This window comes from Mytilus edulis, chromosome 3, assembly GCF_963676685.1.
Source record: "Mytilus edulis chromosome 3, xbMytEdul2.2, whole genome shotgun sequence".
NCBI classification, from domain to species: domain Eukaryota; kingdom Metazoa; phylum Mollusca; class Bivalvia; order Mytilida; family Mytilidae; genus Mytilus; species Mytilus edulis.
This window is the reverse complement of record NC_092346.1, coordinates 60,743,737-60,887,915: the sequence shown is the minus strand read 5'-3', so window position 1 is coordinate 60,887,915 and position 144,179 is coordinate 60,743,737. Positions and strand designations below refer to the sequence as shown.

Genomic DNA, 144,179 nt, shown 5'->3' with positions numbered 1-144,179 from the left:
GAAACACATTTATTTCATTAATTTAACATATATTTCATAATTTAACTGACTAATAATAATTGCAATAAAGGTGAACTTCAACCTCTTAAATGAATGAATCTAAACGAATTAATGAATATTGAAAATTTCTTTATTTTTCGAAATAAAACGTTGCAATTGTCTTCAATTTAAATGTTACAAAAAGGACCATATTAAAAAAGAAAATATTAAAAAAAATAATAACACTCATAATTTCAGTGTCCCATTATCGCTATATCAGTTAAAACTCACCGGTGATTGGCTGGTACATTGGTGGTGGGAGAAGGAATGGCCTTGGTGGTGGGGGAATTGGGTATCCAACACCTCCGCCTCCATTCAAACCTCTACCGATTCCTCCTAAGAAGAATGGAAGTCCCAATCCTAAGCCAAAAGCCTGACCAGATGTCAAACCACTCAAGAATTGGGCTTGAATGGTGCATGAGCAGACCAAAACAACACACAATACAATAGCCAGCTTGTTCATTTTTGTCTGAAAAGAAAAAGTGTCATTAGTATTGTATTTAGAACTATTTCATATTTACTTCATCAAATACCAAGCCATTCTTATGCAGTTTACAAATAAAAGATTTAAAAAAAAAAGATTTTTTTGTAATCTATGTAGATGATTAAATATTTTATTATAGTTGTATCGATAAATTATCTAGAATCTGAGAACTAGACCAATCTAATGAATGTTTTCAAGCTGATTGTTTATGTTATCTCATTCCCCCCTTTTGAAATCAAGTTCTGCGATAGGTTTATCAAATGTATTGCCGATTTCTTACGACAAAAATAAAACAACAAAAAAACAGTCGTTGCAGAGTTTATTGATTGATGATCTGAACACATTACATGATGATTAATAACTGTTTGGGTACATAATGTACAGAAATTTTTACAAACCTTTATTTTTTGCGGAGGGGTTGGGAGTCTGATAACTAACATTTTATTCAAATGGTAATGTAATATTTATACATTATCAACGAAAAAGTGGTTTTAAGTAACTGAACACAAAAATAGGTGTGGCTGTAAGGTTCTTAGTCTAGTCCAAGGAATCTACATAAGTTCACTTACATATTTTGGAAAATTGAATTTGATAAATATTCAGCAACTAGAAATTTAAGGTATACCATGAAAAAATTAAACTGGCATAAAGTACAAACAAAGTGCTAAAAAATATACCTTAAGTTCATATTTAAAAAAAAATCCTAATTATTAGATGTGTTACGACAACACAATATTTGATTTTGATTTTAAAGTGAATTATTAACAATTTTGACGTAATATGATAATCATTACATTTTTGTTTGACAGACAACAATACATTCAGATTGTATACATTATCCACAGGCACTCGTCTTAGAAAAAAAATCCTATATACCTTCATAAAGGTATATACGATTTTTTTTCTGAGACGAGTTCCTGTGCTTTTATCGCATTTTTTTAATCCTATTATAAATTAAGTGACAAAAACAGAAATGTAACCATGAATTCCCTAACTAATAAAAGTAAATAAGAAATAAACTTTTCAAACCTTAATAAAATATGCGGAAAAAACAATGGTAAATTCTTAATGCTTGTAAAGTTAACTATATAGACTGAAGTCTTACCTTTTGTTGATAGCACCAAATGATATGATGTTCACGGCGACAGTAGACTTTTTATATAGGTATAAACCTATAGCTAACTGACATGACTGATGGTGTTTTTGTCCATTGTTAGTCCACCCCTTACATAAGACTGACAGGTTTACATGTAAGTTACGTCAGGTACATGTAGTGGATAAGACAGAAGATGTGTTTATGAGACTCAATGCATACATGTACAACAACGATAAACTCAAATAAATTAACACGTACAAGTATGACATGAGACAATTAATTAGAAAATGTGATTTGATGTCTTTTTTTTGTTAACAAATTTTGTATTTTTTTTTCTGAAATTTAGAAGGTTTAATTTCTAATTAAACTATCCAGTTTGTGGCACTTTCAGGATGTACTAAGGTGAAATTTAAAAAAAAAATCAAGAATTTAAAATTGATACTGCATGTCGAAAGGAACAAATTAAGCTCAAAATATTAATAGGTCATGGAGCTCTTAAATTTTTTAATATATTTCAGTTTTAAAAAATGGCGGGAAAAGGCTGCCTCGGATTTTAATCTTACATTTGCATTAGTATCATTTGGGTCTCAAATTGAAAGAAAAAACCTTAAGAATCTGCTTAAATTTTGGAAAATGGTCTTTTGTGAGCTATTGAGGTCTTCCATGAAAAGAAAAATTGGTGTTATGGGGCAAAATAAACCTTCATCCGGAAAATGTATTTTTTTTTTTTTGAAAACGATCTGAAAAATATCCAAGCATATTTCGGGTTTACGCATTTTTACCGTGAAAGTGAAAAAGCTGAGAGGAAAACTATGTTATATTTTGAAAGTTTATTTTATTTTCCTCTTGGTTCATGATATTCTTTTGCTGGAAACCATGCATATAGTTTCTAGTGTTTAACATTTTTCCGTTAGGCAACAAGGTTTTAAGTCGTTTCAAAAAGTATAGCCGTTCGCAAAACGTAATTGGTGTCATTCTCTGGTTTTTAATTTTATATCGTAATTATAATTTGTTTCCAGTTTAATTCGAATGAAAATAAAAATACATGTATAAGTCACAATACAACCAATGTATGAGAAAGGAATAGTTTAAGTTTAAATTCAAATGTTGACCAAATGATTATTGATATAAAAAAATATCGGGATCTCAGTTTTTTTTGTTTTTTTTATAGCATATTTGTTTTTATTTAAGAAACATTGTCTATCTGCAAGTTTGAAATTGTAAAAGCAACATGTGTATTTTTTTTGTTAATAAAATAAAATAGAGAAAACGCTGGCAATTACAACATACAAAGGATATGCAAAATGCCACAAACTGAATAAGGAAATGAGAAAAACATGAATCCCAAATGTTTAACTACAAACATATTTTGCGACAAAGAAAGCATCGGGAAATGATTAAATATCGAAAGGAAACGGAAACAGAAAGAAATGCCACAAAAGGAGTTTACTTGTATAAATATAAAAAAATAGGTAAATATAAATTCAAAATCTAAATTCATATTAAAAATAAATCTGTGTTTTGGAAATTAATGTATGTATGCTTCATTAATACGAACTGCTGCCGAAAGGAAAATTATCAATAATAGCCTGAAAAGACTGACAATAATAGTACTAGTTTAGCCAATGTATTGAAAATAAGAATAGGGGGGTCATATATTCCACAAAAGCATACGGCCGACATGCAACACCGACTTACAATTATCGTATAGTAAAAATTAAGCCTAAAAGTACATCATAGAACATAGACCTTTTATCGTTAGTTGAAGATGAGAAAATATGAATATGCCATCATAAAGTTTTACATTCCAGAATAATCATCACCAATACAATTATTATTACATTTCAAACATATTCTATTTTCCATTTCTATACCATTCCACCATTTCACCGTCCTGTTTCTATAGAAAGTCTTTGATTTGTAGTTCTAAACTTACGAAGCGCATATATATATATATATATATCTTTATCTTCTAATATATTTTAAAAGTTTAAAAACGCAAATGTTTCTTCAAACAGAATAGGCGACAATTATCACCTTCCCTTACATCAATATTACATGAAAAATAGTCTAGTTTATGATGATCATATGTAATTCAAGACTTATAAAATATTGCCTCTCTTCAAATGGTGTCGCGTCTTTTCAAAGTCGACGAATGCGTAGAACAGTTTCTTATTTCTATATTTCAAAAACGAGTTTTTTAAGGCATGATTTTTTTTATTAGTTGTTATAGACTTTGAATTAGCTTTCAGTAACTGATAATATTACCAGATCATTACTTAGTGTCTCTTTGTTGTTATGATGTACAGGTTCCCGGCCACGATTAGCTTTCAGTAACTGATAGTATTACCAGATCATTACTTAGTGTCTCTTTGTTGTTGGGATGTACAAGTTCCCGGCCACGATTAGCTTTCAGTAACTGATAGTATTACCAGATCATTACTTAGTGTCTCTTTGTTGTTGGGATGTACAAGTTCCCGGCCACGATTAGCTTTCAGTAACTGATAGTATTACCAGATCATTACTTAGTGTCTCTTTGTTGTTGGGATGTACAAGTCCCCGGCCACGATTAGCTTTCAGTAACTGATAGTATTACCAGATCATTACTTAGTGTCTCTTTGTTGTAGGGATGTACAAGTTCCCGGCCACGGTCACGTGTTTTAGATGTATTTCTATTTGTATTCATCTGATGAGTTAAGCTTTTTTCAACTGATTTTTATAGTCCGTTCTTATGTTTTACTGTCACAAATCTATCCAATGTTAGGGGGTGGGATCCCGATAACATGTTTAAACCCGCCACATTCTGTATGGATGTGCCTGTACCAAGTCAGGAGCCTGTAATTCAGTGGTTGCCGTTTGTTGCTGTGTTTACATATTTGTTTTTCATTCATTTAGATGTTTTTCATTTGTTATCGGGGCCTTTTATAGCTTAATCTGTGTTATGGCATTTGCTCATTGTCGAAAGCCGTACGATGACCTATAGTTGTCAGTTTCTGTCATTTGATTTCTTGTGAAGAGTTGTCTCATTGGCAATCATACCGTGGCACATCTTCATTTTTATATAAAGCAAATACTATTAGACTATCAGTTGTCGAGTACGATTTTTTCGAAATTCAAATGGTTTCGGCAACTCAAGATGATTAGCGGACGGAAGTTTTTTTTTTATCAAACTCGTTTCCTTTACCTTTATACATATTAGGTTGTATATTTTCAAAAAGTAAAATATAAGACAGGACACCGGAGTCAAATATGTAGGCACCCCGTCTCGTTATGTTACAAACAATTATGTTGAAACTGTTCGTAGATGCTGAAAGCATTTCAAAGTACTGGAGTTTTGCTGATAAGAGATCGTGTATTTCTGCATAATCTCCAGACTTCTAAACAAATAGCAACTTCATAAACATTACAGGATTTAAACAATGTCATGTTTTAATTCTAACCAACTATCGTGTACAAGTGCTTGGCATCACATGCAAAATTGCGAATTGAAGTATGTCAAGCTACAACGCAATTTAAAATGTACATAATTTCCAGTTGGTAAGCAGGTCAAGGTTTGACCCCAAATCTAACACCAACAATAAAGTCATTTACCGCAAAAATCCAGTAAAACTACGGATGGAACAAACATTTTTTTTCTCAATGATATACCACTGTCATAATTATAAACATTAATGTGATGGTGTTGCTCGAATACAAGTAAATTATCAAACAATTTAAAACTCGCTTACGCTCGGGATGCATATATATTGCCGATAAACATAATGATATCCATGTTTAAATCAGAATAGAGCATGGTATAAAATGATTATTTCTGAAATAAGTTTTGGCAGAATTTTGATACATAAAATATAAAAGAACTTTGTTCCCCCTTCAAACTGAAGACATATCATCATCAGCTGACGAATTAACACTTATTACAGGAGTACATTTTACTGTCGTTCTTTTACCTGAAGATAAATTTGAAAAGCCTTTTGATAAAAAAAAAAATCAGAAAGGAACTGATTAAATAAAAAAGGAAATTCCATAAATGTGTAAATTCACAAAAAAAAAAAATAATATGTAAATTATTTCTATTAGTGTTAACCTAAGTGCTTTGTCAAGAATAATTTGAAAATATTTCTAAAATGTATTTGAATCATCTCCTATAAAGTTATTATATGTAAAACATGATACATATATAAGTATATATTATGTTTCTGGTAAAATAGAAATTAAAAAAACAAAAAATTAAGTTTTCTAAATAAATCTTATAAAATTATAAGAGAGATCTATGTTTTCCCCTGAGGTACCTCGTTGTTTATCTCAGGTAACAATAAATAATTTGGCGGAGACAGTAGTGAAGTAAAGTTTATCTAAAAATTATATTCTGGTTGGAGATATAATCAAATTACAGGAATACTATGAAAAAAATCCACATAAATAGGACATTAATTGGTAGACTATAAGTCCGACAGCAGTCCAACATGGTTCAAAATAATAGGTACGTTACGTAATTATCGTCATTGTTGATAAATTTCAATGTGATTCATAAAGCTAATGTGTATGTGACTGACACATTTACGTATTCAATAAATGTTTGAAGTAAACAAAAACAAAAACAATTTCAATTTCCTTCATTTTGTCCTTTGTATATGTTATTCTTAGATTCTACCAGCTGTTTACTGGCAAAATTACCGAGACAAATAGCCTGCAACCTGAAATACCGGAAGCCAATATTTAAAATATGTATTCCAATTGTTCTTTCATTTAAACATACAATGAATAAGATTGTATAAATAGTGTATTCGGATGTTGATTTATTTTATTCTAGTAAGAATTCTATATTTTCGCCTTATCTTCGTTTCATTTCAACAGTTTTATAGGTGTAGTAGCTAACAATCCCCCCAGGTAAATACCTGTAACGGGAGACAACTTATGTTTTTACAGGTAAATGGGGCTCTAAAAGGGTATATTTAAATTTCAGGTTGAGCTCATTATTTCAAAGGCTGATATTACTACTGCTGACGGCGATAACAGTTAATGGTAAGGATTTAGAATGTGAAATAAATAAAGGAATGCCTACTATTTATTATCATGAGTATCTAATTCTTCAAAAAGAAGGAAAAAAATTTGAATCCCCCCGTTCAAGTCCAGTACCAATCCCCTACTTCATTACCTTTACATTTATGATTTTGTTAAAGATGCATCAACATCAGAGGTAGACTTATATCGGAAAGACCAATGTTCTTGTACATCTATTATATAACCAAGTGAAATAGATAAACAATAAAAAAAAAAAAAAGAATAATAAATTATCAATAAAACAATACATATATGAATTTATTAAAAAAGTGCGCCAGAAGGCTGCTTATTTGAATAACCAATTGAATATTTAAAATATTTTGAAGAACTGTTTTTGTGTATTGTCCTTAAGACAAACATTTATTTATACATCATATGAATTAAAGTCTCACGGCTCTTGTCCCTAAATGCATGCATGCTCGGTTAGATCTGGAACCTATAAGTACACGTTTTTATTTTTTCTAAAACTGTAATATTACTTGAGGAAAACAGTTAACATGATGTTAAGGTGTAAAGAAGCAAGCTAAGAATTCTGTGTGATTCTTATTTTCACAGAGCAATTATAAATAAAGAAATACAAACAAACAAAATTTAAAAACTAAAGATATGTAGACTAGTCTGTCCCAGTATTATATGAAACCAAAACCAATTTGAATGTATATTTTGATACTAGGATGGCGTGTTGTATTCAAAGTTTCAATGGGAAAATTGGACAGTGGAAACTCAATGTACCAGCTATGGAATAGTTCGGATGTTGTGAATGATAATCCATCTGGTTTCCACACAGCAACCCATACATATATGGCACCGTATCAACCTACGTACAAGTCAAGCATTGTCAACCAGTGGACGAGTCAAGCCATTAAATATGTAAGATTTTAAATTGAAAAATGGAGATATACATTGTAATACAACTGCAAAAAAACATCAGTCATGCGATATATAAGGTTTGCGGCGAATATACAACAGCAGAAATATCATGCATTTAAAGTTTGCTTTGGATAGTCTTTGTATTTCGTTTTATAAATACGCTGAGTAAAAAAAGTTTAGCAACACATATTTTTAATTTCGTTTTTCAAACGCGCAATTTGAACTTTGTCATTTTTGAGTATATACTTGCATAAGTGGTGCATAGCGTTTCCGGATAACTGGACCCCATCAATGAACCATATCCCCGTGCTCAAGACAACTGTGTATTTTAAAACATCACTTTGATTCTACAGCAGGGGCATCATTTGTGTTTCTGAAACACAATAATATCTCAAAGATAGTCCTACATTGACTTTGTTGTAATGCAGTTACTTCAGTGGAGAGAGAGCGGGACACAGTTGTGTTTAGTCATTGATTGAAATAAAATGCGTCGGAATATATGTGAAAAATATGAAAATGAAAAGTTTCGATCTTGGACTACATGTATTTTGAAAAGACGCAAAAGAAGCAACTGTCCATTGCCGAACAATAAATAATAAATGTACGAAGTTTTTCCTAATCTTTTAAACTTGGCACACTAGAGGTAATATTTTATATATCATGGACAGTCTACTAACTTAATAATCCCAAAACGCATAGCAAAATTAGTTTCAATTAACATGGATTCATTAGAACCTAAAGACTGAAAACCTGTGTCATCCTTTTTTGTAATGAAAATAGCACGTTCTGTAGTTTTAGATTACATTTATAAAATGTAATACATTACAGCAATAAAAGCTTAACTATTTTATATGAAGGTGAAACTCGGATTATACAGCAGTGGAAAGGAGGTGGTAATGGTTGTTTTCAATGGAACTGAAACGAACAAAACAGCCTGGTTTAACAATGAGCTTATATTACAATCAACATATTCTGATCTTACCTCTTCAAGTAACTACCATTTTAGCTTAGAAGGGTAAGTTTTAACTTCTAACATAAGGAAATATTAATCACCATGTCACCTTAGTTAAACTGCTGAGATTTACCGGAGTTTCCATTATATATTGATTCGTTTCTGTATAACAAATTGAAAATGGAAATGGGGAATATGCCAAAGAGACAACAACAGGTCCAAAGAGCAGACAACACCAATGGGTCTTCAACAGAGCGGAAAATCCCACACCGGAGTCGTGCTTCAGCTGGCCCCTAAACAAAATGTGTACCAGTTCAGTGATAATGGACGTCACACTAAACTCTAAAACATATAAATTAACTAAAATTTAAAAAAAAAACCATGCAAGACTAACAAAGGCCAGAGGCTCCTGACTTGAAACAGGCGCAAACATGCTGCGGGGTTAAACATGTTTTGTGAGATCTCGACCTTCCCCAAAACCTCTATCCAATGTAGAATAAACAAATACACAACCACACGCACTGTAAAACTCAGTTCAAAAGAATTCCGAGTCTGATGTCAGAAAAGATAACAAAAGAAACTTAAGCAAAATGCCAATGATACATAAATTAGCAAAGAACAACTAACAGCTACTGACATATGCAAGCTCAGATACCAGATTGGATGTGAAATATCTGAACATATCAGATGCCTGCATGTTGATTTGAATCTAGGAAATATATATATTTTATGTTGTATAGCTCACCCCAAAATATATCCCATGTCATTCACAGACATTGACATAAATGAGTCATTTGAATTTGCCTATTTGATGGATCAATGGCCTTATGGTATGAATCCCTTTTGTCCATTGTGAAAGCACGGTTGTATTAAAATACAAAATAAAATCCCAAAAGTACTGAACTCCGAGGAAAATTCAAAACGGAAAGTCCCTTAATAAGTCTGTAGATGCTTTAGCGTATGGTGGATAGTTGTGTCACTGGCAATCCTGCTGCTTCTTATTGTATTTGAACGAAATGTGGTTTCAGTAATATACAGCAATATTTAATAAGTTCAGTAACTTATTATGAAATTGGCTTGAATATTTAGGATTCTTGCAAATTTTGTTAAATAATCATGTTTTTATCTTCAGGTCGTACGGAACGGGAACGTTTCAGGCATTTAAAGCTGAATCAACTGACTGTGACAACGCTAACGGATGGTTCACAACAATAGACAAAAACATAATACGACATTGTGGAAATAAAACAACTAATACACCATACTTCTTATACTCACCAAATGCCAACAGTATGATTTTAAAAGGTATTAAAACCGTATAAAAATTAGATAGCAGATGTTAATATAATGCTAAGAGGGATTTCTCTCTTTGTAGATCTTATCAATCCTCTAAAACGAAATTCAAATTAATTGCTTCTTGCAAAAGTTGGCATAAGTTAATCCATAGTTTTGTGTGAACACCATTGTTATGAACATATATTCTTGTACTATATATCAGTAATTCTTAATCTACACTTGTATTGTACATGTTGATTATAAGGTCACACCATATCTTGAACTTCATTAATCAGAGATTATAAATCCTACTTCATGTCAAAACACATTTTTTTTAATATAGATAACAAACTAAAGTGATAACCGAACTCATCTTTTTCTTAAGCAATATTAGTTATTGTTATTTTACAACGTTACACCACCTCACACATTTTCTGTTTGGACCCCTCTTACTTTATAGATATAGGAAGATGTGGTATGAGTGCCAATGAGACAACTCTCCATCCAAATAATAATTTATAAAAGTAAACCATTATAGGTCAATGTACGGCCTTCAACATGGAGCCTTGGCTCACACCGAACAACAAGCTATAAAGGGCCCCAAAATTATTCTATGGTAAAACCATTCAACGGGAAAACCAACGGTCTAATCTATATAAAAAAAACGAGAAACAAGAAACATTTATTAACATTAAGAGTTTTAGATATCGGTAAAACTACTGTTGTCTCTTATCAAGTCTCTATGTTTGTTACAAACAGTATTAATTGTTACTTTTCTTATATTTTCTAGATTTTGCAGTAGCTGACTCATTTGCTGTATTCGTAGGTATGTTCATAAACATATTGTTTGATAATAATCTTTAAGCTATGAACACGAACAGCATGGATTAATTTGAAAAAAAAATTTGTTTTGTTTTTTCCTCAATCATTTTTAAAACAATTAAGGAATAGTGAATATAAATTCGTTATGTATAGCAGTCACTTTGGTTTAATCGTCTTGTAAAACAATTGCTCTGCTCATTTTGATTCTTGTTTACATGTAATATGGTTAGAGATGATTGTGCTATTGTTTGGCATGTAGGTATTAAGAGACATATGCTTTAAACAACATACAGATGCGAACACAGCCTTGAAAGATACTAATGAAACTTTTATATAGAGACTATCTAACAATAAATGTCTATATCAAATCTTATGGATAACCAACCAATGCAAGGTTAAAATCCGAATAAAGCATTTCTGTTCATTATCAAAATAAAAAAAGAAATGAAATTGTTTCCATTTTAAGATGACTGTGTAGTCAACTCTTGCCAGTTTGGAGGTACTTGTACCGCACATATAAATGAATATGACTGCCAGTGCGGTGATGAAATCTATGGACACTCGTGCCAATGTAAGTTTCATATTTATCCTATATCCGTAATACACGGTCAGTTAAAAATGAACAGTATATACAAGGAACACATTTTGAAGCAAACACTGAAAATAATATTTTCAAACTAAATTTATTAATATAAATTTTGGTTTTGTCCATGTTTGTGTTTAAAGTTTGTAGAAGATGATGGCTTTAAAAGTCGTTAAATTTTATGGCTTAGATAGTGGGAGATTCATGCTCACTGCAAGTTAAAGAAGCCTGTCAGAAGTTCTCTGAGGGTACCGTTGGTGGTCTTTCACACGAGAGCATTGATGAGTCTATCCAATTTACTTGTTTCAGTGACAGGATTGATATTTTGCATTCATTTCGACTCGACTAACCTACTTTTCAGAACCTACAAATTGAATTAATTTTGCAAATATCCTTATAAATAGACGAATAGAACAATTAATTTAAAAACCATTTTAAACTGATAAAACACACAAACAGATATTTTTCACAGTTTAAGAGTATACATCTTCATGTCACAGCAGTGTTAAATCCAAAACGAACAACCATCTAAGAAAGTAAACACAATAATATCATAAAGAATTTATTTCATACTTTTCATGTAAGGGCCTTTTATAGCCGATTATATGGTATGGATTTTTCTCATTGTTGAAGTGTGGTTGCCTATAATTTCTAACATCCACTTGATTTGAAATTTGGTGGATAATTGTCTCATAGGCAATCATAATCATCTCGTTATTTTTACATTGACTTGATATAAGTTCAATAGTTATCAAAGGTACCAGGATTATAATTTAGTACGCCAGACGCGTGTTTCGCCTACATAAGACTCATCAGTGACGCGCATATCAAAATATTCAAACTATCAACTATATCAGTAAGATGTACCTTTGTGGAACAAATAAAAAACATGCATTTTAATTATTAATTTTGTCTACAGACCAGTGTCCATGTACACACCAAGGAAAATGTCATGAAATAAATAGCAGTCACATAGGTACCGATGGTCGTGTCTTCATCAATGGTGAATTAATCAATGATGAAGCTATACATCTAGATTCTGAAACAAAGGTTGCATGCAAATGTCCACAGAATTACATAGGAGCCAAATGTGAAAATAGTAAGTATTTATTCAATATTAATTAGAGATTTGTAAAAGAAGACATCAGTGGTTTTAAATATAAAAGATCGAAACTACCAGTAATGCTGTCAAGAAATAAAAATTGTTCCATAAATATAAGTTCCAAAAGGAAAAAAAATATTCTGGAATTCCACTTGAATAAATATTACAGTATATGTTCCTTACGGAATAAATGGTATAGAATATTTGTCCAAACAGGAACAGATATTATGACATTTGTTTATTACAAAGTTTTTAGTTCAACTTTTGTTAGGCAGAACAAATATACGCTTACAATGCAACTATGATAATGAATATTTAGACAGTATTGTGTATTACACATTTTATTTTATAATGGCTTGCAATGTGTTAAATGAAAAATATGTTCATGTCTTATACATTATGATTTAAATAAGATATCAGAATTTAAAGTTTGTATACTAGACGCGCGTTTCGTCTACAAAAGACTCATCTGTGAGGCTCAAATAATAAAAATTTGAAAAGGCAAAATAAAGTACAAAGTTGAAGAGCATTGACGACACAAATATCTGAAAGGTTTTAACAAATACAGCTACGTTAATCTTCAGCTAGCATCAATAACACACCAATCATCATACTACCGAATCTTATTATCAAAACCACCGCATTAAGAATGATGTCATGACAATGTTATAATTCTAAAGATGTAAATCATTATTTTACAGCTACCTTACAATGTGCTTCGTCTCCATGCTTGAATTATGGAGTCTGTAAAGAGGGAGACATGTCTTACACCTGTCAGTGTACGCCAGACTACACTGGTCAACGTTGTCAAGGTAAATACATTCTAGATTTTTTTAAACCAAATAGAACTGTGGTACCCCTACTTTTAGTATTTAAAATTGAATTTTGATACATGGTCATTAAATTAAGTAAATATAAGTATTTGGTAAACATAAAGTTGATAACTGATGAATCTGAAACTGTGTAACATGGCATACCATGTTGACACGTAACCTGATAATAAGTTTTAGAAATCTATTATTTGCAGTTCCTTAGAACAATGTGATGAACAGTTTCATACATGGTCACTTGGTTCACACCCTTATTACAATCATGGTAGTTAATTTCAGTAAAAGGTCAAAGTATAACTTGAGATAAAAGCATAATTTCTATGTCAATCAATTTAAGTATTCAAACGAACTAGCACTTTATTTTTGAAAGATAGAGAAAAAAATGTAAATAGGAATTAACTGATTTTATGTGTGTCTGAGATGGATACTGTTCTTTGATTCTTAATACCAATGAAACAAGTGAAGAGAGAACATAATAGTACCTTTGTAATTGTATTTATGAGCACTAAAGTGAACAGGTCTCTTTCTATCCCTCTTAGAAAATTCCATGTGATATTTTGGTGTTCACTGGTCGGTAAATAAATGTTATTTGATTGAATAATAATGATGTTTATAATTTTGTAGTTACTAGACCTGTACCCAAAGAAACAGGTTTAAATATAGGTGCTAAAGTTGCCATCGGTCTTTGTATCCCACTGGTTGTAATAATTGGATGTGTGATAGCATACATCATTTACCTGTTCAACAGTCCAGGAGCTTATGGACATGAAGCAACTGTAAAGCAATATAGTAAGTCTTGAAAAATATCATATCCTTGCTTAAAAATCTATGTAAAAGGTTAAACAATGTTACATATTTAAAGGGCATGTATACGTTTTTAGTAGTTTTAATACTGCTATTTTTACTTACCAAATACATTGTACCGGTATATACAATCATCTTCATCTAATAGAAAACCAAATCGAATAACATATTATTTTGTCAGTTAAATAGCAACATCATAAGTTAACTGTTCGTGCGATGCTGGTCACCTGTTAGTCAAAACTTCAAATAAGCGGCCCAATTATGCGATTTAAGGATCGCATAATTCGAAGTAGAAACGAAATAGGAACTAAAAATAAAAGCAATAGAGGCAACATCAACATAGAGAAAAAAAAGAGTGAAGGAACAAAAATACTGTACACCGAGGAAAATTCAAAACGGAAAGTCTTCAAAGGGGCACTAGCTGTCAAATTCATGTTCACCGATTTTAATCAAATTCTCATATTTGATTTATAACAATGTATAAGAATGATTGTTTGTGGATCGAACCAGGATTGTTTGTGGATCGAATCAGTCAATCAAATGATTCACCTTTGTTTTACGTTCAATGTTGACATTCATTTCCTCTAAATAAATTTACACATTCACTTCAAGTGTTATCCATCTCAAGGTAAAGGGTTAAATTAAAGTTTACATGAATACGGATTCAATGAGGTCAAATTATTCACTTGCAAGTGAATAATTCATAATCATTGGGTTTTTTTAGCTTATTTTGACAAAATTGAACCGTACTGGCTGATAAAAGCTAATTATTATTTCGCTATTTGCATTTCATTAATGATTGAGCAAAAATAATAATATATTATATTTTTTATATATCTCGTAGCTAGTGCCCCTTTCATCAAATGGCCAAATCAAAAGCCCAAACATATCAAACGAATGGATAACAATTGTCAAATTCCTGACTTGGTACAGGCGTTTTCGTATGTAGAAAATTGTGGATTGTTTTTGTATAGCTAGCTAGAGATGATATAAATTTTTATTTTATTTTTCTGCAGCTATTGCTCGAGAATTTGTTAGAAGAAGTATAAGACGTATGTCTGGCAGACGAGGTAAGAATTCAGAAGAAACGAAAGACACTGTAGCATTTTCACCAAAGGATACTGACGTTAGTGTTGGACAAGTTAATTTAGCCTTTGACGATGTTGGAAAAACAAATGTTGGAAAAACTGGTTTTGACAGACAGAATTCAGAATACTATAATTTATCTGCAGGTGACAACGCCGTCGTGTCTGGTCAGACTACTAAATATTCCGTTAATAATTCTCAATACGCACATCCTGACCAAAGAAAAACTAATACCACTCCTGATAAAAGATCACATGGTGACTATAATAGTGATGCATTTTATAAGGAATATCGTCCTGCTGACTTACAAGTCCGTGACGATAATCGCTACGCTAATCCTGGGCACAGATACGATGAATATAATAATAGTAATAGCAACGCAGTTTCTCAGAATCCTGTACCACAGCCTCGTAAACAAAGACAGACAGGTCGTCGTGGGCGCCAAACTAATGATCAAACCGACGATCAGGAAAGTCCATTGCCATCTTCGAAATATGAACCAGATACATATAAAACGCAAAATGTTACAAGGACTAATCAGCCTGCAGAACGAGGTGGTTATGATGGTCAAAGCATGTCCTTAACACCTGGATATAATAATCCAAGTTATAAAACTGGTCAATTACCGTCTCCTAGATTTGAACCATCCCGTCCAAGTGACAAATACAATTCACAAACACCAAAACGTCAACAGCAATACTCAGAGAACGAAGTTCATCTTTCTCCACGATATCTGCCATCAGCCCAAGATAGGTCTGCACATGATTATGGAAGAAATAACCAACCACATAACACAAGACAGGTGATAGATGATACAAGACTTTCTCCAGGATATCGCCATGACCAAAACTTTCCGGATAGATCTTTTAATGATGCCACACATTCTCCAAATTATCAACACCCATCAAACAACGACCAAAGACGGTCCCCAAATTATAGACATGGGGAAAGGCCTTCTGTTGAACCCAGTCAACCCCCTGCCTATAAACAGACAAATGGCAGACCGACTGATGATTCACGAATCTCTCCAGGTTATGGCAACCCTGAGTCGAGACATAATCAAGGCTATAATACTCAAATGTCACCAAGGAGTACTTATGACAGTAATGATTCATATAACCAACGTCGTGAACAAGCAGGGTTTCGTCCAATTCAAAGAGACGAAGGAATTGTTTTTACTTCATCAGAACCCATGGATGATGTAACTGTATAATCAAAAGGCTATAATTATAAATCTCATTAACCTGGAAATATGTTACGTACATCTTCAGTTCAGCCATATAGTCCAGTTTGAAATGCATTCCAGATTTTTAATACATATGTTTATTTCAGATAATCTCGAACATTTGCACTCGGTTATTTTGATTAAGAACAAAAATCAGTGATGCAGAATATATAAATGGACAACATAGATAACTTTTATAAAGATGAATATTTACAGTTGTAATTTTACAAACATGGATGCAGTAGAATCATTTTCATAACAGACAATTTCTTGGTGCGCCCAGGTTATCAATGAATGGGTCGGATTCGGTGAACGTTCGTCTTTAACGCCCACTTGTCATATCGTACGTGTTGTAGAATTTAAACTATGGGATCGTCAGAGGTACTAAACGCCTAAATCAAATACTATGAAAATGATTCTAAATATTGTCTATATTTATTAATATTTCATCAAGTTGAAATGTGTGTAGTAAGCATTTTACATATCATCTCCATCTATGTATAAATTTGGTGGTACATGACTAATTGACGTATAGCTTTTTTTGTTAATTGTATTTTTACATTGTATTTGTGCTATGCAAAGAATATCAGATTACATATATTTTATACCCATATACTAGTCATATTACGTCATTTGGTCTCATATGGAGTGTTGTCTCATGTGCAACTATACAAACTAATTCTTTGCAGTATCATTAGCTATGTTGTATTGGAAAATTGCCACACATTTAAAAAAAATGACATTGTATAAACGATATGCTTATATCTCAGACTGCATGAGCTCCGAATGAAGCAGTCCATTAATATCAACTACGTTTAGTTAAGCCTGTTTGATGTAGAGGCAAACATGTTCATCCATTTACCACTTTATATTCATTCTCAAAGCAGAACTAGTGTAGATGATTACACATTTTTGGCTTGATGACATGCTGGTACGGAATATACACTAGAGTGCATGGATAAAAAAGGGAAAGATTGTACGTCCTTTTATTTACTTTAATGTCTCATGTACAAGAATATTTTCAATCCAGAATATACAACATATGTCATATGCAACGTAATTGGCACCTTAACTTTAAACATTTAAGGGTAATTTAACATGGGTCGATACCACTTAAAAGAAGATAACAACAAACAAAAAAAGAACTCCAAGGAAAATTCAAAATGGAAATTCCCTCATCAAACTACAAATCAAAAGCTCAAACACTTCAAACGAATGGAAAACCACGGTCATATTTTTGACTGGGATAAAGTATTCCTTTATGCAGAAAATGGTGAAACAAGCCAGGTTTTAATGCTAGCCGAACCTCTCACTTATATGACATTCGTATGAAATTCCATTATATTGACAACAATGTGTGAGCAAAACAAACAGACATATTAGGTAAAAATGTCAATAAATTGGGGGACAGCAGTTAACCTTGTGCTATAATCTTAATCACTATATAATACAAAACAATGTCAACAACAAAAAAAACAGGCGGTATGTAGGCAGTCTATAGACAAAGCACATAATCAAAATCGAAGACAATGATACAAAAAATAACCATAAAACAAGAACACCTTAGCGGGGTTGACCATTTAGACCTCCTGAGTCAAATATCAACTAAATATACCAGGACACCTGACGCAGGGTGTCTGGCATATTAACAGGTTTACTCAAGAAAAGTTTCAGGAAGATAAATACATATAAGTATCAACTTAAAAATAACTTATTGGTTGTTACTTTCTCCAAACTGGACTAACAAGAACACCTAAAATCGTCTATGGTCAACTTTACCTGAAGGTTAAAGATTCCATTGTGTCCTGTATATTGTATCATTTAAATAACGCGGATGCAGATTTAGGGTTACGGATATTATTCTTTGGAGTCAAAGTCAACAGCCACGAAACCGACCAAATGGTAATAATATAAAGTCCCTGTTTGATACTGTGTTCCACGTTTCTGGAATAATCTTCTAGTACATCCTTATCAAAATAACAGTCAAATTTTTTACAGTATATTCCCCCCTGCCCTCATCTTAATCCGCCTCCACCCCCTTTCCACTTCGTATCCTTGAATTCAGATTATCGAACAATGTTTCCCCATAAATATCCGGAAATTATGATAATTGTTTTGTAAGGAAGGTAATGAGCCATATATACTCGAACATTTTATTCATTCTTCATTTTTCCTAATTGTAAGCACACAATTGTATGAGGAGTATTTTTTTGGAACTCAAGAAGATAAAATGGTCAAAATTGATACATATATCTTGGTATGGAAGGACCTAATCATTCTGTTAAAAAAATCTCTGGATTCTTACAATAGGTCATTTGAACGGGGTGTCATCAAGTCATTTCGAAGATCTTCGTCTTATATTTAAGTTTACCGTTAACGAAACTGCGAGTTTCAGATTACATGTACAAATTATGTGTCCTACTTGGTGTCGCCACAATTCCTTCTTTCATCCCTCGTTTATTTTTGATAATCACCAGTTTTTTCTTAACATGAACCACAAGACGCGTTCCACTGATGAGCATGAAATGGTTGACAGTTTGAGGGAAAGTAAGTTCTTCGATAGCCTTTCTCTTATTTTTTGTTGCTTTCTGTGATTTGATGTTTGGGCTGTGTTGTTTTTGTGGGTTTGCTTTTTCTTTTTTCTTTTAGGCATGATGTTATTATTTACTTATTGGTTTCTTGCTTCTTTTCTGTGTGAAAATTTCGAAAATGTATCTTTTAGTCAATATTGAAATTCAACACTTTGAGTGTGCATTTACCTACAATATATTTTCAGTGAAAATTCTAAACCCCTTAAATAAAAAAAACTTTGTTTACCTTTGTGATGAATAGACTGGTACGATATACTGCATTTTCATTTCAAATAAAGGCAACAGAAGTATACCGCTGTTCAAAAGACATAAATCGGTTGAGAGAAAAACAAATCCGGGATACAAACTGAAACCGAAGGAAACACACCAACTATAAGAGGAAAACAACGAAACAGCAGAACACTGGAGTGCAACAAAAACAAACGACAATGTAACATACATAGAAACGAACTATTAGATAACAACTGATATATTCGTGACTTGTTACAGGACATTTTAAGAAACATGAAGGGTTGAACCTGGTTTTATGGCTAGTCAAACCTCAAAACGATGAAATATATTTACAGGTTATTAATGATTGTTATTACTGCAGACAAAGCAAATACACAACTCTTATATTGCAATTTTAAGGGTTAAATTGCCCTGTTTGAGACGATTCTTACTGCTTATAAATAAAAGAGATGATGCCTAGGAGGGTTCTGAATAAAAATATAAACTAAAAGAGAAGCAGATAAAAAAAACCAAATAACGGCCTAAACGAATAAACCAACAATTCCGAAAAAACAAACAAGTTAAAAAAAAACCTTTTCAGAAAATGATTAAGCAACACAAAATCGACCAATAACCGGACGTGAACTGAGGTGATTCGACCAACAACCGGACGTGAACTGAGGTGATTCGACCAAAAATCGGACGTGAACTGAGGTGATTCGACCAACAACCGGACGTGAACTGAGGTGATTCGACCAACAACCGGAAGTGAACTGAGGTGATTCGACCAACAACCGGACGTGAACTGAGGTGATTCGAAGCTTAAGCAGTTTTTGCTCCACAAGGGACACATGTCGCGCTGCTAACGGCAAGTAAAACGTTTTAGATAACTCGAAATGAAGATTTGACTGTGCGTACAACAAGTGGAACCTAGTCATGGTATTCAGGAACACAGATATTCTATATGTTATAGCATAATGATATGGAATAGTATGTCGGAAATTTTCAATTTTTCTTTTAGCTTCAATATAGGAACCCTTTGGTGAAATTTTACAGGTTTAGAATTATATATAGTACAGAGATATTAAAATTTAACCAATATTTAAAGTAAAACCAGGGAGACAAAACCCAAGAAATACATATTTTTTGTCACAATTAAAATATTGTTCATCTATTCAAGTAATTGAAAAAGAAAGAATGTTGATAATGGCGACGAGGTTTTCTTACATGTAACACACAATATAAAGTTAACATTGAACTCTTGATAAAACTACAACAGAAACGTATTCCATGTCTACATACGATAAGGCACAATACTAGGCAAAAATAAAAGATTTACAAACATAAATTAAATTTTGATAAAGAGGAGTTTTGGAGATGAATCTCCAATTATCAGCTTGACTAGTTTTCTTAACATTATAGATTTATATTGCTTCTGTAGCAGTTTGGTAAGTTAAAGTATTTCCTTTACTCAAATACAAAAAAAACTAGTCATGGCAAACTACTCCTTCGTTGTACGTTTAAAAAAAAGATCAAAATCTATTATTTCCTCATCGTTCGTTAACTAAGCAAACAAAATATCGTTTGATTCATGTTCTGCTGTTCTTTATCCAGTTTCAATGACTGCTTATTTTAGAGCTTTGATTTCTCAAAGGATTTACACTCGAGTCAGAACGGCGATTATATGCCAGTACTGCTTTAGGCGCTAGCCGAATTATTCATAAAACAAACATTTATAAAATCAATATTTAAACTCTATCCGATTAATAAATAAGATCTAAAAACGTTCAAAGTGACATCAAAACTCATGTCGCATGTAATCAAAGTAATGGACAGGTAAATGTCATGTATTGAAAATATGCATATACTAGGACAAAACAAGATATAAAATTGAGAATGGAAATGAGGAATGTGTCAAAGAGACAACAACGCGACCATAGAGCAGACAACAGCCGAAGGCCGTCAAAGATATACTCATATTTAACATTCACATCAAAAATATATATAGATAAAATATATAGGAATAACCTCATTGTGCAGTTTCATACATATATTCAAATGATATTAGTCCATCAGCTAGTTTTCAAAAAGCGCTCTAGTTAAGGAGTTTGTGTTACACCCCAGGGTACCGCGATTTTTTTGGATAGAAATCAACTTCATTATCTTATAGATAAAATACAAGGTGTTATACTTAAAAAAAAACGTGTCCAAAAGAGGTTTTAAAACATCCCTTTCTGTTGTCCCCTTATTTAATAATTACGAGTAAGTAATTTTTATTGAACAATTTTAATATAAAGCGATTAAAAATAATTAAAGTATAGGTATCAACAACCAAAACAGATATGAAACTGTCATATTTAATGTAACACTGAAGATTTTTTGTTTACAATTTTTTTTACATTACAAACAATCCGAATTTTTGGTTAAAGTTGAGGCATATTTTCTCATGTGATAAAGACATTCGAAATACAATAACCCGTATTTATGAATTAAACTTTAGAATTGATTAGTATGCAATGTTTAAACTATTTGCAGTATTTATATATCGTCTTGGATATGAATTATTTAATAAAACATATGTACGTGCAAATACTCGTGAAATACCGGAAATCATCACATTACTGTCTTCGATTTAGTCTACAATATATTCATACCGGAGTGCACACATAATCACTTTAAGCTTATCAATTTGCAACTGAAAACAAACAATAAATTGTCGATTTATGTTGTTTTTGTGAGACAAATTATTTTATAAAATAAATGTGTAACGACATATTTATGAAAAATGATAAAATAAGGTTATTTTTTTTGCGTTCTGAAAAGGGTCGACTCTATCGAACTCAATAAAGTAGTGCTCTTCAACTTCGTACTGATTGTGCCTTTTTTACTTGTTTGGATTCGAGCGGGTCTGATAAGTATTTGTAGACGAAACGCTTCTGGTGTAAATACAAAACTTACTTCTGTATCTATGATGAGTTAATTTTGTGTTTTAGCTATGTGGTTATTGAGTTAAGATAATTGTAACGTTATTCAATCGAAAAACATCGCTTTGAACGAAGGTCAAATAATTAGTTAAGACTTTTTTAATTTCGTAAGCACAATATTATGTCGATTTGACATACCACCTGGTTACTATTTATTTTCTTTTCGTAATGTATACATTGTTCCTCATTTGATAGACTAAGTGTTTTTTTATTATTTTTCTTTCCTTCTTACTTGTATATATTGTTTCACTATTTAATGAATTTACTCTTGTTTTATAATTTTTGTACATACAGTCAACTAATTTTGTTGCTTTGTTTGCATTCCGTTTATTGATCTCTATCTGTGCATTTGTTGACAAGGTGTACATGTCAGTGTATTTGCTTCATGTGCAAATTCTGTCAAATTCTTGAATCCTTACATAAAAATGGTAGAACTTGTATTGTTGTTTACATAAAGGACGGTAATCAGGATCAGGAATGGTTAACCCTAAAACATCCGCACAAAATGAACTTAGGAAAACTCGAAAAAGCGAGATGAAACTTACGTTTTAAAATTGGTTTAGACACTGCATTTGAAACATCTGAGCAGTTATCTGGCTTGTCCTCGGTTACTGTTGCTTCTTCAGAAATAATGTGCGACCTTCTCAACGCGTATGCAAAGGGAAGGTTGGCATCAGAATATTTCATCACTGAAGTCAACCGATATCTTCAAACCAATCAAAAGAAAATCAGTGCTTACATTTTCAACAAAGGAAATAAAAGGTAAGCAGTTAATGGGTGACAAGAACAACAACACATTGAAAGCAGATAGAAATATTTTTGGTGGCCTATTTGTTATAGCCCATAATAGACAGTTGAATAAGCGAGAGGTACTCCAGTATGAATTAGGACCTCTTCAAAGGTCTCTTGCAAACGTTGATGGTACACCTGTAAAGACAAATAAATCTGTCATGGGTGGTTCTTTAGAAAAGGCCATTCCTGAGGAAAGCATGTGGATTTTTGATGGCATGGCAGTCATTCAATCCAGGTGCTTGGGAGGGCAAATCATTAGAATTATTTCTAGACCATCACAATCGTGTCCGCGGCAATAGAAGACAGTTTTGTCAGTTGGTAGAAACAAAATTGCTCTTGTTGAACTCTTTGTGTCAGAATGGAGTAAACAATCCTACACATGAAGATATTGATTTATTTGTATCACACTGAAGTATGTGCCATAATATATATGTTGAAAATGAAATAGTGTAGAATGCACTGAGATTCTAAGCAAACAGAAAGAATCCGACACAAATATGTTTCTTCGTGCAAAACACGCAGCTGACAAAGGTTAAGATTCCATTGTGCCAGGATTTCTCGCCTTTACTGGTTGTGATTCAGTAAGTGCTTTGTCTGGTAAAGCAAAAAGGAAAGCACTCGGCATTTTGACACGTTCTATGGAGTCTTCAGAAGGTCTATCTCGTCTTGATGAAACCTTTGAAGAGGTAGGCGAAAAGTTGTCAAAAACACTCGAGAGTTTTTGTGCTATATATGGCTACGAAATTTATAACTTCGATGGTTTAAAAATCAGATTTTTTTTACAATGCGAGAAACATTCATTGTCATCTACTGCCCCCAACAAAAGATGCAATGTTAAAGCACATGAAACAAGCCAACTTTCAGGCAATGATTTGAAAATCTGCTCTTGAACATAACACTGTTCCGTGTCCAAACAACCATGGTTGGATTGTTAAGAACGATTTGATCAGTTTCAATTTGCTAGACCAACCGCCAGTGTTAGATGCTTTATTAATTCTGATAAGCTATTCATGTACACTTGGACACTTTTTCAAAAGTATAACACCTCTTAAAATATTCGTCAGACATTACTCTTTAGATTTATACTAAAAAAAATGCGGTACCCTGGGGTGTAACACAGAAATGAAATTTTACCCTACCAGCTGATGGACTATATGGTCACCGACTTCGTTTTCTCTGTAGAAGCAAATTTTACAACAGTTTTATGTAAAATTCAACAAAATTCACAAAATACCATTTTTTTAATTTAAAAGCTTCACGCGACCAGATGATTAATTTCCCAACCTTCACATTGACGTTTGACAGATTTATTCAATTCACATTTGTGTATTCAATACACGAAATTTTTCGTCCATTCGATTTGAATTTGTATTTGTTTAATAATTACTTGAATAGTTCAAAACAAGGAGATGTTGTATGAATGGCAATCAAACAACTATATACCGTAAAACAAAAACAGCCTATTTTCTGGGTTAAAATGATGCAGTGGAAATCGTTCACAGAACAAGAACATTATTGTAATTGATACTATAATGATAAAATATTATTATTATACTTCATGTCAAAATGCCAGATTTTGATTCGCTTATACGAGGGTGTTAATTTACTCTATTACCCTTCATAGAGACGCTTGATCGAGTGTGCGTTTTATTAAATACGACTTTATCCTATGGCAAATACTCTATTACCCTTCACGGAGACGCTTGATCAAGTGTGAGCTTTATTAACTACGGATGGTTGTTATGTACAAGACGTCATAGTTTATTACTTTGAATTTGAAATTTAATCGACAGTAATAACAGAACATTCAGTATAATAAATTAAATAACACATAGCTGAGAGGGTAAAAGAGCAGATTGTAAAGAGATATCAAATGACTTCCACCTCTCTTTTTACTTGAAAGCGTAAAGTAATGTCACATTGCATTTGATATTGTTATCCGATAGATCAAACAGACAAAGCTAAAAGTAAACACAACAAAATAACAAAACGGACATGAGTAAAATATCTTTCCTTATTTTCAAAATTCCAATAGGGAACATACTTTTTATAATTATATAAATAAACCAATTTTTCAAAACGTTTCGGCCTTTGGCCTTCTTCAGTTCTTTATTTTTCCTCTCAACTACATGGCTGACAATACATTTGTATTTCATTTTCAATCATTGATAAATGTCCTTGGAAACGTCAATGGTCGAAACGTCTTGAAAAATTCCTTTATTTATACAATTATAAAATATCTTTATTTATTAAATGTATGCCTGATCATATCAAGCTTTATCATCTTTTAAATTATGACTGTTGTTGGAAGAAAATATATGTACTTGTAAGCAAAATCAAAATTGGGTCACATATTTTTAATTTTTAAACTTAAGTACTGGGCTATAAAATACATCATCCTATGTATAATGATATAAATCTCTTCCTAACTGTCTTAATATATTCAATTCATATACTCATATATCAAATTATAAATAAAAAGGCATAGACGCTTATGCAGTTTTCAGAAATGAATTTTTAAACACATACGAAATTGACAAATATATTAATGCTAAAAACAGCAAATTTTTAAATGATGTAAAAAGATACATATGATCATGAATAGCTAGATATAATATATTTTCATGTATAGAATTTTTAAACAAAAAATGACACTATATCTGAACACGTGGTAATAAACCAAAACAGCATGCTTCGTGAAAATGTACAGAATTTTGTCTCAAAACACATTTATGCACACTTAATCAAATGAATTTTCAATTACAATGTCGAGATTTACCACATATAATTTTTAACTTAAGTTCAAGTTGTTCGTGAGAATCAAAACGTTTAAATTATTCCTGGCAATAGATCGACCAGATTAACGGTTTTCATCACAAAGGTTAAAGGTCAATGATCATAAAGTTTTAATCTTTAGAAACAGAACCGGACAATACTGTACACTTTCCGTAATCATGGAACAATATATTTTGCAAAATGTATACACGTTTAATCCCGCTGCAAATGTTTGCACCTGTCCTAAGTCAGGAATCTGATGTACAGTAGTTGTCGTTTGTTTATGTAATATATACGTGTTTCTCGTTTTGTTTATATAGATTAGACCGTTGGTTTTCCCGTTTGAATGGTTTTACACTAGTAATTTTGGGGCCCTTTATAGCTTGTTGTTCGGTGTGAGCTAAGGCTCCGTGTTGAAGGCCGTACTTTAACCTATAATGGTTTACTTTTTAAATTGTTATTTGTATGGAGAGTTGTCTCATTGGCACTCACACCACATCTTCCTATATCTATGTTATAACCATGAACTGTAAAACTAACAAACTATCTATAAATATGAATTCACTGAAAAAATTCCCTGGTTATCCAGTGACTAATACACAGGGATATAAAAAAATGACTGTTGTCAAGGTTGATTCATAATTGTCCTATAGTTCAGAGATAAGAAGTTCTATAAGGGTCATATTTGGCTCTGAATTTTTAAGTCCACTGTTTCAAAATGAAAGAAAAAGCTCAAAGTGACATAAAGACATAAAATAAAGTAAAATAGGACTATTTTTGTCAGTTTTGCTATAAAACTTTGATATTCACACCCTAAATCGGTCACATGGTGAAAGTTGAAATACTTGTCTGTATTTCAACCAAATTCTGGCATAGGAAACAGGGATTGCAGGCTTCGACAATCTAAATATTCAAGTCAAATAATTGTAAAAAAAAAGTACTATATCTGCTCTATCTTTCTAGTCCTAAAAATCAAGGTAAATTTACCTATTCCTTTGATTTTTTGTAAAAAATGACAATGTTTGCTGGTTTTAACGTCATAAATACACGATTATACGTTAATTTTAGCAAATAAGACACATTTCTCATCGAACTAGACTAAAAAAAAACGTTTATTTGACTGCAAGAATTCAAATGAAATCTTAGTCATTTCAATAAAAAAAAACAATTAAAGGTTTAAGGATGTACACCTCTGAGGAGCCAAAAATTTCTAGAATTAAACTTTTTTCTTAGCCTGTTTTTTAGGTTTATATGATATTTCTGATTTAATTCACAAAACCAAATGACTTGTACTTAAAGTTACTAAATGTTCAGTAATTATACACCGTTTTGTGTATATTATTGATCTTTTTCCATTAATATCTTAATTTGGCGTTCATCACAATACTGATTATCCTGTTATTTCTTGTACACAGTATGTTTCCATTAGTCATTAGCTCTTCAATTTTAAGAATTCTATAGTCTTTGTTTGCTGAAGCTTCAATAGTAAACGTTTCATACATATTTAGAGCACGTTATTTGAAAATGTTCAATGAAATCTTTTTTAATTTTCTTGACAGTATTATAATCTATTCAATACCGTCTATTATATATTAATAGTCATGGTAAAGAGCCTCATTGTTATTTTCAACATCTTTACTTATTCATGAACCACTTATTTATCATTATTTAGAATTCAATTGGTGCTGATGTTTTAGGATCAGTTCATCATTATGTATATATATAATGCTCTTTTCATGTGATAAATTAGCTAGATTAAGCGTCTTGTGTACTACTATTTGTCTGTTTGTCTTTTTTCTTTTTTAGCCATGGCGTTGTCAGTTTATTTTCGATCTATGAGTTTGAAATACCCTCTGGTATCTTTCGTCCCTCTTTTAGCGAATCACATGTAAATAGTATTGTTATGTACATACATTACAAAATAGTTCTTAATGAGTTATAACAAAAAAGTATATATTTCTTATGTTTTACAAGATATTTCGTAGCATGACTTTGTTTTTCCAAGTTTATTATTTGTTTTAAAACTTGCTCCTTGTAACTTCCAGTATGTATGTCGTAAACAATTGTACATCTTTGAAGACAATTTGGTGACCTTTATATGTCTATGTTTGTTCACTGTTTTATTTACATTTACCTATATCTTCTATTGTCTATATCTAATTTAAATAATACTTATCAAATACATGTACTAATGTTTACTATTTATATGTTTAGATCATATAAATGAGCTCATCATAGACACCAGGAATGAAATTTTGTATTTTCGTCAGACGCGCATTTCGTCTACAAACGATTATTGGTTTCGTGAAAATTCGAATTTTGTGACTTTGTGAGCTTTGTCAACATCTGTTCTTAGTTTAGCACTAACTGAAATCAAGAAGCTGCCAAAAGTTGATTTATTCTATTGTTATTTCTGCAGTAATCGTAGTGAAGCATCTTCAGTTTTGGAAACATGTTGATCAACAAAGTCCCAGACAAGTCTTTAGTTTGGGTCTACTAAAGATATGTTTCTTTATGTCAAAATGTACATTTTACTCTATCAAGGTTAAATATATTTGTTTTAGATGTTTGTGTAAATGACAAAAATCCAACTTTTTAAATTGTAAAATGTAGTTTATATATAATTTTCCATGTAAAAAAATCAAATCGTTCGTCGAAATTTTGTTCGTGATGATCAGAAAGGGCTTTCTTTCACAAAATGATAATATGGTCTTTCGTTACTATAATAGTTTGTAAAGAATGTGTGAGTGACATTGCTGACACATATTAATTAATGACAAACAGATAATGTTTGACATGAATGTTTAAATTCCCTTTAGTGTTTTCGTCTAATTAGATGCTGTGGTCAGATCATCTGCTGTCATTAATCAATTCCATTCACAACTTTCCTGGAATCTGATAGTTTTAGAACTTGTTACTTAAACACCCAGTATGTATTACGGTAATATTAGTCGATCTTTGAAGACTTATATGTCTATGTTTGCTCACTGTTTTATTTATCTTCTATTGCCTAAATCTAATACACATCATATAAAAACACATAACCACCGTATTTGTTTCTGATACTTGTGTTGTTATATCTGTGTTCATGCAATTATAATTTAGGTAATATATGAATCGAATGTGTGAAGTTATAAACACAGTGAGCAAGTAGTGAAATCTCATTTCAAATTGTTATCCATTCGTTCGATGTTTGAACTTTTGATTTTGCTATTTTGTTAGGGACTTTTCTTTTTTGAATTTTCCTCGGAGTTCAGTATTGTTTTGAATCTCTGAAGATTTAGACATGAAGAAACACAACAGCGTTACCGAATCCTCTTAAAGCTCAAAAACAGAACTAAAAACTTGTATTGAATTGCAAATATTGCAACCTAATTAATGCACCATTTCAGAAGCAAATATGTTTATCATATAAAGGAAAAATGATATATCAATTAACTTAATCAATAGAAATCTAACCGACATTGGTTTATTAATTCCTGTTCCATTTTTTCTTTCTGGTATATTAAATAGCGTTGATCCCGACAACATCTGTAATTACTCAGGTAAACTCAGACGATGACAAATGATGCCACAGTAGTGATGATATTTCTTTTGATGATATTAGTACAATCTAACAAAATACACGCAGGTAAGCCGATAAGTTAATTTAAATAATGCTAACTTAAAATCAAATCAAATTGAATTGAGTGGAAGGAAAACAAATAATGATCAAGAGATTTATTTTTTGAAAAGATAAAGGTACAAAAAACATAGACTTACGAAAAATATTTCGAGGTTTTATTTTTGCGTCTTGTAGATATTTAATGTATAATAATATATACCTATCAACTATTGAAAACCCGTTATTTTTCATTTGTGTCACGCAACATATTATATACTTTTCAGTTTTTTAGTCGTGCGTCAAATGAAAAAAATTGGAAAAAAATTGGAAAAATCCATTAATTGAATAATTTAATATCCGTCCTTTTACTAAAAAATCACTAATTAAAGCGATTATCTTGATGGACTTTCGAATTTCGAGGAGCAATTTTCACTTAGAACATTTAGAATGCATCAAAAGAGTTCCAAAAGATAAAGCAAAACAAATATTTAAAGTGATTATTCCGTGATTAAGATTAAAAAAAATGTACAGTAAAACAATATACATGTAATAATGTAAAAATTGATTATAGAAATAAGATGATTATGTTAAATTTTAATGAGACATTTTCCACCCAGTTAAATGATGTAGAAGTTGATAACTACAGGTCACCGTATGAACTTCAACAATATGCAAAAATCATACCGCATGTCAAGCCATAAAGGGCCACACCATGATAAATTTAAACTAATTCAAATAGGAAAACTAAACAAATTTATATGCTTAATTAAAACAAATATGATATACAGCAACAAACGACAATCACCAAACTACAGGCGTTTGACTTGGAAAAAAGTAATAAAACCAAAATACTGAGGAAGGTTCGAAACAAAAAGTCCCTAAACAAACGCCAAAATCAAAAGCTCAAACTCATCAAACGAATGGAAGAAACTGTCATAATTGTAACTTTGTACAGTGATTTCCTTGTGTAGAAAATGGGTTCGTCAGATAGCTAAAGCTCTCTATTGTATTACAGAGTATTACAGTCGCATTACATTCAATTATATTGACAGCAATGTAAAAACAAAACAAAAACGTAAAAATAGGGGTTCAATGCAACTTTTTAAAAGTTTCAAGTTGGATCATTGAAACAAAGCTTGAAAATTGACAATTTATTCTCCAAAACTTGTATTCTGCCTACATGGAATTAGTGGACAAAAGGAAGAAATTGAGTTTACAATCTTCAGGTATGCCTCCCAATGGTTATCTTTATAAAATGTATATATTTTGCTAGAAAACTATATCACTGCAACAAGTATATGTACCTTTTTGTGTAAAAATAAGCATGAAAAAATCATATCACCCAGTATTGCTCACCCAGTATTACCTGGGGCCGTGTCAACGAAGCTGTCCTAGGACTAGGACATGTCTTAGGATGGTCTTAGGACACGTCTTAGTCCTAAGTCAGGTTAACGAAAGTCTCCTAAAATAAGATATGTCCTAAATTTGGTCCTAAAGTTAGGACATACAAATAGGTGTCTTAGGATAGTCCTAAAGGTTACATTGTCCTAAAACGTAATAAAAACAGCAAATATGGCATAAACTCAATACTAAAAATACTAATACAATATTAAACTATCAAACTATTATAAGAATTAAATTAATAAAACATTTTTTTTTCAATTTTTGTTAAAGATTCATTTGTATAACATTAAATTATTTCGTGCTGCCTTTTTAGAAGCCTAACAATACTATAAGTAAAGCAACATTTTTGCGACTTCCCAAAACGGTGCTATAAAAATTTAAATATGGGAAAAAAATTACCTCTTTTTTTAACTAATCCTCATTCGATACATGTAATGAAATCGAGTGGACCTAAGGACAAAACTAGTTTAGGTACTAAAATTGCAGCACGAATATCGCATTTAGCAAAGTTTTGTGACTATTTACTTTTGTTTTCGTATTAAAATCATTTATATCTTCCATCATATTTTTAAATAACGTAATTATTAGTATTACGTTAAGGTTCATCATAAGGAATTGAAAAATATGGCCGTGTTTACACCTCCAAAATTACTATGAGTACAGACAAACTGGTACATCCAGGAAAGTTTTAAGGCATGGCAGGAACTAGATATATAAAAGTTATATGAAGTCTACGTTTCAGAAAATTAAAAACTTACCTGGATTTTGATGTTCATTTTTTTCCAGTCTGCAGAAGATAGCAAAATAAACAAACACCCGAGTTTCATTTGATACGGTCCACTCAGTTACACAGTTTAAACCTGTTAAATCACCTATTGTTTACAGGTGTCTATTGTCCATTTAAATCAATACTACTCACAACATTGATTATATGAGGGGAGCTTCTCAATCGTTTTCACTACTTAGTTAATTTTTGCACCTTCTGCAGGAACGAAAAAAAATGGATAGCAAAATCTAGAAAAGTTTATAATTTTCTGAAACACAAAATGCATTTAAAATTTATATATCTAGTTCCTGCCATCCCTTAAAACTGTTGCAGGTGTATAGGTTAGTCTGTACTCAGAGTAAAATTTGGGGTGTAAATACGGCCATTTTAGCCAAAAGGTTATGATGAACCTTAAATCTTTAATTTTTATTTTGCGTTAATTGTTTTCACTATAAAAGTCATCCTCCCTCTCTTTACATATATAAATATTAAAATACAATAAAATCTATGTCATAGAAATCTCTATATATTTTTTTCAATTAAATATATATGTGTTAGGATGGTCCTAGGACCATCGTAGTTAGGACTGTCATAAGACAGCTTTGTTTTACATCCTAACACATGTCTCAGACACGTCCTAAGACCATCCTAAATAATGTCCTAAGACCTGTCTTAGGACATATCCTAGGATACTTTCATTGACACGGCCCCTGTTTCTTGGAATATTGCCAAACCCGGGTAAACCTGGGTTATCCTACCCGGGTAATACTTTGCCAACCTTGTAATTAAGAAATGATTTGAAAAAAGTCTAAATAGAAAGAAAAACTTGTAGTAAATGAATGTTAATAAGATAAAATTAACTGAAAGCTAATTGTTATTAATAAAAAAATAAATAAAGCCATAGCCTAACTCTCACTAATGCTTGAATGGCAGTCGCATCAAATACAATTATATTGACAACGATGTGTGAACACAACAAAATATACATAATGGGTAAAAATGTCAAAAAAGGTGTACAGCAGTCAATATTGTGTTATTATAATCTTAATTACCATAAAAACAAACAAATATGTTACAAATAAAATCACAAAAATGCATATCGAAAACTAGATATATATGCAGATAAAATAAGTACCAAAAAGCACATTAGCAAAACTGACATAAGCAGAAATGAAAGACTATAAAACAAAAAATGTACAATAGCACAATAACACATTGACAGGACAGGCATATACAGAATGTGGCGGGGTTTGTACATATGTTGGCGCCCAACTTTTTTCGAACCTAGAAGAGTGGTATAACACCTCGACATAAGAACAAACTATAAACATCAGTCGAAAAAGGCTGGACTCATCAGATCGAAATAAAACAACACACCAAAGATTTAATACGCAACGTACTTATTCTGAGAGAACTCGCAGTATTCTGTAACTGAAAGCTAATTAAAAACCAAGACTTAATTATCAATAAGTACATATTTAGTGCATTAAGTGCGAATATGTTCTTTTATTAATTAAAAACATTTTTCTTAGCATTGCACTCGTAGTTTGATTCTTACACAGTTGTACGCCTTCAAAGAGTTCATTACAAATAGTAAAACCCTCATTTATAGTGTCAAATCATTTATCGATTTTAAATATCGACATTTATCAAAGCTTTGACTATGTTTTAAAAGGAGTTTTAATGTATTATCTGTTTGGAAAGACCAACTGTGTAAAGTACTATCAAAATGTATTTTCATGTTAAATAATGTTATACATAAAAAAAATCCATGACACCTTGTAAAACTTGTTTATCTAATTTTGTTGATGAAATCGCTTAAACATTACTGCCTGCAATAATATTAAATACATTTGACCTATAACGAGTCGTGTAATGGCGAGGTTTATTTTTTTCTCGGTTATGCTTTGATAGCCATAGTTCCTGTATATGACCACTGTTTTTCAAATGAAAGCAATACAAGTTTATAATATTTTCAATTTCAACTATCCAAAAAGAATATGAAAAGATTCTTAGAGGAATTAATAACAGTAATCGAAAAAAAAACCAGATAACACCATACTAAAAGAAAATTTACTAAAATACCATCAACAGATCACAAAACACGAGACTTAGGAAGCATCGTAAATTGTAGGAAAACTGGTACTATATTAATTCTATAAGATATAATTTAAAATCATGAACCTTCAAATTTAAAAAGTTTAATATGTTTTTACACTTAAATGATTAATTTTTACTTCAAAACAAAAGTATGTAAATTTTCTTTTAAATTTTTTTTTTTATATATTATCAAGATATTCATAAATGTACTGCTATTGAATAATTATCTTCCCGTCCTCTAGTTTGCTGATTATTTCCCAATTGCAGTAACTTTAACTACCAGACCTCTCCTTTGAAATTCGACCCCGGCACAGCGCAAATGCGAGGGAAAAACCCGCGATGAAAGAATATAAACAAACGTGTACTGTCAGGCAAACGGTACTAGCCGATTCTTAAAGAACTAATCAATCGCACCAAACAACTTTCAAGGAAAAGATTAATTACCAAATGGGAACACATGGAAAATATGAAAAAGATATATTGATTTAGAATGATATTCGTCCCCAATTTGTCGTTTTCTTTTGATACGTTTTGCCATCTTCCTGTCTCAATCGGCATTTTTGTTTTTAGTCGTTTGAATTCAGAGTAGAATAGAATCATTTAAGCCCATAGTATTAAAAATATATAAAATATAATGGAAAACCTGAGCGGAAATTATACTGCTCGAACCTTTATATCTAGGTCAACCTAGTTCCCCGTAACTCAAATAATTTGGTATTGAGGATTTTATAGACATATTTACAGAACTTTAAATGTATCTTTTCTTATTACTTCTATTATTACTGAAACCACATACTTCATAACCAACCAACAGAATGAACTAAATCAAGTTGTTGTCAAAATCAAGCTGACATCTTACAGATAACTGATACATTCTTCCTATCAATATTACGATGCAATAAACTCAGTTCTGCAACAAACTCGAAGTCAATTAGCTTGTGATCAATATCACTCAGTTGTGATAATGCATTATAGATTCGTAATAAATGTAAAATTTATTGTGCATACAGGACTATATTAAGTTAATATGCATGCATTGGTTCTCTCATTTTGAATATGACAGTTCATACGTTTGATGTGTTTCATCTTTGAATTTGCCATATACTTAGGGACTTTCCGTTAAGAATTATTCTCGTAGTTCGGTATTTTGGTTGTTTTACATTTTTTATGACATTAATTTTATTTTGCAATGACCAGTTTTAAATAAGAATATGTTTTCCTGTAGTTGGTCGATTATCAAGTTTGCATTATTCGTGACGTCAAAATCTGATTTTCTTAAAGATAAATGGGTCTTAAATCGAAGATATACATTTAAATTAAGAAATTTCTTTTTGCACTTTTGACGAGAATAGTTTATCGTTAACAAACTGAAAAAATCGATAGATTTTGTTTCAAATTGACATTTGTCAATAAATAGTAATTGGATTATTTTGGGGGAATTTGGAAACAGTCTTTGAAGGTGATCAAAAGTAAGAATAATACATAAATAAATCCTCCTTCAAGGAAGTGTTTAAACAATTCTGTGCAGATCCATTTTTGGATTAAATGCATTATTGTTTACTTAAACTTTTATTGGTGAGCTTCCTTGATGACGTTTGATACAGAAAAGCTGCTTAGTACATAATGAATAAGGTTTCTGTGATTATTTAAAGGGGCACTAGCTACGAGATATATTAAACATCTAAAATATGATTTTTCTAAAATCATTAGTGAAAGTGAAATAGTGAAAATACAGCTAGTATAGTTCAATTTTGTCAAAACAACCTATCGCACATTGATGATGAACTATTCACTTGCAAATATATGTTCTACCTCAATGAATCCATATTCATGTGAACTTCAATTTTACCCCTTAGCTAGAGATGGATAACGCATGAATTGCACGTATTATGTTATTTAAAGGGGAAAATGTCAACATTGAAAGTGAAACAAAGATAAATCATTTCATTGACTGATTCGATCTAATAAAAAAATAAACAATTATCATTTAACTGTTGTCTTCTCTTTTTCCCCATTTACTTTTGTAGAAGTAGGACTGGTTTCCCCTTACAATTTGTCTAATCCTACTGCAAACTGAATGTCACTATGTTACACTATTTTTTCTTCTTCAAAACAATGATATTCAATGCTACATTTACTTGGTTTTTTTCTTGTGGTCTGTGTTGTTGGAAATCATGCATATTTTAAACCAATTTACAACATGAAAATATTCATTATTTTGTACGGTAATAGAAAACTACATTGTAAAATATATTTAAAGCTTTTGTAATTTCCGAAATTCAGCAAGTGAACGTATGTTTTCGTATCAACAAATCATTATTATATAAAAAAAGAAGATGTGGTATGATTGCCAATGAGACAACTATCCACAAAAGACCAAAATGACACAGACATTAACAACTATAGGTCACCGTACGGCCTTCAACAATGAGCAAAGCCCATACCGCATAGTGATCTATAAAAGGCCCCGATAAGACAATGTTAAACAATTCAAACGAGAAATCTAACGGCCTTATTTATGTAAAAAAAAATGAAAGAAAAACAAATATGTAACACATAAACAAACGACAACCACTGACTTACAGGCTCTTGACTTGGGACAGGCACATACATAAATAATATGGCGGGGTTAAACATGTTAGCGGGATCCCAACCCTCCCTCTAACCTTGGACAGTGCTATAGCAGTACAACATAAGAATGAACTAGAAAATTCAGTTGAAAAAGGCCTAGCTCATCAGATGGACAAAAATACAAGTGGAGGTGGCCCGGTACTTATACATCCCGACACCAAAAGACACAATGACAGATCTGAGATACTCGCAGTATGACGTCTTTAACAAAAAAAAGTTTCCAAAAGAATTGGGCCACCTTTACAATCAACATTGCCTGGATTAAGATATAAACATATTGAATCTGTATAGTAAATAATTTATAGATATACCAATACTGTTTTTTTTTTATCTATGATGATGATGGAATTTCTTAACGACCTTGACTGGCTGTACAACCCTTGCCCGGTCGGTTTTGATCTATTATTTGTCATTCATCTTATAAATAATAAAACATCATTCGGCATTAGTCCAACATATTTTATAAGATTTGATCTATTATTAGTCATTTATCTTATAAAATATATTTAACTAATGCCATATAATGTTTTATTAAAGAAGATACTGTGCTATCTCCACGACATTTACCCATCATTCGCATTCAAGATTAACGTGTTTCAATGGGACAATGTGGGAGTAAAAATAGAATGAACTTTGACTAGAGTAAGTCCAAATATTATGATATATCACTAATGACAGTCAGACAATGAAATCTTCTTTATTCTGTGAATGTAAATTATCATGTTATATGTCTTCTTCTTCTTCTTCTTCTTCTTCTTCTTCTTCTTCTTCTTCTTCTTCTTCTTCTTCTTCTTCTTCTTCTTCTTCTTCTTGGTGAAAATGAATATTTGAAACAGTCTTTAAATGTTAGTAGGTGTCTGTAAGTTTGTGGATGAATTTGGTGGGATCTATTTTCTGTTGGTTTAAGTAATTCTGCTGGCACTTCGATAATATTTTAAAATTTTAACCATTTTATAGAACATTATTAGTATAGTTTAAAGTCTGCATTGTTGTACGGTAGGCCAATTTAAAGTATTGCGCATGTCTGTAACGGTACTGATGTTGTGATAACGATTACAGGCATACCTAGCTGCCCGACGTTGAACCATCTCAATTTTATTGCATTTTTTTTTAGCAGTATGAGGTTTCCAAATCGAACAAGCATACTCTAGTTCCGATCGTAAAAGTGCTAGGTACGCCTGGTACTTAACGTTTGTGATGGATGTTTTAAGATTTCTTTTAAGGAAGCCTAGGTTTTTATTTGCATTTCCAGTGATGTTGTGTGTATGCTGGGTCCATTTCAAGTTGGATTGAAGTGTAATACCAGATATTTAGCGAAGGAGATATATTCTAGGATATGGCTGTGAAGATTATAGTCGTGTTTGATTGTATTTTTCTTGTTTGAGGCAGTGAAAACTGTATATTTATCCGGATGAAAAGCCAGCAGCTAGTCTTCTTCCCACTTTACAGCAGCATCAAGATCTTCATAAATGCTATCACAATTCTTTTTAGATTTAATGCTTTTGTTTATGATGCTGTCGTCTGCGAACAGTCTGAGTTTACTTGATTTCAAATATTCTGATACGTCATTTATATATACCAGAAATAGAACAGGACCAACTGTTCTCTGTGGGACACCAGAAGTAACTGGAGCAACATCTGATAAATCCAGGACAACTGTTTGTGTTCGTTTTGATAAAAAGACAGAAATCCAGTTTAGTGTTTCGTTTTGTATACCATAAACATTCAGTTTGTATAAGAGTATTTAGTGTGGGACTTTGTCTAAGACTTTTGCAAAGTCCATAATTTTTAGGTTTGTTTGGGTATTATTGTCTGAATTTAAAGCTAGTTCTTGTACAAAAGATGGAAGTTGTGTTTCACATGATCTAGAGTGATTAAAGCCGTGCTGGAGGTCATATAATAGGTTGTTATTTTCGAGGTGGTTAATTAAGTGTTTTGTTATGACATGTTCCGTTAGTTTGCAACTGATACAAGTGAGAGAGATTGGTCTATAATCAACTGCATTGTATTTTCCCTTTTTTGTAATGCTGGTGCGACATTTGCATGTTTCCTTCGAAAATAACGACTGTCAAAAAGATTATAGCACAAGAACGAAAACGAAAGGATTTGGGATATCAATTTGTGACACTTAATGAGTTCGCACACATGGAAAAAGCAACAGAACAGCACAGTAGTTGCTAATATTCCTTTCAAAGTCATAATGAGGCTTCAATATGGAGCGAAACCACCCTCTTTTGCTGCAGATTCATGACAGTCATTTGCACTGGTTTGACACCATACTTTATTAGATGCTAAGCACGCAAGATTAATGCGTTGATAACACAGCTTCGAGGAAGTATAACCATGTTTTACATAATATTCTGCAAAGAAAACTGCTTCTACAGTAGTGGTACCTGTTGATTTGCTCATTTCAATTTTTTTAAATCAATGAAATTTTTCGTTTATGTGTTGTCATACATGAAGAAAACACTTGTGTTGCTATGACAGATCCGTGACCCCCACCTTCAACAAAAGAAAGAAGAAAAAAAAAACGAAAAAAAAAACCAGTTCAAAAACAAAATTTTAAGAAAGTTACAAATTGAGCCATACAAATTACCAACCTTTTGAATTAACCCAGGTTGATAGAACGGGTAAGCCGTCCAATTTCTACAAGTGAAACTATGGTTTTGCCAATTTTAAATCAATTCTGATTAGGAATCGTATTTCGTGAAGGGGAAGAGAACATGGTTGTAGTTATGACGAGTAGAACATATAAGCGATTATCTATGACACAGATATACTGTTACAGTAAAGAAAATCATCATGCACCCGTGAAAAGATGAATGCAGCTTAACAATGAGAATATTGTTTGTTATCCATAATCCTCTATCAAAGAAATGATGATAAGAAACACGAGCCTTAGAATATTGTATCGACAGGAAATCAACAAGTTGTATGCAGATCTTATCTGAACTTTTATTGCATAGAAATGGATGGATATGTATCGGAAAAGATAAATTTGTTCTTTCATCTCAACCAATGATCACTATCAATGTGTACATGCAATTCAGGATAAGAAAGAGACTAATCTCTATCTATATGAGCATCTAACTCAATTGAAATTAGACGGACGTTTTCAAAATAGTCACTCACATTGAATTACGAAGAGAGATTACATAATTTTTATAGCGGCAAATTAAGTGAAAGAATAAATGTATCTTCTGTAATTTTTCTTGAAACTTTTTGAACTGAAAGAAGTAATGATTTGCACTTATTAAAGAAAATAAAAAATAAAAACCATCAAAACCATCAATGACCATTTCCGACTATTCTTGTTATTCAAAATTGTATATACACATAAACAAAGTGGCATCTCACCAGCAATACAAACAAGATTCTTAAAAGTTATTTGAACTTTTAGTCCTAAATATTTTATAGAAGTAATGATCTTTTGATACTCTTTATAGAGTTAATATTTAGTCAATAAGTGATAATTATGTTTTATTGAATTATGTTGTATAACTTGATATACTTTGCCTTCTCATAAACACATGTTAGAGCCAAGTATTGGTATATTTTGCCTCTTTTTATGAGAACTACATATTAAAAAAAATGATGTCATGTTATAATCTTTACTAATTCTATGTTTTCCTAGGTAAAACAAGTTCTGTAATGATTACCTCATCTATGACCTACAAATTTGACTTATGATTGCAACTACCTGTCTAGATTTTAACTACGTTGACTCTTAAAATAATATGAGATAAATTTCTCATAAAACATCTAATTTTCCTTTCATTAACCCGTAATCAGTATACTTTTTTTAAATTGCAAACAGGCTGTTAATTCTATAAAGCTTTCCTGTTTTAGGAAAGACGTATCATTAAATTACCTTAAACTACATTTTAAGACGACACATTCAGTCCAATTAATTTAACTAACATCCTGTAATTTTCATCCAGTACATGATTTCGTATCAATGAAAATGATATGGTACTCCTTCAATCATAGAATACTTTTTTATTAAAAAATCTGCTAATTAAATTTTCGTGTAACATTTATGCGCTTCACTCTAAGTGAGACTAATGAGAATTCATAATTTACCTTTCAAGATCTTAAAATGGAAAAGTGTTTTATATAAAACAGGTATAACCGTGAGAAATTTTATGTTTAACATGAAACGCATTTGTAATTTCTGAATATATCTCTACAAAAGAACTTTTCTGCTAAGTAATCTTTAGAATTTAAAAAAATAATGTCATTAAAGTGATCTAATATGATACAGATATACTTCGCACTAGAGTCAATGAAACAAGTTCCAGCAAGTGGTTTCTAATTTTCTTCCACGAAAAGCAAATTATTGTCCTTGGCGTTTTGGTTTCGTCTAATTTTCAACAGCCGGAGTAGCAATTAGTATGGACAACCATTGCTATCGACGTTAAACAGTGAAATAATTATCCATTTTCTAAGTATATCTGTTATAGCTTTACAATTTACTGTTGCTTTACTTTCTGGTACACAGCAAATGTCTGACTTCGTGCAATGTATTCAATTATTATGATCGTTTCAATGACATCAATTATTAGAGGTCCTAACATAAGATACAATGTAATAAATTTAAGTTCTCGTTACTGAACAAAAGATCTATATGTTGTCTAAATGGACTTCGGTTGGACTATTAATCCCGTTCTTGTACTTTTATCACTGAATGAATAACCCATCAATATTGTCAAGTTGTAAATATAACCTGTGATTTAGCTATGTATACTCAAACGTTTCTAGATTGTAGTTTTTCTCTTGATCATCTTTTTTGTCTCCTCAATGGTTTTGGTTGATGCCAGTTCTTCACATAAAATACAATATAAGTATCACTAATTCAATGTTTAATTAAACATGAAGTAACAGTTTGAGGCCACTATTATCTAACGTAAGAATACATTTACATAATAAGGTTCCTAATACAAAATATAAACATGCTATATCTCAAGCCTGTCAACACTGGAATTAGGAGTTCAAACCCCACAGGTGGCAGGTGTGTTTACTCCTAATCTTAATTGAATACAATTGTTTAGGTTTCCTTCCGAATATGGGTGGTTCTCTCCGGATTCATTGACATCTAGCATGTCACTACAGACAAAAACATAACACTGTTTCTTTATCTTTTGTGTGAACTAATTTTGTGTCATGGATGGACACCAAATATTCTTTGTGTTTCTACAATATTAAATAAGATAGGACATATGAAAACACCGTAATTTGCCAAAAACCACAATCGTTCAAAAATGAAAATTAACAATAGGGAAAGAAAATCGATCCTTTTGTCGTCAATTTTTGTTTACAGATTCCCGTGTGAAACTGAAATAACTAAATCTATGATAGGACTTATTAATGGTAAATGCTTATATGTGTTGATTTGAATTAGATTCCTTTGGAGAAACTTAGGCAGTGTGTTCAGAGAGTTCTTGACTAATTTAAGAAAGAATATCAACAACGAAGATAACGGAAAGTGTTATCAATTAAATGAGTTATATTGCCTTCCTTTTGCTGAGATAAGTTCTGTTTTTCTTTGAATGCATATAATTTGTTTTATACCTCCGTTTTTAAGACGATTTCCTCTTGTATTGGCTTCTGAATTTGGATTTCTATTTATTTTTTTCTGAATCGTTCGTAATTTTCTACCTACAAATGATATTATGATTGGATTTTTTTTATCTTAGTTCGCTTATATTACCTGTGATGGCAATTATTTTCTGAGGCAAATAGATACTATTGTACTGATGGTTCAAGTGATCGTTTACGATTGATATGTTGCTAATTTCATCGATCGGTATAATATATATGTAGGACTCAAATCTATGGTGGGTTCCAAATCTACGGCAGATTCCTAATCTATGGCAAATGTGATGTCATGACATCCCAATTCTATGGCAGATTTTTTACAATCCTAAACTATAGCAAGTTTTGTAAATTCCTATCAATGGCGAATTTTTGTTGTTTTGAAATATAATGCAGTACATATACGACCAATGTCTTGTCTTTCACAAGTGGAAACATTTGTGAAATAAACATGCCATAATGTTTAACCAAATGGTGATGACAACCAAACAATTTCCTAAATGATGAATTCATATAGCTGAATACAGCCTCAAGATTGATGTCCAGTAAAAAAAACACCTGTTCATATCTGTTCATGGTAACTGTTTGAACCATTCAATAAACCAACTAGTAAGTACCATAACAAACACGAACTCAGTTTTTGTATATAAAAAATTAACGGTTTGAATTTTTACATAATATTCATTTCATCGCTAGTACTTCTTTTTTATTTGATGACGATTTAAATGAGAGCTAGCTATATAGCATGCCATGTCTATACACATTTGTGAAAAAAAACATTTCATAATGGTAAACCAAATCGTGATGGCAACCAAAACATTTCGTAAATGATAAATTCATATAACTTGATACTTACTTCAAGATTGAAATGATGCATCCCGTAAAATAAACTTTTCTTTTAATTTGTGCATGATACCTGTTTAAACATTCATTAAACTAACTAAGACCCTTAGCAAACAAGAAGCAGTTTTTTTTTTTTTAAATATAAATAAAAATGAACAGTTTGAATTTTCACATAGGCCTAATGTTGATGACGATTTAAATCAAATTGGCATCCGGAAATTTAATCTTTCACTTTATAAACTTTGCCAGCCGTAAAATATTTTTTATAACTCCTTTTCTAACATATCCGGTACTGACACCAGTGGTGTCCTTATTCATTGCAGACTTCGGTTGATACAGAACATTTTGTCACTGTTTCGGATAATAGGTCACATCTTCCTTTAAACCATCCGCAAATTGTTGTCTAGGAAAATACCTTAATCTGCGTGGGATGGTGTTGAAATATATGGGTTCCCACATCGTAGGCGGTGGCGACGATGTAATATGGCGTTATTGAATTGTGACGTTATGAAAAACATCTGCCATAGATTTGGAGAAAACAATAATCTGCCATATATTTGATTTGTTTTACGTTTGTAACGTCACATTTGCCATAGATTAGGAATCTGTCATAGATTTGGAACCCGCCATTGATTTGAGTCCTACATATATAGCAGCGATTAGATCTAGAATGGACATACATGAGAAAGAGTTTGAATTAGCCAGTATTTTAAATGCAAAATCATTTTATTGTTGTTTATAATCGTGTCAGTTGTTGGAAGGTCCTTAAAGGTGAATTTTGCAATTTCAAAAATGTGTTTTGTTTAATCCTTTAAAGGTGGATTTAACATACATACAAAAAATACAAAAATAAGACAGCAATGAATGAGCTTGTTTAATTTGATATATGCCTTTTTGTGCTTATTTGTTAAATATATGTTTGATTTTTATTGGGATTAAGATTATAACACAATGTTGAATGCTGAACCCCTATTTTTAACATTTTTACGCCTGTTTGTTTTGTTCACGCATATATTGGAATTTGATGCGATTATCATATAGGTGAAAGGTTTAGCCTGCTATAATACCATGTCCAATCCACCATTTTTTACATAGAAAATGCCTGTACCAAGTCAGGAATATGACAATTGTTATCTATTCGTTTGATGTTTTTGAGCTTTTGATTTTGCCACTTGATTAAGGGATTTCCGTTTTGAATTTTTCTCGGAGTTCAGTATTTTTGTGATTTTACTTTTGATATTTTTGTAAAATGTCACTGCTCAATTTATAAATAAAGGAAAGAAAAGAGTGACCCTTTAATTTTGTGTTTGTTGTCCAAAGAAGAAACTTCACATTGCTATGTATTGAGCATAATACAAGTAAGACCAATTAAATGTACAGTTATATTCTAATTCCTTCGTCAAACGAACATAGATTGTTTTTGTTCTAGTCCACCTTATTTGTAATATAAAAACTTTTTAAAAACAACAGCGTCTGACCCGTCTAGAACCATATTTTAAAAATTGTCAAACATGATGGTCACGGATAAGATTCATCCGCCAAGAACATAAATACATGACTATATTTTTCTGATTAATGGCAATTAACTTTCAGATAAATTTTTCTTAATTACAATTATTAACAAGTTTCTATTTTTATTTTCATTTTCTTTGATGAATTTCTTAAATACAGGGTTGGAAAAGTATAACCCGGTTGGGATAACACAGGTTTTCCCCGGGTTTTGCAATACTCCCAGAAACAGGTAATACTGGACGGGCAATACTGTTTTTTCATTCTTATTTTTACACAAAAAGACTAAAGACTTTTTGTAGTTCAAATGTATTCCAGCTGAATAGATACATTTTATGCAGTTAACCATTGAGAGGAATACCTAAAGATTGTAAATTCAGTTTCTTCCTTTGTCCACTAATTTCATGTAGGCAGAATACAAGTTTTGCAGGATGATTTGTTAATTTTTAAGCTTTGTTTCAATAATCCAGCTTGAAATTTATCAGCAACGTTCTATCTTGCATATTATCACGTTACCTCGCGACCGAACGCAATAACAGTATTTGTATAATAAACACAGCTACAATTTTACTATAAAATGTAAGCTTGAAATCTAGAATGCATATCGTCTAAATATATGCCTTGCACTTGTAAGAGCGACTTTTCCAACATAAATCTTGAAAACTAGACACTGGATCGGAGGACATGGCTTTAGAGTAACCAATACTCGGTTTAAATGACTTATACTCATACCATATTGCATAACTGAAATTACTTGAAACTATAACGGGACCTTCTATAAATATTACCTTAATTAATGATATTAGTTATTACATTACTGTAGAGGAAATGTAGATTTAACGCTTTCATGCATTAATCTTTAGGTATTTGTTCACTTGTATCAAGATTAATCGACATTGAAGGAATAAATATTGATTCGAATCTGCAATATGTGTTCCATTGCATTAAATTTAATTTAACTTGTCATTTCATGTTAAGTAATTTACAATTTAACTGTTTATTTACAAGGGGAAAATGAAAAAGAAGCAGCGAAGTTAGCATTAGAGTATGTCAGCAGAGTAGAACAAAGTCCATGTACTGGTGGAACAGAGGAAACACTAGACCTTATTTTCAACCATACAACTTGGAGAGAATACACCCAACCAGCTATTCTAACATCAAACTTTTTAACATCAGTTATATTGGAAAACGGTGGTTCACTCGATACATTGACGGACGAAATACTTTTCTCCTTAGTAAGGAACAATGTTAATGGCCAGTCGATTATTTTTGGATCTGCTATTGCTATCGAAACAGGGTTATATACAAAATATTCTTCATTCTGTCCATATGCTTACCGCAAAAACGGAACCGTCTTTGCCCATGATATTTCCTTGTCATATAATTACCTAGACAGCAACACTGAGTGGTATTACGTCTTAAAGACAACAGACTGGGAGAATGCAACAAGAACTATCTCAAAGATTAAATATAGGTAAATCATTGTTCGTTAATGAGGTATTTTAAAAGATTATGAAATAGAAAATAAGATACTAATTATAATTGATTTTGTGTATTATAAAAGATGCTATAGATCTGCTCAGTTGAAAACTAATGTTCTAAAACTAGGACAGATTGAAAACTGCTGACAATCACGTAATAATTAATTACTTATCTTACAATTGTAGAAAAGATTTGGATTAGTTTTTGTTCAATCTTGAAAATCAGTTCAAACTAAGGAATATATCAACCTCATGCATAGCTCTTATTCCTTGTCCAGAAATTTTGTATATTTTTTATCAGTTTGGCATTGCTGTATTAGGTTATCAAATATGTTTGGATCGAGCATCATTGAAATGAAAATGAAAAAATTGAAATGCATATCTGGTGCGGCAAAATTATAACCGTCGTGTATTGATAAATAAAGGCGACAGCAGTTCCAACCACAATAACGGCATTCTTTTAAATTTGATATTATCATAATTTCTTTATAATGTCCTTATTTGATCCCTTAAATGAAGTAGATCAGGTCTTTATAAATTTTGTTTTTATATTCTATTGACCGTTTTTTTTTAAATTTCAAATGTTTCAACAACTTCAGACAAAGCTGAAAGAAGAATCGGGCTATTAATTTCAGATCACCTTTGATAAAACCCATCAAGTACTCAAATAGTCAGGCATATTGGCTTCACTTTTCATGTTTTACCATTTATGATAAAGATCAATCCAGAAAAGCGTTGAGAAAGTAGATTTCATGACAAGAGTCATGTTTTGCAAAAAAAAAATGAGTATGAAGGCTTAATAATTTATGTAACTTAAATTGATTAATAAACATATGAATATACTATTACGTGAATAGTTATCAAAGGTACCTTATAATTTAGTATGCCAGACGCGCGTTTCGTCTACATAAAACTCATCAGTGACGCTCAAATCAAAATAATAAGAAAGTCAAACAATTACAAAGTTGAAGAGCATTGAGGATCCAAAATTCCAAAAAATTGTGCCAAATACAGCTAAGGTAATCTATGCCTGGGATACGAAAAAACATTAGTTTTTCGAAAATTCAAAGTGAAAGTTCACTTGTGGTATCAATATGATGACATAAATAAAGGCAACAGTAGTATACCGCTGTTCAAAAGTCATCAATCGATTGAGAGAAAACAAATCTAGGTTACAATCTAAAAACGGAACACATCAACTATAAGAGGAAAACAACGAAACAACAGAACACAGAAGTGCAACAAAAAACAAACAGAAATGCAACATACATAGAAACGAAATATTAAATAACAGGTGCCATATTCCTGACTTGGTACATAAACATTTTGAAATTGGAATATTTAATTCAAAAAAAGCCATTTACATATAGTTTTGATAACATAGATATGAATTGAAGTTAATAACAACAAAAAAACAAGTAACGTTATCAACCTAAATAAAAAAAATTGTTAAATGCATCTTGTAGCAAAATATCTCTCTGGGTAATACTTTTAATTTTTTAATTAAAGTTCCAAAAACATTGCCTTATTATACATTCTCTACAATTTGTTAAAAAAAATTGACAAAACGACATTTTGGTGACGCTTTTGTTTTTGTTATTTAGCTCTTCAATTTATCGTTAGTATACATCATCGGCTTTTTGATATTTTGATTTGTGCTGATGAAGAAAAATCCAGATATGTGCTAGGACCCATGAAATGAAAAAAAGTCTGAATTTTCATTTACTGGCACTGGCTCGATACCACCGTTGCTGGACTTTGAAAATTGTTAACTACGTTTCAGAAATTTCTCATGCAAAGATGTCTTGAAATGAATTTGAATTTTTGGTTCATCGTGTATTTTAGACATTTATATATCTTGGTTTGAGTGTTCCTGTTGAATTTTTAACAAGAAAATACTACGTTCGCATACAATTAATAGAGTGTATTTTTTTTTACTGTATGCGAATATGATCTCGAAAACATTGTTTTCTGTCAAATCCCCAACCTATTGTCCATTCAAGTTTGTTAAAAATATTATGCAAAGAACGCATAATGATTTTCGTTTAGTCCTACTTTCCTTTTGTAAAACATTGTAGCAAAAAGTAAAATAGCAAACATACAGAGTTCCAATGGAAATTCAAAACGGTTTTGATATTGAGTTTGTATATCCCTTTGAAATATTTCATCTCCAATAAGAATGAGAGATGTCTAAGATAGAATTAAAAGCCTTTTTGAAGGAATTTGTTGGTGTATAAACTGAAACAAGTCACTCACAAACAAATAAAAGTCCACGGGACTTTTATGATATGTTTGTGGGTGACTTGTTTCAGTTTATACACCAATAAATTCCTCTAAAAAGGCGTTTAAAACTTATAATACTTTTTAATTTGATACAAAATTATTTTTTTTCAACACTCGCTTATTCTATCACACTTTTATTGTATTGAATTGGTCCGGCGCATGTATGTATTCATTGATTGAAGCAAAAATATGTTCGATGAAAAAAAAATAAACTAAAAGTACACTCTTAATAATTTAAATGAATGTTTTATGTTTAGAATTGTATTTAACGCTTAACGCGAATTGAAAACAATTTTTTTTAACGTTATGTGAGATTGTGTTATTATCACCGCCAGAAGTCCTCACGACCAATCATATCAATGTATTCCCTAATATGCAAATCATATAAGAATTGTTTGATTTTAATCTTAAATTTATATTGCGTTTCATAGTTTTAAATGTAATTAATATTGAATAATTACTCATTTTGCATGTTAGGTCAGGAGGTGCGTCACTTCCAGAACAACAAAATGTTTTACTGACAGCTAAATTGTCAAATGGTCACTGGACAAAGCCATACTTTGATTGTGGTGGAGGTGATGTTTGGATGGTAACCTTCTCGTCTGCTATATTTTCCTTGAGTGGAGATGGAGAACCAGAGTTTCAGTAAGTACTCATTATTTGTTTTATATCTAATTATCCATTAAATCGTTAAATTAAGTAGTGTTGGTATATGTCCCTTTTTATCGGAAGAAAAAATCTGCAGAATATATACATCCGTTGTACTCACAAAGGTTTGTTCCAATGGCTGATGAATAGATATTTGACTTTTAAATCAGAATGATATGTTTCTTTTAAAATTTCTATTTCTATACTGTTTAAAATATTAAAATAAGTATATATAATAGTCTGCTATACCACGGACAATTCATGAGCCAAACTAACAAATTTATAATCCTTTCATAATAAATACCAGAAGGACTAAATATCCATTTATCAATATTTTTACTCAAATATAACCAACAATTGTAAATCCTGCTGTTCTCATAACTATAGTGAAATATCTACCCTGATAAAATATAAACACGAGATATGATTAATTGGACTGAAAGGACTTAACCTACTATTGTAGAGGTGTAGCCACCATTGATATTGAGCTAACAAATATCGACATAAACCAATGTGATCCTGACACCAGTACGTTCAGTGCTTTAGATGTATTTCGGGGAACTCATAGATGTCCTGAAACAACAGAGGTATTCCTCTTTTTTTGTCATAAGATTTATTTTTATTTTTATCATAACTCAATATAGATGCATGACAATTTGCCAAATTGCATGTTTCGAGATATGATTTTTTTGCCATTGAGAGAACTATCCACTAGAGATCAATAAAAGATGATGTTACCCACTACAACTCACCGTACAGCCTTCAATGATGATAAAAACCTACATAAACTACATGTACATAAACTATAAAATTCGTTGGGATGCCAAATATGCATTAATTCAAATGAGATAATTAACAGCCAGATTAAGCTTAAAACAATAACTGAAAAAAGACCAGACCGGTAAAACATCTTATGAAGAACAGAAATAAATACAGATCTAAATTTACTCGGAGTTACAGAAAGCTTATCTTAAGTACAATTTAAATTGATAAATACACCATGTTTTCAAAGATCAATATATTTTTTAGTTCATCTCCAACGAACTCAGTGTAAAGATGTCATAAACTGTCATATACGAAAAGCATGAATTTGTGAGACAAAATACAAGTGCTTCCCTCGGTTTTGGTTTGTTACCCGGATTTGTTTTTTCTCTCAATCGATTAATGACTTTTTGAACACCGGTATACTACTGTTGTCCTTATTTGGCAGTATTTAGAAGCATATTGAGTTATGAATCAAAATATAAGAAATAAGATCAATTTTAAGTTTTTAAATTGACAACCTTAAAGAATAAGTTTATCCAAACGATCCGAATTTACCAGTTCTATAAACAACAGGAAGTGTGGTCCCGTTTGCACTAAGTGTCACTGTGTGTTCCACGTATGTGTAAACTTCCAAAGTCTATTGACAGGTATTTCCTGATTCCTTTTTAAGCATTACTGTATGTTTTATCAGGTGTACGAAGTATGTTTTTCAAGACTAAACTTGTAGATATATATACAGAAAAACTAGCCTAGACAGATATTTTCAGAATTAAAAAATGTACATTCAATAATGCAATTTTAAAGATTTAACTGTTCAAATGAAATATAGCTGTTCAAATAAAATATAGTAATAGATACATTTTGAGTCAAACATAAATCTGAATTTATAGATGACCAATGTTGCTCTTTGCTTTTTTCACAGTGCAGTTTTCTCCAAGGACTAGGGTTTCAAAGAGGAGCATACCAGTGTGTTTGCAGTAAGGGATACTATTTTCCAGATTCTAATTCTGAAGTAAAAGCTTTTAGTGGTAAAGATGTAGAAAATTACTTGAGTCTGTCGAATACAACAGATTTTACACAATATACATGTCTATCGTGTAAAGAGGGATGTACAGAATGTGTTGATGACTCCCCATGCTTGTATGAGTTCCTGTTTGTCTTCAGATTCATGGTATTACTGATTACTATGTTGACGTGTACTGCTATTGGAATTCTCTTTATTGTCACAGCATATTTCAGGAATGAATTGGTACTTTTAATGTGTAGTTTGTTGTAGTGTCCCCCTTTTGTAGTTTTTTGGGGTGTGGGGTGTGTGGGGTGTTATATTTTTCTTACGTTTTATCTTTTTTTCTGCTATATGTCGTGCGTTTATTAGTTGTGTTCAAGTAGTTCTATTTTATTTACTATTTTATTTTCAGTTCTATAAATTTACTTTTTTTATTCTATTTGATACAATCCTTATACAGATGAAAGTGGCTTGAACATTTCAATCAAAATATAAAATATCTAGTGCTGCATAAGAAATTGCATTCAAGCTTCAAACATCAAAATATTAATTACGCCACTTAAGACAATAAAATAGAGAACGAGTATTAGTTTATAAATTAGCACCCTGTAAAAAGAGACCAAATGAGTTTTACCCTTAAAAAGGGACAATTAACAAAAGCTACAAAAAAAATGCAAATTTCCGAAAATTTTATTGACATTGTGATGAACTGAAATATTCTTACCTATGTATGATAAATTGATTGACATAAAGACATTTTTACCTTGAGGAAATTTTTATTGTATGCTAAGAACATTCTTGATTATTAAAACATTACAGAAACAAATCTCCAATAAAGGGATTCAATTCTTGCCCACCTGAATTTTCTCAATCTGTCTAGAAACTGTATTGTCCAAACATAGATGTTGTCAAGGACAACATAAGCAAATTACATGCATTTTTATCATGCAAAGTATTTCAGTTTAAATAAGTTTTTGTATAATGAATCGCTTTGTTTCTTAAACGATTGTTCAGAGGTATCTAAAAAATACAATTTAAGGTCGAAGGAAATACACATTCCATTAATTGCATTGTATCACATATTTTATATGGCATGGCTTACTGTTATTTTTTTTCATTTAAATTTTATCTTTGATTATCATGGTTGTTGATTTATCAATTATGTTTGATTGAAGAGCAGAAGACAGGATAACCCTAAAAACAAATTAACGAGAGATTCACTCAAGGAAAATATTTAAAAGAATATTTTGTTATGAGCGTCACTAATGAGTCTTATGTAGACGAAACGCGCGTCTGGCGTACCTTTGATAACAAACTAAACTGTAATTCAAAAAATATTTTAGACGAAACTGTAACACATGTTACATTTACTAAACATGTTCCAATCTAATTATATGTTGTGAAAGACTTTTAACCGAATTCTATTTAACTATGCAGCACATGTTGCATTTAAAAGGACTAAAAAAAGTTCCTATTTGAATATATGTTGTGAAGAACGAATTTTATACCTATAATAATATTTTTATTCTAAATCAAATGCCATTTCCTCATGATACAGTTGAAACCGGTTTTGTTTGAAATTTTTTATTTCCTTCAACAACATGACAAAATATCATTTCGTTTTTAATTCGATTTGTACAAGTAAACTAAAAGGACTTTATGTTCTTTTTAAGACTGCATTTATCCTGGATTGAGATTAGTAATGTTTTCTTTTTCGTCTTAATTAATTTAAAAGCTTTTAAGTCGTAAAAAGAATTTCTCCGTCAAAATTCAATTATATATATTATTGTCTAGCTCAGCATATGGCACTTTATTTAGTTTTTGGTATGCCCCGCCTGGGAGCATTGTTATTTTGTCTGTGAGTTCGTTCGTCCGTCCGTCTGTCCCGCTGCATGGTTAAAGTTTTTGGTTAAATTATTTGGTCAGGATTGTTTTTGATGAAGTGGAAGTCCAATTAGCTTGTAACTTAGTATACATGTTATTTTTCTAATTATAATGCCAAACTAGAGTTTGATCCAAATTTTTACGGTCTACTGAACATATAAAATGAAAGTGGGACAACCGTGTACTATGAACTTTCTTGATTGTCATAAGCTTAAAGGTCAAACCAAACTACATTATATTGTACCATACTCCATGTGCACATTTAAATAAAGGAGTTCATCTATGGCAGACAATATTTCCAATTTCACCCTAATAATTTTGAAAAGAGAAAACACATGGACTGAGCTTTCGGATACAAACATGGACTGAGCTTTCGGATACAAACGTTTAGAGTTGTAATGAACAATTGTACAAATGAAAAATACTAAGAAATATATTATATCGTAATAAAATTTTGAAGCTTCAATTGTCTTTACTTCTGTTTTAATGATAACAGTTCAAATAGTTTAAATCAATGAGTTTATCTTGACATTAATTATTTTCAGGCTATTAAGACCGGAAGTCCTATTTTCTTGCTGTTCATGTGTGCTGGCGGTATGTTAATGTGTAGTACGGTAAGCTGATTATTTAATGACAATTTTCAATTACTGATGTCTTTGATTTAAACAAAATTGTCCCATCATGCATTCATACATATTCTAGGTTAACTATTACTTAGTGGAAGGTTATAATGAAATGTTTGCCTTATTGTTTTCCAGTTAATTAAGAAATGCGAAAGTACGAAGCGTTGAAAAAACAAAATTAATGTTAAAAAGGATTTAAACACCAGCCGAGGCATATACGACATTTTTTCAATATTAATAAATATCGTCATTAAAACAGCAAACAAGTAAAGTAGTTTTCCCAAACAAGAAAATGCAAACATAATACTAGTATACATTAAATGTTCTGTTACTCGTGTTGCTTCTGTAGGTCTACTTTCGTAAAGGGCATACGATACAGTTTTGGTCCCATAATGAAATTGTGATGCATATCGGCAATTTTTACCTGATTGAATCAAATATGTAATAAAAAATATACAATCATGTGATACTTTTAGAGTAAATTGAGGTTGAAATTTCAGATATTTCCTCAAAATTCGGATTTGTGGACATATTTTTTCTTTTCGATAGAAATACGTAACCTTTTTTTTCTGAAGATAAACACAAGCTTTTTTTTGTTAAATTGTATTTAATTTCTGTTTTATATAAATGTTCTATAAATTTATGCATTTGTTTTTACAAATAACTCATATTTATCAAATGTTCATGATTGTAGGAAAAAAAACGTAATTTTTGGCTGTATATTTATTAAATTAAAAAAAAAATTGCACTATTAACTTTTTCATGAAAATTGGTACACACAATCTTCTGATCAAACCAAATGTCATTTAAAAAAAATGGTGCACATAATCTTCTGATCAAACCAAATGTTAAAAATGAGGGGTTCATGAACTCGTTTTCAAGTTAAATCTGTTTGAATGATAAAAATTAGTCGAAAACTGCATCTTTTCCGGATAAGTCATAGTTTGGCGTCGCGAAAATAACAATTTACGTTAGCAAAGTATTTACCTTCCCTGTAACTGTAACGTGCCCTTAAGTGAAACATACACTGACTACGTGTTAGAACCATGCATGTGGTGTACAAATTTATAAGCTTGATATCTCAGATGAGCTTTTTGTCCAATCAAATTGAATAATTTTATATTTTTTGCTAATCCTGGCTCAAAATGCTTCGGTCAACCTGTTTACGTGCCAATCTTCTCGAGGATTGTATGCATACGTTCTTCTATCAACCCTATTAAAGTTGAAAGTAATGAGTGCATAAGTTTCCAATCTATACCTTCTGAAGAATACTAGTATTCATGATTTTTTCGGTAAAACATTTTAAAATAGATGTCTCGGTTCACATTAAAATCTAATACCTACAGCGGCATACATAGCTTACTTTATTTTTTTTATTCTATACACTATTACAATATAATTCTAAACATTAGCAAATTATATGCATGATATATCAATTTTCTTTAACAATCTGTTCTATCACCCTCTCGCTATGTGTTATCAAATTCCTTATACACAATGTTCTGTCATTATTGTTTGATGAATTTCAAATGAAAGTAATTAACTATAATTTCATGTACACAACAACTTTAAAGTTATTAGAAAAGCAACAACATAAAGCAAGATGTGTTTAGGTTGACAGTTTGTGCAACTGTTAAAAATTATTGATGTTATTTCAAATCATTACTCTTTGAATGCAATTATCGTTTTTGAAAGGTCTGCACCAGAGGGTGAAATTCAAAATATTGTCTCCCGCTGAGCCATGAAATGTAGTAAATTATCAACCTCGTATAAACCAATCAAGATCTGACATTTTGACGTGAAGTGTAATAAAACAAAATCAAACAAGGAAAGTAGGACAAACACAGAAGCAAATGAAATATATAACTTTAGAAGGAGGAGTCATTGATTAAAATAAAATAAAATTGAGAATTGAAATAGGGAATGTGTCAAAGAGACAGCAACCCGACCAAAGGACAGAAAACAGACGATGACTATCAATGGGTCGTCAGCACCTAGAGGCGGTCTTCAGCTGTCCATTAATCAAAATATGTATAAGTTCAGTTAAAATGGACTTCACTCTAAACTCCAAATCATATAAATGAACTCAAAATAATCAGAAACTAAAAAAATACTTGCAAAGGCCAGAGCCTCTTGACTTAAGACAGGTGCAAAAATGCGACGGGGTCAAAAATGTTTTGGTTATAGGAAAACACAACCAGTAAAACCCTCGTCCTCTTCCTTTTTTTTAAATTCCCTTCAGGCATCATATTTAATGAGTTTACAGAGAGAACAAATGCTCATATATAAAAAAAACCAATTTTTTTTAACAACATTATATATTTATTCATCAAATATGCTTGTTACATTGTTACACCAAGAAACCAAGCTTATCTTGATGCATCCTGTAATATTCCACCGATTGCCCAGGTTAGCAATAAGCTGCTGGTATATATGTATATATTATAATAATATGTATAAATTTCTTGAAATACAATTATACAACATATTAATACATTATGTTTTATTCTATCAATCGTCTAAACTTCTTTTAAGTGACTTTAGTAATGGATTAAGTTTCATTGTTCTGTTTTCGTTGTATCTTTTTATGTATTCTCGAAAAAAAATTTGATAAACATTTACCTTTGTCAATTTCTGATTAGATACATAATATGATTTGTATATGGAAAAATTTAAGATTGTTAGGAAATAATTCAGACCAAAATAATTTTTGTCAAAAATTTTATATCCAAAGACTAATTGCTTTAATGATACTCTAAAATTTAAATTTGATTTTATCATTAACTTATAAATACTTTTCCAAAATTTTTCTGAAAAATCGACAAGAAATAAAAAAGTTGTTATAATCTTCTTCTTCGTTACATACATTACATAGATTGTCATTCTTCTGTTTCCATTTAAACAATAATTGTTTTTTGGTAATATGAATTGTAAAAGTTTCCATTTATATATTTTTAACTTATTTTCTTCTAAATAATGAAACATAAAAAGATATAGTTGGTTAATACTAAGGTTTTCATTAATTTGTAAAATACGCATCCATTTGCTAACACCAACTGATGGTTCAGTTTTATCTTTACAAATTGACTTATATAATATATTTGTTGAAAAACCTGAAGCCTCAATGTAATTACCTTTCCAGATTAGTTTCTGTCTAGGAATATTTACAATACGTTTTATAGAACTTTCAGACTGTAAAACATCTGAAGCCAGTCTTTTGGAATGGCTTTTTTTTTAAATATTTATTTCTGCAATCCAACTAATCTTGCATTCTAATTTATTCAGAATAAAATGTTGAGATATATTACCAGTGTCGTCTATAATATCATTGACAAATATCAAGTAACTGTTAATCCAATTTTCAAAAATAATAGTTTTATTTTTAAAATTAATCTGTTTGTTCCCCCAAATTACCTGTTTCCTTACTTCTGTGAAGTTGGTAGGTTTTTTTGTTTGTCCACCGCCTAATATTACCCAACATTTAAATACTTCTCTATAAAATTCAGGGATATGTTTGATATATTCAAGAATTTTCTTCTTTTCAAAATTCATCTTAAAAATTAGCCAATTAATACCAACCACGCTGAGATATTTTAATGGAATCAACTTCCAGTTTGAAATATCATTACTAATGAGTTTACTTACCCAAGATGCTTTTAGAGACATAAAATAACTTTGTATGTCGATCATTTGTAACCCCCTTCTTCGTTTGACTTTATCATGGTATTTCTTTTAACCTTATCTGGTTTACCATCCCAGATGTATTTATAAAATTTACTTTCTATTTCTTTTCTGAATTTCTCCGGAATTGTACAGGCACTTGCCAAAAATGTAACAAGCGGTAAAACTAATGTTTTTATAATAAGAATTTTCCCGATTAAAGTTAAATTACGTTTCCCCCATAAATAAAAAAAATAAGTTATGTGTTTGATCACGACTATTGTAGCGGATTTTCTTTCCACCAAATCCCATATATTTTTTTAAATTGTGTTTAATGAGTACAAAATTAGGTGGATAGTAATTGTAAACTTTAGACAATCTTTGAACAATCCATTTTTCTTCCCGTTTAAAGTTAAATTACGTTTCCCCATTAAATAAAAGAATAAGTTATGTGTTTGATCACGACTATTGTAGCGGATTTTCTTTCCACCAAATCCCATATATTCTTTTAAATTGTGTTTAATGAGTCTACAAAATTAGGTGGATAGTAATTGTAAACTTTAGACAATCTTTGAACAATCCATTTTTCTTCTTTTTTTTTTAATAAAAAGACCTTTCAAATATTTCAAATTCGTCCGCTGTTTTTTTGGTTTTCTTTCTAATTAAAAGGATAAAGCTTTATTAATTTTAATGAAAATAAAATGTTGTGTACTAAAAGTATACTTAGGGTAAAATGTTAATGATAATAAAAAAAAAGATGACTAGACCAAAAAGGAAATTAAAATCATTAAACAAAGAAAAACAGAAAATACCATGATAAAAAAAAGAAAATGACGAAAATAAAAAACGGTCTTCTTTGTTTAGAAATCTAATCGTTAAGCAGCATGGAACCAAATAAACTGGGTATGATCTCAAGAGCGTAAGAAAATTACAAGCGGGGATAAATAATCGTGTACTTTTTTGTGAATATTGACATCAAAAGATATTTCTTTAACCACATAAGGCTAAGATATAAAGCAAGAAAACTCTGATTCAATGTTGGATATGGGACTCAGTGATTCAGTGAAGTTTATAGTAGGCTAGATTCGTTTCCCTGCCTTTCAGATTTGTACCTGATTTATGTAAATATATATAATTGCAAGATTTAAAAAAACCAACAGATTCAGTTTTAAGTTTGCGCTGATTAAAGTCCGGACACCGAGTTAACAGTGAAAAAAGCTTCACAAAATTTGCACTTTTGTATTGCCTGCTTATGCTGCTAGTGTCCAGATGAGTAATGACAAGGCACAATTTGTGTTAAATATAGTTTAACTTATTTAGGGATTTGTCTTATAATGCACTCGAATGTATAAAGAATTACAGATAGATTTGGTCAAAGAACTATATTTACAAAATGTAGAATGGAAAACTCTTTATAAATAATTTAATTCCGACGAAGCGCTTTTCTGGATTAATTTCCGTCAGGAACTCACAAAGCCAAACATTTTCAAGCCAATGATGTATAAGTACAGAAACATGAGAGGTGCTATATGACCCAGATTTCAATTTACCATTTGCATTTATGACAGTTGTTTTCCATTTATTTGCTGTGCTTAGGCTTTTGATTTTGCCATTTCATAATAGACTTCTCGTTTTGAATTTTCATTAGAGTTTGGTATTTTTGTTATTTTACCTTTCACCACCAGGAATTGACCTAACTATTGACCTAACTATTAAATATTGCTGTTTGGTTATGAGTTACGATCATGCTTGTTGTTTGTTCTGGTTGAGGTAATTAGCAGATAAAAGATAGGTGAATAGGTGTTGATAATATGAACAGCTGCTAACTGATATTGGACGACATTAACGACTAATTAATGTCATCTCTTTAATAAATAATATTCATTCACACAAATAAGCACAATAATTATTAACTTGTGTTGATATATATATAATAGAACGAAAGTAGTATGCTTTACTTGTGTATTTTCTATTTCTGAATATTTCGGACGGATCCCCAAAACAATCTTGTATAAACAAACATGCACGCTTTTAAGGCGAAGGTAAATGGGTGATGTGGTATTGTATACTGTTAAAGATATTTGATAATTTCTGATATACTTTTTTTGTTAATATGCATTGTGTTCAAATTTACCTTGAAATATTTTTTCAGGGATTCTTCGCCTATCCAAAAGCTTTAGAATTTCTCTGTGTCATACAAATTTGGGTGTTTCATATCGGTTTCAACTTCATGTATGGTGCCTTAGTGGTTAAGACATGGAGGTATGTTTATATACTTTGGAAGACTTCTTTTCATTTTATATTTATTGAAAAATGATTAAATCTTTAAACAACATTTTATGAAAGACAATTTCAATGAAGACCATCAGACAAAATAACTTTGTCTGCATTATTGATCTGTTGTAATGCAATTTCAAGTTTTCCATTTTGCATCCTTCGAACGTTATAGCTTGACTTTATGGTCAATACAATACACAATAGTCCAACATTAAGTGGAAACGATTAACAGTAAAATATGACAATAATTTCATATTAACCTGAATCATTAGCTGTCAAACATATTAACTTGATATATTTTCAGAATAGCTGTAATTTTCAGACCAACAAGCAAATTGCAGAAAATTAATTTACCGGACAAAGAACTCTTAAAGAGGTTTTTCCCAATGATGATATTTGTTTGTGTTTACCTTCTCGCCTGGTCGATAGCAGAGAAAGGGGAAACAGGAACCCTAGAAACTTCCAGTTTATTAAAATATGACGTTTGCTTGAGTAGTTACTGGCTTTATGCCATTCAATGTGGTAAGTACAATTTAAACTCGAATGGTAAGTGTAAGCGTTTGTCATCACTTAGCATCATATTTCATTGTTCCTATATGAATTTGTTTTAAGATATTATCCTCTGAAACAAACCAGTCTTGATAAAAAAAAAAAAGGCAATAAGCTGCTTATTTATTGGTTTTTTTAAAAGATTTTGTTCTTATCCATCTTGATCAAACATCTTAGTTATCCTTACTAGATTTATACGATATGATACAATGTAAAGTGTTGTTTAATATCTTGAAACCCATAATAGACCTGTCTGATATGAAAGATAAAAAAGTCTAATATACCAAGAGTTACCCTTTCCATCTTTATAAACATTATCACATAACTCCTTAAAGAAGGCATTGTTCTTCATTACCTTTCGACTAATTTTAGATTTTCTACCTTCTTTCTCGAAAAAAAATAAGATAAACAGAAATGTAAATAAACACTAAATTTAAAATAATACAAGCCTCTGTTAGTCTTGTATGATTTTCAATTTTAGTTTCTTGTGTATAATTCGGAGTTTAGTATCGCGTCCATTATCACTGTACTAGTATGGATATTTGTTAAGGGGCCAGCTGAAAGAGTTTCTCGCTGCATTGAAGACCTATTGGTGACCTTCTGCTGTTGTCTGCTCTATGGTTGGGTTGTTGACAACATCAAAGCTTCAATCTTTAAAGTTATTTAATAAAATTTAAAAAAGTGTATGACTTTTTTAAGTGGAAAGAAAAAGGTAAAAAACAAAAAATACCGAATTCCGAGGAAAGTTCTAAACGGAAAGTCCCTATGAAAATGGCAAAATTAAAAGTTCAAAGACGCAAACACAAACACACAAATACATATTCCTGACTTGGTACATGCACATTTTTTTTATGTAGTATTCTAGGGGGTTTAATTCGTATCACATGCCTTACATAAATCCCATTATGGCAGAGTTTTAACATGTGGGCTCGAATACTACCGGAAGTTGGTCAGAAGCCTTTTTTTACAATATTTAGAATACAGTGCCATATAAGCATCCATTTTTATATAAAACTTGTGGACTTGTTTCCTTTTAGCTGAAGTATGTCTCCTTTTGGTTGGTGTATATATTTGTTACATGGTGAGAAAAGCACCGGGTCATTTCAACGAAAGTAAATATATTACATGGTCAATCTACAACGGAATCATACTGGGAAGTTTTCTGTTGATTCTAACGTAAGTTCAAAAAAATCTAAAAAAATCTAAAATATTATTACCTGTTGAAGTGTTGATCTCTATTTTGATTTTTTGCAGGCTTTAATCTGCTTTTTCCTTTCCAATTTGAATGTTTATAACATATATAAAGACAACTAATTTATTTGCCTTTCTATTGACATAAACAAAGTCACAAAACTTTTAAATTTTATTTCTTCAGATACTTTACATTAATAGCATGCTATCATTTTCATTACGTTGCCATACTTATTGTTTTTTTTTTTGTTTTTTTTAACATTTCCAGACATTTAATTGGTCATTCATATGGACCAGATCTGCTGTATCTCTTACAAGGTTTACAGATTCAAGCATTTGTTACAATAACATTGACATTGATTTTCATTCCAAAGGTAAGCTTTTTTCAAATTTCGAGTTGTGTAGTGGAATATTTTGATGGAGCATTACTGAACATTGTTCGAGCTTTATGCCTTTTTTGTTACAATAGTTGGTCTTTGTGGAATTTATATGTTCGTATATATTAAGAATGATGACGTTAAGTCTGATGCTGCTGTTTAAGATATGCGATATAAAAATATTTCTCTTTTCGTATGGTAAAGCTAACTATGGATAGTTTTTTGATAGCACGGGACGTGTACAATCGTAGCAAAATCAGGTTTGATGAGAGACGTTTTCCGAAACACACGTGTTGAACACCGGTATACTACTGTTGCTATTATTTTTTACCAGGGTCTTGTGACATGTACCATAAAGTCTTCACTTCAATGATTTTTAACTGACAATCTGATTCTTGCTAAAATAATGAAATACACAAAGCCCGATTGCAACCTTGCTTGCAAAGTGTGCTTATGTCCATAACATCAATTTAAAGCGTCTTAATATAAAGAATACTAATGATCAAGCAAAATGACATAATTTTCTCATTCCGATATTTTCATGATGTCCTCCACAATTAATGCATCTCCAGTGAGTACTTATTTTAAAAGTACCCCAATGAGTAAAGATTTATAACTATATTTATGATTTCAATTTTCCTATTGACAAATTTTCATTCTTGTATTTCAGGAATCAATAAATATCATTATGTTTTAATAGAGTCAAGATATGTCTGATTTATCCGTTTACAGCTTTTGTTGTCAAAAAAATAGTTTCTTTATTAGTTTTATGCATTTTATGCAATGAAATTTGCAAATTGTGAACATGCACGAGTGAAACGTCTAACCTGAGATATGCAAACGCCATAGATTACAGTGCTATATATATTGCTGACAAAAGGGAAGTTGACAATTGAGAAGTTAAAATCATTACGTTTGCATTTATCAATTTTAAAGAAAAGGTCACCTAATGAAGCAGACCTTCTGTTTTCGGTAGACTAATTATAGCATCTTTGATGAATATTGCCAAAATGACATTTTTCTTAGTTATTAGCATTAAACAAAAAGGAGGCTGTAAAGAGAACCAACGATACTCCCTTCATCTGTTATAACTATGATATTCTGAATGTTTCGATATGAATTCACCATTCTCACATAAAAGAGGGGCGAAAGATAACAGAGGGACAGTCAAACCCATAGATGGTAATAAACTGACAACGCCATGGCAAAAAAATTAAAAAAAAACGGACAGTCAAACAATAGTACAGAAGATACAACATAAAGAACTAAAGACTAAGCAACACGAACCCCACTAAAAACTAGGGGTGATCCCGGGAGCTCCGGAAGGGTAAGCAGATCTGTAGGTTAACATGCTGCTCCTTTAATTTATGAAAACTATTTTTATCTATTTTAGTTATTAGCATTATACAAAAAAGAGGATGTAAAAAGAGCCAACGATACTTTTGCCACGGCTTACGCCAGCAAGTATATCAGAACAAATAATATTGAAGGTGCATCTTCTAAGACAGTTGGTACACAGACTTATGAAAACGTAACACCAGGCCCTAAGGTAGGAAATAATGTAAAACTTACTCATTTAAAGGAAATTACTGTTGGAACAATAACTAAAAAAAGGAGAAAGATGAATAAAAGGGGCAGTCTATCTAGTAGTAGTTTTTCATTTGATTGTGTTTTGGATTTGATTTTCACTTCGCATTTGGTTAATTTTTATCATGATTTACTTTTCACAAACCTATACGACAATTGATTTTCCTTATATCGTAAATACAATATCCTCCCTTTTCACGATTGTGAATTAGACTTTTTACCGGATTTGTAATAACATAAGCAACACGACGGGTACTACATGTGGAGCAGGATCTGCTTACCCTTCCGGAGCACCTGAGATCATCCCCAGTTTTTAGTGGGGTTCGTGTTGTTTAGTCTTTAGTTTTTATACCCCCGCTTTGAAAAAAAGGAGGGTATACTGTTTTACCTCTGTCTGTCCTTATGTCAGTCCGTCAGTCCATCAGTCCATCAGTCCGTCAGTCCGCCAGTCTGTCAGTCAGTCCGTCCGTCCCATGAATATTTTTCGTCACATTTTTCTCAGGAACTACACTACCAGAATTTCTGAAATTTGATTTCAGGCTTGATGTAAGTCAGCTATACTGTGTGATGCGTTTTCAGATTCATCACTCGACAACTTCCTGTTTACCGAACACTTGTATCATTTTTACACCTGATAGCCAAGTTGAAAATTTTTCGTCACATTTTTCTCAGGAACTGCACTACCAGGGTTTCTGATATTTGGTTTCAGACTTGATATAAGTCAGCTATACCGTGTGATGCATTTTCAGATTCATCACTCGACAACTTCCTGTTTACCGAACACTTGTATTATTTTACACATGATAACCAAGTTGAAAATTTTTGTCACATTTTTGTCAGGAACTACAATACAAGGATTTCTGAAATTTGGTTTCAGGGTTTATATAAGTCTGCAATACTGTGTGATGCGTTTTCAGATTCATCACTCGACAACTTCCTGTTTACCGAACACTTGTATGATTTTACATATGATAGCCAAGTTGAAATTTTTCGTCACATTTTTCTCAGGATTCTGAAATTTGGTTTCAGGATTTATACAAGTCAGCTATACCGTGTAATGCGTTTTCAGATTCATCACTCGACAACTTCCTGTTTACCGAACACTTGCATATTTTTACACTATTAAAATTATCCATTTGCGGCGGGGGTATCATCAGTGAGCAGTAGCTCGCAGTTTCACTTGTTTATGATTTGTCTTCTGTACTATTATTTGTCTGTTTTTATTTTTATTTTTAGCTATGACGTTGTCAGTTTATTTTCAATCTATGAGTTTGACTGTCCCTCTGGTATCTTTCGTCCCTCTTTTAACACAGGTGCAGACAAATGCAGCGTGTTAAAGTTTCAATAGATACCAACCTTATCTTAACAATAATGTAACATCACAACATAAACAAGACACACTATAAAATACAAATTCAAGTCTTTAAATCGATTTCGACCATATATTTTATTGGTTCCTGATTAGTCTGTATTTTGTTGTAGTGGTCACTGTGGATTTCAGATTGGATCCTACTTTATGCTTTTAATCAGTGAATCCAACATTTTAACAGCTTCATATTTTCCCGTAGTGATTAATTCTAACTACTTTGTTTCATTTGATAGTAGTTTGTAGGCTGACAAAAAAATCATACGTTTTTTAGAATGATCCTAACATTAAGAAAACCATACGAAGTACGAAATAGTTGCGACAAAACCGTTACTAGATTTAAAAATACTGCAATACGGAGCTAGATATGTAAATGTGATAGCTAGTTGTGACAATTGAAAAATAAAGACTTTCTCATTCACGTAAATATCAATAAATAGCACAGTTTTTAAGCAGGTTCATTCGACGAATCAACGCAGATGTTTTGAGAGAAAAGTTGGCTTTCAGAATTAATCCCTCCGTGATGGGCAATGTGTTCCCCAAATTGAACGAAATAAGTAATGTTTATCATTATTCCTTCACCATCTCAGTTGTTTTTGGTAAAATTAACGAAGAGACAAATAGACGCAAAGTAAATGAAAAGCGTACAATAGCACTTTGGTCCAGATGAATTAAAAAGTATTGTTCAAACACAACATATTTTACAGTATACCATTCAGATTGAACAGGATCAATTGTATTGATTAAGATTATAACACAATGTTGACTACTGTACCTCCATTTTTGACATTTTGTTGTCAATATATTGGATTGTGATGCGACTGTCATAAAAGTGAGTAGTTTAGGTAGCTATTGAACCAGTTTTAATCCACACTTTTCTACATAAAAAAAATGCCTGAACCTAGGCAGGAATATGACAGCTGTTATCCATTCGTTTGATGTGTTTCAGCTTTAGATTTTGCCATTTGATTTTGCCATTTGATTAGGGACTCCGTTTTGAAGTTTCCTCGCAGTTCAGTATTTTTGTGATTTTACTTATTGCTACTGGGTTTTTTTTAATATTTGAATTACTTTTAGTAGTAAAAAAACATTGTGCTGTTTCTTTTATAGCTAAATTTTACTTAGAAAAAAAGATGTCGAGCGTCGTTTGTGTTTTTAGGTGATTTGATTTCCTTATTAGGCATCAAAAATTAGATAGGTTACGTATGAGCAATCACAGTACGAGTGATAACAGTACAACATACCAGGTTTTAATAAAATTTGTAGAAGCAAGTCTCATATTATTGTTTCGAATCGTAATAGAGTTTGTGTGAGATATACTGTTTTAATTGCTACAAAAGTTTTGTCCATTTCTATTCAATATTTTAAAATTATGTTGCAATATTTTTTTCCAGGAGAAAACATTTTGGACGTCACTAACCAAGATTTCTAATAACAAAGTAGAACCCATTGTCGACCATTTGTCTGTTCCGACAACACGATAACAACGAAGGTGAAACGATAATAAAAACATCATAAGTGGTTAACGTCCAGAGTTGTCAAGAGGATAGGGCTGTTCTCGAGGGTTCATTGTCTGTGTTATAACCATGATGTAGTCTAACTCTTATCAGTGGTACATTTAAATCATATTCTGAACTAATGTAAACCCATCTTAGTTTTACAACACATGGTCCATATAAGCAATGAAAGGGTGTATGTGCACGGAAATCTTGCCTAATTCTACCACGTTTTGTGTATGTGGTAAGATAAGAGAAGGGGTTTTTCGTTATTGTATGTGTCTAAGTTTGATTGTCGATTTATTCAAATCGTATGAATCTGGTGTTGCTGGTTGATGTTTTTTTCTTAACTGTGCTATATTTTTACATACCTGTAAAAAAAAATTGTGTACTAGTAATATTTTTTTTTAAATTTGTATCAAATTAATAGATTCAAGACAACGAGTTTAAAGTTCATAAGAACTTCTATTTTTAAAAACTGAAAACGTCAGAAAAATACAACTAAAATTTAATAAAGGATAAAAGGGCTTTCAATTACATAATAAAGGTTAATATGCTCTTCTAATTTTAGGTAAGCAGTAGAAGTAGCACTTTCTTTAATTTGTCTGTCCGTATCATAATTTGGATTTGTTTGATTCTTCTTTTTCAAGCTAAAACATTTTCTTGTGGGTGGTTAAACTCGGGGAGTAAAGTGGGATTTCCCCCCGTTATTATGTAAACCCTAAAAATCCCTGTGTGATGCGACTTTAAAGAGAAAATATCTGGGTTTTTTAACACAATTAAATTCTCTAAAAATTCTTTACACTTTTTATTTTCAATAGTTTGGAACTGCATGCGACTGCCATACAAGTATGAGGTTTAGATAGCTATAAAACAATGTTTAATCCACCAGTTTTTACGTAAGAACATTTATGTTCCAAGTCAGGAATACGACAGTCGTTTGATGTGTTTGAGCTTTCGAATTTGCCATTTGTTTAGGGACATTCAGTTTCGAATTTGCCATTTGTTTAGGGACATTCAGTTTAGAATTTGCCATTTGTTTAGGGACATTCAGTTAAGAATTTGCCATTTGTTTAGGGACATTCAGTTTAGAATTTGCCATTTGTTTAGGGACATTCAGTTTCGAATTTGTCATTTGTTTAGGGACATTCAGTTTCGAATTTGCCATTTGTTTAGGGACATTCAGTTTAGAATTTGCCAGTTTAGAATTTGCCATTTGTTAGGGACATTCAGTTTAGAATTTGCCATTTGTTTAGGGACATTCAGTTTAGAATTTGCCATTTGTTTAGGGACATTCAGTTTAGAATTTGCCATTTGTTTAGGGACATTCAGTTTAGAATTTGCCATTTGTTTAGGGACATTCAGTTTAGAATTTGCCATTTGAGTACGGTATTATTGTTATTTTATTTTTTAATAAATCCATAGTTTTTACATCTTTATTCTATAAATCATATGGGGCCTGTTTTTGAAGTACTCTTAGAATTAGGACATGCCCTAAGACCAACTTAGGATACATCTTAGTCCTAAGTGGGTTTATCAAACATGTCTCAACTTAGGAAAATCCTGGGAATTGTCCTAACTTTAGGATACCAAATTAGGTGTCTTAAGATGGTCTTAGGGTGGTCCTAACTTTAGGATATATTTAGGATGGTTATTTTGTATACAAATTAGCCTGTGTTGGTTCCATTTGATTTTTATGGCGGAAATTTGACTGGATTTTTTTTTTGGGGGGGGGGGGGGGGAGGGGGGCTAGGATGATAAATATTGTCATGCCTTTTTTTGGTTATAATCTCTGTGCTTCCTTTTTATTTTTCACACTAAACGGTCCTGCCTTTTTTTATAAGTTTATCCTGACTTTTTTTACATAAATATTGTCGCCTGCCTTTTTTTGTGTATAGTTGCTCATCATTCAGTTTATTTTATTTTAAACCTTAACTACTGTCCTGCCTTCTCAGAGTCTGTAGTTATAAATCTTTAAAATTCGAATTTCGTCTCTTGCTATATACACACGTAATAAAATAGTTAAGTACTCAGTATTTATATAAAATATGCATGTGATTTGCCTTTGAACTTTAGTATGAAACCGTGACACTTCGAATTCAACTCACTCAAAGCATGTATGATTGTACATATTTAATTTTAACTATTTACAATTAGTTTGTTCAATCTTATATGAAACGTTATCATTTTTTTGTACCTATGTTTCATAGAGTTTACATGTACAATTATAACCATGTTTTATTGAGGAATGCACTGTTCATTTTAAGAAAACATTTCGTAACAGTACTCTGTTGTATAGTTGCAATTATACCATATCTTCTTTTTTGCATTAATATAACATCACACTCCAAATAATGCTTTTCACAGTTTGTAGCGTTATAAAACGAACATAATCGGCTCATCAGTGAATAAACAGAATAAAAGATTCTATACGAACATTTGTTTGAAGAAATAAAATATCCGGGCTTTTTTTTTGTTACATCAATGGATGTGAATATTAACGGGTTATCAGCTACTTGGTTCTTAATATTTACTGTCTTGATCTCAAAATGGAATTCACTGGAATATATAAATACTCGATTCAAGATTAAAAAGGGCTGCGTCAGGAAGAATACTATCTACTCATCTGTTCAAAATCTTTGTACAGAATATTTTGGTAGAATTTGAACAAAATACTACAAAATGTCTGAATAATAGGCTTTTATTGAGGAAAACTGTATGTTTGCATTACAACCTGTGCTGATGTTACAGCATTTATTTCCAACAACAAATAAGAACTGCATATAATGTTAAGTGTACTGGGCAGACATAACTCAACCAAAATGAAAAAAAAACTTGTTCAATCCTACAATATAGTCTGTACAAACTCAGGCTATGTCGACCATATGTTGCTAGTTGTCCAACTTTGTTTTGTATGTCAGTTTTTTCCGGAAGGAATCAGATGTTTGGGGTTAATGTGATTTGTCATGAAATGGGTTAGTTTTGGGGATTTCTGTAATCCTTTTATATGTAGTGTTATATATTTGTATTAAGCAAATTAAACTTGTGATATTATGAAATTGATAATAAAATTTGGCAAATACTCGATTGATTTTTATTATACGATAGTACCAAAAGCCCGTTATCCAGTTCTACGTCTTGGTATGGAAAGATGGAGATTGTTTTTATTGAAATGTGCTTTGGATATAATTTTTTGAATTTCAAAACACAAAACCAAATATTTCTAATCGAGTTGTGGTAATTTATTTCATATCCTTTACATCAATAAAAAAAAAGATTAAGTTATATTTTTGAAATATATATCATGTCAATTATTGACGAGAGCGATATTTTTAAGAAAATAATAACTTATATCTCATAATTTCCACAGGAAAAAAAGAATAATGCAACTATGTTGTAACTGAAACGATTAACATGACAAATTAATTAACAATATATTTAATATATATGACTGAAGTAAAACTATTTTGAATAAAGGAGTAATGAGGTTCAATTATTTGATGTATATGACTTAACATCAAAATCCATTGGCTTCTAAAATTTCTTCCATGAAATTCATTTAAATATTTCTAAATTATACCTTTCGTCCTTGTACACATATGCATTCGTACAAAATCAATAAGAAAGCCTGGAAGTTCTTCTTCATATGGAATTTTGTGACGTATTAATGTATGCGCAGCTAAGCACATCAAAGAACAATCTTTAACCAGATCTATTTTGACACCAACAAGTTTGGCTGAGGCGAACAGACTTACTCCATATTCGTCACATATATCGATGTGTGCTCCATGATGACGTAAAAGATTCACGATGTCCGTGTTTACTTGGCAGATATTATTTGCATGACGTAAATAAATATGAAGGGGTGTTTCACCATCTTTATTTCTGGCATTTGGATTCATTCCATTTTGAAGTAACATTTCTGCCAAGACATAATGCCAGTTACCTAACTTTGGTCTGTCTGTGTGTAATTTCATGTTCGGATGTCGGCTAAGAGATAAATGGAGTATTGAATTTCCATTGGTTCCTGTTGGGTTTATACATATCACTCTGTATAAACAGTTCATGAATGTTCTATTATCTGTCACCTGATCCATCCTGTAGGTTAGGTACAAAATATCAACCAATGCATGCATCATGTCTTGGTATACAACTGGACTCTTCCCGCCAAATTTCTCTGGGTCTTTTTTATACAATTTGGTTCCTTCTTCTAACTGATCAACTACGTCCATTACCAGAGAAAACAACTGACCGACAGGTATAAATCCATTCCTTTTCTCCAAGTACTCAAGCATAATGCAACTGCAAACAGATGCTATCTGGGTTATGATATATAATTCAACTTTAATAAGTAAGCCGTGTCGTTCCACCATTCTTGTGTATGCACATTGAAGTATTTGAAATGATTTCTCATACAGTTTTTCACTAGCTATCTCCATACCATGCAGTATCAGTTTGAACACATTATCAGTATGATACGGTCCAAGAAACTTCTCACGAACAATTAATGCACGCACTTTTAGACGTGACGGATATGACGAGGCAGTTGCATGTAGTTCTTTAAGAGATTTTGGTTCAGGATATCCTCCGATAATGGAGCGTATTATGTCTGTATTATAAGGAAATTCTATTGGTTCGTCAATCTGCATCGATATGGCGTTCCACCAAAGCTCGCAAGCTCTTTCGATATCTTTGTTCTCCATGGCTGCAGCACCTAGTAGTTCATAGGTTTCTATAGTAGTTGAACGGGTCAGATCCATTTTCGACATTAACAGTTCGGTAATTTCAACTTTATAACCTATGGCAGCAAGTTGTAATGCTGTTGTTTTATCAAAATCTGTTGCATGTAAGTCTATATCACCATTTAAAAGTATATCTACAGCTTCTAATAAATCTTGCTGAATTGCAGAGTGCAAAAGTGATCTTTTACCAAAAAGAACATTAACGTCAGCACCATTTGATACCAGACATCGTAACACTTCCGGTTTGTTTAATGATTTTTGAATACATCGCTTATTGTCTTTGTCTGGTAGATTAATATCTGCACCGTTTGCCGCCAAAAACTCAATGAGTGTTGTATTTCCGTCTTGACAGGCTACATGTATCAGAGGCAGTTCAGATCCTGGATTGTTCAAGTTTGCTCCTTTTTCTGTAAGGTATGTCATAATCTCATTTTGTTTACATTTGGCGGCAATCCACACAGGCGTGGCATCTACAAAAACTCCATTTATACGAGTCAGTCCAGTTTGCTCTAGGTCAACAAAACATTCTTCTACGAGAAATTTCACAACCTCGAAGTTTCCAATTTGACATGCTACTATCATACTCGTTTTTCCATTTATTTTATGGTTGACAATATACCTCATTTGTTCTGGAGTAAAGTTTTGAAGGTTTGATATAACATCCTGTGAATTCCCTTCAGTGATATACTTCTGTACACCTTTTGATATAAGCCGAAGATCTTCATCAGAAAAGTCCATGTTCTGTATCATTCTGGAATGGAAGATATTAAAGAGATCAGAACATTGACTATTCTCACCTTTGAAATTCAAGCAACTGTCTATTCACAATTATTGAATCAAACAACTTTGTTTTTTTTTTTCATATCAATAACCTAACGTTCGACATTAGAACAGGTTTCATTACCATTTTCTACAAAATGAAATGTCTATACTAAGTCAGGAATATGCCAGTTTGTTGAATTCGTTTTCTGTGTTTTGAGGTTTTGATTTAGCCATTTGATAAGAGACTTTCCGTTTTAAATTTTCATTGTTATTTTTTATTGTACTTTTTGTCGTGTTGCAATAGTTTCTCATTATGGTTTGATGATGTTACAAATTTGCTCTTTGTGTATTTCCGAAAAAAACATTTTTACATAATTATCAGCATGATCAGTGTCTTCAAACTCAATTTGAAAAATTATATTTTTGTAAAAGATAAAAAAGTTACGCATAATTCCTTTTTTTTCAATCATTAAACACAAAAGTTTTATAAAAATTGCAGGTCCAAGCCGCCCTAATGGAGCTATATATTATGGTAAGTATATATACTTTCTATATGTCCCATTCAAAGAGTTGCCTAGTTTTTCCCCACCCCTTTTTTCTCTCCTTTTAAAAAAAAAATCTTGGATCCACCACAGCTGTTTCCTACCATTCAAATGCTTAAGATAAATTAGAAAATATATCCAAAAAAAATAGGATATATATTTTCTCCACACGAGGGAAGAACAAAAAATTTGCGAAAGCAAATTTACAGATCTAACATTGTTGGGTTGATGTTTACACGAGTTGTATATTCTCCACATGTATATCCATGATATCTACAAAGTATGACTCAAACGAGATGTTGGTAATACGTTGATGGGACAACAGCCCAACAACACAAAAATCTATTACACAGAGAGATCATCATATACCGAACCAAAGTGTGTTTACTGTTACATTTTTTTTAAATATTGAATTTCGCCATTCTTTTTCTATAAATGAACTTTATCATATACTAAATAGACAAATAAAATTTAAAAAATGGGGTCTTTGCTGAAATTTTTGTTCCCTCGAGCCTCCTTAAGTAAGTTCAATGAGGTTTACATTTTACTGCATGGAATCATTTAATATCAAAAAAATAATATCAGTGACTGAACTTCATGAAGATTTCATACCGGAATGTCATAAGTAATTCACAGACCATTCATATGTTTTTGGAGGGGGGGCTATAGGGGGTCCGTTGACATGTTAACAACACCTCGATTTTGACAAAAACAGTTAACAAAAAATGCAAAAATGCTGATAATAGTTAACAAAGTGGGTTGAAAACAGTTAACAGCTTTAGTTGATCTCAGATAACAGTTAGCAACACCTTGAAAAAGGCCAAAACAGGTTAATACAAAAAGGTACCCCCCCCCCCCCCCTTTGGGTGCGTGGATGCTTTTTTTAATAATTTTTCAATAAAACTATCTTGAAAATATTTTTTGAATTTTTATTGACGACATTCAATCCCATGGATAGAAAAGAAAATGAAATTTGAACTTGCAGGTCTGTAAATAGAAACGTCTCAAAAGTTTAATGTCACTTTTTTCGGCAATTTCTCGTTGGACGATTACAGGAGTTTAACTCCATGCACAAAAGAAAACGATGCACGTTTCTCTTCACATTCAGCATTCCCCACAGCATATCATTCCCCGATTTGAAATATTTGATCAGAATTAGGAAATTGCGATATTAGAATGTGCATGCCCTGCAAAGCGGTGACAATGACTCCACTCAAGCATAACCGGTAAATCCTCTCACTATTTTCATTGCAGAACCGATTGTTCTGCTTACGTAGATTACCAGCAGTGGTTTATGCATGTTCGTTTTGTAAGAATCTCGAGGAACGCAATTGCATTTTTAAATGTACTAAAAATATATGATGTTTACCAATAAAAGTTGAGATAAAAGTGTCAATGATAAATAATATTACGCCGAATTCTAAAGATATATATATATATATATGTGTACAAAAAGAAAAAAAACAATCAGGCAAGATAAAATCACAAGTAAAAAAACCAAACGAAAAAGAGATACAACAAAATGGCTAAAAAGGCGAAAAGATCATAGTTGATAAAATCTTTAAAGCATGCTGTTTAGAATCTTTTTAATATCAAATGTCCACTAGGATCATCGACGAGCATCTAAATGAAACAAGAACAAACACAGATTAATACATTGTATACATAATATATTTCATTAGTGTAAGTATAGATTGACTGATAAGTGTAATTTGTAACTTAATGTGAATATAATCCGTTTGTATAGTAAACATATGCTAGAATTATGTAATATAAGTTCTGCAAACAGTATTATTCATCTTGGATTTTTTTCAGTTATAAATATGCTTCATTAATCTCATCATTAATCAATTCTGAATTAAGGGTCAAGTTACAGTGAAACGGATCATGTCACCGATTTTTGTCAAATGTTGCATACAGTTGCGGTATCATGTTACACATGACCAAAAAAATCGGAAGACAAAATAATGCAACTATGCTATGTTCTGCTAAATTTTTGAATAGATTCTTCCAAATTTTGTGAAAAACTTTCTTTTAAATTTCTTTAGAAATCATCAAATCTCTATTTGCAAAGATTTATTTAATATATGATATAGAGGGTTTTTTTTAAGGGAGGTTGTCTATTAATTGGTTGCTCATACTTACATATCAACATAGTATAGTATATATGTCCACAATATTTTGAAAGTTCCATACGAAGACATTTGTTCTAATTTTTCTAATTTAAAATATAAGAAAACAATAACTTCATAAATTATACCAAAAAAAGAAGAAAAAAATTATTTGTGCTGAATAATTTATTAAACATAAATGCGCAGCACCATTAATTTTTATGATTCAAATACCCCCCCTCATGGCCCTCCAGAGGATGAAAAGTCTGTATTCGCTCAGAAAATACATGTCTAAACATAATCATACGTTTTCGTGCGTCCATCCACCTGTGGGGTGTGAACTATTTCAAAAAGACAATAAAATAAACAAAAAAAAGATCAGAATATGATCAACAACGTAGAAAATTATACATACCAGAATATCATGAATATAACATGAATCGTTCTTGCCAACATTCTAAATATAGCCGTATGGTATTAATTACTGCCATGTGGACTATTCCATTAATATTGAAGGGTTATATCTATAAGTTTTACGAAGATCTTTTCTTTTTAACACTAAATAAAATAATCAAATAATCAAATAATCAAATTAAAATACTTAATTTGCGACTAAAAGACATACTTAGCGAATATAAAGCATTATAGATCGTAAAAGCAAAACATTATGAATGCATGTAAAATATATCATAATTTTCATTACGTGTGGCAAAGATTTATACTGGAAGACGATTATCACGTAAGTTAACAAAGAAGGAAGAAAATGTAAGTTGTAGAGATAAATATTGTCGAAAGAAAAAACAATTTAGAGCACTTTTTTTTTTTTATCTAATTTAAAGAAAATCACAATTTCACGCATGGAATATTTGCCACTGGACGTTAAGCAACCAACAATCAATCAATCTTACTAATATGAAAGAACTTGTTATTAATTTTTGTAATAAAGCATATGAAAATGATGGTATTAATTATTTTTGGAGTGTTAAAAATCCTTTGAGGTTTTAGATAAAATACGTGCTTTTGATGGTCCTTTTAATGTTGACAGTTATGATTTTTCTCATTGTAAAAGTATTTTCTGTAACTCGTTTAAATAGAATTGAGAATGGAAATGGGGAATATGTCAAAGAGACAACAACCCCTCCTATCTTACCATCATAAAATATATGAGTGAATGAATATTAATATCAAAATAGGCAATCCTTAATAACCTGACAACTATATTGTAATTACATGTATATCCCTTCTGAATAAGTCTGTCTAAAATGTTTGGTTAGCTTTTGAGGTTAATGCCTACATTCTTTTGCTTTGTAAAGAATATTAACTATAAAATAAATCATAGTATATTTAGATAACTCTGTATTATTTAACGAAAAAAAATTATCAAGATAACAGACGTTATTGTTGAATGTATCAACCAAATGTAACAATGACCTGTCTTTACTGAGTTTGGTCATAAAGTGAGATTCGTAGCAATGCAGGCATACATTTGCTATTTGGAGGTTTGGGTACCGCTCCACATTCTGTATGTATTGCCTGTCCCAAGTCAGGAGCCTGTAATTCAGTGGTTGTCGTTTGTTTATGTGTTACATATTTGTTTTTCGTTCATTTTTTGTACAAAAAAGACGCCTCGGTCACACTTTACCGGATAAGACGAACGGACGACTAACGGATGAAAATAAAAGTTGTCCGTTGACAAAGTTGTTATCCGTTGGGAGTGCGTTGATGTACTGACCAAATAAAGCGGACACTTAACGAATGCATAACGGACATGCAACGTACGAGAAACGGAAACGTACCAGAGAGAACGGATGTCGAACGCACATCCAATGGACGAGTACCGCATAAAACGGACACCTAACTGAAGCGTACCGGATAAAACGGATGAACAAGATATACGGAAAAATTAAAGCCGACAATAATAACACATGTAAATCGCATAAATAATCAAATGAGTCTGTGTAACTGGTTTTGGTTTGTTCTTCAAAATGCCGCCAAAGGGCAGTGTCTGGCCTGAATAAGAGCTGCTTGATTGTGAAGACGTGCCCTTACTCTAAGATCGGTTATGAATAATAAGAATTCATGAACCTTAAGAAATCTAATTGGCATTTCTGAGGCGAAATTTTCAATTGGCATGTATCCGTTTCAGATCCGTTCATCATCCGTTTTATCCGTTATACGTCCGGCAGAAGTCCGTTTTACATTCGTTCAACATCCGTTTTATCCGTTAAACTTCCATTAGAAGTCCGTTGGTGAATTTATCTGCCAGACCTCCAACGGATGTATAACGGACACGTAACGGATACAAAACGGAAACGAAACGAATCAATGCGACACTGGTAAATTATTTAGTCAGGGATTTGATTACATAAATTACTTAAAACTAAATTCTATCATAGATACAAAGATTTGATTAGCATGGAAAAACTTTTTAACAACATAAATTTTACGTAAATATTGTACTCAAAGCGCGGAAATCACTATGTGTTCATCAAAACTGAAAACCAATTGATGAGTAAAAATTTATCTTTCAAATGATGTAAATAGATCATTGAATATACTCTATAGGACTTTACATTGGCACAAATATCGATTTTGTCATCAGCCAATTATAAAATAACTAACTTTGTATCCTTCTGTAGGTCAACATTTTTATTTTGGTACTGCACAAGTCAGTTTTCTTTAACTGTCCATGAGGTTAAAACACTTAATCCCTGGGATGCGTTTTATTTGATTTTAGTCTCTGGTGCATGATTTTATCATTTATTGTTTTTGGCTTTTAACTAGCTTTCAGTAACTGCGAGTACTCTCAAATTGTACTTTCGTGTTAATTTGATCTGTCGATACAATTTGTAACGCACTGTTGTTATTTACTGTTTTTCTTTTTTTATATTTTTCGTCTCACAATTTTTTTTTCCACATTTGATAAGTGTTTGGCATGCCGATAAAATGCTCATGTCTGTTCTCGTACTATGAGCAACAAAATTATTTATTTCGTAATATATATTTCCATACTTCGTTGTTAACCCTACTAATTTTTTTTACTTGTGTACGTTATTTTCTTTTGAGATATTTTGTCCAAAATTATGATTATCTTTCTGATAATTTTTTTTACAACTAACCCCCTTGTTTTATTAAATTTTTTAATTAACAATGAATCATAGATCAAATTTATTATTATTCGTTCAGTGTATGTTCACTTTGATTTGCTACAATGTCTTTTGATTGAGTATCAAAGCCATTTCAATTGATATTTTATAGTGTGTCTTTCTAGTATTTCTAGATTATTGAAATGGATTTATAATCGTTTTGCAATGGAAATAGAAGAGAATTGGATAAATCCCATAAAATAAATGATACTTATAAGTCTGAATGGAAGAACATGATTTATTTATTAGTTAAACTGGCTTTGAACTAACTTTTAATAAGTGAGAGTTATCTCATACTGGTGCTTTGCATCTTCTGTTTCAATATTAGTTTTTTGTTCGTCGTATACCGATTTATTGAGTTAACTTATTTGCAACTGTTTTTTATCGTTTGCTCTTAGATCTATGCTGTGCTGTTCCATCACTTTCCCAAGTTAGGAGAGGATTGAGTGATTACAAACATGTTTTTACCTGCCATTCTTAATTGGCCATGCCAATTCTGGAGCCTGAAGTTCGACGATTGACGTTGGTTCATATCTAGCATGTTGTTTTTCAAATTCAATTATTCTTTATTCGGACGTTAGTTTTCTCGCTTGAATTGTAACACATTTTTCATATCGGAACCTCTTATTGGCTGTCTGAACGGTATTTTGTTTACTTAGTATTGCAGGTCGTGTAGTGACAAACAATTGCTTACATAAGCTTAGCATTTTTGAAATACTTTTCTACCTCAGAAACAGATTAACCTTAGCTGTATTTGGCAAAACTTTTAGAATTTTTTGGTCCTCAATGCCCTTTAACTTCGTACTTTATTTGGCCTTTTTTTTACATTTTTTTATTCGAGCCTCATTGATGAGTCTTTTGTAGACGAAACGCGCGTCTGGCGTAAATATAAATTTTCAATCCTGGTATCTATAATGAGTTTAATTATCCACGTCATTTGAACTTTGTTGGATAGGTGTCTAGTTAGCAACCCTACCACACGATGTACTTTCCAAAATTAGAATGAAATTCAAAACAGTGTAGCTGTGGCCATTGATTGACACATTAAAATCATCCATTGACTGGGACAATTTTGGTGAACGTTTGTATGTAACGACCAATGCTCACTATGTACTTTTTCAAGACACTTAAACTATGGGGTCACCAAAGGTTCTCAACACCTAAATAAAGTAATTCGAAAAATTAATCAGAAATAACACGATATTTTGATTTATATCAATTATATAAATCAAAACACAAAGGTTATTCCTGATTGATTTTTCGAATTATTTTATAATTAAAGGCGTCAAGAAACCTTTGGTGACCCCACAGTTTAAATGTCTGTCGTAGGTACGTCGTGAACAGTGGTCGTTACAGACAAACGTTCACGTAAATTGTCCCAGTCAATGGATGATTTTAATGTGTCAAGCAATGGCCACAGCTACACTGTTTTGAATTTCATTCTAACATTTTAACAGACATAAAAAAAAAAGAAGACATAAAATATTTTATTTCAAAACTAACCAGCACAATCTTATCTTTTTTTTAATATAATAAACACTTGGTTTAGTGATTAAGAAAAGAAGTTCATTTACAAAGATACCGAACTCAAAGGAAAATTCAAAACGGAAAGACCCTTATAAAATGTCAAAATCAAAAGCTCAAACACATCAAATCAATGGAAAGTAACTGTCACATTCCTGAAGCGCTTTCTCTAACCATCCTTCATAACTAATGATTAAACCGAAACATTTATATCCAGGGCTGAGTAAATACACGGAAACATGATAAGCTCTATTTATGTAACCAATAAGGACCTAGAGAGAATAGCCATGTATACATCTAACGTCAACTTAAGCTGAGTGGGTTGAAACCTTTGTCTCTTAATCAAGGATCAATAGAGTTTATAAAATAAAGTTAGTGCACAATTCAATACTCAGTAATTACTCTTTTTATCTTGATGATGGTAAGAAAATTTTTTTCATGACATATCAATGTCATTTGGAACAAAATTAACCTTTTCAATTGTAGACTAAAAAAAAGCAAACAATTATTCTAAGAATGCTATGAATACTTTGTCTGTTTTACTTTTAAAACTTAGGGGGTGACCCAGCAAGGAACATCCTACCCGAATTTGGAACTAAAACTTTAAAGGTTGGGAACCAGAATAAAATTGACCGATGGCGAAGGTGAGCCAAAAATGATCATTCAATTTCATAGTATAGTTTGGCCTGACTAAAAAGGAAAGCATAAGTACTATCATTTTAATAAAGAGTTGTAACTTGTAAATATAATCATTTATTTCTGCTAGGAATAAGATTTAAATACTCATATCGGTTGATAAATAGTCAAGATAAAAAAAATATGTCAAATTTCTATCAGCTAAATACATTATTAAAAATGTTATAAAAAGTAGTTTCCATGAAATCTCAATATAAACAATTATTTGTGAAGGATAAAGATATGTATATGTATATGAGTAAATGAGAGGTTATATTTTTCCAGTACTTTTATCTATCAAAACATTGTCAGAAGCAGCTCAAAATGGAAAGTTTCTTAAGAAATGGCAAAATCAAAAGCACAAACACTTCAAACCAATGAAAAAATAACTGCCATATTCCAGGAGCGGTTTTTGTACCTTCCTTCGTAACGAATGCTTTAACTGAAACATGTTATATCCAGTGCTGCGTAGATACTATCTATCTGACCAACAAGGACCTCGAGGAAATAGCTTTTACATCTAGCGTTAACATGCCCTGAGTAGGTTGAAACCTATGTCTCTAAATAAACATTAAGATCAAGAATCAATGAACAGAATTTAAATAAAGTAATTGAATAATTCCGTATCCATTAATTACTGTTTACTCTTAATGATTGAAGGAAACTTCTTCTTTTTTTTATGAAATTTGAACGTCATTTTGGGACAAAATTAACGATTTAAGCTATAAACTGAAACATAACTATTCTTCAAAAAATGCTATGAATTCTTTGAGTGTTTTATTTTTAAAACAAAGGGATTGACCCAAGGAACATTCGACCTGAATTTGAAAGTAATAGTTTAAAGGTTGGGAACCAGAATAAAAATTGATAGATGCTGGAGGGGAGCCAAACAGGAGCATTCAATTTCAAATAATAGATAGAATTAAGAATGGAAATGGGAAATGTGTCAAAGAGACAACAACCCGATCATAGAGCAGACAACAGCCGAAGGCCACACACAGATAGTATAGTTTGGCCTGGCCAAAAAAAGTAAAGCAGTTGTACTATAATTAAAAAAAAAAGAGCTGTTACTTGTATATATTAGAATTTATTTCTGCTATAGGAATAATATTTAAGGTGGTATGGGTGTCTAAATTAAAAATGATAGAATTTGTTCATACTTTGCCAAAACGTAGTATATATTGATATAGGCTAAAAAAATATGACAAAATGATGGGTCACCTTGCATTTTCTCAAGCTACAGGTTGTGACAAAATGACAAATTGTGTATGGATTATACAGGAAAAAAGCACCATTATAGGGTTAGAAACTAAAATAAATGATGGAATTGTAAAATAAATTACGAGAAGATAACATTTTCAATATGCTTTGAGAATATCAAAAGAAAACATAGGGCCACCATACGTTTTCCCCGGCTAAAATACAAAATAGGAAAATTCCATGTAGATTCCTTCTGAAAATACACTGTTTCAGAGTTACTTCCCCTTAAAATGCCATTTTAAAAATATTAAAAATCAAGCAAAAATAATCTACACTTGTAAAAATATTAATATTGATATATTCTTATAAATTTGTTCTTTTAAATAAAAATTCACATTAGTTATCTGCACTCCTGCATCAAATTTTGATAATTTGATTGAAAATCTAGACCTTAGGTTCTCTGTTTTTTTTTTACAATCCAAGATGGCGAAAGACACCCATACCACCTTAAAGACACATCTGGGTTAATACATAATCCAGATATAAAATATTTTTCAAATTTGTATCAGCTAAATATTATTGAAAATGTTATATACAGTAGTTTTCATGAAATATCAATATTAACAAATATATGTGAATGGTTATAGATATGTATAAATATGAGTAAATGAAAGGTACTTATAGTAATCTTCCTATACTTTTATCTATAAGACCAATTGTCTTTATATGTTAAATATTTCTAAACAGAAGAACAATTCTTTTTAAAACAATTTACGTTTATTAGTTGAAAGTTGTAACCTTCCAACCTTATGTTTATCGTTTTAGAACATGTAATCATTTGTAAATTTTTAAAGCAAACTAAAAAAAAAAGTGTTCATCAAAGACAGGCTAGACTGCTTTTTCCCTGCATTTTAAACTTTTATCGAGATCTTAACTGTCAAAAAATAAAGGTGTCTATGTGGAATTTAAAATGTATTTATAAGTCAACTATAACAGATTACAGTATGTGACCATTTTTGCAAATCATTTTTTTTTATCTAACTTTTGCCATTGGATGTTAGCAAAATGTTAGTGATAATTCCAATACTGATAATAAACAAAATGATATAAAGAATATTTTCATGTTTTTTCAAATTCAAAGTCTCTCTATAAAAGTAATATTCAATACATAATATTTATAATCTATACTGACAGAAATGTTATATATTCACTAAGTGTACAACTTTGAATGACCTGTATATTTTGTTGTAAAGGTTACATTTTTCTTTCTCAAAGACTAAATTTTAAATTATGCTATTTTTCTTTCAACTTAGCTTCTGTATATGATGGATATATTTTCACGGTAACAAGTAAAAAAGTATTAATATTATCACTTTGGTATATTTTTTATATTGTCAAGTAAATAACCAAAAATACATAATATTTAAAAAAAAAATTGAGAAATTCCAACAAGTTCAATTATCTTATATATTCTGCCTCTAATGGGAAAAATAAAATAATAAACAAAAAAATATAATCTATAAATATAACCAATAAATTTTGAATTTGTTTATATCAATAACGATAAAGTTTTTAAAGAAATTTTAAATCAACACCAGAACTTCAAAAGACTATATGTAATAATTACTTTGAATGTCTTGTCATAATACTGTAGTAAAACCAAATCGTTTTGTGATCCTTCGTTATATACTCTGATATGTATGCACCATGCAATGCTCGTTACAAAGTTGTATACTGGTTGTTTCGTTTGGTCCTGCCTTTTCAGCATCATAATATTGTATCGTATCACCTGATACGGTTTCAACACAGGACATTAAATTCATGAGATGATTGCATAATACTTCTCCAAAGTTATTAACACTTTCATATCCTGAAACAGATAACGCATGCTATAAAATTGAAATAAAACAGGCTGAACTATCATACTTTGTTAAGCACATTTAGGTTTTCTGCACTTAAGATGATCAAGAGCTTAAAAACAAAAGCGACAATAAATATTTGTAAACAAACCGACATGTGCCAAAGCCAAGAAAGGAAGAAAAGACGAACAATATGTCACCAACACATTACACAGGGAACTAAAGAATGAGTAACACAAACCCACAAAAACGGGATTTTCTCAAGTGAGAAACCTTGTTAAAACTGTCAAATTCTTAATTTTCAAGACCTTTGGCTGTGAACAAAACTACAGAAAACATGTGGTTCCGCAGCGCTTTTTTTTTATTGAAAATTTGAGTTTTTAAGGAAACTCGATTGTTCTGGAATTTTTTAAGTAGAATGAATGTAGAACACCCTTTGCTCAATTTTGCACATGCAATTTTCTCGCAAATTTCTAAACCAAAAGCAGACATTCATTTATTTCCCACTGTTTCTATTTTCTTTTCGTATTAACCGAGCAGCATAACACATTTTTACTTCTAGCTATTATCTTGAGATGTAAAAGCAAGGTAGCGCCAGTCAGTGGCTTGTTTTCCGACTGCAGAAAGTAAAATGAATAATGGTTGACTCACCTGGAAAAGCGTTTATATCTATCACAGCATGTCTTCCATTCTCACAATCAACTATTACATCAATACCAAATAAATCCATTTTAATCTGTTCCTGTATTATCAGACATATTTCTTTTATTCTGTCCTGATCTGGAGTAGCTCGACCATCTTCAACCCACTATAATATATTTTGTCAAAGTTAGGAAAAAGCTATGCTATTACACAGTTCCTAGAAAATAGAGGCAGCAAATAATTAGATACAATCGAATTCGAACAATACTTAACGGTTGCAAGCTTTACTGCTTATACACTGCATGCAACTGTAATTTAATAGAATCATTTGCTTTATCGATATTATGCTATTTCATGAAAAATCGAGTACTAACTGATAAATTTCAAAATCTACAGCTTTGGTACATATATTTTCTGTCATTCGAAAACATCTCAATCTAAATCTAATGACATTTCAAGTCTAAAACATAATTGGCTAATTGTTTCTGATTTACACGTCTGCATGTCTTTTCTTTGTAGATTTAAGTCCTTCAAATCAGTATTTTGCATTATTACACCGATATATTCTTATTTTCGTTGAGTATTCATATGTAAAAATGATAAATAGAAAAATACAGATTTTCCACATTCTGGTAACCAACGTATAAGTAGACTTCTCTACGTGTTTCAATATCCAGTTTATGAATAGTTTTTGATCAGGCGTTTTGTGGACCTTTTTTTTATCTTTTTGTTTTCTTTCGTTTCTTTTTGCAAACGTGTCATTTTCTTTCTGACAAATTTGTTATGAATGCCCCTTAATTTCTTCCAACTTTCTTTCAACATTTGAGTTTTGATACTGGTGATGTGTTCAAAAACCGTTTACCTTTGTCATTTCATTTTGATGAAGGGTGTGCGAATCATACATTAATAGGGATTTTATGAACACTGTATGCCAGTACAGTATATAAATAATAGAAATTGATTCAGTAATTGTAGAAAAATATTGAAATTGAAAATTCCAAGAAAACGTTTTTTTTTTCCAAGGGCCATAACTTATTAAGTGACTCTACATCGAAAAGAAATTGATAGAACCAAAGTGTACATACGATAATATGAAAACCCTACTCTACAAACATACGGTACTGACGGACGGACGGATTGCAACCCTATGATTTCCCTTAGGTTTGCCGGATAGATACTAGTAATAGGAAATCGCAACTGCATTTATAATTTTCGATGTATCATGATGGTATGTCAAAATGTATTTTAGGGGTTGCAATTCGGATCTCTATATATTGTTGATAAAAATCCTGTCCAATCATATTTTTTTTAAAGTTAACCATGATTTGTTTTTAATTTATATTTTTCACATTGTAAATTAATAGGAACATTATATAATGTCACTTAATTCTTTAAATGAAAAATCTATTGAGAATGAATGTATTTCCTTATCTATTTGAAATGGAAATTAATAAGGAAACCCTCATGTTTGTGTATATTGAGCATCATCCTAGCCAATCTCCGTACAGCGCTCGTTTCCTTTCCGTATATTTTGTACACTACAATACAATATTAAGTGTAGTGATACGAAGTGAGTACGGAATGGATGTGAGCTCTGCGCCTGAGATTGGTGGCAGAGGTCATATAAGTGTAGTGATACGAAGTAAGTACGGACCGGATGTGAGCTCTGCGCCGGAGATTGCATCTTAGCTACAAACTTTCTTCTCAATCTTACCCCAGTCGTCAGAGAATTTAAACGGGTAAGCTTCGACGCATCAAATTTAATCGTATCTTGGCCTGAAAAGAAAAGAAAATACTTTTTAGTGGACATGTATGAACCCTTTCAAATCTTAATAAAAAAAAAAAACACATACTGTTTAAGAACCATTTCTACATAAGAAAATTTCTGTACAAAGTCGGGATTATGACAGTTTGATGTGTTTGAGCTTTTGATTTTGCCATTTGATTGCGGACATTTCGTTTTGAATTTCCTCGGAGCTCAGTATGTTTGCTATTTGACTTTTTACTATTGTTTAGAGCTTGAACATGATTAAGTTTGTATATTTGGATAGTTGACATCTATTTTCATTGTCTGTAAACTTAATGGGGGTCAATAGATAAACATATCCAAAAATGCGTATTAATATACTTAATCTATGGGAAGAAAAAAATGGCTTGTTTAAAGTAATAAGTTTTATCTTCCTCTTCCACCATTTTTTCAAAAATCTACTCGAAAATCCACAAACTCAAAAATTTCCAATTTTGTTGTAATATCAAAACCGTTGATTTTTCTACGCGTTACACTACACTATCTATTCTCAAATAAAAGATCGACTACAATATCTCATTCGAACAAGTTTATTCAAAACAGGTAGGCGTGCATCGATAAAATACAATGTTTTAGTGTACCGGAATATTATTTGTTTGTGAGTTTCTCTGTGATGAACGTTCTTGCGTGTGTTTGTGTTGTATATCTGTCACATAGTGTTGTCATTTTTAGCGATATTGTTTAACACTGTCATAAAGCGGGAGATTTGGCTAGCAAATAAACCAGGTTCAACCCAACATTTATTCTTAAAATGTCCTATACCAAGTCAGGAATATTGCAGTTGTTATGAAATATTTCGTTTCTATGTTCGTTGGCGTTTGTTTTCTTTTGCACTTCAGAGTTCCTGTTGTTCCGTTGTTTCCCTCACTAAGTTGACGTGTTTCCCTCAATTTAGTTTTTAACCTGGATTTGTTTTCATTTCAATCGATTAATGACTTTTGAACACCGGTATACTACTGTTGCTTTTATTTAGATCACGAAAGTTAACCTTATGAAGAAACACACTAACACACCGAAAATGAAATCATCAAAATGATGGATTTTTATCGTCTGCAACATATGTCCAAAACGCATGTGATTTGGTATCACTTTCACTTTCAAACGATAAGGTTGACATGAAAAAAATCTCTTTAATTTGGCTCTAGAAAAGATCTATGGACAATATGTCAAAAATTCAGATAGAAACTTGCACTGGTTTTGGTTTGGAGAGCAAGCTATTCGTTCCTGTGACGAGAGTAAGAATTTATCAAAAATATTAACTATGTATTTGCATTGTATCAGAGATCAAATTTTTCGTTAATTGTGTGGTAATTTGACTTGTTACTACGCTTTTTGATTTAATAAAGCCTTGCAATTGATATTTTATAGTGTGTCTTTCTATGTTGTTTCAGAAAAGGGAGAAGGTTTGGTTCCTTCAAAACGTTTAATCCCGATGTAATTGTTTGCACCTGTCCTAAGTCAGGAATCTGATGTTCAGTGGTTGTCGTCTGTTTATGTGGTTTATTAAAACTAAAAACACAAAAATATCGAACTCCGAAAAATTCAAAACGGAAAGTCCCTAATCAAATGGCAAAATCAAATGATAAAACATATCAAAAGAATGGACAACAACTGTCATATTCCTGAATTAGTACAGGTATTTTCAAATGTAGAAACTGGTGAATTGAACCTGGTTTTATAGCGCTAAACTTCTCACTTGTATGACAGTCGCATAAGTGTTTCTCGTTTTTATATTCTAGTAGATTAGACCGTTGGTTTTTCTGTTTGAATGGTTTTACAGTAGTAAGTCTGTGGCCTTTTATAGCTTGCTGTTCGGTGTGAGCCAAGGCCGTAAATTGACCTATAATGGTTTACTTTTATAAGTTGTTACTTGGATGGAGAGTTGTCTCATTGGCACTCATACCACATCCTCCTATATCTATATGGTCTAAATACTTTTCTCTAATTCTTACTCGTTTTATTCGTTTCCCGACATGTTGATTATTTTTATTTAATTATCGTGTGGTTTGATTGATCTCAGTTCTTTGGTAAAAATTTTATTATGACGTCAAACTTTCTTGCTTTCTTTTGAATTTCCTATTGTGACGGCATGAAAGAGGCGATCATGCCTGATGACGTCACATAGAGATATTTTTGTAGATCATTTCAAAAGATGGAATAAGTTTGCCCGCATGTTGTTTTGTATACTCATTAGAGAAACAGATTCCACAACTAAATCTCGTGTAATACGACATTTATCCACTCTCGCAATTAAATTTTAAATATTTAAAACGCTTGGCGAGCCTCGGGTTTTAAATTTGAAAATTTAACTATTTCGAGTGAATAAATATCGTATCACACTCGATGCAGTGGTATAATCTATATATGATATGTGTAATGTTGGACCATATGAGTATATGCAGAGGAGCATGACAATACGCGTATGGTCCAAATACTCATACGGTTCGGAATATAAACATCAACAAATAAATGTATATGTATGTAGACGTTTTCTTTGTTGCAATTCAGTATTTCTGTTGTTCCGGTGTTTTCCTCCTATAGTTGATGTGTATGGCGGATTTAGCTTGTTACCCGGATTTGTTTTTGCTTTATCGAGTTAATTATTTTAAACAGCAGTATACTACTGTTGCCTTTATTTATACGCACATAGACCATACGTGTATGTTCTAAAGACTCACATGATTCGGAACATACACTTTAATAAAAGATAACTGATGGAGAAAAGCTTTTAAAACCAAAACAAGTAAAACGAATCGATAAATATTCATGATAGTGAGAATGAGGATCAGTTGGTTAATGAGTGTGGCACATGTTGTCCATGTGTAAGATGCATCAAATTTAACACAAATAGGTCAACACAACTATCACATATAAATAACTTACCTGTCGCTGATAAATTTTTGACTGATGGTTTTTCAACGATGAACGGCTTATCACCAACAATGTAAACTTTATACAGAACTGAATCATGGTTAATGAAAGACTGGGCAACACAAGGAGTCTTAATGTCTTTTACACCATTTTCATCAAATATAATTGACATCTGGAAAAACAAGACCAATATGTTTAAAGATTTTTCATTTATATCTACTGTAATTAGATGCAGGATTTTGGATTTTTTAAATTCTTACAACCTATTATCTAATATCGATGACACATCAACGCAACAATGAATATTCTGTACAAAAAGTCTAAAGGATAATTTGCGAGAATCTAACATCTCCTTCTTTACTTGAACAAACCTTACATACCTTGACATTATAACTGTTGGTAAAGATTTCATTGTATTGTGATACTTCATTCAATAAAGAGATTTTTCTTATATTTTGATTATCAATATAGAAGAACGATTGATGAAAATTTGTATCTTAATGCAAACACACAATACAGGACCAGATATAACATTTTTTTCACAAAACAAAATGAAAGTTTTCATATAATAGGTTGAGATAGGTGCCTCCTGTCCTCTTGGAATAGATTTATACAACTGTGCAGCTAAGTTGTTTATGGTTAAATTTTGATAAATTCAACCAAACTATTGTTTGATTTGGCCATACCATGTTGTTGGAATTTAAACAAAAAAGAAATTTAGTATATAGAACGGTCCTTTACCAGATGTGAATCGTCATTCCCTTGAGCAACAATAGGTTTGCAGACTGGAAAAAAAAGAAAGTAACTGTAAATTATGCTTAAACAATGTTAATGTATACAGTTTAGCTAATATTCAGAATACAATAAAAAAAAAAGAATAACGTGCATCCCTATATTACTTTCGAATTGATATATCGGCATTGCATAATGCAATGATGGGATGCTGTCAATAATTTGAATCAACAGGAATCTAAAGAAATATTGTTTTCAACTTTTAGAGACGAAAATAGGTTGTTCGTTTTCAATAATATTTTTAAACTTGAGTTATAGGTGTTTCAAATGTTTGCGGTATTCCATGTTTAAGGTAGCACAATACAAAGATTTTTCATCCCCAATCAGACATCTTTAAACTGATTTATACTGCACTCGTTCTATTTGAGCAGTCAAAATGCGTTGACTGTATATTTCTATGTCATATACAGTCACTGACCCGATATCACTTTTCCTCATGAATATTTAAATAGAAATTGCCAAAATAATATTGAATTATTCAGACGACCTCTTCAACCTGTTCTTGTTTCAAATGCATGTAACGATGCGTGGAACGACTCAACATTGTTTCTTTTGCAATAATGGAAAAACATATTTAATTTGTTAATATTTTTTGTTTGCAACCTATAAATCATTATGTTTTATGCTTATGGTTGATATTTAAGTCCATACTCGAACAATTTCGTTCACCATCGAGTGTTGGTTTCAACAGGTAAATGTAAATTTCATTGTGTTGTATATTTCTCCGCGAGCATGTTGTAAGGCCTTTTTAAAGGGTATTTCCCCCAATATTTAAATCAAATAAATAACCCTAACGCATTAAACAACAATTGAAATTGTTTTTTTTTAGATTGCAGTATAAAGACAATAATAGTGCATTGACTTGACATATCAACTATATAAGGATTCGGCCCGAAGTCAATACACTATTATTGTCTATGTAATTCCACTCATCTTTCTTTAAATTTTATAAATGAGGTATAAATGAAGAACAAAGATGCTAAATTCATTCAAGTTTGGACATCACAATATAGCGACTAATTACATAATAATTAATTATGTAATAATTATGTCATAATGAAATTATCACAATTTGAAAGATTAATCTTTTTTCTTTCTTCTGGTACCTCATTTATAAAATATAAAGAAGGATAAAATGAATTACATCAGTTTAAAGTTGTCTGATTGGGAGTGAAAAAATCTTTGTATTGTGCTACCTTAATAGTTTGTGATTGTGAGTTGTTTTTAACAATTTACAGAAAAATTGACACAATGTATTTCTTCAAAAAACATTCATAAGACTGGATTAAAAAAATACTTCTCAAACAATAATAAACATCTAAAACTTTGAAAATATGAAATTGAGGGAAAAAAACGTATCTGCGAATCGAAAGAATCTATGTCATCGAAAACGCTAGATAGTTAATTGTAATGCAATATCGTTTGTAATTTTGATTGAATAACGTCACCAATTGTCATAGCATCAATTCACAAATGATGCTATAAAAATGTACGCACATGCCCAGACGACGTATGACAGATTTTAAATTTATGATTTGACGTTGTTTTCTGGCAGTTTCATTAGAATGATGATAGCAATAATGTATTTTACACTCTAATGGCATCAGTTGGTGATTTGATGCCGTCGGACCTTTCAAAAAAAATACAGTTATCTCCTAACCCACAGTATACTAAGTAAGTACTGAATTAAGTGAAAAAGGCTCAATATTAAAATAATTATTTATAATTAGTTTTAATAACGTCAATTAAAACAATTTTCCAAAGTCTAAAAAAATGAGGAATAATTGCACGAACAATGCTATAATAGTAGGCACATCTCTTAAAATTCTGACATACCACTCCTGTGTGAGTATCTGTTTGTGAAACTACAAGGGTTTTGATTGAAAATTGTTAAAGAGAAATTTTAATCAACACAATTGGGACTATCTTTTTAAAGTTTTGTAACGTCATGATAAGTTCCCAGTCTGGAAATATTGAAAATAAGCCCCAAACAACCAAATGGTAGTAAATGAACCCTTTTCATATGCATGCCATATTAAGAAAAATTACAAATGTCTGAGTTAACAGCCTCTGTAGAAATTGTCTTTAGTAAAATTGCTGAAGCCAAGCCATGCTCCTGTTATTAATTCGTAGGTTTTTTTTTAGCAAAAGAGAACTAAGGGAAACAGTGAAGTATCTTTACCTTTTCAAATAAAAACTGAAGCTAGTTTAAGCCGGGGGAAAACAACACAATCGCCACACATTTATTCTAAAACCAGTTGTTCCGATAACCTGACGATATACGGAATCTCCAAAGCGAACAAAAATGTTATTTAGTAAAAATTCAAGGGCATATATAGTATCAAAGCATGTCCAATTGACATAGTTTTTTAGTTTATTGTTACTAAAAAATTATCTAAAAGAGTTTGCACAGATATATTCACATTCTGACTTTTTAAATGCCCATTTAATTAGGTGTGTGAATTTTTTCTTTATGAGAATGTGAGGCAATGTGGTATACAGGGAAGAAAAATCAAAACTTTGAACAGATTCAAAATCACCAATATAAGCATGCAATTTATCAAGTACTTCCAACGAGTTCTTGGCACTCCAAATGTAATTAATTCCACTATTTTCGAAGGCCTTATTTGAACAGTTTATTATCAGGTTTTTGATTGTACCAAGTGTACTGGTAAGAAGAATAGACAATTTAGTAGTGGAACAATGGCTTGAAGACGAAATAAATCTATATTTATGTAGCTTCTGAAGCCAATACATAGTTGGAACTTTCATTGTATTTGGTAAAGCGGTAGCTAAAAGTTTATGTTTGTTACAGATGTCGTTTTCTGAAAATGGAATCAGTTGGAATGTTGGTGAATTAGTAATTTCTTTTTTCAGAACTTCAATGTAAAATTTACGTCATTCAATATATAATATTATTATTAGCAGCTTTATCGACCGGGACAAAAACAAATGCCTTGGCTAGTTCTTTTAGTTTATATTTGATACGAGAAATAGGTTTATTGTGGTTATTTTTAATAGTAAAATGTTCTTTAAAATGTTGTATACGTATATCAACTATGTTCATTACTGAATTAAAAAAAAAAGTCCAAAGATTTTTTGTCAGCTTTTTCCCGTTTTATCCATTTCAAACAGTAAGTATGGAGTCATTGTCATTTTGTTTAGTTTCTTTTGTTACCTATTCTGACATCAGACTCGGAATTCTTTTGAGTTGAGTGTTACTCTGCGTTTTGTTGTTTGTTTTTTTCTACATTGGCTAGAGATATAGTGGAGGATTGAGATCTCAAAAAACATGTTTAACCACGCCGCATTTTTGCGCCTGTCCCAAGTCAGGAGCCTCTGGCCTTTGTTAGTCTTGTATGATTTTTAATTTTAATTACTTGCGTATATTTGTGAGTTTAGTATAACGTCCATTATCACTGAACTAGTTTACATTTTTGTTAAGGGGAAAGCTGAAGCCCACCACCGGATGCGGGAGTTTCTCGCGCACTGAAGACCCATTGGTGGCCTTCGGCTGTTGTCTGATCTTTGGTCGGGTTGTTGTCTCTTTGACACATTCCCAAATTTCCATTCTCAATTTTACACAATGACAAAAAGATAAGCAAAATCAGAGACTGAAAATGCCAAATAAAAGCTTATAAAGATCAAACTCAAAAGAATATGTGATTTAGAACGAAACAGATTGGATGTAATTTGAACGAACTAACGTAACCAATCATACTAAAGATATTAAAGCAATTCTTTCTTTATAAAAAGCTCAAATACCCATGTCCATAAATCGCAATGTCTTTAAACTTGGTGCACAAAAGAAATTGAGAATGGAAATAGCGAATAGACAACAACCCGACGAAAGAGCAGAAAACATCGCATGGACTGATTACCCGCAAATCGGTGTTAAATATTTTTTAAGTCTCTTAGCAGTTTGCTTAGTAAGTGGAAAATTTTAATGAAAATGATTGATTTTTATCAAAGTTTGCGATGTAATGGCCATTATGTATCGTTTTCATTTACTATAAATAAAAGTAGTACTAACTTTTCCCCAAGGATCACGTGATATCCAGAGTATATACTTACCAAAAGGATAGGTCACATTTGCTTCCCTTAATTTCTGTACTAACATGTTGCTCTCTTTGTCAGCTGTAGTCAAATTTACAAAGGAAGGAACAAACACATTATAACCTGTTATAAAAACATACTCATTAAAATGATGGAAATAATTCATTATTTAAAAAAGAAACATGTGTGCTAACTAGTACTTATTACTGCAGTATAATGTTTTAGCAAACCATTTGTTGATCTAGCAAATAAGTAGAACAAACGTTAAGTATATGTAAAGACAGGAAAATCGTGAAAGTGTTCAATGACCTACATTGCATTCTATTTTACACCTACACTGTATCACATGCACATATACTACTATAACATCCTTTTATACACATACACTACATCCTACCATTTTCCTACACTGCATCTAATACCGCAGTCCCACTAGGCCACGATCGCACTACGATCTGTGAAAAAAACTGCAAATTTTGATGATTGTAGTACGATCGTGTAGGTCGTATCACGGTCGTGGTGAGGTCTTCAAGATCGTGATGAGCATGGCCAGCTTTGAACATGTTCAAAGCAATCGTGGTGCGGTCGTGGTGAAATCAGGTCGCAGAAGAAGCGTAGTAAGAGCGCAGTAAGGTCGTAGTAAGATCGCAAAGGTCGCTGTACCATCGCAGCGAGAGCGTAAAGAAAGCGTGATTCTATTCGGAGATATTCCGCTACGATCTCACAGTGACGTTATTACGACCTCACTACGACCATCACGTTCCCACCGCAACCCAACTACGCTTCCACTGCGACTATACCACGTTTACACCACGCTGTTGAAGACCATAGTACGATTCTAGCACGCCCTTGCTGTACTCATCACGCACGACCCGACTACGACCATCGTTCTTATCAGTGTCATTTTCACATAAAATATATTAAATCTCTCTAGGTTTAGTTTGTCTGTATGTAATTAATACTTCTTGTCCATTTTCTCTAACGGCTCAAAAAATGCTTCTCGTTTTTATATAGATTAGACCGTTGTTTTTCCAGTTAGAACGGTTTTACAGTAGTAATTTTTGGGGCCCTTTATAGATTGATGTTCGGTGTGAGCCAAGGCTCCGTGGTGAAGGCCATAACTTGGCCTAAAATGGTTTATATTTATAAATTGTTACTTGGATGGAGAGTTGTCTCATTGGCACTCATACCACATATTCCTATATATGTTGACACATCTGTGTCATCTCTGCTAGCGTTCACTAAAATATCGTCATTTGAGCTTTAAGGACAAGCGAAAGGTTGTAATTTAGGTTGGATTGGTCGGTCCGACATCTTTGCTTGATCCGGATTCGTCACAATCAGAGCTGCCTCTGCCTCTACGTCAACCCCGAGCACCATTCCCATGTGTTCTAGTAGATTTTGGTGGCATGACAGTATTGTTTCGCTAAATCTACGTATTAATCAGAAATAGAAGGAATGGAACTGTATTGATATGGAACACGATGTTGACGTTTTTGCTGAGAACGTAGTAAGATCGCGGTATGAACGTAGTATAATCGTGGTAAGAACTTGCTATAATCGCTGTAGAAGCGTGGTAAGATCGTGTTGCAATCGGATAATTCGTGGCATGGTCGTAGTAAGAACGTGATGAGCGTAGAAAGATCTTGATAAGCGTAGTGAGGTCGCAGAATAAGCGCGGTGAGAACGTGGTATAATCGTAGCGGGACCGTTGTAGAAGCGTAATGAGGACGTAGTAGCATCGTGAAAGTAGCGAAAATTTACATTTTCATGCCGCTCATACCGCGACCTTACCACGATCTGAATTTATTTTAGATCGTCGTGAGCGTGGTGCGATCGTGGTCTAGTGAGACTGGGGCTTTATCATACAAATATCCTTTCGTATATTTGCACATCTTAAAATTCACCTTCGCCACAACCTCCCAATCTAATACACTTTATCCACTAATACCGGTACTACAACACAACATTCGTTTATTAAATAACATCTTTCTCTACATTTGCACTACTTTCGTCCACAGTTTAAGTGTGCTACTTACCAGAATTCAACAAAGGGTCGTGTACCAACTGATACTGGTAATGTCGATTTAACAAGGGTTGTATATGCTCAAATTTGTCTACTAATATACAAGAAGGATTCTCCTTAATGTAATCCTGTAAAAAATGTAAATATAAAACTGATATATTATCAATTATCAAAAGATAATTGATTTCTTTGAAAGAGGATTGCTACTCACAAGGAAGCTATTAAACCAAGAGTTCCAAATGGTGAAGTTAAAATCATCCCTTCGTAAATTTTACAAACGCCGTCACAAGTTGGTTGACCGTTATGGAATAACCGTTTCACAAATGATATCGGATATGTTCCTTATTTCGTAACTACAATACCCGTCCCTTTTCACGAATGTGACCTACCGAACTATTTACCGGATTTGTAATAACATAAGCAACATGACGGGTGCCACGTGTGGAGCAGGATCTGCTTACCCTTCTGGAGCACCTGAGAACACCCCCTTATTTTGGTGGGGTTCGTGTTACTTAGTCTTTAGTTTTCTGTGTTGTGTCTTCTGTACTATTGTTTGTTTGTTTGTCTTTTTATTTTTAGCCATGGCGTTGTCAGTTTATTTTCTATCTATGAGTTTGACTCTCCCTCTGGTATTTTTCGTCCCTCTTTTCTTGCAGTATTTTAGATTATAAACACAACAATGTAATATTTAAAAGTTGTTTTCACATTGACAATATAGATCATTTCTTTTAGAATAGAGCAGAGGTTTTTATTAGTTAATATCTGAAGAACAATAACCAATTAAATTTAAATATATATATAGACCATCCTTTATTTCGTAAACAGAACTCTTCGTTGTTGAATGTAAACAGGGCATGTAAAAAAACTTTTATTAAATATTTACTTTTTCCATTATTTCTAAAACATTGGTCATTTTGTTATCTTAAATGTTTTAAAGAATATTTATAACTCAATGATATTAAACATCGATATTTCTTATGATGCACGAGGAATTAAAATAATTTGTAAGTCTTGTACTATTTTTAATAAAAATGAGCGAATAATCATAATGACTCGACTTTGCTGTTTAATCAAAAGACTGTTGCTATGTATTGTCTTTTCGTGAATATATCAATTTAAAAGTTGTGTCTGTGAAGGTTAGATAATTAAAACCTTTTTTTAAATAGGCAATCTGTAACAAGGTTTTGTACTATTTGTTGTACAATTCAAAAAAAGGTCGTCTCGATTTCTGAAGATATATTTGCGATCTTCTTAATCTATTCACATTCAATGATTACATGGGAATAATTAATTTCAAGATCATTAATCTTTTTTGTATATCTTTCGATTCCTTGGAGTTTCTTTGAACAATTGAACAATTATCATATAGTAAGGGGTGGTCTAATGAAACATATGAATATAATTCACACATCTAGACAAAACTATAATGTTAGAGGTCCATTATTTGATACTTGATATACATGATCATAAACCTTGACCAATTTGAAAACATTTTTGAATTTTTGGACTTTCTCCTTTCTTACTTATCACTGGGATTACCAGATAATATTTCGTAAGTAGCAAAAAAATGATTACTAAAATAGTATGTCTAATGATTGAAATAATGCCCCTTTGCTAATGTCAAACAAAATGAGACTAGCGAAGATGCTGAATTTCTCAGTAGACATCTTACTATAAGATACAAAAGTAATGTCCACAATTAATATTGTACTGCAAAAAAAAAAGAATCCAACCTTTATATTGTTAATTTGACGTTCAGCAGTAGAATCCCCGGCTTCTGCTGCAACCAACAATCCATTGCATTTGTGTAGAATCAAATCAAATGGTCCCTGTTCTGTTAAAGGCTGGTCTATATCTAACTAATGTACAAGTAAGACCATATGAATAAATTCTACGTAAAATATACAAAATGTTAAGCATTACAACTTGCAGTGCATCAATAATATAAATCTCATAAGAGAAACTAGGCTTAAAGATCTGCTACCAAGACGTCCACAAAGCACCATGGCACCAATTTTTCTTTTTATCTTTTTAAAGCATATTTCAAAGCTTATCTTAAATCAATCTCATTGATTTCTTTTTTGAAAGAGTGTTTTTTCATGAACAATCTATGCAAATTTTGGTAAATTTGCACGACTTGGAAAAAAAGCGCGGTAACCCATATCTTTTATCATATTTTTGTAAAATGTTTATTCTGGTAAAGTATAAGAAATATTTATCTGAGGAGGAAATATATACCAATGATTCACTTTAAATAAAAATAAATCTAAACAGGGGGAGTAAAAAGGTTAATGCTCCAAACGCTTGTGGCTTCACTTACTTTCCAAAAAAACCGACAGGATAAAGCCGTTTAAAATGGTCTCTGAAAAAGTAAGATAACAAATACTTCTCGATTTGGAATTTTGGATTCAAAGATAAAGGAACTCAGTGGGTAACTTGTGCTGTTTTGGGTTTAGAGAACGAACTGTGTGTTCCTACCAATACAAGGAAGTCATAATGTATTCGAAAAATACCTATCATACCTATGTGATCTAATAACTTCATCGTCAAAACTCAAAATCTCGAAGAAAATAAAACGTACTTGTTTAGCCTGCATGGACTTGTGGCGTGCACTATTTGTTTGGAACGATTTGACAAAAATAAATGAAACAGAATACCAACAATTTCATAAACAAACAATAATAAAAGTGAATATTTAGAGTTATTTTCAAAGGCCATGCAATAAAGCTAATATCGATGATAGTCTAAGGACGAGATCAATCTGAATTAAAAGTATTCAAATTATTTACTCAGGTATTTTACTTACTCTTACAAGTTCTATACCAGCATTTCTGCAAAAAAAAAGGTAATCAGTAAAATATATATTATAATAACACAACCTCAATTCTCAATACATGATGAGGATAATCTCATATATTTGGGATTTTACATTTATGAAAATAAAAATGAAAACAAAACACGTTTAATAATGTTATGCGTCAAAATAAGGTTTTATTTTTGGATTTACCTTACTTAGAAACTCTCAAAGCCGAATATTTGAAAACCAAGAAAGTATAATAAGTCAATAACATAAACAGTTGAAGAACTAAACGTCCAAAAAGGACATAAAAAGCCAAATTAATCGATTGTAAACTTTACCTGAAGGAGTTGAAACCTAAGTTTCTAATAGTCTCAAAATGTAGAAACGGTCAATTTTAGACAGGTTTGTTATTGGCCATGTCTGTACCGATGTACTGACTACTGCGCTGATGATACCCTCGGTGAAAGATAGTCCACCAGCAGAGGTATCGACCCAGTGCAATCAAAAATGAAAACAACACGTTAAATAATTTTATGCGTTCGCAGTGAAGTGTGCTTCATTCAATATTTTAACACAAAAAAAAACAATGTTCATTGAAATAAATAGAAGCTATTAAAGATTATAATAGAAAGTATTTCAAAAATAAAAAAGCAGGTATATAAAACAAATAAGTAATTTCAAAAGTAAAATAAAATAAAAGTTTAATGAGGTTTCTACATCACTACAATAACTCCTATAAGGACTCAGTTGATGTTTGTTTCTCTATCATCGTATATTCCTGGTATTGCTGATAATTTATTATGTTACAATTTCCCTCTATGTAACAGTTTTTAAAATTACAGTTTGCTAAAGACAGTTTCTGCAAATGAAAGGTACTCGTAATAATAACAAGTTTCAGATAAATGTTTGTTGAAATCAGAGTTATGTCTAACAGGGTATTGTTTACGTCGACGAATCGTGCATATGCAGTAAAAAGTTATAAGCCTGGAATCTGTTATGAGTTTTTCTACTTATTCCTGGTGTTGCTGATAATTTATAATGTTACAATTTCCGTCTATGTAACAGTTTTCAAAATCATAGTTTGCTAAAGACAGTTTCTGCAATTGTAATAATAACAAGTTTCAGATAAATGTTTGTTGGAATCAGAGTTATGTCTAACAGAGTATTGTTTTCGTAGACGAATAGCGCATATGCAGTAAAAAGTTATAAGCCTGGAATATTTAATGAGTTTTTCTATTCATTCCTTTTACAAGATATTTGCATCTAATTTGGTCATTCTTCAATTAACATGCTTCAATGATACTACCTAAACTAGAATGTGTGTTTCATACTTTTTATTTGATATTGACACAGATGTATGACTTCAAACTAGAATCGATGATTAGTATTATGATTTCCAATTGTCTATATTCCTTTTCTCAGTAGTATCAATCCGTCTTACCATCGTATTGTGAAAACATATTTTACATATCACGTCATTTACGGAATAATCTACCTGGGTTCAGTCACAAAAACTACTCCAAGAGAGTAATAAAGAAAAAACTTCTGGAAACAATAGAAAAGAGGGACGGAAGATACCAGAGGGAGAGTAAACATCTGTTTCATGGTCACCATCACGAATTCACTGACCGATACGATGAATCTAGCTCTTACCTCAATAGTGACATGGATCTTTATATAATAGAAGAGTCGTCGGATCTGTTAATTTATTAAGTTTGTACTATTTCTGATTGTGACATTTTGACTAAATAATAGGAATTTCAAATCGGTGAAGATTTACTAATCGAGTTGGATTTACCGAGCGATTCTCGAGTACTCGCTCGGCAAAACATTAACAGAAAGAAAGCACAAAATTAGGGAGAGATCCGTTTGCGCCAAAAATGCGTCCTTTTGCGCCACAACTTTTTTTCTCCAATGCTACGTTTGCGCCACCTGTTTTAAAATTATAAGATATCATTTGCGCCAAAAATAAAACATACGATTGCGCCAATTAGAAGAAAAATGACTTTCCTCCTCCTTTATTAAGACTCGGAACCTAATCTAATGTATGTAGTAAATTGTTACTTCACATTATTGTCCAAAACACAAACATTGAAGGATGAAATGCATAAAACATTTCATAGTAATTTCTGTAAAATGCTTCTGCTCCATTACTGGTATGTCTTGCGGAAGATAGTTTCAGCTCATACGCATGGTGGGAACTACTGTGCCATCAACATATGTAGCTAAAACATAATCAGCAAAAACTTCTATTTTCTTTTCTTATCTCTTCTCAAAACTATACCCACTGTATGTGTTGGTGGTTGTCTTATGAACATAAAACCCTCAACATTATTACCTATGACTAGATAATAGTCCAAAAAATTGTGTACCCTAATTGATAGTTCATTTACTACATGTACTAATTATACAAACAAACTGGTAACAATATAATCAAGTAATTAATTAGTATATAATAATTCTTAAAAAAAAAATGATTACTCAAACAACAGTATTTGGGAACCGTAAAAACAACAAAAGGGTGTTGATTAGAACTTACGTGATATTTTTTTAATTATTTTCTGAGGGTCGAAGCAGGGTCCAACGATTTTTTTTCTTATTTAAAAATATTTTTTATAAACTTTTTTCTGGGTCAAGGCAATTTCTCATTTTTGTTAAGGAAATAACAGTCCTGCTGATGAAAATTTTTTATATGACGGTACAGAGGTGGGAGAAAGACTAAGATTAGCTTAAAGTTTATGCCTTGGAATATTGCTCTTTTTCATAGCCTACATTTATTTGAAGGATTTAAATTAAAGTTAAACGCAAACATTTGAATCTTATTTCAAATTATATTTAATTTGATTAATATTTTATTTACAATGAGGCGCTCTGAATAAGCTTTAGAAAGCAACAACATTCTGACATAAAACCGATTAGTCGAGTATCATTTTGGTATTCGATACTCGGTACTACCGAGCGATACTCGAGTACTCAGTACTCGTTGACATCCCTACTAAGTAATGATGCGCATGGTGGATGTTGCATGCATATTAGGAGTCGCCTTCTTTGTCGATGCATACACCCAACATCTCTGCTCTTGCACTGCATGCTATTTCCTTAAGGTCTGTTTCACCCTAATTGTATCTTCTTATTGATGGATTGAAGAGATTTGAACACCAGTAAACCACTGTTGTCTCTTATTCAAAGTCATGTCAACATTTTACACGACTAAAGAGTCAAACACGATTGATCATTTGCATGAAATTACATAGGGCTTTGTAGAAAAAGCGTCACCGAACATTTGATCAAAATAGGGTTACGTTTTATACCCCCTGATATAACATGATAATTACTTAGTGTATACATGATTTGATAAATAAAAATGATATATGCATCATCTAAATACAGAAGACGTAAAAACGTATGGACCGTCTTATATGTATCCCTCTAATATATTTTAACATACATGTATGTTAGTTGTAATGTTGTACTGTAATACTGATTATGAAGTTGTATAATGCAGACTGTCACATAATTCTATACATCGGATGTAACATTACTTAATTAATCTCGCATGCAACATAACTGGTATCATCCAGATGGAAGGGCACATATATCAAACCTTGACCTTTCTTTTGGCCCAACTCTTTCTTTAAGGTGTTAGACTCACAGAAGGCAAACTATCTTGATTAGGCTGATAGACAAATAAGAACTGTTAAATGTTACAATAAAACATAATCATTTCATCTTCACACAAATCATTAATCAATTTATCAGAATACCACTCTGTTCATGTTACGGAAACGATTAGTTATAAACTCTAAATTTTTTAATACTAAGGCTTTTCTACCTCATGAAAAGATTACCTTAGCTGTATTTGGCAAAAAAGCTTCTAGGAATGTTTGGTCATTAATGCTCGTACTTCGTACTTTATTTGGCCTTTTACATCTTTTTATTGGATCGTCACTGATGAGTTTTTTGTAAACGAAACGCGCGTAAGGCGCAAATATAAAATAGCAATCCTGGTATCTATGATGGGTTTATTTATTTACTTTGTCTTCAAACATCTGTGCATCTGCCGATATATATATGGAGAAATTACATTATGCGAGGGAAAATAGTGTAAACTCTAAACGTACTGTACAATGTTGCCGAACTTATCAGAATGATGTTCTGTAATGTTTTAATGAATCAGCGGGAAAATATTACCAATTAATGACTGATTTTCTAACATGTTCTTTACAAAACATAACGCGCATTACAACGAGTTCTACTGCGAACAACACTGTTTTTTACCTGATGACGACAAGGAGTCGGGGACGGGGGTAAACGAGATCGACTACCTATGAGGGTTTCGCACTGTTGGCCTTTGATTACGTCTTTTTGGGCATTGTAATCATTCATTTTTACCTTAATTTTGAGAGACAAAAACATAACACAAATATTGTAAAAACAAGAAAAAGAAGTTGTATAAACAACAATTTGACAAGAAATAAATGAATACAGGAATTGATGAATTACAATTGTTAGATTAAATGATAAAAAAAAGAAAAAAAAAAAAGAAAAAGAATTTTGTCAGCTCGGATATCATCTTTTATTTCAAATATTCTATTCTCTAAATACCCTTGATATACTAAAAGTTACAAAAGTGAATTCCAAGAACTACCCGATGATAGTGATACATTGTAATATATTTAAATCATGTTTACGCTTCGTCAAATTCTAAAATCTTTTCATACAAATATCTAATTTCAATTATGATATTTTTTTCAATTCAATCAAACTGTAACCAAATAAAGTAGTAAATCGTGTAACAATTGGAACAATAATAAGAATAAGAATATTTATTATTCCAATCAAGCGTCCTTGATGGGCAGCGCGACATGTACACATAAAACAATACCTCATGATTTGTAACAGAAAAAGATTTTTATATATTCAAATGAAACATATAAATATATAACTAATTTGTCTACTGAGGATTAAAGACCATTTGATCATCTTGAAATTAAATTCAACTCACAAGCTATTTAATCTGTTAGTTGAGCAATATTTCCGACATCAGGAAAGAAAATCATTCGACATAAATTGTAAATGCAAACCTGAATAATTCTTTTTGATCCTCTAAATTTGGTGTTTTGTTTCTCGCTAAATTTATCCAATATCCTACACGTTTCATATCGGCAGTAACTGTCCCTTTTCTTACGTTAACTGATGTATTATGTCATGTTTCAACGCAACATCTATCTAGATATGCTATTGATTACAAAGGTGAATTCCAGTAAGTTCATTTGGACTTATTTCCTAGAATCAGTGACAAATCTTCATTGTGTGCAATTACTTTTCCACCGAATGAGCCAGGGTGAGAAATACGGAGAATGTATAACTGTTTTCTTTTGATGAGTAACATTCTTTAAAAGCTGCATTTCTAACACATATTAGGTCTATGTCGAAAATATTTAAACTTTAGAATCCAATTCGACGGGAAAGAATATAGCGTGGTAAAACACTTGAGTATCCTAATTAGCATTTTTGTTTATCAATCTTTTTATAACAAGGTATTATTTGAAAAGTTTGAAACTTAAGGAAACCTAGAATTCTGAAATACTTAGTAATGAGTTATTCCTTAAACTCATCCTTGCAAAGACGGAAAGTTAAGTTTTTATACCAGAAATGATATTTACTTTCCATTTTTCCGAATAATCAGTTTTTATTAAGGCAAAAAAATGTAAAAGTGCCATTCTTTTTTTTTATTTAGATTTTTCTGAAACTAAGAAATCAGTCATTTGCATCTGAAATATGAAAATGCAAGTATACTTGAAGAGACACAGCCAACTGAATATGAGAGTAACTATCCTGGTTTTCTTGATAAAAGGTTGTTGCTTACAAGGAAGCTGTTTTATCAAGAGTTACAAATGGTGAAGTTGAAATCATCACTTCGTAAATTTTACTGACGCCATCATGAGTTGGTTGACCGTTATTGAATAACCGTTTCACAAATGATATCGGATATGTTCATTACGTCGTAACTACAATCCCCTTCACTTTCATGAATGTGACCTACCGAATTAGACTATTTAACGGATTTGTTATCCTATAAGCAAAACGACTGGTGCCACGTGTGGAGCAGGATCTGATTACCCTTCCAGAGCACACGAGATCACTCCTAGTTTTTGGTGGGGTTCGTGTTGTTTATTCTTTAGTTTTCTATGTTGTTTCATGTGTACTATTGTTTGTCTGTTTGTCCTTTTAATTTTTAGTCATGGCGTTGTCGTTTATTTTCGATTTATGAGTTTGACTATCCCTCTGATATCTTTCGTCCCTCTTTTATGAACAAATTAACCAAAAATTACAACAAAAGGAATAGCCACATTCCTTTATGGTCAGATATGTTCGACTGTGGACCTAAACCATTAGTTTCTTAATAATGTTCACCTTGTTATGCATGCAGTAAGCTGATATATTCATTAGAACTTCATTTATATTTATAAAGATGAACTCATATTTAGAAAAGTGACTTTCAGTAAATTACCGAGGATTTTATTTCTTAGAAATAGCATATAAGAAGAGAATTGATATGCATCATGCACGTTGAAATATAAGCTTTTGAAAGCTTATAATGTGTAAGACTAAACTCATGAAGAGCTAAATGACAAATAAATTGTCATATTCATTGAAGGTCAACTTTGCATGGGTTATGTATCGTCGCTGGGCTTCTAAAATGTTGTAAATTACAAATTTTTCAATAAAAAAATATCTCACAAACAGGCTTTGAAATTTTTGGCAAAATGCATGCTTCCAAAATGTCGTATGTGAACTTGAACATTTTTGTAAATAGCAGTGAAGTAAAAACTTTGACATTTCTGGATTATTCAAGAACTTAAACTATTGTCACAGAAATAAAAAAAATGTACAATTATTTTTTTCCCAAAGCCATTCTATAACGATTTTTAAGTTTTCATACAACATTTTTGAAGCAAACTTTACAAATAACTGACATTGGCAATTTTGTAATATGTCATATTTCACACATTTTGATTGGTCTAACTGTATCCTATTTTGTAATACCAAAGATTTCCTCCCGCCCAGACCATTGGTGTCAAAAAGTATTTTTAGCCAAAAAAGTCATATACGACATTTTAGAAGCCCAGCGACGGTATTCTGTTTGTAGAGTATTACATTGAAATGAATTTAAAATATGTTCACGCTTGGTAAAAGACTTTAGTCACCTCATTATATTATTAAAGGAGTATGTTCGGTAAGGTCCTAAAATGGCCCCCATTTTTAGCGTCAATTTCAAATTCGGATTTATTGACCAATATCACAATAAATTATAGCTCATACAGTGACTAGATAGGAAATAAGCCTTTTTGTTGAAAATTTTACGTTTTTGTGTTTCATTATGACGTCACAAGTTGTACTCATATTGATTTTTCACGAAAAAATCAATGAAAATGGGTAAACTTCCCATAGATTATTAGACAGGAAACATAGAGCGCATACGTCGACAACAAAGATCTTTTAATATAATGTTTGTGAAGACATTTCACATGTTTTATTTGAATATTTAGTTTGTCGACGCCTGCGCTCTATCTTTCCTGGTCCTTAAATTGGTTGAAATCTAGCTGTTTTTGTCAAATTTCACCAAAGCCCTTTATTTTGACCTATTTGGGATGTAAAAATCAACGTGTTAGAATAAAATTTTGACAAAAACAGTTCTGTTAAACTTTCTCACATATCTTTAAGGCAACTTAAAACATTTATTGTCTTGTTACTATGAACTTTATAATTGGGGCCAAATATGGCCCTTACCGAACTTACTCCTTTCAATATTAATTTTTTTTTCTCAATCCAATTCAACCATTACAAGATAGCTAGCAAAAAAGATAAAATATCTGACCATTATGCCTTCTAAAACAGGCTAAACCATGGGATAATTTATTTAAATAGATTTACATCACACAATTATCAAGTTCAGCGTGAAAATAGAATTTGATAAAGCATACCATTCAACCAAAATTGTAAATCCAAACCTGAATGTTTCTTTTTGATCTTTTAAGTTGGGGACTTTGTTTCTCTTTACATCTATCCAATATCCTACACGTTTCATATCTGCAATGACCGTCCTATTCCTTCCGTTAGCGAAGATCTTCTTTTGAGAATGTTTATATCGATTTTTTTTTGTTCCTTAATATACTCATAGTTACAATGGGACATATTTCTTTGAAATAGTAACAAATCTTATCACAGAGGTTTATTTTAGTTAGGAAATTATTCCAAGAAATTCATTGAAATATTGAGTCTCTTTGTTTAGTATTGATTTCAATCTTACTTGTTAATGTCTAATTATATATATTTTTTTTAAATTTCATATGAAGCCAAAATAGCTAGAAAATTTAAAAAGAATATAACTCTTAATATGCCTTTAAACAAATATGACCATTTAATAATTTTACAATCTGTTTGATCTCACAAAAAAAAAAAGATTCCTTGTCCGTGTTCGGTTTATCTTTTAGTATTTTTTAAGGAATGAGTATATTTATTCTTTCTATGAAGAAATGATATAAAAAATTACAGTCAATCAAAAGACGTGTTAAAAATTAAATTATTTTGTATATACAGCTCTTCAAAAAATAAAATCACAAAATAACTGAACTCCGAGGAGATTTAAAACGGAAAGTCGCTAATCAAATGGAAAAATCAAATGATAAAACACATCAAACGAATGGACAACAACTGTCATATTCCTGACTTGGTACAGGCATTTTCAACTGTAGACAATGATGGTTTGAACCTGGTTTTAAAGCGCTAAACCTCTCACTTGTATGACAGTGGCATCAAATTCCATTATATTTACAACGATGCGTGAACAAAACAGACATAATAGGTAAAATAGTCAAAATATGGGTACAGCAGTCATAACTGGGTCACAATCTCAAAGTGTGCATTACGATTTGGGTTTTCAAATACTTTGGCTTACAACAGCACCATGGAAGAGAATTTTTTATTGTCGAAATGCATATCTGATGAGTAAAATTTGCACGATTTACGTAATTAAGTAATGTAGAGGAATTATGTAAAGTGTATCAATTAACCAAACTTGTAAACGCAATCCGGAATAATTCTATGTGATCCTCTAAATTAAATCTATCGTTTCTCTAGATTCATTCAATATCTTACACATTTAATTGATATCTTTAAAAATCCGAAAATGGTTTATACCTCACAATTGTTTTCCTATATATATTTATAAATATTGTAGTGAATAACGCGTACTGAAGGACATATTAACATTATCGAGCTTGGTTTGTTTTTTCAAGGACAATGAGACTGATAAACTTTCGAAAAATATGGTCAAGAGTGACATTTATTATCATTCAGACACTTTTAAGATTACTAAGGAGTACATCTTTTGAATAGTTATTTGCAAACCATCAATATTTGGCTGGGTTATTAACTGGCCCAAGTTAACATTTGCACAGATTTGGTCCAAGCAGTATGTTTACTCATATCAGTAAACCAAACGTGTAATCACTAATTACCCCCATCTTAGGCAGGGGCATATGAATAAGTTACATTTTAAGGAAACCAACTTTCTCCAAAATTATCAGTGGCCTATTGACACCAAAATAAGGTTGGAATCGCAATCTTTCATAAAGATAACTTATCATCTGAAAATGAGATCTTTCCATAGTTAATATCTTATCAAAAAGTATCTTGAACTATGACCTATTGGTCCCTAAATCAATTGGCATCTTCTCATTCCCTTATTTTCTGGCAATATATGTTTCATTTCAAGCAGGTATGGAACGTTCAATAACCTATTTAAAAATTAAAAAAATAATATATGTTTTAGCAACAAATACCATTCACCTTTACTTATTTCATAGACTTCTTTTCTGCACCTGTGTCTTGCATCCCCCTAAGTTTAAATCAAAGCAAACAAGAGCATCCATTTATTTTGAACAGAAACGTACAGCTACAAGACGAAAAGACGGACGAAATTCATTCTTTACTAAGCCAGTAAATTTAGATATGCAAATCATGTATTGTTGCTCATTTCTTGCATACGAAAATAAGTTTCAAAATAACGGAAGAAAATGTAGTTTGTGGATATAATTCCTATATGGTTATCAAGGTAAAATTTCTTAAATCTCTCCACCAAACAAACACCGAGGTTGTGTATCATTTGAAAGAGGAAACATCGTACAATAAGTGTAGTAACGTCAGAAACAGTGAAAAGTGTGTTTTTATAGTGAGGTAAACGTTTAACTCCACAAGTTCTATTATCTGTACTCTTTAGTTTCAGTTTTGGTAAATTTTCTAATTACACTTTAATACTATCATACGACGTTTCTAATTTAGAATGCTGAAATTGTCAGGTTCCAATCTATATAATAATTGATATGAACTTTACCTTACAAATCCACATATACTTCACATTAAAAAAAATATTCATGAAATTCGATTCTACAAATTCATTTTTCAACATACATTGAATGTACCAATTTAGCAGTAGACACATTACATGATAGATTAACTATATTCTCAAGATGATTTTGTCATATTTGTTTTCAAGAATTAGAAAGGGTTAATACAGTCGTGTCGTTGATACAAATTTCAATTAAAATTGACTGAATGAAAACACCTGCTACATCGATCTTTAAAGACCCAAATGTTAATAAGCACTTAATCTACATTCCTGAAAAAGGCAACAGTAGTAAACCGTTGTTAAATAATCATGACACATATGTTATTTTCCCCGCTAAGAAACCCCCAAACAACATGCACTGTTTGATTAAAAGACTTCAGATTCAGACAATTCACTGAGAAACTCAATGTATACCCCACCACATAAACTAAAGAGAAACTACTGAATAATCGTTGATATGTGCTTTGTCCTTTGGAACTTCTACAAATGCTGAAGAACTGGATTGTTTTAAACTTTATTGGATACCTCAATTACACAAACAACGTTATATTGTTTGGTCTTCCAAGTGCTCTACGGAACCCTAATCTATAAACTTTTAACCATGAAGTTTGTATTTACACAAGACATATGTTCTATCGGATGTTTTTTCCCTAAGAACCTGAAATCTCCCCAAGTTTTATAAGGTTCATGGTGCTGTGGTGCTTTAAGTTTTTCGTAGTCTTACGAGTTTGAATATCCCTTTGGTATCACTGACTTCACTTTCATTCTAAAGGGAAAGACAATAAGTAATCAGTATAATGGTGCAGCATTGGCCAAAACTAGTTCTGGTTGTCAAAACTATGTCTAAATAATTCTGTTTAGGAGCATTTTATTGAGAAAAAAATGAATACAAGATTTGCCTTTTAAACCGGTATTTATAAGAAATGCTGTATCATTTGATTTTTGCCATTTGGTTAGGAACTTTCCGTTTTGAATTTTCTTCGGAGTTCCGTATTTTTGTGATTTAATTTTTTTTTTAGATATTGTTTACATACATGAGTTGCTTCTGTTGTGAACTTAAAAGATTTCCTGTTTTTTTTTCACTCCATACTGGAACATGTTCGTGATGGATCAAGACGGACAGCAACACTCAAAGAATTATTCCTTTAAATATACATTATGCATTCAACAAATGTTTGTTTTAATATGTAAAAGTCAATGTACTATTCAACCTATTGACTTTTTCTTCCCTTATAAACTTCAGCATTTATCCATGAAAGGGACGCCATTCTTATTCGAACTTGGGTCTTTGTTCAGTTGAAATTTAAGCATTGTGTACACGTTTCAAAAAACATTTGATTGACGCAACTTTAAACAGAACTGACACCAAATCATTACAGACGGACGGACATACAGATAGATAAGAGGTATACCTTAATGCCCATAATGCCTAACGGGTGGGGCATAAAAACTTTTAGTGAACAACATAACACCATGCATGTCTAACCACAAACATCTGGCTCCTCCGAAAATTTTAAACATACAAACGACAGTAAACAAAATATGGTCCATAGAGCCGGACTTATTCAAGCAACAAAATATGCTTTGATAAAGTGAACGTGTGTACACTGATTATCACCAAAACTCCCTTTTGGTATTGGTGGTAAATTTAGATTTCAACTTCCAAACCGCTGTATACTTGATGTACGTAACATAGGAATATTCAATTTATGAGTAATACTCTGTTCCACAATTTGAAACGCTATTGAGAAGGGTTACCTCTGTTTGAACTTTGTGGGAGAGACAAATGTTAGGTCAATGTGCATCCCTTTTCTTCAATGGACAGGTTTAAAAATATTATATCACAGACATCCGACATTGAAAAAATACTTTTACTTTAAGGTATAGAGAAACCAACTGTTTCAAATCGAATTGGTCCTGAGTGGTCTGCAGCCTGAGAGATAACACCTTTTTTTCTTTGACCACATTCGTAAAAAATAAATGAAGAAATCCTGGCTCAAGATGAGTAGTTGCAATTAATCGTCTAAGAGGCATGAACAATTAACTTATCATAGATATCAGGATTAAAATTTTGTACATCAAACACACTTTTTTGTCTACAAAAGACTTGTTGGAGACAATCTAATCAAAAATGGAAATTTGCAATATAAAAAGCGAAGCTCAATTGCATTGAGGACTGATAAGTTCAGATAAGTTTTTGCAAAACGATAATATCAACCATCAGAATCGACATCGGCACAAAAGCCTTCTCATGCAGCAACACAAGCTTTTTTCTCATCTAACATTCTATAGCACTATGAGTAGTAGCATCAGTGATATTCAATTCATATCTTGTCAATCATTTTGGGAGTTTTCAATGCAGTACAAGGAGCATTTTAAAAGATTTCCAACAAATCCTTTATTGTTGGTACTTGTACTTCACAGCATCAAACCATTACTTTGTGATACTAGACAATTTATTTCATATTTTATTGCTTCAAAACAAAGTAATTAAGAAAACAAGTAGAAAGATAGTCATGTCTGCCACCATGCGAAAGCCTGAGCAATGTAAACAACACTAAATAATCAATAAATATTATATCAAAATCAAAAAAGCAAAAAATTGTGATCTGTAACAAAGTGATCAATTTGTGCTCTCAATCAGATGGATTTCTTTGTGACCTTATCACTTGTGTATTTTTTACGATTCACTACAATCATGTTGTGTGATAAAAAGATGATCATGTGTGCATATTAAATGCAATAAACCTCTTAATTAAGTAATACACTGTATGGAATAAAATGCTTTTGCTTATTCAAGGTTAGTGCAACTTTAATAACATCAATATAAATATTTAGGTCACTGTTTTTAAAATACCATAATACATCAGACTAATAAGTACAGATTTTAATCAAAAGTATGTATCTTCATTAAATGTACTTTTAATTATTTAAATAACATTTACAAATCTTTTCCTTTGTTTTTTACATGGAATGCCATGATTTTCCAATTTGCAATTAAATTAATTTTCAGTCACATTAAAATTTTTTTTTTTTTTTTAGAAAAACAGCAGGACTACCCATGATTTAAAAAGACAGGTATAAATTTTTAAAAAAGAGGACTGTTATAAAAAAAAATGATAATTGAAAAATCAATATTATGAGATAAAGTGGGTTGTCAACCAACCCTAAAGTACCTTTTACTTAATGTGAACTAAATTTACTACATTTTGAGATCATAATATTTTTTCTACTGATGAAATGACTACTCCTTTTTCAAGATGTTTAAGGAGGATGGAAAACAGTCTTCAAAAAAAACTATTACAGTTATCAGAGTTACAGTCTCTAGCCAATGATCACAGTATCTGCAGTAGATGTAATTCAGGACAAAAATAAATGAGTAAATGTAAACCAGGAAAAAAGAACTGCAGTACATATAAACCAACCAAAAATAACTGCAGTAAACCAGGACAAAAATAACTGTATGTCATTAACAACTCTACTATTCTGAATGCAAGGTGTTTAAATCGCAGGTAAATAAAGAAAAAATATAGATATGTATAAGAATCCCTCCTTTATTTAAATGTATATTAATTGCAAATACTGGATCAGTTTTGTTCATGTAATTAACAATAATAAAGTGATAAAAGTAATAATAGGAAATTTTGCCTTTCTGATGTAATTATCATATTCCTATTGGCTATTAACCCACATATTTTTTTAAGAAAAGGGTACATCTCAAAACAAAATGACAATAACCACTAATAATAATAGTAATTGGTCCCTCTGATTCATAATAATGTTATATTTGTAAATGATTATATTAACTGTTGCGTATTATCTAAAGAAATTACTGAAATGTGAAAGAGGAGTAAGATCAGAGCCATCATTTTGCCTCTGAATTTGCAAAAGTAGTAAAATTCTTTCAATCCTTTCAAACTTAAGGTAATTTTATTGATGTATGAATGGAATGCATACTTAAGTGCATGTGTCTTTTGTGATGCCTCTTTATACTCATAAACATGATAGAAATTAGCTAATCTAAAAAATATCTGAAAGTTTTTTTCTGGCAACATGATCTAGCAAATCAAAAGATGTTTATTCAAATCTATAGTCATTGCATATAAGCTGTATTTTTTGTTAAACTATTTATGACAAGGTTTAGAAATAGCACATACTTAACAGTGTTACACATGATGATATTTGTTTAAATATTATATCTTTAAAGGCCTACAATGCATATGAAAGACTAATTTCAAAAATATAAATACTGATATCTAAAAAAAAACAAATGTCTTGTGAAAATCTGAAGCAGATCTGAAGGATATTATTTGACAGATGGGGCTGTCAAAATAGTTTAACTTAAATGAGTCAAAATTGCATAAATACACTTAACTTTCCACAAACTTTCCATCAGCTCAGAGTTAAATTGCACAGATTTTGCATTTTGAAAAAAATAATATTTCCCAAATTAGAAAATTAATCATTAATTCCATTGCTAGGTAAGGGATGTCTAAAAAAAATTAGTGTAAGTATCAGTTATTTCATATAAATAATCTTTACATTGATTTTATTCAACTTGTGAGCAAACCATAGCTTTTACCTTAAAAAATTACATCTAACAGAAAGGTGTGTTCTCTTTTTAAAGTATTCAATTATCACATATTCAAGAATGCTTTCATCATAACAGACATAAAAAATTCAACAGTGTGCATGGCAGCATGCCCTACTTTTAAAATATAAAAATAGATCACATTATTATAGAAAAAATGTGCAGCAGTTTTGCATATTTATATATGTATCTAATATCATACAATTCTATATACAACACTAACCAAGATATACAGACCATTTTAATTTAAAAATTAAAAAAAATATAATACACCAGGATATTTATATGCAAAAATACATATATATTTGTGTGCTATAGAGACAGACATTTTTAAAGTACAAGGTCGTCAAAATATTCAAATCTGCTAATGAATCAAATGAAATCTCATCTGGTTTTTTTTTTTATTGCCCGATATTCTTTTCATTTTTTGTTTGCCCTTTGTAAAGACTAGAAACATTTAAAATCCCTGAAATAACAATTGATATATTAATGCCTATACATATACTTTTGCAGTTATAAGCATGTATCCCTAATATGACATTTATGTATAATATGTCTTCGTCTAAGTGAGATATCAAAACAGGTAAAGGGTATCAGAAAATTTGATTATGTCTTAATCTATATGTTTAGAAAAACGAACTATTTAGTTACATAAACCTGACAAAGATCATTCTGTCACATGCTATAGAATAATATATGTAAATGACAAAAACATTTGTATATATAAGAAAATTACAGATAATGTGTTTTCTGCACTTTTATGTACTAGAACGTGATCTGTGATTTGTGAGATGAGTTTTAATGAAGAACTTGTGGAATAAAGTCCAAGTGTATCCCCTTAAGCAGTTAGTGACAATTTTTGGAGTTCTATAAAAAAAAAAATTAAAACCTACTGTAATTATTGTGGATTCATTAATATCCCTTGGATACCAATTTTTGTCGATTTCGTGGATGCAGGTTCACCACAAAATTAACTTTTCAAGGAATGACAAATTTTCTATAGGCTTGTATGTTTGTATGCTGACTTCAGAAAACACCATGAAATTAAATATCCACTAACATGCAAGTTTTCTATAATCCACAAAAATTGTTACCCCTGAATATAAATGAATTTACAGTGTTTTTTTATCATCAATATGTTATGATCCTCTGATTGCATAAAAAATGTTTATCATTTTCCTGTTTTTCAAAATTTGTGCATCCATACAGATATATTGTCAGTACAAACACAGAAAACAACTGAAACAAGTTAAACAAAAGAAAGCATTCACTCTTGATGAGCTTCAAGATGAAAAACACCCATTAAAAATGTGCTTTATTATTATTTCCCTTCTTGATGTTAAGCTTATAAATATCTAATCAAATATTACTATGATTTTTTTAAACTTTCAAATCATTTATTTAATCATAATAGCAAACTAGAAAAATCCTCCACTAGTACAAAATGTATGTCTATCCTTTAGTTCAAATTCCTGGTAATAGCTTTCTTTTTTTTTAAATTGAACATTGATTTTGTTTTCCAAAATTTGTTATTACAAAAATATAAAAAAAAAATCCAAAACAGTGGCTTAATTTGAGCAAACTAAAAAAGCTGAATTGCAACAAAAATACTGTCAGATGATTATTTGACATAAAATGCTGAATTTCAACTAAAATACTGTCAGATGATTATTGGCCTAAAATTGCTAAATTGCAATAAAAAATAATATCAGATGATAATTGGCCTAATAAAGCAGCAGCATAAATACATGGACTTTATTGCTATACAAATTTTAAGTCCTGAATACTGTTGACAAACAACTTGTTATAAATTTCAATATTTAAATTCTTTTCTCTGTAATTTTCAAATGATATCAAAATAATCTTAGAATCAATTGTATTGTATCAAGTACCAGGTTTATTGTTTTCTCTACAGAAAGCTTTCATATACATGTATGTAATTCCCCCTATGTCATGTATGTGAGTTAAAAATCTAATGTGTAAAATAATTAGGTAAATTAACATTTGACCTATGCATTTCATTTTTATGCATAGCAATAATGTTCAGATCTATAAGTCTTTAGAGAAAAATTTTGAGTCAACAGAATTTCCAGACTATATGAAAGATAGTTTTGAAATTGAAAACATCTTTTTCTATCTTTTACCTTTTTATGAAGGAAACAATTTATATGCTAGCCTTTGATTAATAGAGATCCTTGTATATGAATTTTACAGATCCTAGCCTATTGCTGAGAGATCCTAACCTATAAGAAATGTTATATCTTACCATAGCAAAAACATTGAAAATATAAGAATGATACAAAATAACATATTGATGAATACTTCTTTTGAATAAAAAGTAAATGCTTAATTTAATCATAATAAATTATAATTCATATTTTTTTCCTGATAGTTTTTTCTGATTGGTAAAATTGGTAACTTGTACAATAGATAACATATCTAAGTTGATATACTGTATTTGAACATCATCAGAAAAAATGAAAATAACAGATTCAACTAATAAAACTTGTAAAAAGTCTATTTTAAATGACTATGTGATATAATATAATGCCCTGGAAAAGAGGTCACTGTTTTTGGCAATGTTTAGAACAACGTTTGATTGGCTGTTTCCATGGTGTTTCATCCTGGCTCTCAGCATCTGATGTCATGCTGTCAGAACTATAACCAAATCCTTCTGTGTTTCTTGGTTCTTTCTGACATTTATACATCATACAATGCTCACTACAAACTTTTAATCTTTTAGGTTTATTTTGGTCCTGTTTTTCAGCATCAGAATATTGTTCAGCATCACTGGATACAGTTTCATTACAGGACATCCGATTTATGAGATAATTGCATAATACTTCAACAAAGTTGTCAACACCTTCATATCCTGAAACAGGCAATTATAACTTAATACTTTCTGTTAAATATATATTACATCTTTTCTACACATGGGATAATTGAGAGTTTGATATGGATCTAATATTTTAAAGACCGTAAGTTGACTTCTAAATATCTGTTATTTTTAATTTTCTTTATGATTAAAAACCACACACTGAACCTTTAGGTCAATGTCGCCCAGGACAGAATCTATGCTTTTACAACAAATATGGTGCAGGCTCAACAAAAATCATCTATTAGGGGAATTACTTTATAAGGTTTTATCTGATAATTTTGAAGAAACAAAATACAGAACAAATATTTACATTATACCCTAATTTAACCCTTTTGTTCTTAAAATATCCATGTGTACCCTTATGTTCTAAAAAATATCCATGTTGGCCATTTTTGTAAGTTTGCAGGGAAACAAACAACAAATTTATATGCCCTAAAGGTCATTCTGGTTGAGTTATAAATTGTTCAGTGTTTCAAGAGTAAACTTTTTTTTTAAAGTATATTGCGCCAGAAGGCAGTTTCAAAGTGATACCAAAAGCTCCCCTGGCACACTGGGCTAGGATAGCAAAAAAATCTTGAAATAAAAATGTATCTACTGACCTGGAAATGCATTTATATCTATCACAGCATATCTTCCAGTATCACAATCAACTATAACATCGATTCCAAATAAATCCATTTTAAGCTGTCTCTGTATTATAAGACCTGTTTCTCTTAATCTTTCATAGTCAGGAGTGAATGGAATTTTACTGACATCTTCTTGGTCCAACTGAAAGATATTATGTCACAATAAGAGAAATGCTATGATGGTTTCATCACAAACATATTGTTTATTAAAACATCCAATTTAAAACTGTAGTTTATTTTGTAACTCTTTTAATAAAATTGCAAAATTTGTCACAAACTGTTTAAGGGGATAAAATTTAAATTCAACATGAAATTTTATAGTTATGTTTTACATGTACACAACAAAATAGCAATCCCTGCTTGAAGTTCCTGTTCAAACATCTTTTGACTTCTGGGTACCAGTTGTCTCTTATATGAAATTAAATGTGTGGCTGATTTTTATCACTAGTGTCACAACTATGCAGTTTTCATAGGACTAAACTGAGACAAGAGTTGAACTTGTAAAGACCATCAAAGCTTGAAACTGAATTAATTAGGAAAGGAATAAAAAATATGGGGGAGAGGGATATCAGTGATTTTATCTCTTTCTTATTTGATATAAAAATGAAACAGCATAATCAGATAAGTCCTGTCCTTCTCATCATAAATTTTCAACAATCCTTTATGAAATCTATAGAATAGAGTGTTATGGTAAAAAATACTTTTATTTGTTGTTCTTCAACTGTGGTCCTTTCATAAATTAAATTTCAAAACATAACATGAGACACAATCATAATAAAGAAAGTTTGCTTTGTTTTCTTGTTTTAGATGTTTCAATCAGTGCAGGGCTTGGTGGCAGAGTTGTCTTAGCATTCCATCTGCTGCTATTGTGAGTTTGAATCCTACACATCACCAGTGTGTTAAAAACCAATTTTTCTTGACCAGAATTGTTAGTTTTACTACTGAAGACGTTCTTGCTTCCTCAACCTTTAAAACTGATTCCAATAGCACTGACGGTGATGTTAAACACCTCAATTTATTATATAAGAAAACTAGTGTATAATATATAGAAAATAATCATGTTCAGTATTTGTTTCAATGATTTGTTTCAATGATAAATTCCATGAAAAAATGTAAATGAACAAAAAAAAAACATTTTTTCGATCGCTATATCTAAATACTGCCCATGATTGATACCCTTCAGTTCGGTGTTGACCTTTAGATTTCGTTTTTGATATGATTGTGTAGTTTAATTGCTGTCTTCATAATATTAACCAATATCTTATCTTATTAATAGTTAAAACTTTCTTCTCATTCTTACTTCAGTCAAAAAACTGGAACTGTTTGGCTTTGACACATCGTTACTATCGAAGTGAATTGTAGCTTGGCCTAAAAATAAATAAATACTACATTAAAAAGGTATAAACAAATCCTATTAATCCAAAATTCAAATACATAACGATTATAGAAAAGTAAACTTATTTTTACAGTTTAAGAGTGTGGTGCTTAACCAAATTCTTATTACAAAAATTCATAACAGCTTTCAATTCAGTCAATAGATTTTAAGAAATTCACCTTAAAATTCAGACCAAATTGCCTTTTCCGGCAACTAGTGCCCTTTTTTTATGTCCTTAAAAGAAGTATTTTTAAATAATAATTGTACTCTATTTGTTCCTTAAAATAATCAAAATACTATTTCCAACACGACCTCTGCTGGCAGCCTTTTTTGAAAATCTGATCCACACAAAAGTTCCAACATTTGTAAAAGACCTTCATCTTTAAAGCTTGGTTTAAATCACTTCACCCATTCTTGAGAAAGAGGTTTAATATTTCGACCAATATAAACTTTTTATAAATGCTGACAACAATGACAGAAATGTAATGCCAAATAGCTTACAGGGCCAGATGAGATATCGTAAATTGGGAAATTTTGGTTATTTTGGTGTCGGGATATTTTGGCAGTTTTCTCTCTAAAGGCATGTGTTTTATTTTGGTGTGTGTAATTTTGGTGCTTTCTCCAATTAATATGTTTAATTTTGAACAAACAGTAGTGAGCAAGCTCATTCATTTTTGCTTTTGTTTGCCCGTTAATTGACTTTCTCAGACTAGAAACACGACAAAGTAAACTTAATGAAGGAATCGTATATGGATTCAATTGCAAATAATTCTGTATATCGGGCAGGGTTTCCGCTGGCGGTCGCCATTTTCGCAATTTGCGAAAAAATTATAATTGTGGCGATAAAAATTCGTCATTTGCGAAAGAATTTGGCGAAAGAAATATATATATAACGATTTGTTTTCCTCCATCTTGTTTATTTACTTTTTTTCCAGTTTCTCGGACTTTACCCGATCAGACAATACTCGGAATTCACCTTGACCTCATTAAGATTTGGACAGAAAATCAATAATCAGCTGATTGCATTTTATAGCTACCGACAACAAAGGACTAATTAATAAAGGTGTTGCTTGAATTGTTTGAAAAAATGATATGGTTAAATGGCTTCCGCTAAATGTCACATACAGAATTTATTTACCACTTTGCGACGCACGTGTTTAAGGAAACTTTGACGTCTCCTCTCCTTTTAAAGATAGTTTAGAAAAGCTGTTGTTGTGACGAAAAATGTTCAAAAGCAAGATATATCTCTGATTTAAAACTTTAATATCCTTTGACTTTAATATACTAGGTAATTGATTAGGGAGACTACTTTAAAGTCGTTTGAGTGACACACGTGTTTCAAGCATAGTTTTACGTCTCAACTTTTTCATTTACGATGGTCAAGAAAAAGAAAACGGTCATTATGAAGAAATCTATCAAAAAGGTTGAGAACCCCTCGAATGAAAGTAACCCTTCAATGTTATGACTACACATGAAATGAGGGATCAATTTCATGTGATAAAAGCTTTTGTTTTGTTGTAAAAACCAGAGGCGGATTTAGAGGGGAGGCCCAGGGGGCCCGGGCCCCCCTTTTTGGGAAAAAAATTGGTTGCTTATATAGGGAATCACTGAAGCGTGACTGGAGCGGGCCCCCTCTTAGCGCAGTCAGTGGGCCCCCACTTATGAAAATTTCTACATCCGCCAGTGAAAACCACTTCTTAGTACAAAAGGGCACATCAGTAATTTTCTTTTAAAGAAACTTTCCCTACGAACTATACTGGGATTATATGATCAAAACATGTCCATTAATTTTGTTATATTTCAGGACTTGTATCTTCTTTATTTATAAAAGTATAGTGGCCCCCTCATTTAGAAAAGTTGTTTAAAATACAATGAAGATTTTTCCCTTTTAAGTTAAACAAATTCTGTTGTTTTAAAGTTAATGTTTAGTGTTTATTCATTAAAATGTAGACTCTAAAATAAGTGTGAGAGAATAATAATAGACACAATGGGGCAAAATCATCTTATTTTAGGGAGGGAGGGGGGGGGTAGAAAAAAAGTAAAATTTTAAACGAAAAATATATTTATGCTACTTGGCGAAAAATTAATAAAGTGGCAAAAAATATATTGTTTTGCCGAAAGAGGTGGCGAAAGAAATAATTGACCCAGGGGAAACCTTGATATCGGGTTTCAAAGCTGAAAGAAAATATGAAATAAAATGTTAAACATTAAAATCACTTTTTAATCCATATGCCTCTGGCAGTACTCGTTAGTTTTAAAATCGAAGATAAAGGATTACCAATAACTGCATCTAATCAGCAATAGCCTGGCATATTAATGCAAATGTGAATAAAAACTCATGTTGTGTTTTCTTAACAATTTCCCAAAATTGACAATAAAGTATCAATTATACATGTTATATAGTGTTGTTGTCAAATTATAACAGGTATTTATTTGCAGATTTGGCAATGTATAGAATTGTACGAAATATACGGAAGATAAAATAACATAAAATATTTTCCCCAACAATTAACATTTGGTACACGATTTTGGAGTTTCCATTTTTATTGTTTGTTTTATGTTCGTGTGTTTAATTTTGGCACTTTCATTGGAGGCACCAAATTAACCAAAATAAAACTACAACCAAAATAACCCAATTTACGGTAAACCATACAATGTTTGGATAGATAGCAACAATTGGTTGGTGTCAGGATGAAAAAGTCTGGCATGTATGTATTATCAATTTACAGCCCCATTATAAATAGTTGTAAAAAAGAGTGAACATTTAACCTTAACAAAAACCTTACCCCTTGGTAATAAATTTTTGATTGATGGTCTTTCAACTATAAACTGCTGATCACCAATGATGAAAACTTTATACAGAACTGCACTGTGGTTAATGAAAGACTGGGCAACACATGGAGGCTGAATATCAGTTAAACCATAGTCATCAAATATAATTGACATCTGAAAGAAAACAGTATGTTAAAAAGTTTTATTTCAATCAATTATAGAATAACTTATTTGTGAAAGGAGAAGTTGTAAACATCGATCTACAACAATCTATTCCATTAAGCAACTATTTCCTTATATTATAAAAACTTATACCTGTGAACATCATCTGTAATAAATCTTAAAAGACATATCAAGTATTGGTAAGACTGTAATAACATAATGCGCCAGAAATTTTATTTGGACTAGTAAGTTTTGCAGACCAATAAGAAAAATGTGGAATATTGGTCTTTGGATGAGTTGTTAAATTTTTTTGGTGCGGACTGGTTAAAAAAGGCATATAGAATAATATAGTACTATACCTGATGTGATTCTTTCTTCCCATGAGCAACTATAGGTTTGCATACTGAAAAAAAGATAAATGAGTCATAAACCATTATGATTTCATCTGGGGCGTAGCTCCATATACGCTGTCACGCCATGGCGTGCACATCGCAGGGTCTAAAAAAATAATTTACGCAGAAAAATAAAATAAAAATACAAACGACTAAAAAATATTAAAATTAACTTAACCAATCAAAGTAGAACACGATACAGTATAACTATTTTAATAACGTCACAATACTATTTCCGTCTGTAAAATCAACCCTGACCGAAATCGTTTTTAATTTATTTGCTATAATTTTCTTCTGGTACTCGACGTAAAAAGCAGCGTATAAAACATGAACAGTTCAAAGCGTGACAACCCTAAAGGGCAAACGTTAAAAATTTTTTTCTCACAAAAACGCCTACCAATAGTGATAGTCATACAGAAACATAACCAGCAACAAATCAGGACAATTTAGACCCCTGAAACGTCAAAAATTGACGATGAAAAAAATTGATTGAACTTAGCTGCCACATCAGTGTCATGTCTAAGCCAGTACAAAAAAATCTGGGACCATCTTATCCAGATATTTCTTTGTTGAAAGATTCGATATCCTTAGGAAAAGATATAAAGTTACAACTTTTGACCGACAAATGGAAAGATGTCCACACCTTCAAATTTCCAACAAGGTATATTAACTCCATTTCAATTTTAAAAATATATGATGCGCGTCGTTGAACTAACAGGGCTGCAGGGGTTGTAAACCCACGTTTTTGTTTAGAAAAGGGTTGTAAATTTCGTACATTATTTTGAAAAAAAAATGACCAATTGACTTTTGTTCCATTTTTATCTCTTAACTTTGGATCTGACCCTGAACAATTTAATGAATTACAGTAAACATTTTAAATGAGTTTGACTGTCCCTTTGGTATCTTTCGCCCCTCTTTTATATGTAAATTACGATAACAATAAATACAAATCTGAATTCCCTCTTTAAACTATTGTTTTGAAAGGCTACTTCATATTGTTCTGTTTTGACACCTTCCTGTGGAAATATTAAGGCGTCAATGCATTAAATATAAAATAAAATAGCCTTTCAAGACTTCATCAAGTTCCGCAGTACTAGTCCGTAACTGAAATGTTGCGTTCCGAGCAAAATGATGATAATGTTTGGAACGAGCTATACCAAACCACTCTAGATATAGCAGAGCTTTTTGCTATAAATGAAAATGTTCCGACAAACATCGAGTGCTAACCATCCAGCCGAAACCCCTAAGGATTACTGGCGAATTTCTCTCTACTATCCGTTTCTGGGTCATATGATCACGGAACTTGATTATCGACTTCTGAATTTAGAAAACCGTTTTCATGCACAATATCTTCTACTGTGGTCGAACAAATAACTAATGACCAATTGACCAATACTGTGTGTTCTCCTAACAATGCCCTTTGTTAGTGCTACAGCTGAAAGGTCGTTTAGCGTACTGAAATGTTTGAAAACGAACATCCGTTTCACAATGAGAAATGACAGATTATCGACTCTGGGACTGTGATTTTGAGGTCAATTTAGACAAGGCCATGGATGTTTTTGTTGCAGCTAAAAATACCAAGGGCAGATTTTTGAAAAAATATTCAGGATGTTTCTCAATAAAAAATGATCAAATACAGTCTTAACAATTTGCTAATCAAACCAATTTTAGGCCCTCGGAACGCACCATTTTGCGTCTAGCCAAACCCCCCCCTGGTTGGCGTGCATTTCAAAGGGACCCAGCTACGCCCCAGTTCATTTAAAGTTTCATTAGGCAACCATTGATCTTTTCTTGAAGGGGAGATATATTTTGTTTATTTGATAAATTGTTGAATAAAAAAACTGGTTTCTATTGAAAATCATGAAAATAAGAAATAACAAGAAAAATGTTTTTTTCAAATTTTTGATCCTACATCATGTACATGTTAAGAAAAATGTTTTTTCAGTCTGTTAAAAAAAATATTTCTAGTTTGTAGACAAAACCCATTTACCCCTACATAGCTGCAGTAGACAAATAGTTGGTGCCTTATTTGGTATTGAATGAAAAAAAAAAAAAGAACTGTACATACCAATAGGATTTACATACTGATTAATCATCTTTGTATGCAAAATACTAATTATACAACAATTATAAGCTGTCTGAATGTCAAACATTTCAGTTCAGAGTAACCTAGAATTCTAGAATCCTAGATCAATATATTCATGAAAAGCTTTTGTGGCTCACATGGATGTATGTGCATTTTCAAAATCGAAGACTAGAATATAGTTCAATATATATTTAGAATTTTTCATGCTACATTGTTGTAGACTGTATGTCATGTATGTTGAGTTTTTTGTTGACCTCTAGTTTCCTAAAAAAAAATATTTATTTGTTAAAATGTACTGTAAATTCAGAAATTATTGTGTCCAATATTTTTTTGCGATTTTGTCATTTAAGACTAAAATGTGATTTTAATTTTTGCGATATCCAGAAAAATCCTGTTTGATTCATTTACAAAAAATCTAAATGCGAGTTTCAATTATTGCGATTATAACCCTGTCACATTTTTGGCAATTATAAAAACATAGCAATAATTTCTGAATTTACAATGAGTAAGTTGGGTGGGGACTGTTTCCATCTAAGCTTCTTTTTATTTTATAATATAACAGGGTTCCATACTTTTTAATATTAAATCAAATTCATATGTGAACTTTATAGAATTACTCAAACAAAATGAAATAAATAGTATACATCTATGCATAACAAATATTTGTTAAGTTTTATAGATTATCAAAGAGATTTTCAAAAGTGCACTTGAAAATAACCTATAAAGCTTGTCACTTTTACATTCTGAGGTTAACATGTCATTTCTGCATTTAAAACCCCCTAAAATTATTGATTCACCAATTGATTTATAATCGGGACAGAATTTAAATGGCAAACAAGTATAAATGAATACATTTTGAATATTTACTTATTGGTTTGAAACATTTATAGTCATAATCCCTAAACAGATAACATTTTGTAGTTCACCCACACTGAAATTTTATACTTTTGTCCTGAATAAATTACCGGGTAAGTAAAAAAATGGTCTAAATACACAGTATGCATGGAATGAAACTATATTTTTTCTGCATAAACAAATTATTCACGTAACTCTGTTCTATTTACTGTGCATAATCAGACAGCTTTGTTCTTTCACAATACTAATTGCCAATTTTTTTACCCAATTGCAGTTTAAATTCCCCTAAACAAACTGATCAACTGGTAAAACCTTTAACCTCATGGCTTCATTAAAGTTGTTAGTATGAAACAAGTTCCGTGTAACTAAGTAACGCTCTAGTTATTCAATGTCTGTGTCATGAATATTCACCTACTATGATATTTAAGCACTGATTTAAAAAGGTTTGACTTGAATATGAAAAATTTCTATACAATGACATTTTATAAATAGTAGTCCTAAACATTGTTGATCAATAATTCATTGCTTCATTTTTCTATATTATAGAAGGTTAATATTTCATTCAAAAAATAAAACCAACAATTTATGGGAAAAAAATTAAGTAAAAAGAAATAAATGGAGAATGTGTTCATGGGACACAGATGATGCCTTGCTTGCATATAAGGTAATAAAGGTGCAGAATTGAGAACGGGAAAGTGATGACACAAGAATTCAAACTTGAGCTGTGTTTTGTGGTAATAAGTATTGCGTATAAGTTCAATAACATTTGGTTGAGGCAAACTAAAGTTCGAGAACAGACACTAATTTTGAACAGATAGACAAAGGTAACACTTAATTTGTAATTTTTTATTACAACTAAAATTTAAATAGTTACATCTTAATGTACTCTTATAAAAATCATGAATATCACATTTCATATTTTAAACCTGAATGCTAACATAAATCTATATTGACTAAAACTAAATCATAATCATTGAACCATGATACTGAAGTCATTTCTGACATTTAATGAAGTTATGTTGATCCTACATCTCCTTCACACCAAACTATCAAAATGATTAATGTTAAACTTAAATTTCAAATCATAAATTTTAGAGCCACAATAGAGAAGGTACAATTAAGGGGTCAAATTTATCCCTTAAATCAAATGTTTTCAAATTTCCTCAATTTGCAGAATTAGAAAGGACATGTTTTTAATTTGGGATATGCATGTGCAATTTCAATTTCGGCCTTTTTCTGGCAAAAATTCTTGTTTGCCATGGTCAAATAGTGTCTATACGCCTAAGCTACCATTTACAATTGCTGAAAGCTTTTTTTTTAAGTTAATTTCATTTTTAGGTCGAAGAAGATTTTGAACATAAATTTGAAAAGGGTCATATCTAACAGTACTCAGTGATTTATCAAGTTTACTTAAGAAATCTCAAACAACCTCAATAAATCTTAATATTAACCTCAAACTTCAACCAAAACTTAAATTTATGGTCATTCAACTATTTGAAGTGAGACAACCATTTAGCTCTGTCTATTGTCTATAAAGAAAATATTGTTTTTAGATATTAGAAAGTTATTTGCCTATAAAGAAAATATTGTTTTTAGATGTTAGAAAGTTATTTTTTAACAATTAAATTTAATAAATAGTTGACACAGCATAGGTTTCTGACACAGAATGAATGTGGTCTAATGAACTTAAAATATTTGTTTTGCCTTTGAGCAATTCACTATGCTGTTGAATATTAATCCTCTCAAAAAACTGTTTGATGAAATTTTCTTTTTATTTATGAAATCTGAAATGAGAAAAATTTAACCCCCTCCCCCCTCCCATTTTTTTTTCATATCCCCCTTTCCCTTTTTCCAAAACTGATCTCAATTCAAATTTCTAATTGAGTTTGCAACAATTCCCTTTTTCCAAAACTGATCTCAATTCAAATTTCTAATTGAGTTTGCAACAATAACTACTCATTTAAATACATCATAAAATATTAAAATGTAAAATAAAGTGCTTGTTATCACTGAATGGTAAAGATTGTTTAAATTCATCAGTTGGTAGTAAAAGTGAATATACATTGTTTATTCCATATTGGTATTATTTTAGTAGGTTTCTCTATATGAATTGGATTTTGAATAAAAAAGCATATTCACCTGAGAAAGTGTTATTCACCGCGCCAAACGTCACACGCTTTTACATGCAACGTTATGGTCAAATGTTTAATGTAAAAAAAATATTGGTATATGTTTGTCATTAGATACATTTTCTTCTCTTGGACTATGGAATAAAACAATTACTGTCTTTAGTTTCGGCCTCAGTGAATATCATTTTTTCAAAAGTCAATAAAACCGCATATTTACCTCATCAAAAGACAGTAATTGTATAACATTGTATAAAACAATGATTTAAGTTGATTCAACTACTATTCTGGACAAAGAAAGATAACTCCAATTGAAAATTTCTTGCTATTGCACAATATTAGGACAACTTGAAAACCGGGCCAATCAAAAATCTAAGTACATTTTTAGATTCAGCATATCAAAGAACCCCAAGGATTCAATTTTTGTTAATATCAAACTAAGTTTAATTTTGGACCCTTTGGACCTTAATGTAGATCAATTTGAAAATAGGACCAAAAATTAAGAATCTACATACACAGTTAGATTCGGCTTATCAAAGAACCCCAATTATTCAATTTTTGATGAAATCAAACAAAGTTCAATTTTGGACCCTTTGGGCCCCTTATTCCTAAACTGTTGGGACCAAAACTCTTAAAATCAAACCCAACCTTCCTTTTATGGTCATAAACCTTGTGTTTAAATTTCATAGATTTCTATTTACTTATACTAAAGTTATGGTGCGAAAACCAAGAATAATGCTTATTTGGGCCCTTTTTTGGCCCCTAATTCCTAAACTGTTGGAACCAAAACTCCCAAAATCCAACCCAACCTTCCTTTAGTGGTCATAAACCTTGTGTCAAAATTTCATAGATTTCTATTTACTTAAACTAAAGTTATAGTGCCAAAACCAAGAAAATGCTTATTTGGGCCCTTTTTGGCCCCTAATTCCTAAAATGTTGGGACCAAAACTCCCAAAATCAATCCCAACCTTCCTTTTGTGGTCATAAATTTTGTGTTAAAATTTCTATTCACTTTTACTAAAGTTAGAGTCTTATAAAAAGCAGCAGTTAGGCCATACTAGAATGTCAATTTCCTGTATATGTCATGATTGTCAGAAAAAAACAACTTTCAATTACCATAATGTGAACTACATAGGAATATTACTGGTCATCACTGTTTAATATCCAGCAGAAAATATTTGTTGTATAGCCATGGCCATAACCTTTCATTGAGATATCAATATATATACTGCTTTCTACTAGACGGACATTCTAAGTCAAACCTATGAGCGTTAGCACACAAAGATTTCGCAAGTTGACATTTCAACATATTCACCCACATTGTTCTAACCAGGAGCCAAAACTGCAAAATCCTGATCTAATGAGTGCTTGGTACAGTAGACAAAAGTCTTATGTTTGACCAAGACAGGGATCTTTTCAATGACATCACTCAAGGTCAGCCTGCTATACCAAAAGGCAATGGATGCAGTAGAATTCATTTCTATTCTTGTTTTATTTTAATAAAATGCATAATATACGTGAAAATATCCTCTGGGCATGTATATAGGGCTCAAAAATAATTTGTTGATCATTATTTCGGAACAAAACAATTGTACAGACACAAAAGTAGATATAATGATGAATTGTGCATAGGATATGCATGGCAGTCTTTTAAATGTTGGCTAATTTGCAAACACAATTCAGCTTGAGACAGAACACTAAATGACCATGAAACCAGTACAGCCTATTTAAAAAAGACCAAAAGATAACCATACTACAGACTTACCAAAAGGATAGGTAACATTGGCTTCCCTTAACTTGTGTATGTTGCTCTGTGTATCAGCTGTAGTCAAATTTACAAAGGAAGGGGTAAAAACAGGAGAATCTGTAACAAAAACATACTCATTAATATCATGGAAAGGGTTAATTTACAATAGGGAAAGGATCATGTATGACTATCTACTATTACAGTAAAATGTATTGGTAAACCATTTGTTAATCTAATAAACATGCAAAATAAATATTTGGAACTATTCAGAGACCTGCAATTCATGCAAGTATTGGAAATAACTTAATTATCATTGGTTTATATCACACTTAATATGGGTTACATTCAATATCATAGAAGCTAGTATAGCTGCCATATCTTGGATATCAATATTGAACGATATGCCACGTAGCTAGCCTATTTAAATGATGTCATGAGTAATGACACCATCTTGGATATTCTAGATAGCATAGATTTTTTTAGGCTACCTAGATTTATTTTGTGGCTAGGCTAGCGTAATGTTCAGTAGTTAAAATCTATGTAGCCCTTAGTAGCTGCTACGATATTGAACGAAACCCTGAAATCATACTTTTATTCACTGTACCACATCACTTAATACACCTTTCCTACCATATATCTATCAATACACCTACACCCCAAACTTCCATCTCCATATACTACATCCTTCCAAACACTAACACTACATCCTACCACATCATATGCATGTTACTTACCAGAATCTAATAAATGGCACTGTAGTAACAACTGATACTGGTAATTTCTATCTAATAAGTGATTTATATGCTCAAACTTATCTACTATTATACAACCAGGATTCTTCTCAATGTAATCCTGTAAATAACAAAAAATAGTTTTAAAAGTAAAGAAATATCTAATAAAATTATATCTAAATAAAAGTTATATTATATTTTAAAAAATCTTTTTTACATAATTACACATCACAGTAGGCCACATTACTTTTGCAAGCTTTTTGGACGTTTAGGGTATTAATTTTGTCCATCATTGCCCATAATATAGCAATACATTTGTGCATATTCTTTTTACAAATAATGCATGTCAAATACATAGCTAATTTGTGATAAATAGGAAGACAAATTCAAACTTTTAAAAACCTAACATTAATGAAAATAATTTTCAATCTTTTTCCTACTTTATATGACATTAGTCAATTTTGATCTTTTATTGTTAGTGCTGATAGCCTATGTGTAAGTTATGTGTAAATATTGTTGAGTAAACAATATTCTATATTCAGGTTCACAGACACTCTTTTAGAAATTCATTAAGAAAATGGTATGTCATCCTATCTTTTTTTGCCATTTAAATCTAAAGGTATTATTCACAAAACTTTCTTAATTTTATCAAATTTATGTTGTTCATATATACATGTGTGTGTTTTCTCTATGTAGGAACTTTTGTATGTCATGTAAATGGTAATGATCACGATCACAGTATATTCCCTTTACTTTTTCAACAGAACTTTTTGAGATTGATTTAAAGACATATCACCAATTTTGGACAAGCTTAATAATATGGATTTTTTAATGTACATTTCAAAAGTTAAACAATTGATTTACATGTTTCATTATTCAATAGCAACATATTTATTGAAAGAGTAAAATTGAGAAAGGAAATGGTGAATATGTCAAAGCGACAACCACCCGACCATAGAGCAAACAACAGCCGAAGGCAACCAATGGGTCTTCAATGTAGCGAGAATTCCCGCACCCGTAGGTGTCCTTCAGCTGGCCCCTAAAATATGCATAATAGTACAGTGATAATGGACGTCATACTAAACTCCGAATTATACACAAGAAACTAAAATTTAAAATCATACAAGACTAACAAAGGCCAGAGGCTCCTGACTTGGGACAGGCGCAAAATTGCGGCGACCTTGAAATGGAAATAACAATGTGACTTGTATTAACATCAATAGTAAATGATGGAAACAAAAACTGTTGCAAACACGGATACTTCTTTCACTTTAGGTTTGATGGATAAATGGAAGTTTACTATGCAAGGGAAAATCAACCATATGAGTTATGAAGTAGGCTGACAAGCTGTGTCAGATGTTAGTCCACAGGAAGATATGTAATCCCACAAAAAACATTCTGACTCCAAGTAGACTCTTGCTCCTCACTGATGTATGCTTGACAGAGAAATACCTACTACTTGTAGTAATTTCAAAGTCCTCCATATAAAATGCTCAGGGCTCCAAACTATGACCTTCCTCAACTACCAAATTATCAACACCATTTAGATATGATCTTGGTCACTACTGAAATCATTCTACATTGTTTAAAGCTGCAGGGGATGTATAGTTGTTAACTTTTGCTTCATTTGGTCTCTGGAGAAGAGTTGTCTCTTTGGCAATCATACCACATCTTCTCACTTTTATGATGTTATGGACCTTCATTACATGTACAATCTGAGATATCTCAATATATAATATTCCTCAATGACTGCTTGTATCTGGACATATACAAAAACATTTCGGTCCTCATGCAAACATTTTTGTATGACATGATGATGTATTTAACACTACTTATTATCTTGATAAATAAATTAAATCTAAATCCATTTATGCAAATTATGACAGCAAAAATGACTCAATATATAAATGGACCGTAAGCATAATTAATAAAGAGCTGCACCATGAGTGCATAAATGAAATCCTATAACTTAGACACATCAAATCAAATTTATAAAATTCAAAAGGGAGCTTATGTCAATAGATATAAACCATTCACCAAAGTCTCATGAAAATTGGTGTCAGAAAGAGTTTAAGAGTTGTTGTTCGAAGTGTTGACAATGGAGGGATATACAACGATACATACACCATAATACATCCAATCTTATAAGGATTTGTATAGAAAGCACATAAAATCAGCAAAACAAGTTCTTAAATTTGTCTTTATATCATCAAATCTCCCATTTAAAATCTATAGATTTTTCTTATATACTATATAATATTGATACATAAGTTTCTGTTTCTAGTGCTATGATAAGTATGAACTATTCATATGGTAACCGACTTTGTTTTTGGTGTATATATTCATAGATTTTTATTCCATATTTACTTAAGGGAATTAACATTGGAGAAAAACAAATACATCCTGTCAATACCATCTAATGAAGATGATATATTGATCCATTATCTATTAGCTTGATAAAAAAAAAACCTCCTAGTTAGTATATGATTTATTTACAATTTTGATTTATTTTGTAACAATTGTCAATTTCATTCAATTAAGACTCTCTGAAGCTTGAACAAACATATTAGTTAATTAAAAAAAATTTCGGCTGATTCTCTTTTACCTGACATAATAATTGAACTAATTGGGTTTCTAAGATACCATTGGACAGACAGTATCACATAAAACACAGAAAATAATTAACTTGGGTTTCCTGCCCTTGATTTCTAGGAGTATGCCAAATATTTGCCAAAATGCCAATCAACAAATAATCATTACTTTCCAAAAAGAAAAATAAATTTTCAATTTTGATTGGCATAAATCAATCATTGAGGGTTTCTTCTTATCAGTCATGAATCAATCAAATTCTTCTATAATACATGTATTATATATAGCTGAGGATTTTTGTTCGAAAACTCAAAATAAAATATCAAAAATTAAACATAATCATTCAGTCAGGATCCTACTTCGTCAAAATTATCTCCCCATTACGCCAGTTCATTTTCACAATCGTAGAAACGGAAGCCATTGTAGGGATGACGCGCTACCAATTTTGCTCTTGGAAACCGATAAATTTATCCATATTGCACCATTACGATCCTTATATGTCAGTTGTATTTTTAAAGACAAATGTATCAACCAGCTAATGAGCATCAGTTAATAATCTTGTCTGCATTGATTCAACTTAAAACTATTGTCTGATCAGTTGTCAGGTGGAATTTTCGAAAATTCATAAACATTTAAAAAAAATCTAAATAAATATTTCGTGGAAGGGCAGACTAGATTTTTTTAGTGTATGAAGACTATAAACTCTAGTTATCACACACAAAAAATTGGAATTTTTCGAAGATATGCATTTTCATCATCCAACTTGAAAGACTGTCGTCAAGTACTTTCAGTAAAAAAATAGCTATTCGAACACACCTTCTCTGTTTTTGTGACTCATTAGATAGGTATTTCAATTGACCTATATATTTCATCTTTTAGTACTGTGATTTTTTTGTGTTATAACGTCAACCTGTAGCTTTAATGTATAAAAATGATAGAATTTGAAGCGAGACGATGTATGAAATATTCTTGCTTTGTACGATATCAAGACAATATACTCAACTCAAACACGCCCTAACATAAAACGGTGCACTCGATTTTCTCTTTTCGATACAATTGTTACCCATTTTTGGAATTTTTTCTTCAGTCACATAATGGAAGGGCAGACACGAAAATTACTGAAGTAATAGATTGATATGGTTTCCGTCCGTGGTAATTTTTTCAAAAAAATCGGAGGTTATGCATTTTTGTCATCCAACTTGAAAGATACCCATGTCGTCGACTTGATATCTAATTGTTCTGCTTAACTATGAACTAGATAAATTGAAAACTTATGCAAATGGGGTTTTTAAAATAAAACACCTCGTAATTGAGAAGAAAATTGCAATTTTGTTTGTTTCTATTAACTTTTTAAAATTTTGTCACTATAGTAAACAATACAGTAAACATTTATCGCCTTCTCTAAAAAAAGAGCTTCGATTCTTTTGTTCTATTTCAACCTGGTTTCCGACTGCTTAATTATAAAACTGATAAATGTGTCAACCCGACCAAAGAGCAGAACTTTTACCAATTATATAAATGTAGGTTTTATTAAATATTAAAACAGCTACAATACATGTACCTTTAGTTATCAAATTTGTTTTAAAAGCACACCTCATTTCACTTAATTTTGTTACTGGCATGGTTTCAAGGTAATTTATTTTACATGCCTAGATAACCTGTAAATTCAATTTACATTTTATACAATTGTCAGTTAAATTATTCACATGTATGTTTGTCGATGATTGTTTATTTCAAAACCTAAAATAAACAGTGGATAAAAGCTGCAGTTAACAATACAATTTATTTTGTTTAAAGAGTTGGTTCAAAACAAACCAGTTCCAGTAATGTACTTCTTGGTAAATCCAGACATATCCATGGATAGTTTTTATCATTAGAATAGAGAATGGAAACAGAAATGTGTCAAAGAGGTAACAACCCAACCACAGAGCAGAAAACAGCCCATGAAAACCAATGGGTCTTCAATGCAGCCAGAAAATCCTGTATCAGGAGGCAGGCTTCAGCCGATGTGATTGTCTGACATTCTATCAATTTTTAAAAACATTCAAATATCTGTAGACCATTCTTGATAAATATTTGTGACAAATATTTCCCTGAGTCTATATCTGAATAATTAGGCCAAGGGTCTTTTCTTCTGTATCACTATACCTTTAACTAGCGACATAAATGTAAATATCCAGGTGAATCTTACCTACCTTTATATTATTTATTTGACACTCAGCAGTAAGGTCCCCATCTTTGGCAGCTACCATCAACCCAGTACATTTATGTAGAATTAAATCAAATGGTCCCTGTTCTGTTAAAGGCTGGTCTATATCAAACTACAGTAAATGTAAGACAATAATAGTTAGTTTGGTGTAAAATGTACACAATTAAGGCCACAATTAAAAATATTTTGGTTTGCCCAAACCCTATCCAAAGTTGAGACAGTGGGTAGGTAGGTAGGCATTTCTTTTTTTTTTTTTAAAGAAATTGAAGTAACGGATGTTCATTAGTCTTCATGCCTATCTGATTAAAAAAAAACTTCTTCAAATCAGGACAATAAAAGAATTTGAGTAGGCAGCTTTTTTCTGGGTAGGCAGGGTTTGGGCAAACAAACCTATTCTTTTTTATGACCTAAACTGGTAGCAGCTTATTAAAATAATTAAAGCTGAAATGACAGTTTTTTTTCTTCATCCAAACCATAAAGAAAGGCTTTGAAACACGGTTATCTTTTGTAATAATTAAAGCAAAGACATTACAAGATAGATGAGATGAAGAATGTGCATGAAATTTTCTGCACTAATGATTGTTCCAGATTCACTGAGAGAATATTTCTTTTTAAATAAAAGTCATGTCATTAAAGGACATTGACCCAATGGGTCTATCAACCCTTTTCTTTAATCTATTTTCTTGTAGATTTTGTCTTTCTGTTTCTGTTTCTATTTAAATTTATGTATGAATAATAGGTTTCAAGATTACTGAAAAAAAATTCTAAAAACATGTCATTTATGGAAAGTGACTTCCCTAATAAGTTCATCACATTCAGTTCACCCATTTAGTAAAATCTATTTTGTTGCTCATTTCAGTTATTTACAGTTTCTCTCCAACCATTTTAATTCTCAAGATAACCAAACATATAACTTACAAAAAACCTGGGTAAAAATGTTGATCAAAGGGCATAAACTCATAAAGGAGTTGATTATCAATTTACTGCAGAGCCCTGTGTCTCTATGGTTAAAATAGTAGCCTTCACAATAAACTTTTGAGTTCACAAGCCTGAAACTCAGTATTTTTTAAAATACTAGTTGGATTCTGTTGGCTTGTAGAGAAGAATTTTACAAGCCAATGCAGTAGGACTTGTGGTTAAATGTGAAGACTGAAACAGTCATAGTTATCATCATCTTTAATAGCTAACTACTCATAAGAGGTTCCAAGACATAGATGAAGGCTTTAAAAACAGAAAATGTGCCCTCTTTATACAGGGATAGAGTTTTATTTTTTCGTTGAATGTAAGGGGTATTGAAATACCTTATAAGTAGTAGTTTACGTTGAACAGAGACTTTTCTATATTACATAATACAAAGGTCTGAACAAGAAAAAAGTTCATTTTGAAAAATAGTGATACTGATATATGTTTGTTGTGGCGTATAAATGGTATGTATCATTCAAACTTATTATTCTATTTTGTAATAGAATATGAATAACAATATCTGATCAGTGAGAAAATACGTGTATTCATTTTTGTATAATATGGTCTTTTGTAAACACCATTTGAATCATTCCTAGGTCATGTATGTTTGAATGTTCACCAATAAACTATGTACAAGGACAAATTTTATCAGAGGAGCATAAAAAGCAGACATGCTACATGTACTGTTAGAGGCACATTCAATTTACATATTCTTGTACTGGAGTTAACTAGTTTGTTCTGGTGTGTTTTTATATCAACTGAATAACAAATTCTTTGTATCCATAATAAACTTTATTTGTCATATGACCAAGTATACTACTGATCTACAACTAAAGATCAAAACCTATCTACTACAACCTACTTATGATCGGAAAGAAATCAATAAATATATTTATAAATTCCAATTAGTGTCATTTATTACCTATGTATTATGTACATGTATACTTATTAGAGCACCTCATAAAAGATGATTAAGTCAAGTTATCGGAATAATTTTAATAGGAACTTGTTATTTGTCTTATTTATAGATAAATGTATTAAAATGCTATCATCAACTTTAAAAATAGAAATAGGTCATCACCTTTTAAACCTTGAATTTGCAAGAAAGTGTGGATATATGTATACAACTGTTGCCAAAATAAGATGATTGTCTGGCCTTGATCTTCACTCAACAACAAAGTACTCTATATAGATACTGACTTAAATTATGCACTTCTCATTGTTACTGTAGTACTTCATAAAAGCATTTAAATATGATGTATTACACTATCTGACTAAATTATGTTCTCTGACAAGCTGGGTGGAGGCATCTGACATTATCTTATAAAAGAACAAATGATCAGAGAATAAGACTAGCTCATGTCTGTACAACGGTTATTGTGTATTAATTACTAGTAATATCTTGTACATGTATTATCTTCAATTAAATTAGTCACAAGATTGAAAAATAATCTATAAAGTACAAAATGTCATGCTTTATAGATGACTCATATTTGGTTGTCTTACTTACGATAGCAAAAAATATGTACATTATTCAATTGTATGACAAGTCATAAGTGAGCCTCATCTTAAATTGCAACCCCTGATCCAGAAATGTTTGTATCTAGGGGTTCAATTTAAATCATGACATATTTTGGTTTAAAAAACATTTTAAATCCTAATAGGTGGCCAAGGTTATCCTAATATTTTAGGACCATAAAAGCAACAAAATCATAAAGTTCGACAATATCTCCATAACTTTTGGGTCTGTTATATATACCCATATGAATAAAACTCATCATAGATACCAGGACTAAAATTTGTATTTACGCCAGACGCGCGTTTCGTCTACAAAACACTCATCAGTGACGCTCGAATCCAAAAAAAGTTAAAAATGTCAAATAAAGAACAAAGTTGAAAACATTGTTTTTTTGCAGCATTCAGGCTTTTATCTGTTTAACAACATATGTGGTGTGAACTTTTTGATTTGTATAATAAAGTTGAAATATTTGCCACATTTTGGCATAATTGAACTTTATCTATTCCTATTCAAATTTCCACAATTACATTATGACTATGTCTACAATTGTGAGACTTCTCATAAGGATCATTGGAAACCTATGTGGTAAACCTCCATGCATGATCTTATTCAAAAGAAGGGTCAACTGCAATTCCAATATACATGTAAATATGACAGAGCTAAAGGTCAGATAATGAGTACAACACAATGTATATGTTATATATAAAAATAAGAATATGTTGTATGATTGCCAATGAAACAGCTTTCCACAAGAGACCAAATGATACATAAATTAACAACTATGGGTCACTGTATGGCCTTCAACAATGAATAAAACCCATACGTCAGCTATATCAGTTATGTCAAGGGAGTTGATAATATTACACAAAAATCTATCACATAGTTCCATCAAATTTAATATGACAAGTTATATCTCTCTAGTCAACATGGTCAATGATATGCAAATATTACAAAACAAACATGAATAAAAAATAATTGTATGCATTTAAGGAGTGTGTATAAACAAGCAATACATGTAAGAACCCACAATGATAGACAACTATATATATATATAGCTATGTTAGAATAAATATTTTATTTAGATATTTGTCAAATGTCAAGGAACAGTGCTAGCACACTACTTTATCTGAACAAATGAGCAGTCAGTTTTCCCCAGAAAGTGATACATGGCCTGTGAAATTAATAACACTTTTAATTCTATATCCACTATGATCATCATGATGAGAGTATATATAATGAGAGGTTATATACATGTATAAGTCTACACAAAAATGGCAATCCTATAAACGATAAAGAATATTTTTTACTTACTTTTACAAGATCTATACCAGCATTTCTGAAAAAGAAAAAATATATATATACTCAATGACACAACCTCAATTCTTATATTTTATATGGGGTAATTTGAACACATATAAATGTACATGTGCAATGTAAGTAATACACTTAATTCAACTTATCATAGATACACAATAATATTTGAGAAAGAAAAAATTCTTTTGTCCATAATCAAATTATTCTTTTTTCTGATGTCAAGATATTGACATAACTTATTAATTGTTGGGTTTTTGGGTTTTTCTTTGGTGTTTTAACACCACTTTTAAGCACCACATTTAGGCAATTTTGTGGACTGGTGGCCAGTTTTTATTGGTGGAGGAAGACAGAGTGCCTGGAGAAAACCATGACCTTTGATAGGAAAACTGACAATCCAAGTCAATTTAGATTGGAGTTGAGTACACCTGCACGAGCTGTTGGAACTCACAACCTCAGTGTTGACTGGCTAGTGATTATAGTAGTAGCTCCTAGACCACTCAGGCACCGAGGCCTTTTTAACTTTTTAAATGTATTAAACAATTACAGTGTACATGCATTTGACCTAATGTTTTTATTTCAGCTGAAGGCAATGTTGTTTGGGCATTAAGTCATCAGAAATATTTTTTAAGCAAAAGAATTTGTTCAGTAATTTTAGAGGGGATTATTTTGAGCAGAAATACATGACTTAGACCATGTTACCACTAGTAAAAAATATCATTCTTTCCTGAGATTGACCTAACAAAGATAGATCTTTTGTCTTATGTAAACTGGAAGATCTATATCTAATCTCATTTAAAAAGACCACCTCCAGAGGAGGATTTTAAAAGATTGATTTTTCTTCAAGTGTTAACACTTAGATCAATCATCATATCCTTCTAAAAGTGTAAGTGTTATATTTAGATATGAAAATAATTCTGTGCATGGTCGCTCATAATATCCTTATAAATATCTGTATCCTGGAGTTTTATCCTATGGACAGAATAGGAGGATAAGACAAGTAAATAAAGTCATATTCCAACATTTTTCAATCATCGTTTTAAAGAGGCATTAGATGTCAAATTCATGTTCACTAATTTGACTTAAATTCTTATATTAGAGTTATAACATACTAAAACGTATATCCAAGTAATAAAAAGTCTAAAATAAACAATTTACAAGGCATGGGCTCAATAATATGTAATTTAGTCTAGACACCAAGGCCATCTAATTATTTCACCCTTGAGGTGACCATGGACGACTGCTGACGGTCAAATAACTATACAAGTAAATATAGTTATAAATGGATACATTGTAGCGAACTTGTGCAATAGGACTTTATTAAGTCTGTTTGATTTCAATTATTATAGTTTAACAAATATAAGTTAATTTTTTTTTACCTGTATAAAAATGAGTTATTGTGGATCAAATAAGTCAATCAAATGGTTAACCCTTATTTCAATTTTAGTGTTGACATTCTTTTCCTTTAAATACAATGTAACTGAACATAGGTGAACAGCTTAATTTATGCATAACCAAACTCTAGCTAAGAGGTTATATTGAAGGTCCCATGAAAAGGGATTCAATGATGTCAAACTATTCACTTGTAAGTGAATAAACCATCAGTGATGCTTCTTAACTTATTTTGACAGAATTGAACCAAACTGGCTGCTAAAAGCAAATTATTATTTCACTTTTTACCTTCTTTTAATAAAGATTAAACAAAAAAAGCATTTTTAAATATTTTTTATATCTCTTAACATATGCCCCTTTAAATATATATATAAATAATTGTTTTAATTCAACCAAAAAGATACATTGTGTATTTTGTATATATATATATTTCTTTAGAATGTTATGTTATAATGTTAGACCCTAAAGAGTTACTTAATAGACCGAGATTTTGTAGGGGATTTCAATATTCACTCAGAACTTAAGGCATGGCAGATTGCCCCAGTTCAATATAATCAACTCTTATCACAAACTGAAGTTACCAGAATAATTAGTTTCCAATGTTTTAAATATAACTGTATCATGGCAGTTTTGAAATAAATTTATTTTGTTTATAACATGCATGTATAACAATATTTAGAGATTTAAGAACTGTTTAAAGGGATACATGTACCTTGAAATATATTTAAACCATGTTTATGCTTGGTTAAACACTGAAGTTTCCTCATAGAATATTAAATCTCTAATCTTATTATGTTGTCATCATTTCCATTCAAATGAGAGAAGAAAATACCTGGTAAATCAGGTTAAAAAACATATAATCATCTTCTTAATTCAAAAAATATAACACCTTTAGATCACTTTATAAACAGATTTGGGAGACAGGGAGACAGATTTGTAAAAGCAAATTGCTTGTTTCTGAATCCTTAATATTATTTCATTGTATAATATGTTTAATGTTGATTTATCTGAATAAATATTGTTTAAACTAAACAGATTTGTCTACATCACAAAAATCACATAAATGTAAAGTTAGTCACTATGAAAGAGTTCAGAAAAGAATAAAATTCAACCCAAATTTTGAACCCAAACTTGAAATATTTCTGGGATTTCTTTATTAGACCTTTTGTTTCTCTTTAAATTATCCAATATCCTACATCATGTACATCTACATGTTTAATATCTGTATTAACTTAGTTATTTCTTTGGTGAAGTAAGAAATTCACTTTAAAAAATCTTATACTTCCACTGTAAAATTACATGCGTTTTTTCTCTCTCAAAATCTATATAAGTTAGACCATACACTTTTTACATCAATTCAGCAACAAAATTATCTCCCTTTGCAAATTTTTCATTAGTAGATATTAAATAATTCAGGTATATCAACTGTCCTAGAAATGCCCTAAAATTAAAATGGACATCACAATTGACACCAGTTAAAAGAGTGTAAAAAAGATCCAGACTAGTATGTTCAATGTATACAAATGTACAAAATTGATGATCAAGTGTAATTTTTGTACAGAAAATATTCAAGTAGGTTTCTTCAGGCCAAACAAATATTTAAACTTGTTTCTTGTCCCCTATAAAATATTTTTATACATATACATGTATCTTGAAATATAACGCCATCAAAGGAACTATTAGGGACTTTAAAACTACAAACTTCACCAATGGTGTACATGTTCATAAAATGGGGTACAATGTACATATACAAATGTATGTAAACGTATAGACTAGAGACAGGAAACACAAGTATATTTTTGTTTGGTTTTATTCTATTACACATTTTATCTAAAAGACACAACACTGAGAGTGGTTTGATCCAAATACATTTAACAAATAAACTGTGTAAACACACTACATTATGTAAATAACTTGGTATAATAAATCATGACATTTACAGTCACATTGATAGATTCATCAAATATACTGTGTGTACTAGTACTCTCATAGTGAAATTATTGCTAAAATATTTCTATGAATACCAAAAAAGGAGATTTGGTAAAAAAAAAAATGCACGTGAATTTTCTAACTACACATTTATATATAGAAACTAAAATTTCACAACATCATTGACATCAGCCAACACAGATGAAGGCATGCATGCTCTGCAAAAATCTAGACAGTAACCGTTGTAACATCCTGTACATACATGTAGTTTAATTGTATATAAATTTATTTATAGATAATGTTTTAAATGTAAATAGCCCATGAAAAACTTTCTGTGCTGTCCACACTGAACATTTTATTCCTTACCTGGAAGAGGAAGACCTAAGTCAAATATTAAATGCCAACCAAAATTTTATATGAACCAACTGTATTTGACGTGAATCAAATAAATGGCCTGCTTTCATCCAATTTGTATTTCTACATTGCATGTTTAAGAATTATTCTGCCTCTTCCAAATTTCTAGAGGGGTACATTGTACATGTACTTTAACTTAGTTGCAGTCTTTTTCAATGTTCATATATCAATGTGCTTACATGTCCCTGCCTCCATTTTTTCAGTCATTGAACCATACTGTATATGTGGTTTAAGAGAAGTTGTGAGACAGGACAGAGAAGACATGTGAAAAAAATTTGTAAGGGTTCCGCGGAACCCAGTGTCTCGCCTATTTTTGCTGTAAATCACAGGCTCAACAACAATGAGGAAAAAAATCAATAAAAATATTCCTCTTGTTACTATTTTATGATTGTAAGAAAATCTAAGTCCATTTGAAAGTAAATTACAGAAAAAAACAGAGTAATCTTTTTACAAACTTTACTTCTGGATACAATCTTATGATCATAAATAAGGTTATTTCCAAGTTTGGTACAAACCCAGGATAGTTTAAGAAAGTTATTTAAATTTTAAAAACTTTAACCACAGAGTGAATGTAATGGTTCCCTGCAGAAAAAACTAAGTCCATTTATAAGTAAAATACGGAAAAAATTGAATTTTATTTTTACAAAATTTTCTTCTGGATACTATCTTATGATCATAAACAAGCTTCTGTCCAAGTTTGGTACAAACCCAGGATAGTTAAAGAAAGTTATAAAAATTCTAAAAACTTTAACCACAGAGTGAATGTAATGTTTCCCCGCAGAAAAAACTAAGTCCATTTATAAGTAAAATACGGTAAAATGGAATTTTATTTTTACAAAATTTACTTCTGGATATTATCTTATGATCATAAACAAGCTTCTGTCCAAGTTTGGTACAAACCCAGGATAGTTTGAGAAAGTTATTAAAATTCTAAAAACTTTAACCACAGAGTGAATGTTTTGTTTCCCCGCAGAAAAAACTAAGTCCATTTATAGTAAAATACGGAAAAAATGGAATTTTATTTTTACAAAATTTACTTCTGGATACTATCTTATGATCATAAACAAGCTTCTGTCAAAGTTTGGTAGAAATCCAGTATAGTTTAAGAAAGTTATTAAAATTTCAAAAACTTTAACCACAGAGTGAATATTTGTTGACGCCGCCGACGACGCCGGAATGTAGGATCGCTTAGTCTCGCTTTTTCGACTAAAGTCGAAGGCTCGACAATAAAATAGGCCCCTTCACGGTTAGTTTGGCCATAATGACTAGGGGCAGATTTTCGTAAAGGAGGTTAAATTCATTAAATGGTCTGACAAATAAGGAAGAACGTCATTAATACAGAGCAGTTGCTTGGAAATATGCATAGAATTTCCCCTACTAATATACTTTTGCACCTCTTTCAGAACAATCTGTTCCCAATTGGAAATATGCATAGAATTTACCCTACTAATATACTTTTGCACCTCTTTCAGAACAATCTGTCCCCAGTTCAATATATTTGAAATTATTAACTGTAAAGTGGCCATTTAATATTATACAATGTATACATGTGGAATAAATTTGTTAAAACCAATTCAGAAGCTTTTCTCTTTTTAATTGAAAAATGATTTACTGATATTTATGACAAATATCTAATATCTTGTGCATATTCATCTTATCACCATTTGTCCATCATTACTGGACATCACACCCTTACAGTGCATGCAGGTTCCTGTAAAATTTTGACATCATAAATACAAAATATCTGACGTCAAAATGGAAAAGTGATTGTTGTTCGATGTCAATACACCTTATCGCTATTTGTCCGCCATTGCTGGATATCACACAGGTTCCCGTAAAATTTTGACGTCATAAAACAAAATATCTGACGCCACAATGGAAAAGTGATTGTTGTATGCGTCAAAAGTTCAAGCGGCCGGGTCAGCCAGGATTAGCGATAAGGTGTATAGTTCAAGCAGGACAGATTCTCATGTCAGCCGGGAATAGTGATAAAGAGTGTTTAGTTGACCAATAGGGATTGTGTATAAAATGCATAATTAAACTGGATGTCCAGTGGCATATATTTCTGAAATAATAATTCTGCCAATTTCTGGTTTCGACAAAAGAAACAAAAATCTGCATATCCAAATAAAAAATTGTGAAAAGCTATGACCACACTATCAGATTAAAAGCAAAACTATCATTCGATTTCATAAATATAGCTCAAATGTGTATAATTTTATAGTAGATTTGCTGAACCTGCATGACCTGATCAGCAGTTTGGCCGACTTTAGTGACTGCATATAATTTACACAAGATTCTAAACGCATACCTGAATGTTTCTTTGTGATCTTCTAAATTGAGTCTTTTATTTTTCTTTTGACTCATCCAATATCCTACACGTTTCATATTTGTATTAACCGTGTTATTCCTTCCGTTAGCTGAGATGTTTCATTTTTTCGTCAACGGAAGTTGTGTTGTTGATCATGTATTGATAGTAAAGTTACGATCTAATGCACGATTGGTAAACCTACCTGGCATTCAAACAAAGGTAAGTAATTTAACAATAACATGTTAATCTTCACTGGGGCTTTTAGAAACCATAAAGACAAAAAGAAGAGAAAAAACAACAAATAAAATAAATAAACCAGTTAATACAGGTATCTTAAAAGTAGAAAATAGTTTTTAACATTTAACCTTACTCAAGTTACTGTGTATTTGGTTTAATCATTTTTGACGCACCTAATATTTTCAGGATTTGTGCGGAATAATAAAACATCTAGATTTCTATTTTTCCAGGTTAAATCAACATCAATAAGCAGTCTTTTGAATGTTATGTATATGTGTATGAATATTTTTACCCATTTTTTTTTTTAGAAAAGCCCTTACAAGGTGACGTCGCTCTCCTTTCTTTGCAGAGTCGGATAGATTAAGAAGGCTTATTTGACACATACGCTGGATTTGTCAGTGCTTTAAGAGTCATCTATATTTCTTTGTACATTTATATGAATTGATACAATGTTCAAAAAAGAATTAACAAACTTACTATGTTACAATATAAGTTTTTCAGTGAGGGGATATGATGGTCATCATACCACATTAAACTTCATTGAAAATGCTGCATGAAGACCAGGCAAACAAATTTATTGTTTTCAAGTAAATTGGCAATGATGCACTGTGATGGCTTATTGTGTCCAGTCTTTGTGTTGTCAACTTCTGATTAACAATGAAGCACTGACGGTGATAGCTTATTGCGTCTTGATTCTACCGAATGCAATCCGACAGAGATCAGACAGTGACCAGACAGTGAACCGACGCTGACGGAAGTTATCCGTTCGAAAACAGTCGGCATACTCGGGATGATCAGGTACTGTCGGAACGTAATCCTATCACGGTCCTCTCTATCGCAATGCAAACAGCTTTGTCTGGTCTCAGTCGTATTGTATTCTCTAATTATTGGGACTCTGACGTGGGTATCATTGACGAATTTCGTATTAAAAACGGGACTGTTCCGGAATGGTTTCGGCAAAAACGGTTCGCAATCGACAAGATCTGAATGCAATCTGGCTTTGAAGGCATAAAACTTTGCTCAGTGCTCTGAGCACAAAAATCATGCTCGAAAGTTTTATGACCGTGAGGCCAGGACTCAATCGGCAGAAAAACGGCTATGAAAAATTTCTCCAGATCATTCCCGTTTCACAGGACACCGTCAAGTATACACAGAACATTGTTAGGATTTTGATCCGATACAGCAGAATCTGTCATGACATAGGCACGATTGTAATCCGACTAGACAAAATTGGCTGAGTTCCCCCGAATGTTACGGGACGCACCTAACTGTCGGGGTGCTTCGCCGAACTATTCGGATCCCTCCCAACCCGTAGGAATTTGTTACGAACTTAAACGACTGCGTTCAGACCATGATAGGAAATTCCAGATAATTGAGAATAGTAAATTTTTCACTTTTCGAGTCGTATCGCTGTCTGATCTCAAACGGGAGCAATAATCGGCAATGTGTGAACCCCGCATTAAAGCTAATTTGCATTGACGCACTGTGGTGGCTTATTGCATTCAGCCGTCGTGCTTTCAAGCTGAATGATACATTAAATATTATGTACAACTTTGTTTAGTGCGGTAACAAAACTACAAAGATGAATGACGCTTGCCAAACGATTCTGAATTAATTTTTCATGTGGTATTCAGTATAGGATAAGCCAATTACTTAGTGTTTACAAATTGGTAGATCAATATTTTCGGTAGTTTGCCGCATGTCATGTAAGGTGACGCTTGGAAAAATGTGACCTTAAATTTATTTACTCAAAGCGGATTATTGAATAT

The 144,179-nt window shown here is 31.4% G+C and overlaps 5 protein-coding genes and 1 long non-coding RNA gene across 7 annotated transcripts in view; 2 read left to right on the top strand and 4 right to left on the bottom strand.

Moving 5' to 3' along the window:
• LOC139516976 (uncharacterized) overlaps positions 1–1,706 on the bottom strand; it is a 2,157-nt gene extending 451 nt beyond the window's left edge. Inside the window, exons 1-2 of the long non-coding RNA XR_011663066.1 lie at positions 1,629–1,706; positions 271–508 (exon numbers count right to left, since the gene is read on the bottom strand). This is a non-coding gene — a long non-coding RNA (uncharacterized lncRNA). The remainder of the gene's footprint in view (positions 1–270; positions 509–1,628) is intronic.
• A 4,185-nt stretch (positions 1,707–5,891) lies between these two features.
• LOC139516975 (uncharacterized) lies at positions 5,892–16,840 on the top strand. Its single transcript, XM_071307469.1, has 11 exons — positions 5,892–6,099; positions 6,583–6,641; positions 7,354–7,550; positions 8,408–8,565; positions 9,635–9,807; positions 10,568–10,603; positions 11,066–11,170; positions 12,102–12,281; positions 12,986–13,096; positions 13,739–13,903; positions 14,935–16,840. Exons 1-11 carry the CDS (start codon positions 6,083–6,085, stop codon positions 16,215–16,217), a joined length of 2,484 nt encoding a protein of 827 aa, XP_071163570.1. The 5' UTR covers positions 5,892–6,082; the 3' UTR covers positions 16,218–16,840.
• Positions 16,841–43,194: 26,354 nt separating this feature from the next.
• LOC139515351 (metabotropic glycine receptor-like) lies at positions 43,195–65,594 on the top strand. Its single transcript, XM_071304916.1, has 12 exons — positions 43,195–43,228; positions 45,042–45,507; positions 48,275–48,442; positions 48,909–49,032; positions 50,133–50,459; positions 52,646–52,714; positions 58,536–58,645; positions 58,965–59,182; positions 60,247–60,385; positions 60,669–60,774; positions 62,171–62,326; positions 65,125–65,594. The coding sequence occupies exons 1-12, from the start codon at positions 43,195–43,197 to the stop codon at positions 65,212–65,214; spliced, it is 2,007 nt and encodes a 668-aa protein (XP_071161017.1). The 3' UTR covers positions 65,215–65,594.
• A 2,317-nt stretch (positions 65,595–67,911) lies between these two features.
• On the bottom strand, positions 67,912–73,842 carry LOC139517000 (protein fem-1 homolog C-like). The gene is made up of 2 exons (XM_071307531.1): positions 73,799–73,842; positions 67,912–70,719 (listed from the first exon to the last, which is right to left on the bottom strand). Exon 2 carries the CDS (start codon positions 70,716–70,718, stop codon positions 68,796–68,798), a length of 1,923 nt encoding a protein of 640 aa, XP_071163632.1. The 5' UTR covers position 70,719; positions 73,799–73,842; the 3' UTR covers positions 67,912–68,795.
• Positions 73,843–81,033: 7,191 nt separating this feature from the next.
• Positions 81,034–104,964, bottom strand: LOC139516999 (inositol-tetrakisphosphate 1-kinase-like). Of its 2 annotated transcripts, none has more exons than XM_071307530.1 (10): positions 104,797–104,964; positions 96,788–96,812; positions 95,715–95,840; positions 93,995–94,109; positions 91,974–92,078; positions 87,849–87,892; positions 87,120–87,279; positions 84,144–84,205; positions 82,439–82,595; positions 81,034–81,798 (listed from the first exon to the last, which is right to left on the bottom strand). In XM_071307530.1, exons 1-10 carry the CDS (start codon positions 104,871–104,873, stop codon positions 81,611–81,613), a joined length of 1,059 nt encoding a protein of 352 aa, XP_071163631.1. In that variant the 5' UTR covers positions 104,874–104,964; the 3' UTR covers positions 81,034–81,610. The 2 variants fall into 2 exon arrangements, with proteins under 2 accessions (XP_071163631.1, XP_071163630.1); XM_071307529.1 differs by lacking the exon at positions 104,797–104,964 and adding an exon at positions 101,866–102,026 and having other exon boundaries at positions 81,529–81,798.
• A 4,686-nt stretch (positions 104,965–109,650) lies between these two features.
• LOC139516998 (inositol-tetrakisphosphate 1-kinase-like) lies at positions 109,651–142,351 on the bottom strand. The gene is made up of 10 exons (XM_071307528.1): positions 142,174–142,351; positions 136,128–136,152; positions 132,321–132,446; positions 127,540–127,657; positions 126,824–126,922; positions 119,959–120,002; positions 119,452–119,611; positions 116,591–116,658; positions 115,264–115,432; positions 109,651–114,658 (listed from the first exon to the last, which is right to left on the bottom strand). The coding sequence occupies exons 1-10, from the start codon at positions 142,248–142,250 to the stop codon at positions 114,351–114,353; spliced, it is 1,194 nt and encodes a 397-aa protein (XP_071163629.1). The 5' UTR covers positions 142,251–142,351; the 3' UTR covers positions 109,651–114,350.
• Between the last annotated feature and the right edge of the window lie 1,828 nt (positions 142,352–144,179).

Bases quoted from the DNA above. Each gene is read 5' to 3' on its own strand.
- LOC139516975 (XM_071307469.1), top strand. The intron at 6,642-7,353 runs GTAAGGATTTAG...TTTTGATACTAG, and splicing joins GACGGCGATAACAGTTAATG to GATGGCGTGTTGTATTCAAA. The intron at 9,808-10,567 runs GTATTAAAACCG...TATATTTTCTAG, and splicing joins CAACAGTATGATTTTAAAAG to ATTTTGCAGTAGCTGACTCA.
- LOC139515351 (XM_071304916.1), top strand. From the start codon at position 43,195: ATGGACATACATGAGAAAGAGTTTGAATTAGCCA. The intron at 45,508-48,274 runs GTAAATCATTGT...TTTGCATGTTAG, and splicing joins ATCTCAAAGATTAAATATAG to GTCAGGAGGTGCGTCACTTC. The intron at 59,183-60,246 runs GTAAGTACAATT...GTTTCCTTTTAG, and splicing joins GCTTTATGCCATTCAATGTG to CTGAAGTATGTCTCCTTTTG.
- LOC139517000 (XM_071307531.1), bottom strand. From the start codon at position 70,718: ATGATACAGAACATGGACTTTTCTGATGAAGATCTTCGGCTTATATCA.
- LOC139516999 (XM_071307530.1), bottom strand. From the start codon at position 104,873: ATGAAACGTGTAGGATATTGGATAGATGTAAAGAGAAACAAAGTCCCC. The intron at 94,110-95,714 runs GTTGGATTCTTT...CATTTTTTACAG, and splicing joins GTCAAATTAACAATATAAAG to GATTACATTAAGGAGAATCC. The intron at 87,280-87,848 runs GTAAAGGACCGT...TTGTTTTTCCAG, and splicing joins GGAATGACGATTCACATCTG to ATGTCAATTATATTTGATGA.
- LOC139516998 (XM_071307528.1), bottom strand. From the start codon at position 142,250: ATGAAACGTGTAGGATATTGGATGAGTCAAAAGAAAAATAAAAGACTC. The intron at 127,658-132,320 runs GTAGGTAAGATT...TGTTATTTACAG, and splicing joins GTCAAATAAATAATATAAAG to GATTACATTGAGAAGAATCC. The intron at 115,433-116,590 runs GTAAGAATGAGA...AATATCTTTCAG, and splicing joins GTTCCAGTTTTTTGACTGAA to TTGGACCAAGAAGATGTCAG.